Source organism: Argiope bruennichi, chromosome 2 (genome assembly GCF_947563725.1).
Source record: "Argiope bruennichi chromosome 2, qqArgBrue1.1, whole genome shotgun sequence".
Classification (NCBI taxonomy): Eukaryota; Metazoa; Arthropoda; class Arachnida; order Araneae; family Araneidae; genus Argiope; species Argiope bruennichi.
In genome coordinates, this window is record NC_079152.1 from 6,948,772 (window position 1) to 7,070,667 (window position 121,896).

A 121,896-nucleotide genomic window follows, 5' to 3' on the forward strand; every position below is an offset into this window, starting at 1 on the left:
CTTTGTAAATTCCTGTTACTATATTAGTGCTTGAAAAGAAATATTATTATATAAACTAAACTTAAAGCTAAAAAAAAAATTAAATAAAATAAAAACAAGTGAAAGTAAAACAAACGCGAACACCGTGGATCGAACCTGCGGCCACTGGTTGACAGCCCGATATTCGGTCCAGAAGACTACAGACGGTCCGTCGGAAGCGAGAATTTAAAGCCGCGTGTTTATTTTTTAGTTTAAACTCTATTATTGTGCAAATCCTTGCTTGAAAGCCATGTGTATACGAGAAGGAGTATTTCTGCGCATGCCCAGAATCTCGGTCTGAATTTAGGTTTTTATTTCTAAAATATATTTATTTCGGACGTATTTTTAAATAAAATATTAAAATAATTGTAAATTCTGGTCAATATATTAGTTCTTGAAAAGGAAAATTATGATTTTCACTAAACTTAATGTTAAAAATAATAATAATAAATAAATAAAGCGAAAAAAAGTGAAAGTAAAACGAATGCGAACAGCGCGGACCGCACTTGCGACCACTGGTTGGCAAAACGACACTCGGTTCACATAGCCACAAACAATCCGTCGGAAGAGAGAATTTAGAGCCCATGTTTATTTATTAGTTTAAACTCTATAATTGTGCAAATCCCTGCTTGAAAGCCATGTGTATACGAGAAGGAATAAGTCTGCGCATGCCCAGAATCTCAGAACGAATTTAGGCTTTTATTTATGAAATATCTTTATTTCGGACGTATTTTTAAATAAAATATTGAAATCTTTGTAAATTCTTGTCAATATATTAGTTCTTTAAAAGAAATATTATTATTTAAACTAAACTTAAAGTTAAAAAGAAATTAAATAAAATAAAAACAAGTGAAAGTAAAACAAAAGAGAACATCACGGACCGAACCTGCGGCCACTGTTTCACAGCCCGATATTCGGTCCACAAGACTATAAACGATCCGTCGGAAGAGAGAATTTAAAGCCGCATGTTTACTTTTTAGTTTAAACTCTATTATTGGGCAAATGCCTGCTTGAAAGCCACAGTTATACTGAAACACCAATTTGATATTTTTATTTATACACATTCATAATTATCTAATTGGATATTCTTTCATGTTTATTAAAATAAATTTCTTTTAGACCTTTGATTAGAACACGCAAAGCGGACATTAGAACATGCAAAGCGAACATGCAAAGCGGATATGCAAAGCAGCCATGCATCTTAAATCTAAACTTACAACTAGATATTTAAACGGATATAAAAAAATATTTAATGTCATGTCATTAAAATTTACTTAAACTAATATAAAAAAATATTTAAAATGAGATTATCTAAACTTACAACTAGATATGGAAGCCGATAAATGGAATCATTTAAAATGAGATCACAACTGGATATTTAAAATTACAACTAGATATTTAAAATTACAACTAGATATAAAAAAATATTTAAAATGAGAGCAATTCAATTTAATTTGCTTAAACTCATCTAAAACTAAAATATCATCTAATAAAATTTGCTCCACTAAATATAAAAAAATATTTAAAACGATGAGAGGAAATATATCCAAATGATTTGCTTAAATTTATCACTTGATGAAGGGAAAATTTAAAGTTAATTTCATTCAGGGCAGAATTTCTTTTCAGAAACCTGTGAATCCACTGGGGTTCCCTCCATGGATGATCGTAATCATACATTCACCGAACCGAGGCTAGATGGGAGGTAAGGCCAATGTGGATTCGACTGCATCCACAGTCAATCATCTATAGAGAGAGCGGTTGCTGAGCTATCATATCAGCCGGACAACGTCATCTGCTATAGGAACCTCAGTCATATAATACTGAGGGGGTCTCGTCAATAAAAAGAAAATGCTGCTGGGAAATGACAAGTCTACTCTGACTAGCGGGGAAAGCTCATTGAGCCAAAATCCCGTGAGTGCATAGCAGGTATCTAGTTTTTATTCTCTGTCGAAAATATTTTTCAATGCTCTCACTGACACACAAACACTATATATATATATATATATATATATATATATATATATATATATATATATATATATATATATATATATATATTTAGTAGTGTTGACAAGAAACACACAAAGAGTTTTTGGAGACCAACTTTGTTTATTCATACACATCATTCTATTTCAATTACATTGTTCTGTGTCGACGCCTCTTCTCTCCAAATTTATGATTGAACAGTCTCTTTACCTTGACCTTTTCCTTTTCCAATTGCTTCTTTCGAGCTTCCATCATATCTATTTCCACCTGAAGGTAGTTTCTTCTATGACGGAGCACCCTCTTTTCCCAAATTCGGGTCTGTTTCCATTCTCGGGGGTAGGAAGGCATCGCATAAAAATGGGCCAGAAGGAAGTCTCCAACAATCGGTGGCGTGTTCGATCGTGTATTCATGCTCATCAAAGTAGAACGGGCATCGATTCTCCACACCGTGCACCTGATGAACGTGGTGCAGGTAAAAATCCTTAAAAAACATGAGTTGCTGGCACCGGGAACACATCACGGGCGTCCAATCGTATTGAGTGTTTTACGAATCCATGTCTTCCAGCAAAGTGAAGAGTACAGCGACTCGGGCCGGCCTTTTATACTCTCCCGAAAATATTTTCTAAACCTGTTCCAAGCATGAAAATATTTTCATGAATCGCGTCCTCATATAGCGTGATGAAGAGTATTGGAACATAAAAATTATTTCATTAATTACGTCCAAGCATGAAGATTATCGTCCAAGAATAAAAATATTTTCATTAATTACGATTTCACATAACCATTATTGGATTCTTTACTATACTATAAAACATGTATAGGAAAAAATATTTTACTCAAAATAATTTAATTTTAATTCTTTACACTAACGTGAAACAAAATTTTTCTATTGTCACACGTAAATTTTGTACCCGTGCAAATAATGACATTTTCCTGCAAAGATTCTACAGAATTCATAGCAATGTGACATTCACACTCAAACGGTCGACTGGTATTCAGCATAATCACATGCAACCCAATGAATTCCTCGGTCCCAAAATCACACGTAAATTTTGTACCCGTGCAAATAATGACATTTTCCTGCAAAGATTCCACAGAATTCATAGCGATGCGACATTCACACTCAAATGGCCGACTGGTATTCAGCATGATTAAATCTTCACATGCAATTTTGGACAAGGGACAATAATCCCAATGAAGTCCACGGTTCAAGACGTTATTGACCAAAGTTTTCTCACGTAAAAAGTAACGCGTGGGATGTGAAAGATGAAACTTGCAACTGCAATCTTTCTTGTCTGGATAAACACAGGAGGATAAATGCCATCCGCAGTCAGATATCAAACAGGGGTTGACTCCACAATCCAATTGTGTGGATCTTATATCAAACTCCAATACTTTTGCAAGGGTGCAAGTACCACAACTGGTACTTGTCAGCCTGGGACATGTCACGAATGGCATCGTGAACAGTCTTGTCAGCATTATCCATGAAATTCTCGACATTCATGACTGTTTGTCTCTTTGTTAAACATGTCATGTTAAACAGTAAAAGTATGTACCCTCAGCGGGGCAAGAAAATTTTTGTTTAACGTTAGTGTAGAAAGAAGAAGAGGATGAAAGTAAAAAAAAAAATTAGTTCTTTTTCTTTACACTAACGTTAAACAAAAATTTTCTTGCCCCGCTGAAGGTACATACTTTTAATGTTTAACATTATGGACGATTTATTACAATTACATGAACCTTTGCCTAAACCTTACCATGAACCTTTGCCTAAAAAGTGTTTAAAGTCTGAGATTGCATACTTGGAATGCAAAAAGGAAAACTTGGACTTGAAAGAGGCTTACGAGGAATTGCAAAAGGAATGTGAGAAATTGAGAACAAATCTTTCTCCCAGTGACAATATGGAATGTGAAAAGAATGTGCGTGACGGATTTCTGATGAAATTCTAAATTGGATTGATGTTGCTTAATGCGTGGAGTAAACGATAATTTTCAGCTTGACGAGATAGATAATCGGAAATGAGTTGATGACGGATGAGACTGGCTCGTGAAAAGAATTCTGGTGGCTTGGCCCGAGCAGCCAAAGCCTGAGAAAACAAACTACCATGTTTCCGTTTCTTTTGTCGGCTTTTTTTCTGCTGGAAAAAGGTAATATTCCGATTCCAGTCTTGGAGAGGATTATGGTCATGCGAGGGATTATCTACAAAACTTATGCCCTGCAACCAGTTATCAATGGTAACAATGGTTATACTTGGCTCAGGTTTAGGCAAAGGTTACTTTTTACGTGAGAAAACTTTGGTCAATAACGTCTTGAACCGTGGACTTCATTGGGATTATTGTCCCTTGTCCAAAATTGCATGTGAAGATTTAATCATGCTGAATACCAGTCGGCCATTTGAGTGTGAATGTCGCATCGTTATGAATTCTGTGGAATCTTTGCAGGAAAATGTCATTATTTGCACGGGTACAAAATTTACGTGTGACAATAGAAAAATTTTGTTTAACGTTAGTGTAAAGAATTAAAATTAAATTATTTTGAGTAAAATATTTTTTCCTATTCATGTTTTATAGTATAGTAAAGAATCCAATAATGGTTATGTGAAATCGTAATTAATGAAAATATTTTTATTCTTGGACGATAATCTTCATGCTTAAACGTAATTAATGAAATAATCTTTACGATAATCTTCATGCTTGGACGTAATTAATGAAATAATTTTTATGTTCCAATACTCTTCATCACGCTATATGAGGACGCGATTCATGAAAATATTTTCATGCTTGGAACCGGTTTAGAAAATATTTTCGGAAGAGTATAAAAGGCCGGCCCGAGTCGCAGTACTCTTCACTTTGCTGGAAGACATGGATTCGTACAACACTCAATACGATTGGACGCCCGTGATCTGTTCCCGGTGCCAGCAACTCAGGTTTTTTAAGGATTTCTACCTGCACCACGTTCATCAGGTGCACGGTGTGGAGAATCGATGCCCGTTCTACTTTGGTGAGCATGAATACACGATCGAACACGCCACCGATTGTTGGAGACTCTTCCTTCTGGCCCATTTTTATGCGATGCCTTCCTACCCCCGAGAATGGAAACAGACCCGAATTTGGGAAAAGAGGGTGCTCCGTCATAGAAGAAACTACCTTCAGGTGGAAATAGATATAATGGAAGCTCGAAAGAAGCAATTGGAAAAGGAAAAGGTCAAGGTAAAGAGACTGTTCAATCATAAATTTGGAGAGAAGAGGCGTCGACACAGAACAATGTAATTGAAATAGAATGATGTGTATGAATAAACAAAGTTGGTCTCCAAAAACTCTTTGTGTGTTTCTTGTCAACACTACTATATATATATATATATATATATATATATATATATATATATATATATATATATATATATATATATATATATATATATATATATATATATATATATATATATATATATATATATATATATATATATATATATATATATATATATATATATATATATATATATAGTGTTTGTGTGTCAGTGAGAGCATTGAAAAATATTTTCGACAGAGAATAAAAACTAGATACCTGCTTAAACTAGACTTTTGTCATTTCCCAGCAGCATTTTCTTTTTATTGACGAGACTCCCTCAGTATTATATGACTGAGGTTCCTATAGCAGATGACGTTGTCCGGCTGATATGATAGCTCAGCAACCGCTCTCTCTATAGATGATTGACTGTGGGTGCAGTCGAATCCACATTGGCCTTACCTCCCATCGAGCCTCGGTTCGGTGAATGTATGATTACGATCATCCATGGAGGGAACCCCAGTGGATTTACAGGTTTCTGAAAAAAAATTCTGCCCTGAATGAAATTAACTTTAAATTTTCCCTTCATCAAGTGATAAATTTAAGCAAATCATTTGGATATATTTCCTCTCATCCTTTTAAATATTTTTTTATATTTAGTGGAGCAAATTTTATTAGATCATATTTTAGTTTTAGATGAGTTTAAGCAAATTAAATTGAATTGCTCTCATTTTAAATATTTTTTTATATCTAGTTGTAAGTTTAAATATCTAGTTGTAATTTTAAATATCTAGTTGTGATCTCATTTTAAATGATTCCATTTATCGGCTTCAATATCTAGTTGTTAGTTTAAACAATTTTTAAGAAAATAATATCAGTTTAAATATCTAGTTGTAAGTTTAGATAATCTCATTTTAAATATTTTTTTATATTAGTTTAAGTAAATTTTATTGACATAACATTAAATATTTTTTTATATCCGTTTAAATATCTAGTTGTAAGTTTAGATTTAAGATGCATGGCTGCTTTGCATGTCCGCTTTGCATGTTCTAATGTCCGCTTTGCGTGCTCTAATCAAAGGTCTAAAGGAAATTTATTTTAATAAACATGAAAGACTATCCAATTAGATAATTATGAATGTGTATAAATAAAAATATCAAATAGGTGTTTCAGTATAACTGTGTATATGGTACATATAAATAAATATATATGTAGTTGTAAGTTTAGGTTGAAGATTGTTTACTTTCGCATGTCCCAAAGCAATTCTAAATGTTAAACAAAAATGTAATTACTAAAACAAAGAATCAAATTCAACTAAGCAAATTAAATGCAACTAAGCCAATTAGATTAATAAGTTTTGGACATGGAGGTAAAAGTGTTTTGGTATGTACAAGTAAAAAAAATTCAAAGTGTTTTGGTATATACAAGTAAAAAAGGTAATGTTACTATGCAATTACGGTGGGCATAGTAACATAAAAGGTAAAAGGTTATGCATGGAAAAAAAGGTTATTCATGGTTATAAATGAAAAAAAAGGTTATTCATGGTTATAAAGGAAAAAAAGGTTATTCATGGTTATAAAATAAAAAAAAAAGGTAATGTTACTATGCGTGGAGGGAGGGTGGGCTTAGTAACATAAAAATAAATTTTTATTTATATTGTTAATCAAATTTATATAGATTGAAATGGTTATTTTGTAATGTATGTGATATTTACTTGGCTTTTTGGGAATCTTTGTGTTTTTGGGGGTTCTTTAGGGGAGTGAAATATTTTTATGTCTTTTGGGGGGTTTTGAGTATTTTGGGGGTGAAATATTTTTATGTCTTTTGGGGGGTTTTGAGTATTTTGGGGGTGAAATATTTTTATGTCTTTTGGGGGTCTTTGAGTATTTTTGGGGCAAATGCGTTTTATGTCTTTTGGGGGTGAAACATCTTTATGTCTTTTGGGGGTGAAACATTTGTATGTCTTTTGGAGGTGAAACATTTTTATATATTTTGGGGGGAAATTCGTTTTATGTCTTTTGGGGGTGAAACATTTGTATGTCTTTTGGGGGTGAAACATTTGTATGTCTTTTGGAGGTGAAACATTTTTATATATTTTAGGGGGACATAAAAATTTTTATATCTTTTGGGGGTGAAACATTTGTATGTCTTTTGGGGGTGAAACATTTGTATGTCTTTTGAGGGTGAAACATTTGTATATCTTTTGGAGGTGAAACATTTTTATATATTTTGGGGGGACATAAAAATTTTTATATCTTTTGGGGGTGAAACATTTTTATATCTTTTGGGGGGTCTTTGTCTTTGATATGTTTTGGGGAAATGCGTTTTAAGTCTTTTGGGGGAGAAATGCGTTTTATGTTTGGTGGATCTTTGAGTATTTTTGGGGGGATTGGTAACATTGAGAATGAAAAGGTTTTTTTTACATAGAAAAAGATTTGGAAATAGTATCGAAATCTTTTGAAATGTAAAAAAACCGTTTAAATATTTAAATGACCTTGACCTAGTTTTTTTAAAAATATAAAAAGAATGTATTTAAATTGGAGAATGAAAAGGTTTTTTTACATAGCAAAAGATTTGGAAATAGTATCCAAATCTTTTGAAATGTAAAAAAACCGTTTAAATATTTAAATAACCTTGACCTAGTTTTTTTAAAAATATAGAAAGATAACATCATATCAAAAAATTTGGAAATGGATCTTTTTATATGACCTAGTTTTTTTTTTTAAATATAGAAAACAATGTCTTTAAATGAAAGACAAAAATTATTCTCTTGAGAAGAGAAAGGAGGACCAAGAATGAAAATATTTTCATTAACTACGAATAAAGACTGGCCACATAAAAAAAAATGAGGATTATACAATTTATTCCAATTTCTGATAAAGTCTCTCTTCAAGGTTGGCACACTCTTCAATCCAAAAAAATGGGAGAGAGCCGATACGACTCGCATCGTATCGACTCTCTCCCATTTTTTTGGAATAAATAACGACACATGGGTTTACAAATCAAACAATATTTATTAATTCTAAATTTACAAATGCCGGCACGGGTGGAGGAGTGGATGCCGGCACAGGTGGGGAATGTACTCCCCAGCGTCTTTAGTCCAGTCGTCGCAGGCTAATTTTTTTTTCTTCTTTGCGCCTCTCTTCCATAAATCCAGCGTATTCCACTGCGATGACTCTGCTGCACCGCCCGAGTATCAAATGTGCAAAGTGGTGCGGCGGCAGGTTCTCACGAGTGGTGGACGGCAGCTCTCTCACTCGAGGGCAGTCTCCGGCAATCTGCGTCTTTATGTCAACTACTCTTGGGAGGCCAATACACTCAAAATATTTCTTGGCCTCCTCTCCCTTCACAGCCACCAGTTCCTGGCCTACAAATTGCCTGGCCCGTCGATGCGCCTCCTTCAGTCTCATGTCTCCCTGGAATGTAACCGGCAGAGTGTAGCTATTTTCACTCCCTACTCGGTTGGCTCTCCGGTCTTTCATCGTCATATAATCATTGGAGTGATTAATGGTTAGGAGCAGGATCTGGCGCTGGCTCTCCATTTGTCCGTCTGTAAGCACTTCAGCGATGCCAATCTCCACCGGGAGATGTATTCCATTGTTGAAACGGAACATGTGTACATGTGCGACGTATCACAGTTTCCAAATACTCGAGAGCCATCAGGACACGAGGCAAAGTGAGCTCTCGCTGCGACTGGAGCGATATTTATACTGTCCGGTCACTTCACAGAACCAGTTAAAACAACAAAAAGTATTCTCTTGAGAAGAGAAAGGAGGACCAAGAATGAAAATATTTTCACCTATAGCTATTTCATTTGTTTCATATAACCATTATTGGATGCGAGGAATAAATATAGGAAGAACAAAAAGGATTCTCTTGAGAAGAGAAGGGATGACCAAGAATGAAAATATTTGCACCTATAATGATTTCGTTTGTTTCATATAACCATTATTGGATGCGAGGAATAAATATAGAAACAACAAAAATGATTCTCTTGAGAAGAGAAAGGAGGACCAAGAATGAAAATATTTCCACCTATAATGATTTCGTTTGTTTCATATAACCATTATTGGATGCGAGGAATAAATATAGAAACAACAAAAATGATTCTCTCGAGAAGAGAAAGGAGGACCAAGAATGGAAATATTTCCACCTATAGCTATATCGTTTGTTTCATATAACCATTATTGCATTCGACATTAAAACATGAATAGAAAAAAATATTTTATTCAAAGTAACTTCAGAAAACACAGAACAAAAAAAATTTTTTTTTTACTTTGTTCTGTGTTCTTTGAAATAGTTTCAAGAAAATATTTTCTGTCGGCTGTAAATTGGTAGTGTGTTCTAACCGCTCTATTATCAACCATGTCTGACGAACTCATTCTGACTGTTACCCTTTCCGATGGAGAATTGGACGATGTTACCAAGTCCAATGAGGTCATGTCATCTCCTGATGTTGTGCCGTCGTCCACTGAGGTCATGTCATCTCATAATGCTGTGCCGCTGTCCACTAAGGTCATGTTATCCCCTAATGCCGTGCCATTGCGTAAAAGACCACTTTTCCAGTGCCGACGTCGACGAGGAATTACTCGTATTTCTCCTTGGAGATCGATTCAACAATATAATCACCGACATGGTATGGCAGCATTGTGCTTCCGAAACCATGCCTATTGTCTGACCAATGGTATCTCTTCCTATGTTGTAGAAAATGATCCAGACTTTGAGAGGAAGCTATTACAACATGTGGCCGATATGAAGATAACTACCTTGTACTTGACGGATACGGCCACTCAGGTTCGTTGGAGACTGGTACACAAAACCAATGACATATCACTCATTGTGTTGAACAATGATGCTGGTGATTGCCCCACCTGTAAAAGGAATTGTGTGAGATGGGTGGCTGTTTGTGGACTGAATTTCATTAGAAAAATTCCGATAGAATGCATTCCGCATCATTGAAGAGGAGAAACAATTGTCACCCTCACGAATGGCATCATGAACGGTCTTGTCAACATTATCCATGATATTCATGACTCTTTGTCTCTTTGTTAAACATGCCATGTTAAACAGTAAAAGTATGTACCTTCAGCGGGCCAAGAAAATTTCTAAAGAAGAAGAACAAGAACAAGAACAGAACAAAAAAAAAATTTTTTTTAGTTGTTGTCTTTTCATGTATATATATTTCTGAATACACTTTCACAACACTACTTGTTTCAAGTGTTTCACATTGCAATCAACCATGCTGTTGGATCTACCCATGCTCGTCGTTCCACCTCCTCTCTCTCCTATTCCGGAGCCATCTGCTAAGACCAACCAAGTGCTGAAGCCACCTCATACTCAAAAGTATACTCACCAAATGACCATGATGGTTCTATGCATTGATGAAAAGGGATTCACATTGACAAACGGACACGTCTCCCATTCGTCCGATAAGCTGCACCCTAAGCGTTTGAGAAAGGCATTGGCACAGACCCACGGTACGCATCTCTTCTTTGCAGACTTGAAAACAAAACGTTATTATAAAACATTCTTTGGCCGTTTAAAACTAAAACATCAAACTTTTATTTTAAACAGCCGAAAAAAAATTGAAAAGTGTATGTATTGCAAGAAGAAATGTCATCGTTGGCTGGCGGTAGTTAGAGGCATCGAGAATTTTTTTAGAATTAAAATGGATCCCATTGCTCACTGAACCAGCCTTGGACAATAAACTAGGTTTGGACTTTTTTTTAAAAAAATGAGTGCAGATATTATTCAAAAGGGATCACTGAGCATGCGCCAACTCACTGTATATATAAAAGCTCGTGCGACTGTCTCACTTCATTTCTTGCAAAATGTCTCTGTCTTTGTATATCCAATTGCTGCGAGCAGTGTTGGAGCAGTTGCCGGAGCCAGCAGAGGTTAATGTGGGTGAGGCCCACATGGAAGAGATGGTGAATCTTGTAAAATAGATGGTACCAACTATTGATGTGAAGTTGTTGCCTGTCATCAGCGAGGAATTGAAATCTTTTGCAAGGAAAAAAGATGGACTGCTATGGTTTTTGTGGAAGACGGAAGGGATCCCCCGTCTGATGGAATTTGCCATGACACTCTATTCCAATTACGAAAAACATATGAGCGAGATGGACAAATGGACCAGATTAGGGGAACTCACCATACAGTCCATCTACTCTTCCCCAGGGCCAGAAAGTTGTTTGGGAGATTGCCCGATATGTACAGAGCCTCTGCATAGGAAAATAACGACTTCATGTGGGCACAACTTTCATGGGGAATGTTTGGAATTGTGGATAAAAGAAAACCTTTCTTGTCCACTGTGCCGAAAGAACCTCTGCGGGTATGCTTGGAATCGTTTATGAATGTCCTCTGAAAGTTTGTATGCCTCCAAAAAAATGGGAGAGAGTCGATACGATGCGAGTCGTATCGGCTCTCTCCCATTTTTTTGGGTTCAAGAGTGTGCCAACCTTGAAGAGAGACTTTATCAGAAATTGTAATCTAAAGTTAATTTTGGCAATAGACCAGCTTTGGGAAAATTTGAATAGACCAGCTTTGTGGGGGGAGTAAATAAACTGTAATGTAATGTTAATTTTGGAATATTGAATAAACCAGCTTTGGAAAATGTAAAAGTATAAGAAATAAACTGTAATCTAATGTAAATATAATTATATGTAAAACTGTAAACTAATGTTAATAATGTAAAAGTAATTATAACAAAGCTAAATAACATTTTTTAAACTTTTGAGTGAATATAACTTCACCCTAATATTGCAATGTTTCAAAACTATATCATTTTGTGGTTTCAAATCGTTTTTACTCCTTATCTTCATCCGGTGGCCGTACTCATTAGCGAAAGTGGGCAGATGATTTTTCGACTTTTAGACATTGCACAGCTGTTGAAGAAGAAAAAACCATGCAGTTACAAAAATCAATTTAAATTCCTGGCTGTTCAAGCACATGAAATATTGCCTTTGAAAGGCTTCACCATCCCTCCTCAGACCCTCAACACCCACGTCGTCAATTTTCAAGTGGCTCAAAATTTGATCGTTGCAGAAAACCCGGAAATGGCTCAATTATTTGTAAAATGTCTATTTGATGGTTTTCTTATAAATATGGCATGAGGAAATTTGTGACGACTGTTCGAAAATCACCCCTGCTTATATATGTGGAAGAACCGGGTGATAATGCCATCATTGTCACTGACTGGATTAAATATTTTATAACAGATTTGCAATTGTACCGATTAGAGGTACAAAAGAGTCCTCTAATCGGTACACAAAAAGATTGTCAACCACAAAAAAGATTGTCAACCACAAAAAAGATTGTCAACAGAAGAAACTCGACAAGATTCAAACAGGAACCCTGATGCTGGACCCTCTACTACCACCCCCGAGTCCGATGCTGGACTCTCTACCATCTCTGAATCTGATGTTGCACCCTCTTCTTCTTCTACCATCTCTGAATCTGAAGTTGGACCCACTACTACCCCGGAGTCCGATGTTGGACCCTCTACCACCCACGAGTTTGATGTTGGACCCTCTACCATCCCCGAGTCCGATGTTGGATCCTCTACCACCCACGAGTCCGATGTTGAACCCTCTTCTTCTTCTACTACCCCCGAGTCTGATGTTGGACCCTCTACCACCCCCGAGTCTGATGTTGGACCCTCTACCACCCATGAGTCTCCTCCAATGATACAATTTTTCAAATTTGGAACATTTCCTGAACCTGGAGATTTAATCGTGAAATGCCATAATCCTCCAAAACGTGTTTGGTTTGTCCTTGGCAACTGTGATACCATGTACTGGGTAGGAAACCGGTTATAACTTCCGGGTAGGTTGAGTATAAAAAGGGATGCACGCCAAGCAGTCGGTACCATTCAGCAGCTTAGCAGTCTCTCCTGTTTTTTGCTCCAGCATGGACGTGTTTTCCGCAACAAAATCGTCAGCCTTGGTGTCCGTAGCCCATCCTGGAAAATGGGAACCCTTCGAGAGCCTCATGGTGCAAGATAGAGTGGAGGCGTTTATATCATATATGGATCTGAGCACTCTGAGGATATTTCAACATCCGATACCAGACTGGACGAAGAAAGGACCGTACGTTGACAATTTCAAGCGGGCCGTGCTAGAGTCCAAAAAAGTTCACTTTTTTGAGCGCCGGAAAGTGAGCTGGAAAAAAACAACAATGAAGCTAAAGAGTGAACCCCATCAACGCAAAAAAGACTTCGGATCAACGCCTGGGGTTCAAAATGGACAATATGATGCTGGTAAAACAACATTTCTCGTTTGGGTTAAGAAATGTGGCACAGGTGGAAGGCCACGTATACCAGACATCGGATGCGCCCATCATGATTTACCACTTGCCTGCCAAGAGCCTTCGTTGCAAGGCAAAACCCTGCATAACACGGAGAAGTTTCTGCGAAATTGACCAGTTTCTGTACGACAGGTATGTGCTCAAACCAAATTCTACATACGTCGTGCCTCCTAGAACAATGTACCTCATCCGAACGGTACAAAAAACTTTGTTTGCCGTCGACATTATGGAATGGGATCTGGTGAAACATTACCAGAACTTTAAAACACACAAGGAGTTTACACTCCAAGTGTATAATCTACCAGCTCCAACACCTGCCCACGAATGTGAACCGCCTGCAAAAGAACTCAAAACCACCTTTGTGGATCCCTCACCTGTGCATCAAACCTTTGTGGAGACTTCACCTGTGCATCAAACCTTTGTGGAGCCTTCACCTGTGCCCGAGACCTTTGTGGAGCCCTCACCTGTGCCCGAGACCTTTGTGCAGCCTTCACCTGTGCCAGAAATTGACTTTAGTTTAGAACGAGACGATAGAAACAATTTCTTGGAGATATTTGGGAGGGACTTGTTCCACGACTCTCCAGCAGCAGTATTGCCTCCTTCTCACGACTCTCCAGCAGCAGTATTGTCTCCTTCTCACGACTCTCCAGCAGCAGTATTGCATCCTTCTCATGACTCTCTAGCAGCAGTATTACCTCCTCAGGGTAATTTTTGGAATTTTCATATCAATAATCAAACCATATTACCTACTCCTACAATATTACTTCCTCCGGATAATGAGGAGGAAGGCCATCTTTTAAATTTGACAATTAAAAAGAAAGATTTGTATTGTGTGCCAATAAAAACTTGTATTTTTAATGAAAACAATTTTCCATTAAATTTAAAAAGACTTTGTCCCCTGAAAAAAAATGTATTGTGCCCCCCTGTAAAAAAAACTTGTATTTTCATATGTATATAATTGCTTTATTTGTTTAATGTAAATAAAATTTATTTATTTCTTTGAATGGCTTTGTTTTTATTATTATTTCCAAAAAAAAATAACCCTAGGAACTCTTCTTCGGAAGGGTTCCTAGGGTTATTTTTTGGGGGGTTCTCTAAATGACCAATCTTGGACAAGGGCAATTTGAAACATTTCATTTTAAATTATTTAAATGGTTAGTTTCTAATATATATAATTGCTTTATTTGTTTTAATGTAATTAAAATTTATTTATTTCTTTGAATGGCTTCCAAAAAAATAACCCTAGGAACTCTTATTATAACTCATATTTAAGAATATAATACCATTCTTTTAAAAAGTCATCATTATTGGACAAGGACAATTTGAAACATTTCATTTAAAAAATGTAACTCATGTTTAAGAATATAATACCAAATGACCCTAGGAACTCTTATCATTATTGGACAAGGACAATTTGAAACATTTCATTTAAAAAATGTAACTCATGTTTAAGAATATAATACCAAATAACCCTAGGAACTCTTATTATAACTTATATTTAAGAATATAATACCATTCTTTTAAAAAGTCATCATTATTGGACAAGGACAATTTGAAACATTTCATTTAAAAAATGTAACTCATGTTTAAGAATATAATACCATTCTTTTAAAAAGTCATCATTATTTATTATAACTCATCTTTATTAAAAATAATGGCTTAAATCATTTAATACAACTCAAAATATTAAAAATAATGGCTTAATGTATTACAACTCATCTTTATTAAATAAATTATTTATTGTAACCCAAAAGCAATGACACCATTCTTTCAAGTCATTTAAATTATTTATCAAACCACACCTTTATTAAATTATTTATTATAACCCAAAAATCTTCGTTTTCCATTTTTGAAAAAATTTTCATACTGTTACGGTGCTCATATATTTTTTCGAGCGACTGTATTTAATTTTCTGCTATATTATAATATTTGACCCTAATATTAATTAACTAATTACCCTAATATTTGAAGTAATATGCTGTATTAACTGTATGGAGAAGTAAAAAAAATCAAACATTCATTTAAAAGATTTATTTTAATGAATTTAAGTTAAATAAAATAGATTTTCGGAAAAACAGAATTTTTAGGCCATTCATGAACGACATTGAACCTGTATAGATTTTCAATATTTTTCCTTTTCTCTTTCTGAACACAATTATGATTTTTTTTTCAAATTCAATTTTAAGACAAATCTTTCCTTTTGTAGATAATGAAAAGCGAAATTTCTTTCAAGGTTTTATTCAGAGCTGGTTCATTTGTAAGGAATTTCACATAGTTTAATGTAGCATAGTCAAATTTATGGCTTCACTTATTATCAAAAAATTATTCAGCATTTGAAAAATAAAAAAAGAATTTATGACTAATTAATTTTTTTTTTCTTGGGAGATCGCTAAAACTTCAGCTGTAAAAATGGAGTTTATGGCATGAATGCAATAAATAAATTTCTGAAAATAAGAAATGCCAGCAATTGATGCTGTGATTTTGAACATTCAGTGTGCAAAATATCTTCAATAATTACTATGGATGTGATATGAGAGAACACTTAATTTGCGATTATTTACATAGAATGTTTCAAAAGCATATTTACATCGAAAAAGACGAAATCTGAATGAATTACACTAGAGCGGAGTTGAGTTGCAACTGGTATGACGCTTATATAATCTCCCACCTTGCAATTTTATGGAGTACCTGAAATTGCAACAAAAGTTATAAATCGAGTCTGTTGGGAATTTTAATACGCCGGCTAGCTTTATTGACAACATCAGGAGTTACTTTGGTTATATAATCATCATCTTCACTGGAATCTTGATCTGAAACAGCTGGAGTTGCAGGAAGTTGAGTGTTTGTGTCTTTATCTTTTTGCTGAGCAATGAATGGTAATTTTTCAGAACTTCTGATTTCCAAGGAATAAAGTCTCTGGAATGGACTTAATTTTTTCCCTTGAGCTGTTCTTACTCTGGCGACTCTTGAATGTCCATCTGCTCCAGGGAGGACTTCAGTTACAATTCCTAAGGGCCAGTGAAAGCGTTTTCCATCAGTTGCAAGGAGAATTATGCCTCCAACATTCAAAGATTTATCTCGAGTGTGATGACCTTTATGCACTAACATTGCTAAGTATTCGTTGCGGAATCTCGTTCTTAAATCATGCCGTAGTTTTTGAATAAAACGTAATCTTCTATTTAGTCTTTTACTCTCGATTTCGTCTAAATCAGTTGTATCACTACTAGGAATGCCTTGCAAGAAACAAGCAGGTGTCAATGGCCTTAGACCTTCTGAATTATCTTCAATATATGTGAGAGGCCTGGAATTTATTGTAGCTTCACAGTCACGTATAAGAGTTTCCAATTCTTCCTAATCAATACTCTTTCGGCCTAAAATTCTCCTTAGCATTTCTTTTAGCATGCGGATCATCCGCTCCCGCCATGCAGCAGTTGGAGGGATGAAATTACATTTAATTTTCTTGATAGTGGAAAACGACATGATCTTCTCCCAATCTAGATTTTTCAAGGCATTACTTAAACCAACGAAGTTGGTGCCGTTATCAGTGTAGATTATATTAACTCGACCTCTCCTAGCAAAAAATCTTCTTAAAGCCATTATAAAGGCTTCGGTGGACAAGGAATTGACTAACTCAAGATGAACACAGGCCTATAAATAGCACAGGTAAAAAAAAACAATCCATGTCTTTTCTCCAGAACGCAAAAACAATGGGCCTGTCAAATCAATCCCCGTGACTTCAAATGCTGCAGCAACTTTTATTCTATTTTTAGGAAGAGGTGCTAAAGGTGGCTCCGTAGGTTTGGCTTTAAATCTTTTGCAAGTAATACAATGAGAGCTTACTCGTTTTGCTATTTTATTGACAGAAATAATCCAGTAATTTTCACTCAAATTGGAAATGAGAGTTCGAAGTCCGGCATGCTGCAACTCACAATGTTTCTGATGTATCAATCGACGAATTATTTCATGGTTACCCGGCAACAATATTGGGCGCTTAAAATTCTCTTCTTCATCTCCCAGTATGAGCTTAGTTCTAACTTTAAGAATGTCGGAATCGTCTTTGAAAGTTTGCCTATTTTTCAATGCTTTCATCTTGCTTCCTGCAAAACTTTCTTTTTGAATTAGCTTTAGCAAACTGTTTTCAGCTGATTGGACTTCTTCATAGGTTAGTTCGTTTTCCTTACATTTTTCTTTAAGACGATAGTTTTTAATAAAACGTGGTATCCAAGCCAGCATTCTTAAACTCTTTGTATATTTCGAAAAATAAAGTAGATTGTCAGTAAAGTTAACTGATTCATGCTCCACATTGCTGACTATTGTTTTCCTTTTCTCTGATTCAATTAAATTTTCATCAATAATTTGTTTTTCATCCAAAGGCCAGAATTCTTGTGACTTTGATAACCATTCTGGACCTTCCCACCACTTGCTCTTCAATAAAATCTTTGCATCACAACCTCTTGAAGGAAGGTCTGCTGGATTCATATGACTTGGCACGAAATGCCAGTTATCAGAATTGGTATATTTTCTTATTTCAGTTATCCTATTTCTTACAAATGTATTCCAAGAACTATCCCGTTTAATTCAAGTTGAGACAATAGTCGAGTCAGACCAAAAGTATACTTCATTAAATTTTACCTGAAGTCCATCTGTCACTTGGCAATATAATCGGGATAATATAAGAGCTCCCAACAGTTCTAATCGAGGAATTGTAATTTCCTTTGTTGGCGTCACTCTTGATTTACTTGCTACTAATTGAACTGAAACTTTCCCGTTATATTCAGCACGTAAAAAAATACATGCGGCATAAGAGGCTTCACTGGCGTCACTGAAACAGTGAAGACTTATCTGACAACTGAAGACTTATCTCAGTTTTTTAGGTTCAGAAATTAAATTTTCTGCCTCTTTTCTAGTTTCTAAACTAGTTATGCAATTATCTACATAAAAACATTTTTGAAGTTGACGAGCTGTTTCCTTCCTTCCATCTAAAACATTCTCTAGATGATGAGCTATCGTTGCCTGAAGTAAAAATGGACTAGGAGAAGCACCAAATACCACTCGACAATGTCTCAGGGAGATCAGTTCCTCTTTTCTTGAAAAATCTTTCCACCATAAAAACTTAAAATAATCTCTATCCTTTGGGTTCAGACTGATTTGTAAGAAGGCCTTTTTAATATTTGATGTCATTCCAATAGCATTTTTGCGAAATTGCATTATTAATTTTGGTACTAATTCTAATAAATTTGGACCCTTTTCTAAGCAATTATTCAAACAATTTCCTTTAGAGTCTTTTGCTGAGGCATCGAAAACTGGGCCAATCTTTGTAGTTGTATCTCCAGTCTTTATTACAGGAGGATGTGGTAAATAGTGTCCTTTATTCTTATTTTCATTTACAATTTCGATAATTCCCTCTCAAATCCACTCATTAAACGCATCATCATATTCGCTTAAATGTCCTGATCGAATAAGATTTTTTGTAGTTGACATCAAACGCTTAGTGGCTAATTCTTTGTTGCTATCTAACTCTGGATATCCACTTTTCCACGGCAAACATACTTCATATCTCTTGTCTTCATTTCTCTTAATAGTTTGACGGAAAAATTCAACTGTTTCTTCATCAGCTACCTGCCTTGATTTAATTTCTACAGGATCTCGTATACCGATGGCATTTTTATCAATGTGTTCAATTGATCCCGTCAGTAATACAACAAGGTAATCTGCTCCTATTAATAAATCTATTTCAGGAGTGTCTTCCCCTATATCACCTAATTCTATATTCTTTCTCTTCAAAATGGGAAAAATTTCAGGATTACTTACACGAGGAATAGCACCACATATTTTCTTTTCATCTAAAACGGAAATGTTGTGCCTGAAATTTGAACACAAGCTTTGCAATGTAATGTTATACACATTATGGGACTTTTGTCTAGTTTCACTGCCCCCCAAAAGTCCATGACTTAACATTTCTTGATCTACTGGTTCCAATCCTAGTTTATCCACAATATCCTTTTTTATGAAGCACCGGTATCGAATAATCCTCGGATAATTAAAGATCTGTCTTTATTGATGACCGTTTCAATAATGTATGTGAATTCCTTGATGACAAGAGAATCTTGGCATCTAATTCAGGTGATGGATTCTGTTTTGTTTGATTTATATTTGGACACATAACACTATGATGTTTTTTCTTGCATATAATGCACTTCAAATAGGCCCTGCAAATCTTTGAATTATGACCTGGTTTCAAACAAATAAAGCACGCACCTTTCTTCTTTAATATTGTCACGCAGATGCTATAACATAGAACTGAATAGCACACACAAGAGGTAGAGCTAAACCAATACCTGAACCAATTTATTAACTGAACTCTGAGCTGAGAATACGGAGACTGACAAATCCTCTGCTTTTATACTAGCAGGGAAAGTTCCAGAATACTTTTCTGGAGACAGTAAGAAAAGTCCAGAACATTTGTCTGGCAAACTAAAGAAATGTCCAGTATCTTCTGGAACATGAAATAAAGGAAAACATAAAAATCAAGGAATTAAATATTTACATATACTATGAATAGAATTGTCTCTAGAGGGATTGGAACTTCGGTCTCTTGATTTTGAGACCAGTGCCATGCCCATTCGGCCATGGAGATTCAGCTGTCTTTCTTCAATGTGGCATTTCTCCCTCCTAAGAAGAACAGCGTCTCGATGTTATAACATTTCATTGTGTGGTTCTAGTTCTTGATCGAGTCACAGGGCCAGTATAGGTTGTCGTGTCTTCACGGGGAGTAGTATCTTGAGAAATGTCTCTTTTTGGAACCTCCATATTTTCATAAGAATGTTGGTTGTCTTGTTCTTCTGGGTCATGGTATGGCTTCATGCGCAAGACGTGGACAACTTCCTTCGGTTTCCACCTTCTAGAATTAGGATCGAAATCGACTACTTCATACGTGACGTCGGACAACCGCCTCAAGACTTGATAAGGGCCGAAGTACCTTTTGAGGAGCATCTCGGAAAGCCCTTTTTTACAAACTGGAATAAAAATTCACACCAAATCTTCTGGTTCGTATGCCACCATCCGATGTTTGGAGTCATAATGCCGGCGATCTTTCTGCTGAGCCTCGAGAGTTCGTGTACGAGCTAATTGCCTCGATTCTTCTGCCTTATTGATCAAATGGCTAACGTAATCGTCTTCTTGGCTGAACTCGTTGGGGCAGAGAGGAAACATCTTATCCAACGGCATTTCAGCTTCTCGCCCATGTACTAGGTAGAAAGGTGTAAAACCTGTCGTGTCCTGCTTGGCAGTGTTGTAGGCGAATGTGACGAACGGCAATATCTGGTCCCAGTTCTTCTGTTCGACATCAACATACATAGAAAGCATATCTGCTAGCATTTTGTTGAATCGTTCTGTAAGACCATTTGTTTGCGGATGATAGGCTGTTGTCATTCGATGAGTGATATTGCACAGGCGATTAATATCGGACACCAGCTTGGACTGGAAAACTTGTCCACGGTCTGTAATGATAACTCGTGGAGTTCCATGCTTCAGGATTATGTCCTCTAGTAGGAATTTGGCGATTTTTGTAGCTTCCGCCGTCGGTAAAGCTCTGGTGACTGCTTATCGTGTCAAATAATCGGTGCATACTACAATTCATTTGTTGCCATCGTCCGATTTTGGAAATCGTCCTAGCAGGTCGATTCCGATGCGATGGAAAGGAGCGACAGCTGGTGGAATTGGCACGAGATGACCTGGTGGCTTCTGAGGAATAGATTTTTTCCTTTGACATTCTCGGCAGTGCATCACATATCTTCGAACATTTCTGTACAAGCCTGGCCAGTGAAATCGCTTTCTTATTCTATCATAAGTCCTGGTGAATCCTAGATGTCAGGCGGTAGGGTCGTCATGCAGAGATTCTAGAATACTGAGCCGTAAATGCTTCGAGATCACTGGTAGAAATTTCTTTCCGGACGGATCAAAATTCTTCTTGTAGAGGATTCCTTCGACTAATTCAAAGTTTCCCAGCCTGCTTAATTCGGTACTTTGATGGTCTCTTATTATTCTTGCCAATTCTGGATCTTTCATCTGTTGTTCTGAGAGATTAGTGAATAAGGAGGCACCTATTGAGTCCCCAGACCATGAAGCATCAACTTTCAATGGGTTTCTGGACAGGCTATCAGCATCTTTGTGTTTCCTTCCACTTTTGTACACCACTGATACGTCGTATTCTTGGAGTCTTAGCGCCCATCTAGCGAGTCTTCCAGAGGGATCTTTCAGTCCTGTCAGCCAACACAGGGAATGATGGTCAGTGACGATCTTGAAAGCCTTTCCAAAGAGATATGGCCGAAACTTAGTTATTGCCCATATGGCTGCAAGGCATTCTCTTTCAGTTGTGGAATAGTTTCTCTCAGCCTTCGTCAGAGTACGCGAGGCATAAGCTATTACTTTTTCCTTCCCATCTTGTATTTGAAATAATACTGCGCCGATTCCGTATCCACTCGCGTCAGTGTGAAGTTCTGTTGGTGCATTTTCGTCATAAAGGCCTAAGACAGAATCGGAGGTAAGATCTTTCTTTAAATTATTAAAAGCTTCCAATTGTTCAGGTCCCCAACAGAATTTTGTGTCACCCTTCAGTAACAACTGTAGAGGTTCGGGTTTATGGCAAAAGTCCTTTATAAATCGTCGATAGTAAGCCCCAGAAAGCTTCTGATATCATGGATATTCCTAGGCACGGGAAAGTCACTCACGGCCTTTATTTTTTCTGGGTCCTGTGGTACGCCATCACTGGATACTAAGTGTCTCAAGATCTTTATCTCTTTTGCTCCAAAGTGACATTTTTTGGATTAAGGATAAGACCTGCGTTCTGTATACACTGAAGGACGGTATTCAACCTCTGAAGAGGCTCATTGAATGTTTCTGAGAACACCATAATGTCATCTAAATAGCAAAGGCACATTGTCCATTTTAAATGTCTCAGAAGATTATCCATCATCCTTTCGAAAGTTGCAGGAGCGTTGCATAAGCCAAATGGCATCACTTTAAATTCGTATAATCCCTCAGGTGTTATAAAAGCTGTTCTCTCACGATCGGCTTCATCAACTTCTATTTGCCAGTAACCGGAGTAGAGACCCCCTTCCGGCAATCCAAGGTGTCGTCAATACTTGGCAATGGATACAAGTCTTTCTTGGTAATATTTTTGAGTCGGCGATAATCAACACAAAAACGCCAGCTTCCATCTTCTTTCCTCACCAAGACGACTGGAGATGACCATGAACTTTCTGATGCGGCGTTCAGATGGGGACACTCTGTAAGCTCTCTGACTGATAGGTAAGTGGTCGCCTGTGTTTATTCGGTGTTTTACATTGAGTTGACTTCCTTTCTTGAAAGTCCTCTCTTGATCAAAAATTTCTGAAAACCTCTGGAGTAGATGCAACATTCTTTCTTTTTGGTCGATTCTCAAATCTGGAGCTATCATCGTGGTATAGTCGTTGACAAAAAACTTTGCCTTTGAAATGGTCGTAGAATAAAGCGATCCTTCATCTATGGTATTTACGCAGTCTTCGTGTACGGGTTCGGCATACCCGATGCACATGCCTTTAGGAATGATCTGAGGTTCTTCTTGTCCATTGGCAACCCATAGTTCGGCTTTACCATTTCGGAGCGTAACTATAGTAGACGGAATGGCAACTTCCTTGTTTAAAAGGAGCAACCTATTTCTCTCCACTATCACGTTGATAGCTCGATGGTTCTTACGGCCTAAAATAGTAATCTTTCTTATAGAGCGAGCAGGTACTTTATAGTCTTCCAATGTGAATAAACGGCTGGAGTTTGAGATTCTTGAATGACGTCTTGAAACAAGAGCTCCGAACGGCCACAATCTATAACAGCTTGAGAAGCGCCCAAAAAGTCAAACCAAGGATGATATCGTGACTGCATTTCGGCAAAACAATAAATTCAAAAGCTTGAGGTCGTCCATTGATTTCAAGACGAGGCGTACATTTTCCTACTGGTCTCACATAATTTCCATCGGGCGACTTTTAAAAGAACATTGTTAGTTGTTGGAAACATAACTTTCTTCAGTAGACGACGATACTTCTCCGAGATAACAGAAAATGAGGCTCCAGAGTCCACAAGGGCAGGTACTGGCTCATTGTCGACGATTACTTCTATGTTGTTTCCGGACATTTTTGTGACAATCGGAGTATTTTTGTCACTAGCAGCCTCACCCCCAAGGAAGGTCGCACCGCTTAGTTTTCCTCATTTATGCGGCTGGGAGATTGACTGGATCTTCTATATGGCGACGTAGATCAATAGCGGCGTGTCGGCGATCGTTCTCGTGATGGGCTGGGCGACAAACTTCGGACTTCTGGACGGCTGTACTCGTCGGCATAGCGTCCCTCATTCGACTGCGGACGGCTGAAATCTCTCCTATTAGCCCGATATGCGTCAAAAATAGCTTTGCGATCTCTGCAGTATCGAACGACATGGCCAGGGCGGCCGCAATGGAAACAGATGGGTCTTCTATCAGGGGTGCGCCAGACATCTGTCTTCCTCTGTGGTTGCTGTGCTAAGGGTGTAGGTCGTCTGGAAACTTCAGCATAGGAAGGTTGGCTTCTTGATTTCACCTTTGTCCATTCTGGTGTCGTCTGTGACAAAGGAGCCAAAGCGTTTTCCACTTCCTCCCGAACAATGGCTTCAATGCCATTGTCTTGGAGTTCGGGATCGACCACTGGAGATATGAGACGCTGGACTTCCTCACGCACTATTTGACGTACTAATGATACCAGATCCAGTTGTTGATCAATTGCTGCCATTGGTACGACATTTGGGAGCCTTTCAAATCTCCTACCGCGGATCCTCCTTTGCTGCATCTTTTCGATCTTTCTACACCATTTAATAAAGTCCTCTGTAGTGGTGATTTCTTTCGTCAGTAGTGCCTGGTAAACATCTTCGGCGACTCCTTTCATAAGATGAGACACTTTCTCTTCTTCTGACATATCTGGTTTGATGGCATACTCCCAACACGCTTTGGATGTACGATTGCGTGCTTTCACCAGATTTTTGAGCTCTATTCTTTAGCTCATCTTCTGCCTTCTTAACATAGTGCTGCGTTTCTCCAAATGCCTCTTTTAACATTGATTTGAAAACATCCCAAATGTCAATCTCTCTTCATTGTTTTCGAACCATAGTTTCGCTGTGCCGTCCAGGAAGAAGAACACATTTGCGAGACAAGTCATGTCATCCCATCTGTTGAATTGTGATACTCTGTCATATTCCTTGAGCCATTTGTTTGGGTCCTGTCCCACTTCTCCTTTAAATATAGATGGATTCTTGTATTGTGGCTGTGCTGGAGTAAGGATGACCGGTTTAGCTGCCTGTTCTACATGCATTTTCTTTTCTAGGTGGTGGGTTATAAAGTCTAAATTTTGGGTCAAGGTCTCTGAACTGAGAATACAGTGACTGACAAATCCTCTGCTTTTATACTAGCAGGGAAAGTTCAAGAATACTTTTCTGGAGACAGTAAGAAAAGTCCAGAACATTTGTCTGGTAAACTAAAGAAATGTCCAGTATCTTCTGGAACATGAAATAAAGGAAAACATAAAAATGAAGAAATTAAATATTTACATATACTATGAATAGAATTGTCTCTAGCGAGATTCAAACTTCGGGCTCTTGATTATAAGACCAGTGCCATGCCCATTCGGCCATGGAGATTCGACTGTCTTTCTTCAATGTGGCAATATTTCTTTTTTCTTTCTATATCAGGAGCTTTAAAGCATTCTGTTATATTATGAAATGACTTATTACAAAACATGCATTGCTTGTCATTTTTTTTCAGCTCTTTTCTTTTCACTAGATACAATGCAAGCTGCCGTAGGAATTTTATCTTTCGATTTAATTCTTTTAAACTCTTGATCCTTCGTAAAACCAGATCGAGCAAGTTGTAATCTCTCATCACTCTCGACTTCCGATAGAAGAAATTCTAGCAAGTTTCCCAAAATATTCGACTTGACTTTATTTTCAACTCTGCTACGTGTTCGTTCCCACTCTTTTATAAGATCTTCTGGAAGAGCTGACTCTAAATAGATATATCGGCGTATGACTCTGCTTTTTAATGTGCAGATTGTAAACGCTCGATACATAAAATAAACATTTCTTATTTTAGGATATTACGACCAACGATTTAAAGTATTTTAAAGAAATTAAAATAAAAACACAAGCTACGTCAAATCCAAGCAACGGCGAGCATCTCACTCGTTCTATTTATTTTTACAATATAAATCTCGTTGCCAGATGCAACAGCAGAAAAATAGTTTCATTTAACACAAAAATAATATATAAAATATTTTTGATGCAATTACTTCAAAAACAAACATGAACAATTATAACAATTAAACAAATACAAAACATTAATAATTATTTATAATATTTAGTTACGTGTGAACCACAATAACTTGCGATGATGAGTTGCGTTACTCACAACCTGTTCCTACATCACTCCCTTGCCAGTAACGAAGTTACGTTAATTAGAAAAAAAATTGAAAATGACATTTAAATTTAATATGAATAGAATGCACTAGAACAACATTTTATGCATCGTCTGTAAAACGCACAGGTCGTTTTATTTTCCTTCCACAACGTGTTTGTGTGGTTAAAGCAGGGAGTTTCTCGTCCTTTATTGAATCACTTAATGCATTCTTATGTTGCATCCTTTCAGTTGAGCCACTTCTTTTGGGTTCACAAGATGCAGGACTGTTAACAGTTGATGGCAATGGAGCATCAGAAGTGTCAAAATGTGTTAACTTATAGGCTGGTTTAATTCGATCAATAGAAATATTTACATGTTCACCTTTGATTAATAACGTGAAAAATTTTTGCGTTCGTTGTAATACTAAAAATGGTCCTTCATATGGCGGTTCTAAGGGTTTTTTTACGCGATCAATCCTAAGAAATACGTGAGTAGCTGTATTTAAATCTTGTGGGACAAAAATGTGTTGTTTGCATTTTTGCTTGGGTATTCTTGGTTTTACTAACTGCATCTGTTTTCGCAGATTATCAACAAAAGAATCTGTAATGGACACAGTTTTCGAATCTTCAAAAAACTCACCAGGTAATTTGATAGATTTACCAAATACCATTTCGGCTATTGTAAAACTACAATCGTCTCGAAGAGAAGCTCGTAAACCCATGAGAACCGTAGGCAACGACTCAGTCCATCGAATACAGTTGTGGCATCTAATGGCTGCTTTTAGCGTGCGATGTAGGCGTTCTATCTTTCCATTGCTTTGGGGATGATAAGACGTCGTATGCCGTAATTTTACACCACAAATGATTGCTAATTTTTTGAATAATTCTGAAGTAAATTGAGTTCCTCGATCCGTAACCACGAGAGAAGGTACTCCAAATCTTGTTATCCAGCATTCGTAAAAAGCTTGTGCAACAACTTCAGCAGTGATCTGTCGTAAAGGAACCACTTCCATCCAAGATGTGTGTCTATCGATGCATGTCAAACAATAGATGTATCCATCCGATGGAGAATACGGCCCAATCAAATCAATATGAATTACACTAAAACGATCATCTGGCGGTTTAAAAGTTCCAAATTCGGATTTTGTATGCCGCGAAATTTTATTTTTTTGGCAATGGAGACATGCTCGTGTCCAGTTACGAACTTCCTGTTTCAGTGAAGACCAAATGAATCGTGATGACATTTCTTTAACTGTTGTACGAATTCCAGGGTGAGATAAACAATGGATTTGTTGAAACATCCGCATACGGAAAGGCTTTGGAATAAAAGGTCTAACCTTTGATGTAGATGTGTCGCACCATAAAGATTTTCCGGATGGAAGTTGACACTGCTTAAATTTCAAGGATTTACTGTAAAGTCGCAGTTGTTTCAGTTCGTCATCATCAGTTTGGGCTTCAGCAATTTGATCATAGTCTATAGTTGGCAGGTTAACATTAGCAATTCTCGATAATGTATCTGCGACAATATTTTCCTGACCCTTTACATGACATATATTTGTGGTAAATTGAGAAATATACTGTAAATGTCTCAAATGTCTTGGCGACGCTTTGTCGTTCTTTTGCTTAAAAGCAAAAACTAAAGGTTTATGATCAGTGAAGATTTGGAAATCTCTACCTTCCAAATAATGCTTAAAATGTTTTACGGACAAATAAATAGCCAAAAGTTCACGATTGTACGTCGAATAATTGGTTTGTGCCTCATTTAACTTTTTTGAAAAAAATGCGATAGGTTTCAACCCATCAGGTTCGTGTTGTTGCAAAACTGCTCCTATAGCCAAATCCGATGCGTCTGTGTGAAGAGACAGAGGATAATCGGAATTTGGATATGTCAACATTGCAACTTCTGCTATATCCATTTTGCATTTTTCAAATAATTTTACAGTTGCCTCACTCCAAGGCACTTTTCTCTGATCTTTCTTTTTGGCACCTTTCAAAAATTCATGAAGAGGGGCTTGAGTTGCCGCAGCATTTTTTATGTATGGACGATAAAAGTTTAGCATACCTAAAAATGTACGCAATTTTTGAAGGGTGTTTGGCAATGGATACTCTAATATGGCCTTTACTTTTTCAGGCAGGGGCCTTGATCCTTTAGCCGAAATTTTATAGCCCAAAAATTCTAGTGAATCAACTCCGAAAACTGATTTGCTGACATTTATGCGAAGGCCGTAATCATTTAAGCGTTGAAAAACAATTTTGAGATGTGAGCGATGTTCTTCTGCACTAGAAGAGGCAATCAATACATCATCTAAATAAGGGAACACAAAGGTTAAATTTCGAAATACTTCGTGAATAAATCTTTGGAATGTTGCCGGAGCATTCCGCAAACCAAAACTCATTCTGTTAAATTCGTAAAGTCCAAACGGAGTAATAATAGCTGTTTTTTTCTTGTCCTCCTCTGCAACAGGAATATGAAAATAGGCCTTAAAAAGATCAATTTTAGAAAATATGACTTTGTTTGGCAAAATATGCTGAAACTCTTCGAGTCTAGGAATTGGATATCTATCTGGGAGTGTTTGGTCATTCAACCTTCTGTAGTCTCCGCATGGTCGGAAAGATCCATCTTTCTTCGAGACCATATGCAGTGGACTGGCCCACTCTGATTTAGATGGACGAATAATATTATTGTCCAGCATAAACTTAAATTCCTGTTTAGCAGTTTCTAATTTCTTCGGATCTAATCGCCTTGCTTTAGAGTACACTGGTGGTCCCCTAGTTTCTATGTGGTGTTTTACAGTATGCTTTACATCAGAAATAAAAAAATTAGGTTTTGTAATAGATGGGTACAAATACAATAAATCTGAATATTTACAGGCACTGTACATTGTATTTACACTGACGTTTAAGGCAGGTGCAATTTTACCTTGAGTAGAGAGGTTAGTTATTCCATCAATTAATGTTTTATTCTTAACGTCAACTAACAAATGGAAACGATTTAGGAAATCTGCTCCTAAAATTGGCTGTTTGATATTTGCTATGACAAAAGGCCATTGGAATTCACGACGTAATCCCAAATCAAGGGTTAATACTTTCGTTCCATATGTTTCAATTTCAGTTCCATTTGCAGCATATAATTTATAGTCAGTAGTTGAAACTTTTTTTGCGGTACTGGGAATAATACTAACATGAGCTCCACTGTCCACAAGAAAACGCAAACCCGTTGTTTTGTAAAAGACAAATAAACGGTATTTACGGCAATCTTGATTTACTTCCGCAGCAGAACTCGCCGTTAAGTCTGCTGCTGATGCTAGTTTTCCGAATTTGCATTTTTCCACTCGCAAGGTTTCTTGCATTTATCGGGATGACATTTTGCTCCAAATTTATAATGATAAAAGCAGTACTTACCAGCAGGATTAAATCGTTTACGAGACGCGCTGCGCCCCCGATTGTTTTGATTAGCAGCTCTGCTCCTTGAACGACTGCGTTCAAGTTGTAAGCGGTTGATTTTACGCTCTAAAGAAACAATCTGCGAACGTAAACTATTTATTTCACTATCCTGCTGTATATCATCTCTAGATGTAGCATATATTTCCCGATTCGGATGCATTTCTACAATACGGTCAGCCATTTCGGCAAGTTTCCGGATATCTTCATTGCTGACGATTAGGATATTTCGGATGGAATCCGGCATTTTTTGAAGAAATAGAGTTTTCAACACATTATCCGAAATCCCATCTGTCGCCAAACTACGCATTTTTTGAAGTAGTTGAGGTGGCCGTAAATCGCCTAACTCCATTTCTGACACGAGACGCTGAATACGTCTATTTTCACTTTCTTTAAAGGTATTCAGCAATCTCTCCTTCGCAGCGGTATATTTATTTTCATTAGCATCAGTGACTATATCCCATAAATTTTCAACAAATTTTGGTTCCATCTGCGCAATTAAATAATGAAATTTTGTTTCCTCTGATTTAATACCACTAATGGAAAATTGCGCCTCCACTTGGTAAAACCAAATTTCTGGCTTTTCTGTCCAAAATGGAGGAATTTTTACACTAACCTTGGCTACTTCACCATTAGATGCTGTATCCGCTGCACTTAGTTTCGGTTCGTCTTTTTCGCTGGTCGCCATTGCAGTTCTGTTTCCGGGTCACCACTTTATCGGCGTATGACTCTGCTTTTTAATGTGCAGATTGTAAACGCTCGATACATAAAATAAACATTTCTTATTTTAGGATATTACGACCAACGATTTAAAGTATTTTAAAGAAATTAAAATAAAAACACAAGCTACGTCAAATCCAAGCAACGGCGAGCATCTCACTCGTTCTATTTATTTTTACAATATAAATCTCGTTGCCAGATGCAACAGCAGAAAAATAGTTTCATTTAACACAAAAATAATATATAAAATATTTTTGATGCAATTACTTCAAAAACAAACATGAACAATTATAATAATTAAACAAATACAAAACATTAATAATTATTTATAATATTTAGTTACGTGTGAACCACAATAACTTGCGATGATGAGTTGCGTTACTCACAACCTGTTCCTACAGATACAGCATTGCTTCGTACTTTTCAGATGTCACTACTAATGTCTCTAATGTTCTTAACTGGGTTTCTAATTTATTATAAAGAGCACGTAAAGTGAAATTTTCTACATTCTTTGCTTGCGTTAAAACAAGATTCAAAAGTTCACGAGCATAAATTTGGATCAACAACTCATCTTTAGCAAAACGCGATTTCAATTGTTCAATAGCTTTATTATAATTCGTGCCCGACGGCGGAAAACTTCTACTAAATCTCACATTGAACCAATTTCCGTCGCTTGCAAAAGATATTAAAATTTGTCATCCGAATCAATAGTATCATCATCGTGAATTTTTTTTAATTGTCCCCAGAATCCGAGCCAGTCTTTTATATCGCCGTCAAAACGTTTTAATTCTAACTTGGGAAGGTGAAAAGTTCGTTTTGTTTCATTTAATACTCCGGAAGTATCTCTATTTTCTTCTTTCGTAGCCAAAACAAAATCGACTTTCGTTTTCAAACCAATCCACTGATCGCGATAATTTTCCGCTATGTCAAGGTCATTAGAAAATTCTTCTTCAATATTTTCCATTTCGGACCATTTTACTCTTATTTTTTCATCTAATTCAAATAACCTTTCATCTTTATCACTTAAAATATTAAATACCGGTATCAATTCAATTTTACTTACCGGTTCCGTTTTCACAGCATTTTCAACTTCTTTCAACGATTTGATAAATAATCGCCTGAATTGTGTTCTCTCCCGTTTTAGATAATCCATAGTTCTGTCACGGACGCCAATTTGGAAAATATCTTCCATAATTACTATGGATGTGATATGAGAGAACACTTTATTTGCGATTATTTACATAGAAAGTTGCTGTGATGAAATGATTCGGAAATGTGTTCTAGATGCATTCGGTGAAGTTTGTTGCAATGACAGAAGCTGGGAATTCTTTGTTTTGAAGACTGAAATCGTTCAGAAAATTTCAGAAAGATCGGGGCTAGAATGGGGAAAAATTGGTATTTTTATTAGAGTTCATCGACATTTTAGAACCTTCTTTTTCACAAATCCATATTGGAATTTTCAGGGTTTCAATTTTAAAATTCTACAAAATTAATAAAATTCTTAATAAATAATTAATAAAATTCTTAAAAACAAAGACAAGATGTGGGAAACGATTATTTTCATTATCAAAGTGGTATATTAAAAAGATAAGTCTTTAAAGATATCGTTTGGACGAATTTTCTCCTTACCATTAGAAATCGTATAACGAAAATATAAATAATTATCATTTTTATTGCAAAAATTTGTTTGCTCATGTGATTTATATTATTCAATTACTTTTTATAAGTTAATAATTACTTTCTTAATCTTTTCAGAAAGATATGGATTCGGTTTTTCGAAAAGAAAGCACAAATTATAGGTCGGTTCAGACGCTTTTTAGAATTTGGATACTATCGTAAAAGTGTAAGAATCGGTTCTTCGAACAAGTATTCGATTGAATGTATATTTCTTTTCTACACGTGGGTTTGTTATTTTGTGTGGGAATTGTAATTAAAAATTTTAATATTTATTTTATAGTAAATATGGGCCGCATGAGAAAACGATTTAATGCTAAAGCTAGATCAGGAGGTATTACAAATCCCCAGCCTCAAAGATCAGAGGTAATTCCTTGTAATATTTCCGCATGTTTTATTTTGCCACAATCTCACCAGTGTTTCTACTTTAAAAATGTGTTTACAAAGATGAATTTTATCAATTAATTTTTTTCATTAGGAGGAAATTAAAATAGAATTGGATATTCAGCAGGACAAATTTGATCGAAGTAATCCTCTTGTGCTTTCAACTTCAAAGAAAAAAGTACCTAATATTGAAGAGAAAACTCAACCGACTCCTAAAATCTTGTCAAAAAAACAAAAGAAAAAACTTCAGAAAGTTTTGGAAAAGAAAAAACGAAAGCTTAATGTGAGTATTTATAAAAATGATGATGGAGTTTTTACCCATGTGCTTAGATTTTCTTTTGTATTAATTATAAAAATTGTTTTTTTTTTTTTTTTTTCATTTAGTGACTTTTTATCTTTTTTAATGATGGTAAAAAAAATTTTTTTTGTTATATGTTTTGTAATCCTACATAGGTTTTATTTTTAATACCTAGCATAACTCAGTTAATTTAATAATAATTCCTGACAATGTTGAATAAAAAGTTTATTCAAAATATTTGCTTTATCATTTTCTGTTCCATTTTACTTCTCTTATGTATGCAATTCTTGAATACATCTGAAAGTTTTCTCTCATATTACTTGTTTCAAATAAAGTAACGGAAATTTTCAGATAGAATGAAGAATTTAATTAACCCTTCCACATTTGTATGTAGAGTCTGACTGGCCATTGTGAATGTTGCAACATTTTCATATTCTTTTTAAATTATAATCATTAAACAAATGAAGAATAAATATTATAAACACTAGATCTTGAAAATGTTAAAATATGTATTAGGACGAGTTTACTATTTTATTTGAAAATAAATACGATTGAAAAACTTATTAAAATTTGTTATTTGCAATATCTGAAAAAATTTCAAAGATTTACTAAAAATATCAAATTTCTCAGAGATAAGGAATGTTAAAAATTTGATTAAATTTATTTAATGAGTATGATCTGCAATTACATGTAGCATAAACATTCTCAAATGAGCAGTTATTTCTAAAAATTCTAACTAGTATAGCAAAATGAATGCATTTTAGTATTTTTCCTTCATCTATCATATCAATGATGATTTTATAAAAATGAATATGAATATATGCATGAATGATATTAGAATTTCAAATAAAGAATATAAAAATCGATAATTATATTATTCAACCTCTTAATACTAAAATGAATCCTTTTCAATAAATCTTTTTCCAATCAATCCTTTTCAATTGCAAATAAAGAATATAAAAATCAATAATTATATTATTCAACCTCTTAGTACTAAAATTAATCTTTTTAATAACATGAATAGAAATGTACATCATTCACTAGTATGTGTAAATATGCATCTTGTATCTTAATAATTGCCTCAGGTAACCCAATAGTTTACTGGAAATATTGTATATATATGATTTGTGATAAATCATTTAGATATAACTTCATGTCTTATGATTCTGCTGAATTGTCTGATATTAAAACTGTGTTGTTTTAATTGTTTTACTTAAGTTTTGTTTATTGCTTGCATGAATTTTTTTAATGAAAATAATTCTATAATATCATAGCTCTCTTAAAAATATAAATGTCTGATTAATCTATTTTCTAAATTTCACAAAATTCTAACTTGCCATTTTTTATTTGTCTTATAAATGACATAAATACTAAGCACAATCTTTCTTCTTTAGCTTTTAACAATGGGAGATAATCATGCAATTAGATAGTTCATGAAACAATTAAAACAGTTTGAAGTTTGGGTAACAAACAACAAATATTATTGGAAAATAAGCAAAAAAATATTTCTCAAAATTTGACAAAATCCAGGAAAAATTTGCATGGCTATTTAACTGATATAATCAAGTCAATTTTGTGAATTTTGAAATTAGGAAGAATTTATTTTTATATTATAATATTTTTGAAAATTATCACAGAAAAATGCCAAAAAGTCAGCTTAATTTTTAATTAATTAAATTTTTAAAAAAGTTGTACATTTTCAGCTTTTAATGTACCAAATTCGGAGCTGTAAATCAGGTTTGGTCTGTTGAACATCAGTACACATACATTCATCTTTATTATTAGTAGATATAATCTTATCTATATCTCTTATTCTTATTACTGCATTATATTAATAATACTTTAATTTCCAACAAAATGCAAAAATTTAAAAGTTATGAAAAACAACATTTTATAAAAAAAAATCTAAATTGCCTTTTTTTTTTTTTTTTTTCGTTACTTTGCCGATTTGGGTTAATTTAGTTGTAGGAAATAAAAAATAGTCTGTGAAATAATTTTTTAAAATTCATTTTCTTACCATTACTGAATTTCATTTTTTAAAACTTGTATCTAGAGGAATGAATTACTTGAAAAGCTAAAAGAAGTTCAAGCAAAACCAGAAGAGTTGCAACAACTTACATCAACCTCTTGTATGCAAACATATGGATTGAAAAGGTATGAGTAAAATATGGATTTTTTTTTTAATTCATTAAATTATTATTCTGTACTAAGAGATCTCAATTTTTTTGTGTATGTTCTACTGTTAGTACATTACATTATTTTTGTTGATAGAGTTATTATGGGGGTGCTTCTTTTAACATTTTGTTTTAATCTTTAAAACTAAGATAGTTATACATTTTTTATGAACTTGGCACCTAACTATTTATGGTGGTGGTCACATAGGCCCTAAGTTATTTATGTCTCTGTAGTTAATATTGAAAAAGTAGGATAACTCAAAAATGCAGTGACTTAAATATATGAAATTTTGTGTGAGCAAGTGTAGTTTTGTATCAAATTTTTGTTTCAATTGGTTTGGGAAAATGTGTTTAACACACAAAGTCATTTTTGGGGTACTATTAATTATATATCGAGAATTAATTGCCAGTAAACTTAGCAAAGAACACACGCTAAGATTCAGTAAAAATGTTAAATTCATGCCTAAGGTTAATATTTCTTATTTATTGTATGCAAATACCATGCACAACATTCTCCAGGATAACACCTTTAGATTGTGCATGAAAAAGTTTGGGGAGTGGCATCCACAAACTTTTATCCAGCACAAAAGGGAAAGTAAGTTGCAATATTTAACTTACAAATTGTTTTAGAAATTTTTAGCATTCTTATCAGTTAGTTCCGCAGTTATCAACAATTATTAATTCCTTCATATGACAAAAATATTATTTGTTTATTTTTTTCATTTTATTTAAATTTCAATGGTGGCGATAGAAAATTCATATTTCAAAGCAGTTAAAAAATATTTTAATGTAAAATAAAATTATACATTTTATTTATGTAATTAAAATTATTATTTTATTTTGAAGAGTGTACTGAATGCATTATTCTAAATTAATTAATCCTATATTTACAGTTATTGTATAGAAGAATTTGCAAATAATTGTATTTTTAAATCAGTTTATTGCTTACTGGATTCAAGTTGGTGCTTAACAATGTCTGAATAATTATTCTTACTTATAATGTCTGAATAATTATTCTGTCTCATTTAAAATCTTACCAGTCACTAGATGATTTAATTGAAGAATAGGGTGCTGCCACTAGGGTTTGACAGTTTTCAAACCCGGTTTTAAAATACCGGTTTTTTAAAGTAAATTTGTCACATTCAAAAACCGGTTTTTAAATTAAGAAAACCGTTTTTAAGAATTCATATTATTATGTAAAAATTAATTTTAAACTCATTTGGTTTGCTGTTCAATCTATGCAACGGGCAGCAAACACATTTTTTTCAACGTTGCGAGTTGCATTGGCTAGTGCTTATGCTGCACAGTTGCGCCTCGAATTCGTAAATTTATGTTTTTTCATGAACATCCCTTTTCATTTTTTTTCTAGATGAAACAAATGTTTTATAAAGTTCATCTCTTGTTTCTCGACGGATGTTTTGTCTATTAGTATGAAGTCGGTGCTAATACAAAAACGTCAGCAATTCGACTGGCTCGTTTCAAATAACGTGTGAAATAAATAAATAATTCCCCGTTTTATGCTTCTTGGTCACAGTATTTAATGATATCTTATAAAATTTTCTTTGTACCACTCCTGAAAGCTTTTTTTTACACCACTTGAACTAGCCATATCAATACGAAACATTCAGTTAAAATAAAATGCTGTCAGAAATGACATAACATTCACATACACATGGAAAAAAAATAGATCTAAAAAAGTATCTTATGCGAGAAAATAAATGTCAAATGTGCTCATCGTTCCGCATCTCGCCCCTTAATGAAATGGAATTGTCGAAATGTGGTCTCAGAATCCGATACGTCTTGAGTCGCAACAGGTTTGTTTAATATTGTGAAAGTGAAAACTGGAAACAAAAATATAAAGTTGTTATATTTTGTAAAAATAACGTAAATATTAAGTATGTTTAATTTTTAGGTTTATATTTTCTATTAAATTTTAAAATTTAAATTTTATTATATATAAGTTTCTTCTATCAAAAATTGGTGTAAAATAAGAAGTTCTGGCTTCTGTTTAATGGAATTTTAAATAAAGCACAGGGTGTTAAAATATTCCATATTTTCTTTCACAACGTTTTAACATAAATTATGACTTTAGCAAGCTTCGGAATTATATTAAGAAATATTTATTTTTTTTCGAAATTCCTAGAAAATGTGTAGATTAGATTATTTTAAATTACATTAATATTAATAGTTAAAATAATAAAATTGTAAAATAAACTTCAAAAATATTTATTCAATAACTTTAATTTTATTTTTAGATAAAAATTAGTAAATCGGAAGTTTTGGATAGTTTCATAAAAGTTCGGGATAGACAAGGCAATCTCCAATCATTGTAATAAAATATTGATCTGCAAAGGATCATCTACGAGCAATCTACATAATCATTTGAAAGCAGTTCATAAAATAATTGTCGGAAACAATATAATTGTTTTGTTCCTTGAAGACTGAAGAAAAACTTACAAATCCAAAGACACTGAAAGCTGAATTTTCATTATTTGAAGCAACGAATAAAAGAACAAAAAACTTAGATTTGTTATTTGATGCCATGAAAATTATAAAACCAAGCTCAGTAACTAGTGAACGAGTATTTTTAATTTCGGGCAATATTGTGTCCAAAATAAGAACGAGACTTAGCCACCGTTCAGTGGATATTTTATATTTTTTTAAATCCTATTTTCTTAGAAGAAATTAAAATTAGTGAAAATAATATAAATATTATTTGAAATTTTTGTTTGAGTTTTCGTTATTTTGTGTAAGTAATATGTATATGTAATCTTTAATTTTGTTTTTTATATTTTGACTTTGATATTGATTTCGTTTTTTGTTATTTTATATAAATTAAGTAAAATATTTTTCCCTATTCTATTTTTTTTTGGACAAAAATTCGAAAACCGGCTAAAACCGTTTTTTTTTAGAAATATCGAATTTGAAAACCGGTTTTTGTATAAACCCTAGCTGCCACCAAAATTCAGGCATTAATTTGCCTTATTTGGTTGTTTTATTAATATGATCTAATGATTGTCACAAAGTTGTTAAATAATAATGATAATAATGAGTATATATCATGTTAATTCTAATCCATTAGATTAAAACTTTTTTAAAATTTTGTAATTTCCATGCAAATAAGAAACGAAAATATTTGCACTGTCACTAATTCTTTTGAAACAAATTTTGAAATAACTTCATAGCACGCTGGTGAAAACTGTTCCATTTAGGCTTAAATGCATTTTCTAATTAAGATTCAGTGCATCCTAAATGAAATGTCTATAGTAATAATAAAAAATATTGTGTCTGTATTATTCAATTGTAAATAAAACTTTCCACCATAACAAGATATAAACATATATATTGTTGTGAAAATTTGATAGTACATAATAGCTAATAATATTAATTTTTATTGATGAGAATTAATGTGATAATTGAATTTATTTCATTTTAACTAATTTTGATATTGGCTTTTTTTATTCATTTCAAACATGTATGAAGGCTATTAAGTATTTTGTGAGGTTTTCTTGCAACTGCCTGCTATATTTATTTTTTAATTAATACCTTATCTGAACGTGATTTATTAAAAAACATTAAAATTTTTTATGATTGTCAAAAATGTGCATACATTACTATTGTTTTATTATTTAATCAAAATTTTCATCTTTTTTTTTTCAGCTCATTCATAAGATTCCTATCACACAAAATATCTAAATACTATTTTCATTCTTAAATTGAAATTTTATGCTGCACATTATTCTACTGCATGGCTTGTGGCCAGTTCTATATGCACCAATTTTAAGAGGTTGTACCAGATATTGTAGATTATGCTGTTCATTCTCGGATTCTGAAACTCATCATGCTTTTGTGCAGGCTTCAAAAGACATTTAATTTGTCAAAAAAAAAAAAAAAAGTAAGAGAGAAGATGAAAGAAGTTGATGTTTACATTTATTAATAGGGTGAAAGATTGCTTGCAGAATTAGGAGGCTGCACCTTTCTGTATACCACTCTTTAATGAAGTGCAAGCATTAAAAGTGCTAGTTTCAGAATCCTGAAATAAACTATATATATATAATATTAATGTCTGTTAAAAGTACTCAATGTTGCATTTATTGATTGATTTTTTATAAGAATTGAACAACTCAAAAATTATATATTTAGAAACTCTGATCTAACTTATATATCCATTTATTTTTAAAAAGATTTTTTTATTAATTTATAAAAGTATTCTGTTTTATTGTAGAGTAGTTTGTGATTCTTCTGAAAAAGCATCACTCAAAAGACCTATGAAAATAAATACTATCAAAGGAGCTAACAAAAAAGCAAAGTTGGATGCCAAATCCATACCTTTTTCTTCAGATTCAGAAATTTCAGATTCAGGGGAGAGTGAAAAAGACATTTTAAATCGTGATGAAAAAGACAATACAAAGACAGATTTAGCAAATATAGAAAAAGAACAGAGACATTCTGGGAAAGTTGTTGAAGGCATTGAATTAGAAAAAATTGATTCAATAGAGACTCAAAATTCAAAAGACGATCAGTTGCAACTTGTGAGCACAGTTAAAGAGCCTGAAGAAAAGATGCTTAATTTGAAAAGAACTCAAGAAGTTAAAATCGTGCCTACTGTTTTTATACCTGTTAACCGAAAACCTGAAATTCAGGTACGTAAATTGTATAGATTTTTTCTCTTTCATGGTGTATGTATGTTTCAGTTATTAAAATTTGAATTAATTGAAATTATGTTGCAGAAATATTATTATGCAAGTTGTTTGTAAAATCACAGGGCAAATTTTAAATGCATGCTAAATATATAAAAATGAATTTTTTGGAATAGAACATAAATTCATAAGTGTAAAGAGGGAGACACTACAGGGTTTCGTTGTTTGCAAGTTAAATAAAATTAAAAAAAAAACCCATAAAGTGTACTAAACAAATATAATGAAAAAGAAATTTAGTGCAATTAAAAAACGCATTGCCTAAATAACAAGTGAAGTGAAAATTGATTGAAATAGGCTTTATTTTGAGTGTTATAAAGGTTAATTGTTGATATTGGAATCTATTTGCTATCATTGCATTTGTCATGCTTTCATTTCTTATATGTTTGTTTTCATTAATGCATAGTTTTGCATAAATCTCATGAGAGACTGTGAAAAAGTGCTTTATTTTGTATGGAACTGATTGCATTACTATATAAACGTTTTCTGATTGTTATTAATTACTTCCACAATATTTATTAGAACTTAAGAACTAAATATTTTTTTTTACAACTTGTTTGCAAAGATGGATTTTTGTACCTTCCACATCCTGATTTATTATAGTTTTAAAATTCTGTATATATCTGCTTCCAAATTACATTACACTGTCACAATATTTTCAATTAATTAATTAATTTAAAGAAATTTTTATTCCACTTGAGTGGTGCCACTTTTTATTGAATTTCGGAAAAAAGTGAAATTCTCATTCCATAACATTTATAATGCTTAAGTATCAACTAAAGATTGAAATTAAAACATAATGAAAAGAGTAATAACACTGTAATAAAAGTTAGTTTCTAAAATTTGTTTTCATTAAATTTATTTACATGATAATGTTTGTAGGCTATAATACTGCATGTAAATTACAAAATGCAGAAATTGTTCAAAATGGTTGACAAGCCATACCAGTGGACTTTGAGCTTTTAAATCTTGCAGATTGTTACTACTTACATAGAAAAGGTTTCTCGAAATTTTAAGTATATTTTACTTTTTAAAAATTAAATTTTAATATTTTCTTCATTAAGCATATTATCATAGAAAACTATTTTTGCACCGATTTAAAACTTGAATAAGAGCACATTTTAAAATTATAGATTTATAAATCAATCCTAAAACATTATCATGCAATTATATTCTGGACTAGAAGTGTAAATTTATTGTTGCTGCTTTTCCTTTCTTATTTCACCCAGGCTGACAGAGAAGCTCTCCCAGTTTACTGTGAAGAGCAGTCTATTATTGAAGCTATCAATGAAAATCCTGTAGTTATAATTCATGGTGAGACTGGCAGTGGTAAAACTACTCAAGTTCCTCAGTTTTTGTATGAAGCTGGCTTCACTCAGTAAGTTTCATGGCTTTATTAACAACTATGTGAGTAATATGAAGCTTTTGTCTATAATGAATAGAGTGGTTCCTTTATTACAAGATGTATAAAATTAGTTGTTGGTACGAATATATGGTTAAATAGTTTGCAGATTGAAGTGACTTAGCGAGGGTAAAAAGCATTCAAGACATAGCATTATTTTTTTCACCCTCATAATATTTCTCATAATAGGAATGATATAAGACCTTAATGTTTTGTGCCCATAGCACCATCTAAAGATTGGTGCCTGGGATATTTGCTCTCAGGTTGTTAGACCATCAAGAGATGAGAGCCTACCATACATCATCTCTCAATCACGAGATTCATTTTTCTCAAAATATATAATAGGCCCATGGTGGTCTGATGATAAATTTTCAGCTTCATGGCAAAATCAGGTTCCATCAAAGAACCTTTGTATAAGCAAGCCTAATGCCAATCTGAATTGATTGTTGATGTGGCTTCATCATCTGGCTGTGGTTCAAAATTATGAAGTCCATCCCATAAACACAAACATTCAAAACATGAATATGATTAAATTAAACAAGCTTAAAATATGCTGCTTTATAAAGAATATTTGTTTTCATAACTTAAATCGCAGTGCAAAAAGTTGTATATTAAAATTCTATTTGATTGAAATCTATTATTTGGTACATGTTTATATTGCTAACAAATGCAACACCAGAAAATCAGATGGTATTGGCAACTTGGCATAATTTATATTATAACAATGAGTCATATGTATATTTAAACATTTACCTTTTGTAAGTAATTTTGAACAATTTAATTATTAGTCAATAATAAGATTTTTGATTTGATGTAAGTTTTAATGCAGCAATCATAACTAAGCAATTATCAGCTTTTATTTAATTTCAATAAGGAAATTAAAATTAACAGTTAATGTTTTTAATTTTTCTGTTATTGTGTGCTCTCATTTCCAAAAATTTACTCAATTGCAGTTCTACAATGAAAAAAAGAATCATGATATGTGTAAGGTTAAAATAGATGATATCAGTTGAAGTAACTGAAACTGAATTTTGAAGATTTTAAATGTTTGTATGGGATGGAATATAGGCTAATGTGAGTTCATATCACCAGCAAATGCAATATCAGAAAATAAGATGGCAATAGCAATTTGGCATAACTCATATTTTAATGATAAATCATTTATATACAATTTTTGCCTTTTGTAGTTAATTTTGAACAATAAATTCATCTCGCTATATTCTGAAGAGTTAATTACCCAGTCTTAGTTACAGCAAAGTGAGTAATTGTCCCTGTATGTTCCCAATAATCCTAGAAACTGCATGTATATATATATGTGTGTGTGTATATATATATTTGAAGTAAAAAAATCTCAATTTTATTATATTCCAGTTTCCAGTTACTCCATTTTTATTTTCAATAAAAATATTTTTCGTCTTATGAAGTATTGCATATTTAATTTAGAGTATTTTTCATCAGTCTATTTCTAATTTTGTCTCTAAATCAATATTTATGAAAACAAAAATGGCTGCACATTATGAGATGCGAGGTGGAAATATTTAGGAATTTGAAACATACTTTAAATGAGTAAGGACTTACTGCTTAATTTAGTAGAAGAAAGTACAACTGTCGCTTCGAGTAAAGCATTTAATTTTCTTTCCAATTCATTTTCCACTTATATTTAAGTGTCAGAGAAAAATGTCTGATCATAATTTCTTTTTACATCTAATTATTTCAAGCTATAGAATCTGGAAATATATTTTTTTATCTGATTATTGGAAATCATAAACTGAGACTAATCATTAGTTCAGATTTGTGCTTTCCACACAAATTTTCACATTCAGCTAAGGAATTGATATAATTTCATCATTCTCTCAGATTTATAAATAATGAATTTTCTTTCTAATACCTTCAACATAATCAATCAAATTACACATATTTGTTGAAAAAGCACTATAAATAATTTAAGATAAATTACTTCCTCCACAAATTCTTTCTCTTATTGAGAAAATTCAAAATTGACATCTTCAGATTCCTCTTTCAGCATCATGTGTTTTTTTCCCCACCATGTCATACTTCATGTCAAGAAGCATGAAATAATTATTAATAACCAACTTTCATAAGTGAAAAATAATACTATGTGTGCTGGTTAAAAATTTCTAATTTCTTCATTTGATAGATTGGTTCACAGTCTCGACTATTATGTCAGTCTTTTGCTTGGACAGCACCTGTCAAAATGCAATTGATCTGCAGTTGATTTTGAGTTTAAATGATATTGTATTTGTGTGGGAAACATGTCTAATTTTAAACAAAATAAAGAACATACATGACACATATTTCTTTTCTTTTCAATCAAAAGAAGACTGTTTGTGCAAGTCATCATAACTAAACTCAGTGGCACAACAGCCCATGTGGGCCAAGGTCTACAGTGCACATATCTGCTTTCTTGACTGAGGGCCCTGGGGTGCAAGGCATATGTCCCAATTAGGTGATCAGGCTAACATAAAACCCTCAGTGTTTAGTTCCCAAGCATGCTTGGTCCTCAGTTTATGGACCCACTGAATGGATGAAAGGCTGAATCGACCTTGGCCAGACTGAGGATCGGACCATGGACCTGTGTGTTGGGAGCACAAAGTTCTACCACTACGCCACCAGGTTTCCGTAAATCATAATATCTTTGTTGAAATTTATGGTGACAATGACCCAATATGATATGTTAGTTTAGATGAGTTCAAAAGTGGGGATTTTGCATTTTGCGGGATCAATAGCGTGTGGTGTACCATAAGCTTCTAAAATCAGGTGAAATCAATTGCTGTCATCAACAACTTATCAGTATGAATCATTGATTGAAAAGCATTCTGATTTGGCTATAAGACACAACAAAATGATTTTGTGCAAGACAATGCCACATACTTCATAATGATAGGTTTCAGAGATATCATTTCTACACATGTCTGAGAATTCTTGCCCCTCTCATCATCATCACCAGACATGGCTTTAAAATATGACTTGTTGACTGAATCATTTCAAAATGGGAACAATTATTTAAAAAAAGTATTCACTATTTGAAGGACAGTAGAGCAAAATGTATACTTAACAACACTTTGACATACACTTTGAATTGTTATTTTCTCCCAAGCTACACTTGTTTTCTTTAAAAAATATTAATATTTATTAACCAGAACACCTGTATTTATCGGGTCATATAATAAATTCTTTAAAAATCCATTTGTTAATTTGACATAAACATTATTGCCGAACAGGACACTATCACATTCCTAGATTTGATATCACTTTCTATCGTGTAATAAATTATTCCAAATTCATAAAAAAAATACAGATTTTTTTATTGCAATAAAATCTTGTTTCTAACTCTCCCTTCTCTCTCCGAATGAAAATTTTATGGAGTAATTGAAACCACTAACTTGCTTCTCTGAAGAAAGTCCGAAAATGAATCTTACTCATAACTATCATATCCTACAAATCCAGGAAATATATGACTTAGTATAGAAATATATAACTGATGTAGGGAACGAATATTGGTACTGAAATAAATGAATATTAGAAAGTTATTCTGAAAACTACAAAAGGACAGTGTTATCCATTTTCCTCCAGAGTGCCTTGAAAAAAGGCCTTTGTTTTCAAACTCCCTGAGGCTTAACCAGTGCGTTTTGTAGTAATCATTCTCAATTACTCTTTCTGTATGTATGCAGGGATTAATATTTCTTTTTGAGCAAATTTGACAAAACAGTGTTTATTGACTAATTTTTATTTATCAACAATTATTCTTCATTATGTATTGACATTCAAATTTCAGGATATTTATATTCAACATTTCTGCTGTTTAAACCCTTTTAAACTCTGCTTCTATCATTTCTAAAAGTCGAAAGTTGCTGCAATTCTAACAGTATCATCTTTTCTTCAGAATTATGCTATGCTAATTGTAAAATTCTTTGTTATTGCTTTTGTGAATGATAGAAATTGGTACTGGTTTTAACAGTAAACCTCTTTCTATTTCTATAAAGAAAAAACGTTCCATTTTTCTTTATATTCTTTTGAACATTGAATGATGCTATTAGATTGTTGATGGATTTAGATATTGCATGTGCAAACAAATACAAATTTATTAGATTATATTTAAACAACCAAATAAATTAGATTATATTAATTCTCTGAAAATTATTGAGTGCTGTTTTTTTGCAGTCTTATTTTTGAGCTGACCCAGCAAGAGGGATGCAAATGTACCTATTCCATATAATTTTCTAAACAATTGAGATATTAATTGGAACTTTTTTAGTCATGGCTTTGTAGAAATCCTGTTTCCACATTTTTAGCAACTTTTTGACTATTGTTTTAATTTCAGCTTATGAAGAAAATGTTGCTTTTTACCAATGCTTTTTTTATTTGATTGAAAAAGAATAATCACTTAGAACCAATTCTGGATTATATAAGATGGCACCACTCCTTCCACTTGAAGTTTTGTGTCAGACTTCAAGTTTCGTTGGCTGTGGGGTGCCTAACATTGTTCATGCTAAAAGATGATACCATTTCACAATTGCTCATTGCATTTTCACCATGAACACCAACTACTTAAAAACTGATTTCCCAAGCAGAAATATAAGAATCATATTACACTTTCTACTTCAATGAGAGGTTGATGTTCAATTAATCTCCATGTTCCAATTACTGTAATTTTTCTAAGTTTCAGTTAATTTTGCTAACGATACCAAAGTATCATTAACATTTTTGACAAGTGCACCTGTGAGGAGAAATAATTTCACTCCAGAATTATTTCTTTTCATGACATGTTTCTTACATCCCTTCCTTTTTTTTTTATTGACATTGGTATCAAATAATTAATATTTTTTTAATTATTCAGAGATTGTAATATTTATTCATAAAGAAATTAAAATATTTTTCTTTTGACAGAAATAATAAAATGATTGGGATTACTGAACCTCGTAGAATAGCAGCCATGACTATGGCTGCTAGAGTTGGTGAAGAATTGAATATGCCAGAAAAGGTATCTTATCACATAAGGTATGAGAAAACTGTGAGTAAAGATACTGAGATAAAGTTTATGACAGACGGTGTGTTATTAAAAGAACTGAGACATGTAAGTTATTGCTTTAATTAATTACTTCAAATTTAATGATTGATTCAGAATTATAATATTGACTGCCTTGCAACTTAATGATTGAAAGGGGACTATAATATTGATTGCATTGGAACTTAGTGTCCAATTGAAAATTATAGTGTTATCGGTTCTATATATTTGTGAGTGATTCAGAATTATAACTTTAATTTTTTTATTACTTAATAAATGATACAGATTTACAGTTTTAAATATATTTAACTTGATTGATTCATAGCTATGGTATTGATTGCTTTGTTGTTTATCAATATTTCAGTAATTTTTTTATTATTATTCTTTAGGATTTCTTTTTGACAAAGTATTCTGCCATTATTATTGATGAAGCACATGAAAGATCTGTTTTTTCTGATGTACTCATTGGCCTTCTATCAAGAATTGTGAGAATAAGAGAAAAGGTGAATTAATTTAATTAGAAATATATTTATTTAATTATAATATGCAGTTATAATTTTTTGTCTAATTAAATAAAATATTGTATCTTTTGATATGTGATTCCTTTGCCCTGGTCTTTTTTTGTTTTTTGAAATTGTAGGTAACATCATTGTGCTTCTATATGTATTTGTGTTTGAAATAAATGTTGAATATCAGTTGAATACAATTGTCAAAATTTCAAAAGATGGGGAAGTATGGTGCAAACTTTTTTTGAATGGGCACAAGTGACTTGAGGCACAGAAATAGACATCAAAGAGTTCTGATTTATTCTGTATATTGCAACCAATAATTTCAATCTTTTTTTTTATTGCTTTGCAATCTTTTTTTATATTTGAAATTAAGTTTGTTGTTTCTACTATGTGAATAATTTAATTTTTGATTATAAAAATTTCAATATATTTTTTTGTTATGCATGTTTGTTATGTATTGTGTATTTTTATTATCATATCAGAACATGATGTTTTGGTTAGGAGGTTTTGAAGCTCGAAGTCACGTAGGTAATGAATAAAGCATAAATGGCAATTTTCATCCTCATCTTTTAATCGCATATATTTTACCTTCTTTTATCAGTATTGCATTACTATTATGTATGTTTCTTTGACAGCAGATGCATTTTTTAAAAATATTATTTTATTTTTAGAGAAAAGATCCCTTGAAGCTTATTATTATGTCTGCCACTATTCGTGTAGAAGATTTCACTGATAATCCAAGACTATTTAAAGATCCACCTTTTTTGATTCAGGTAATTTGAGTGCATTTTAAAGTTTTTTCTGAAGCATTTCAAAGCGAAATATTAAATTTTTTTGGGTCTGAAACGTTTATTCATTATTTCTTAGATCACCTCACGACAGTATCGCGTGCAAGTTCATTTTGATCTCCATACTCCTGAAGATTATGTTGAAGCTGCTTACAATAAGGTATTCTGTGAAAAATTTTGATCCTATTTTGTGAAATTTTAATTTATTAGCATTCAGAAATTGTATGTAATATATACTGTAAAACTGATTTAAATCCCTCCTGAAGTTGATGTTAACAGTACCAATACAAAGAAATTAAATTATGTTTTCATTTTAAAAAAAATTAAAGAATCTTTCTTAAAAGGGTATCAAAATTGCCATTATAGCTGATTTTTATGAAATGGAGACAAGAAGAATGAATGCGAGAAATAAGATTGTAGGCTTTATATTAGATAAGAATAGATTGTGATGCTCAGAAATAAATGATAGGGAACCTGATAGTAGCTTTTGATCTTAACTGAATATGTGCATTAAAAATGTGCAAGATTGTAAAAATTACTAGATATTTACAAAATAATTCATAAAAAAATTAATGCATAACAATAAATTTATCTATGAAAAGATAATGCATTCACTCTTATAGGGTAATATACTTACTTTTATTTCAAATTAAAACTGACGGTTGATCTACTTTTATTTCAAATTAAAACTGACGGTTGATGCACAGTGGGGAAAAAATAAAAGCCCATTGTCATTAGTGCTATATATATTAGTGCTCTTTGTTTTCGAGTTAAAATTTAAAATTTCTCAAGTCACCTTTTTTAAAAAAAGGTTATATTTTATACTAAAGAATGATAAAAGAATTACTTGCAAAATTGTGCATTTTGTTATTTTTGTGAAGTGAATTAATTTATTTCTATTTTAAATTATCTGAAAATAAGTTAAAATAATTATTTAAAAAAAGCATAAAAATTCCTAAATGTTGTTAAAAGATTAAATTAACAAAAATTTCAGAAACATTGAAAAAAATCCTGAGTTGGGAAAATAAGTATTTAAATAATAATAATTAAAAAATTTAATTTTAAATAAATTATAGCATGCAATTACTACAATAGTTAATGACCTTATTTTGAATAGTTAGGTTCGTAAAATCTCTTGTGATTCATGTAAAAACTGTAAATGTTTAAGAAAATGTATTGCATATTATTGAGAAAATTAAAAATCCTTTCAGATTCAATAGAACATTACATTTTCTTCAGTTTTTTCAGTATTTAAAAAAGGAAAAAGGTAAGCTTACAACTTCAAGAGAGGAACTATAATTTAGAAAACAAACTTCCAAATTTTTTTCATTCTCAGAAAACGTTAGTAGAATAATAATCGTGAGATATTGTAGCATCTTCTTAACTTTTTTCATGAAGGTATTAAAACATGCAAATTCAATTTAAAAGTTTGGTAAAAGTTTAATTTAACACTCAAACCTCAAAATGACCTTATTAGTAGCACTAGCCTTATTACTTTCAGATATCTTATATCATCTACCGTGATAATAAGTATTACTATTAAATAAATTTTGAGACGGGGAATAAAATTACTTCATATGTACTCATCCATAGACTTAACATAAAAGCTAAGACAGTCAATACATTGCATTAAATGCCAACTTTTGATTTTATCAATAATGAGGATTTTGAGACGATAAAATTATTCACCAATCAATCAGAGAGGGGTGCAGAGGAAAGCATATAGGCCCTTTTATTATTCTTATTTTAAACCCTTTATAGGCCCTTTTATTTTAAACATATTATAAAAACTTTTGCAAAAGAAGGGGAAAAAATAGATTTGAATTTGGTCTCTAATAAATAAGTTTTTGTTTATCTAAGATTATTGGGATCTTCAAAACTTGGTATGATCTAGATTCTATTATATTTGAATCCTAGTTATATTTATGATTGCTGTTTGCTTCGTATAAAATCTGTCTCATGTGCCATTAGAGCCAACAAATCAAAACAAACTGAAATCTTTCAGGTGTGCAAGATTCATAATCGCCTTCCTGCTGGAGCAATATTGGTATTTCTGACTGGAGAAAAAGAAGTACAAAGACTTTGTAAACTGCTCAGAGAAGCTTTTCCTTTTAAGAATAGAACAGCAAAGTGCACAAAGGAAAATGAGATGTCATCCAATTTAACCGTTCCTGCGAAAATCAGTCGCAAAAAGAAAAAATCGGCAATGGAACAAAGTGATTCGTTTTGTTCCCTTCCTCCTGATATTAATTTGGATGAGTAAGTTTCATTATTATATATCATCATATTCTCTCTGATTATTCTTCAAGTGCATCTTAATAAAATGATATGTAGAGTGTCCATTTTAATCATGCCATTGTACCTAATTTTTAAACCATTAGAGATAGGAATATACTTCTAGATAGAAACATGCGTTAAATATCATAGAGATTATATGTTGTTTAAGTCAATAAATGTGATGCTGAAAATAAATTATTGTGTCTAAATTTTTATACAATATCAGGGGTGTTTGTGCTCCGGGGAAACCCCGGAATTCCGGGGATTTTGAACTTCGATCCCCGGAATTTCCGGGGATCGTCGTTCAAAAGGAAGTAGGAATAATAATGAATTATTTATTTTGATCTGGGTAATTTTGTTTGCTTTTAAAGCAGAAAACGCAAGGTCAGTGTGTGTGGTGAAAACTTTTCCTTTCTTTCTCCAAAGGCAGTGATAATGCGTGAAAAGGGGGAAAAAACTTCTTTTTTGTTCTTTCCTTATTGCGAGTTATGACTCATTCCCCCGGTTCTCGGACATTCTCTTCTGGATTCTTTTCGGCAAGTAGGGGCGGCAGAAAAAAAAGGGGGAGACTTCGTTCGACCAGATGTGCGATAACGTGACTCTGGGTTCAAAGGTCTTATCTCTACTGGCGTGGCGCCAATAAGTAGAGAAGGGGGATTTTTCGCCGTATTAGCTATTTGTCATTGATCGCTTCGGAACTTTTTTTTCTTCGCTGTGTAAAATTTTCGTTTCATTTATTGATGCACGTGTAAATTTTTCGTTTCGCTTATTGAAATATTTTTTTATTTATGTACGCAAGAGAATTTCATTTAGAAATTTCAGCATATGAAACAGAAATTACCCCTTAAAAATTCATATCTAATTAGTTTTACAGCATTAGATTCAGAGCTAAGAGGTAAAACCAGTACAATATTAGCTTTTGAAAAATTATCATCTTTTATGTCCCATATTTTTAGTGATAATGAAAAGTCAAAAGTAGAAGCTGAAATAAGGTTATACCAGAGTGATATTGATATCACCAAAGAAATGCTCTACACATCTGATGAAAGTGGAAATCAAGTCAAGTGTACAATTGATAAATATTGGTCTAAAGTTTTTAATTTAAAAGATGATTTCACAAATGATTATAAGTATCCTACATTGGCTAAATTGGTCAAAGCCTGCCTTAGCTGCTTCCATGGCCCATTAGTGGAAAGTGCATTCAACTTAATGGATACACTTGTCACTGACTATAGAACCTCTTTTAAGATTGATTCCCTAGATGCAGTGCAGACTATTAAATATGATTTAATGGCTTCTAAAGAAACCTCATGTGAAAAATATGGCTCAAAAAATCCAATGACTGATCCAATTCACAAAGATCTCTTACTGAATATGAACAGAAGTTGGAAAACATATCAAGAGGACTTAAAAACATGTATTTCAGATGAGTCACCTATAAAAGTCTCTGAAAAACCTTCTACATTAGCAGAAAAGCAAACTGCTTCTACCTCTGCATGTGCAGTTCTCGAGGAAATTTCTTCAACTGTAAATGAGGAAAATAAAAGTCAACCTTCCTGCAATTATGAAGTTCACCACAAAAGAAAGACAAGCCCACAAACATCAGAAAATAAAAAAAAGCAGCAGAAATTAGATAATTTTTTTTAAAAGAATTAATTCAGGTAATTTAAAAGATTTGCATAAAAAGTAGTAGTTTATATGTTTGAAAATTTATGGTTATTAATTTTGCAAAAAAAGTAATTCATTGAACTTTTATAATTAGGTCATTCAATACTTCATAATTGTAATTTTTCATTTCCCCCCCCCCTTCTCGAAACTCCAAAATGCCGGTAGTAAGTCCGTAAAAGTTTCCGGGGATTTTTTGGGGTCCCACAAACACCCCTGCAATATTCTTATCCTTTCCTAAGATATTATTCATATTTAAAGAAATATTCTTGATGCCCTAACATTTTAAACAAAGAAATTTTCAATGAACCAAATCAAGTTTTCTATAACACCATTTTAAATAATTTCCATTGGCTCCTTCAAGAAAATTCTGCTATTCAGTTTACAATACTTCCTTGAGAAGTTTTTTGATTTATCTAAATTAGTGAGATTAGAAGCTTCATAGCCACCAGAGCAGAACATTTTTATTTAAAATATTAGTACATGATTATTTTATCATATCAGATTTATAGAATAAGAATATATATTAAAATTTAGAAATTGCAAATTTTCAGTAGATTATTAAGCCTTATTCTTTACATCATTTAAAGTATTTGTTCTGAATGGATTAATCTCTATTGATTTAGAAATAACTGTGGGCGAGACAGAAACCCCTGCATATTTCTAGATAAACAAAGTAAATTTAATATCCATCTTTTTTTAGCTATTCTGTTGAACCTCTGAATACTGAAGAACTTCAACATCAGCAATCAGACAATGAGGAAGAGGACTATCCTAATGAACATATCATTAAAAAAAACTTTGAAAATGCTTCTCCTCTGTATGTGTTACCATTGTATTCCATTTTGCCATATAAAGAGCAAGAGAAGGTATGGAGCTTTAAAAACATATGATATTCATGTTATTGCATCATTACTGTTTTAAATGATAGTTAATAAAATAATCATTAGTTGCATCATTCATGTTGGTATTAATCATTATCTATACTTAGTAGTTGGTTGTAGTTACTGAAACATCACACTTGTATTTTAAACTGAAGGCAGAGAATACAAATTTTGTTAAAACAAATTGTTATTAGTCATTCTTATTTAATTTTTTTTTGTTTTGTGTTTGTCAGGATAGAATTTTGTAATTGGTTTTTCATTCTCTTTTTCATGTGCTAGAGTTTGGTGTTTTAATTAATGTTAGTAACATACCTTGCTAGTTAAAAAAATTAATAAAACATTAAAGCATTACTTATAACTTTCTAAAGAATAACATAAAACAACATGTGAGTAAAAAAAATTATGACCACAGTTTTAATAAGCAACTTTGTTTATTACAGGGGTAATGCTATTATTGTAAATTCATTGGAAAATAATATTAAAATAATAAACAACAGTAATATTAAAGTTTTCAATATTAAACAGTAATATTAAAATATTACTGTTTAGTTTTGAAAACTTTACATTTTATTTATCTATTTTAAAAATCAGAAAAATATTACCCTTATTACATATCTAAAGTATTAATTATATATTTCTTCTTTTGTATGATTGGCATTTAATTAAAAAAAACTATAATATTTGTATGATGTACTGATTTCTTTGAGTTTCTAGTACAGTGTTACAAATGCTACATTTCCATGGTTACAATGCATGAACTGTCACTGCTTTTAGAAGTATTTGAACAGATTAAAGACAAAATAGTCAATGCAATTATAATATTTATAAGAATTAGAAAAGAATTATGAAGTTAAAAGTATAATGCAGCAAACTCAATCTGTGGTTGTTAATTCCGAAATGTTGTTAAAACATCTCTAATCTCCATCTTTTCTTCTAATAAAGAAGAATGTGTATGTCTAGCACTCTACAAGCCAGATTGTCTGATGTACAGCTATTAAACTTGGTACAAATATACTTTTGTACCAAGTTGTATCTTGGAGCTGTTTTATTAAAAAATTTTAATTAATTAAAATTTAAGCAAGACTTGGTGCTCTTCATCAATAACTTTAAAAAATATTATTACACAAATCTAAATTTTTGCATCGTTTTTAAAGTTAAAAGTTATCTTGTAATTATAGCAATTTAACTGTGCAAATATTTTCCTAAATTTTAAAAAGTTAATTTTTTTTTTTTTGCATAATATTCAACAATAACTTTTATTATTGCAATAAAATTCAGATCACTTCCATTGTTTGAATCAAATATTGAATCATGAATGTTGGATGTATTCTTCCTTTGTTGGAAGTTAAAGAAGGAAGATCTTATTAATTATATTATTAATTAATTATTATCTTACAGTCAAGGAATCAAAAATGATATTCCAATACTACAAAAGACAGCTTGCAATTAGAGGATGAATTATTTGTACTATATGATATCATGTTTTTATGGCATTATAATATCATGGGACTTTATTACATAATGCCATGCACAGGAACATGTGTAAGGTTTTTTAAATAATATGATTTTAAATTCTGTCACAGTTAAGGCTTAAAACTGCATTGCTGAGGAATCAGGAACATAAACTTATGCAAAATAGATTTGATTGGAACCAAATGCAATAATATTCCCTAGGAACCAGCTGATCATCAAGAAAATTAGTCACAAATAAGAAAGAGGCATTTTAATATTACAAAATGTGACAAATGATTGATATTTTTTTGTATAAAAATAAGCCAACTTAGTTGTAAGTAGAGAAATATTTTGTTTGTTAAATTATAATTGTATGTGTACACCACCATTCTAAATGAAAATCATTTAGAAATATTTTTATATTGATTTTTGTCCTTTTTCGGATTTTCTGTGATTGGTGCACTATCCAATCCTGTAGAGAATCCACAATTTATAGTATTTATGTACCTCAGATAAGCGATGACTTGATATTAAAAGATGGTGGTAGTCACAATATTTCTTTATATATAAATGTAAGTTTATTACTATTTATTAATTCACATTATCCCTTAAATTCAGGTATTCAAACCACCCCCTGAAGGCTCACGTTTGTGTGTTGTTGCTACAAATGTTGCTGAAACATCTATAACTATTCCTGGCCTCAAATATGTTGTTGATTCTGGCAAGGTATAATTATATATATTTTGATATATCAATAATATTCTTACATATGTTAACAGTTGTTTAATTAATGTGGTTCAGTTTTACTAGGATATTTTGTAAAACTATGTTCCATTGAGTGAAATACTGTATAGTGATGCAATGTCTTTAATTGTCAGATATGCACAAGTAAAGAATATACAACTATTACTTCTAAAGACTGTTTTAATTACAATACTTTTTGTTTATCTGTCACAAGAACTCTTCTCGCCAAATGTCTTCATTTACTATGATCTTTATAGAAGCTGGTTACCTTATGATGAATTTATTTTGAATACACAAAAGGTTAAAAGATAAGACCACTGTGATGCTGTTCTTATAAAGTACATAGATTTATTTCTTGGATTATTACAACCAAAACCTTTACTTGATTTCAAGAATATTAATGTTAGAAAAAGAAGATTGGATGAGTTTTTTGATGACAATAAATTTACAAAACTATGATGAGCTTTGAAAATTACTTTCATTTCTCATGAACAAGCAGCTGCTAAATGAGGATTCAGCATTGGTAAAGATACTGAAATGAAAAATTTGAATGAAATAACATATTTGAGCAAGTAAAGTAATCTGGTGGAATCTATATAGTAAACTAAAGAATTTAGAATTTCACCAACATCAGCTGTTTTAAAATCTTACATATTTTTGGAGAATTTGATGGCTAAAGAAATAACTGGAATTTGAAGAAAATTTCTGTTAATGATGTAAAGAAAATTAGAATTTGATTTTTTGAAGTCTTTATAAATGTAAAATTCAGAAGTTGAATATGAAGAAAATTCACTTGTTCAATAAGCCAGAGACTTTCTATTTCTAAAAAGTTCATTTCTAATAGTTCTAATGAAAAGTTATTACTGTTTTAATAATAATAATAAAAAAGAATGAACTTTGAAAAATTTTGGGAATAATTTCAAAAAAGAAACATTTTTATTTTTCATTTTACATATATAATAAAATGGCATTATTTTTTTTAAATCCAAGCTTTGTTTTTTGTTCATACCATTTTTTAAGAAATTGGAATATTAATGGAATAATGTTTTTATGCTATTACTAACTGCAGTATGATAAAATAATTTAAATGCAATTCTGGTGAAAAATATGCAGTAATTACTGATGGTAGCTTATATTTTATCAAAACTGAATACATACTTAGTTGATACCCAATTTAAATCATTTCACTATAATACTTAGTTTTATATTCAAAATACTATGTTAATGTTCAGTTTTATTCTTCTGTAAAGGTGTTTAAAAAAATGCCAATAGTGTTTTAAGATGAAATTTCACAATGCATCCTGTATAAGATTGGAAAATGACTGTTCATTTTTAATTTCATTACTAGCTATATAACAAATGAATAGTCCATGGAACAAAATATTGCAATATTATGCAGAATTTTACCTGCTTCTGATTTTAAAGTTTTTTTTTCTGAGATTTAAAAAACAAAAATTAATAAATAATGAAATTTAAAAGAAATAATTAAGTGAATTTAAATGTATGCATAATTGTAGAAAAAGATGAAGATGAATGACCAACGGCTTTCTTTTATTCAAAATGGATTTCCCTACCAAACATGTTCCTTTAAATAAGAATTCTTGTGGTTGACAGACAGTAACATAAACAACTCTTGGGAAACTTTCCATCTGTTCACTTTGTGCAGTCTTCCATATGTTTACTTTGGGTAACTTTTAGTCAATACATGCCACATTTCTCCAGTAAGATCACATTGTGTTCATTTCCGTAAATTCATTTTTCTAACTTTGTGTGCAAATCCATGTACAATTTCTGTAACTTTCAAGAAGTTCATCTTGCTTAATTAATTTCAGTTCACTTTGCATGACCTTCCTTAAGTTATTTTACTTTACCTTTCATAAGTGTATTTAGAGTAATATTCCTTAAGTTGATTCTTCATAATATATTTCATGTTTACTTTTGATAAATCTCCATAACTTGTTATTTGAATAAGTTTTCATAATTTAACATTTTGTGCATTCTTGTTAAATATGATAAATTGTTTATTTATTTACCTCTTATACCACCAATGTAACAAAATCTCAGCATGCATTAAATTTTATCTTATTTTTGAAAGTTTATTAATATCATATGAAAGCAATTAGTTTTCAGCAATTTTTTTAAAAGAATCTGTGAAATATAAATATTATTTGGTGCATCCACTATTCTTCTCATTTTGTTTCATTTACAACTTAATTTTTCTCTAAAAGTGAAATTGCAATCGATTAAAAAAAAAGAGAGAGAGAGAGAGAAACTTAACTATATCTATATTTTTAAATGCTAGGATATTATTCAAAATTAGATATGGGTATATTTGTTGGTATCTATTAGCTGAGATATACAATATTGAAAAACAATTTTAATAATTTTTTAGGTCAAGTCAAAAGTGTATAACAACACTGGTGGTGGAATTTCAAAATTTGAAATTGTCTGGTGTTCCAAGGCATCAGCCAATCAGAGAGCTGGACGTTGTGGGCGTACAGAAGGAGGACACTGCTATAGGTAGTTTTTATTTACAGTGCTGTATTACAGAGAAAATTCTAAATATCTTATTTGAGCATGAAACATATGTTCATCTGAATTCTGCTTGAAGATAATTTAAAAAAAGGATTTTACTTAAAAGAGTAATTATAAAGAGTAATTCTTGAAATATTTAGCATAAAATATGTTTTGAAGATTTTTGATACAATAAAAGAATATTTAATGTACACATAATGAGAAAGTAAGAAATATAAAGAACTATTTTCAGTTATTCAAAGGAAGCTGCGCTTCAATTTAGAAAAGAAAGCAATTCATCCTTCCTCACCACTTCCTGTAAGACTGAAGAAAAAGTATTTATTTACATATAAATTAGTGGCAAGGAAAAGTATAACAATAAGAAATAAAACAGTGAAATCTAATATGGTGATCACTGCAATCCTATTATGCAAATTTTCATACATTGAAAATGGGAAGGAAAACACACACGCACAAAAAGAAATATGTGGTAGCTCATTGGACATTACCATTTAAGTAGATTTTAATTCGAATTTGAGACAATATCATTTTTAAGTCATAATAATATTTATAAAAATGAATTTTAAAGATTAAAAAATTCTAAATAATGTGTGTGTATATATATATATATATATATATATATATATATATATATATATATATATATATATAAATGTGTGTGTGTGTAAAGCAATAATTTGATCATTGTGTTCTTTGTTTTTTATTCTTCATAACTTCAATAAACTAATCGAATTTTTAATTTTTGTCAAGATGTCTTTGCTCAATCTATGGTAAGAGCACACAGAGTGTACAGAATAGGGGGTCAGAAAGTAGGAAAGGAGATTGTGAGAATATATTCGAAGTTTATATATTTTTTGTAAGGAATTTGTCGATGCAGCATTTTGATTCTGTGTGAAAAATAATAGCACATGCAATTTAAAAATTAATGCTGCTGTGAAATTAGAGTTTGAGGAATTAGAAAATTATTTTTAGAGAAGATTAATTTGAAATTATATAGTATTATAGTAATTATAAATATAGTATTTACTTTTATACATGACGAATATTTAAATGAAGATGTTATTCCTAAAAATAACTGGCTAAAGTTATATAATTTTAATATTACTGAAAATTACGTTTTTAACGGAATCAATTTTTGTAAACAAGTAAAGGGCATTCCAATTTGAACAGCTTTCTCAAGTGCTTTAGCTAATATTGTCCTACATTACTATGAGAAAAAAATAATTAAATATAATTTAATAAATGGACGGAGGTATATTGATGACCTACTTTTGATAAACTTAGACAATACCAATATTGTTACTAATTGCTATCCAAAGGATTTAATTCTAACAGAAACATTTAAAAATCGAAATTGCTAATAATAAAACAATAGTTGGTATCTACAATAAAAGGGATGAATGCAACTTTAAAATAACGAAACTTTGTAATTATCATTCTAATCTAAACTCTAAAATTTTCAAAAATCTAATTTTCTCTCGATTTAACAGGATTAAAGGGGTTTGTAATAACATAAATTCCTATATTGAAGCATCAAATAACCTCATTAAAAATTTAACTAATAATGAATTTCTCAGAAACTACTGCAATATCAATTTTTTAATAAAACAAGGTATGATTTGGGATTAATCCTTTACCTAAAATAAAAATAGACCTTCCGTTGCATATTAGATTACTCAATAGATGGCGTTGAGACCCTCCAATTATTTTTTTACCTTGAATGCGTTAGCTTGAAAAGGAAAACACAATCAGGTTAAAAAAATTTTGCCTGCTGCTGGTATGTTCTTTCCTTTTTTTTTTTTTTTTTTGTATTTTGCATTACTGGTTTGAGTGTTATTATATGGTTATTTTTTGTTATTGTATTTTTGCTTATTAGTAGACATATTCTTCTAATTTATTGTTTTGTGTTTTTCTTTTCTGTTAAAATGGTATATTTCTTAGGCCTAATTTCAGGGGATTTTCGGGTCACGAGGAATCGATATTAGACTGTTTAGTCTGCATTCCTTCACAGAAAAAAATCCTTTTTTTTTTAAATCCCTGCCTGAGGGTAACCCATGAGAAAGTCTTCAGGACGGATTCTTTTTTTGCTTTAATTTTGATTTTTTCCTATTTGTTTTTATTACTTATGTCTCCATTCATCTGTGTTTCAGAACTATCTGCATTTGTGCTCTCTAAATACTATGGTGTTTTTTCTGTTCCTTTTTTGGTTTTAGTTTGAATAAGAAATAATTTTTAGTTGCAATTCCGAAATGATTTAGTTTCATTTCCAAAATATTTCTAATTATAGATGTTGTGGCTGGTTCGTGAGTGCTTTCAAAAAATAGGCAAATAGAAAACTTAACAAATTTATTGCAGATCCGTTCGAGTTACTCTGCTCAGTAACTCCTTCTCCTCCAAGAGTAAACACTCGAATGACATCACTCTTTTAATTACACTCGTGCTAGTGGTCTAGTGCCATCTATGAACGTTTATTTCCTAACGCTTCAAAATCCAATCACTACACCCCCAACGTAAGAGTAATGTTTATATGAAAACATAAACATACCTCTGAATTAAAATTATGAATTGGATTTTAAAACGTATCTAATAACATCAAATTATCCAAATAAAAATAAACACAAATGCAAAGTTAACTCGAATGAATAACTAATAAACATTTAAGAAAGCAATGAGGTAAAATAAGAAATGCACAATTGAATATAAATACCATCTTGATAATAAGAAACTCACTTATCAGTTAATATACATTAATATATACTCAATAACTATATAATCACTTATCAACTAATAAACACAAATTTATAATGAATATAATCACTTAGTAAACATTAATACATAATTAAGAAATGATTTCACTTGATAAACATTACTCAAATAATATTTCAAATATAACCAAAACTGCTGAATGAAAATTTATAACAAACAATAGAAAAAGTTATATTCCTGTAACTAATCCTATTTCAAACAGTTTTGCACATTATACTCTTAACCTTGCGAATACCAATTATTCAACATATTAAGAAAATGATAATAAAAAAAACATTAAAACAAATGTACATAATATCAAGCATAAATTATTATTATTTTATAGTCATTAATCCCATATTGATATATAAAACAGAAAAATTATATTAGTACTAAAAAAATGTTTTTCAGTCTATTTTGGTAATAAACGTGACAGGGCATCAGCATGCGGCATTTTAGAACCAGGGCAATGTTTTAATGTTATGTTGAATCTCTGCAAAGCAAATACCCACCTTTGTAGTCGAGATGACTGAGGAGCGCACTTGGTCAGATAAGGAAGGGGGTTATGATTGGTAAAAATGTAGATCTCGGATCCAAACACAAGGGTTTCAAATTTTTAATTGATTTTTTATATTTAATTGAGTGATTTTCTTCCATTGTCTTGAATTAAAGAAAATTCTGTTTAATATCTGTGTAGCTGACATGATGAATGTAAAAGTAATCACAAAAGTTAAAAGACAGAACATTTTGATATCATGGGACTTGACTTTTGAGATGGTTCATTTACACAATGAACTGAACAAGTATAAGGCTAATATGTTATTTGACTGCATTTGGAGACTTTTTTTTTAAGAAATGATATTTTTAACACTTTTTTATTGTAGAAGGAAATTATAATTTAAATATTATTTTAAATATTTGAAGAAAAAAAAACTAGAATTTTATCATTAAATTGCTTCTTTTTCCAACAACTTCGATAAAAAATAAATGACTCGATCAGTATATCCTTCAGTATATGTGTTGGTTGGGGCTGGACCTGTAAATTAAACAATAACTTGACATTCTTTCAAATTATAGGAGTTATAGTGTGAAATCATAGATTTTCTTAGAATTTGGCTTTTGTTTCCAAGCTTAAAAGTTGCATAACTTTACAATGCTTCATCATTGTTCTTATATTTTAGTTCAATCCCGGGACAGTTTTATAAACAAAATATACAATACTCTGTAGACAGGGTTTTTGTTTGTGTGTATCTGAAATGAGAAGTTGTAGAATGTCGCAAAATAAAGGTTGAAAAATTTTAATGGAAAGAAATTAGCTGTCTGAATTTGGAAAGTTAATAGAGACTGTACTTTTGTAATATTTTTAATCAAGCAAACTTTACTATGATTTTTTTTTTTTAACTGAGAAAATTCTTTTGTGAAGTCTTTTTTAATGTAAATGCATTTTTTTATTTTTATTTTCCTTTATAAAAACCTCCATGTAAAGTTCCTGAAAATACTTTTTTTATATAATCCTGTAAAGATTCTAATTTTGATAATTTAGTAAATTTTAAAAAAATGGTGGTATAGTAATTTTAAAGCTTATTAATTTTTCTCCTAATATGTATTTTTAGAAATCTTATATTTTTTTTATAATTCATGTGTTATATTTTTCAACTGTGTTTAAAATAAATTTTTTCAGCTTGCTTTTTATTTTTTCATGTATAAAGTGTGCAAAAGGTTTGTAATTAATAAGTAAATGGCCACTATATTTGGATGATTCACTGCCTTTTAGACATTCCCTGTATATAAAACACACAGATTGGAATTATGTCTAACTGTAAATTAAACTAACTAACTAAAAAAAAAAGTGTATTTGAGCTAGATGAATGAAATTAGGTATGATATTTGCAGCAAATATGTTGATATATATCAAAATTATTCTGCAGGATGTCTGCCTGCCTGCATGCTTGCGAACATCATATCTAAATGCATAATGGTTATATAGATAAAATTTGGTGTGTAATTTTGTCATCAGAATTATAGATGCATTTCAAATGTTGATTCCAGTCCTTGTAACAGTTTGAATGTGATAAATGAAGAACAATGTGGGTGAATGAACGCGGTCTTGTAACGGAAAGCGTAGATCTGTGTAAAATTTTGATTTTCATTCTGCCCAAAATTCATACTGAGTTTTATCTTGGTAGGTATCATTCCGTGACATGAGTTGTCACTCAAAATATATCATTCCATGACAGAACATGTGCATTTTGGTAGAGGGAAGCATTCTTACTTGCCATATCATTCTTTCCCCTCGTTTTGGTTTTGATTTCGAGGGTAATAAGTCCACCTTTCTCAAGATCTGTAATATTCATGCAAGGGGCTAACATTTAATTTTTAAGGGGATAACATACATATTTAACATTTTAGGGAGTATTTGAGAAAATCTAGAGGTATTTGTAAACTGTGATAATTTTTAGAATTTTACAAAATAAAGATTCCAAAAATTTTGAGATTGGACATTTTTCCTTTCTTCTTATCTTTATGATAAATTTTAGGTTATATTCTTCAGCTGTGTTTGAAAATGAATTTCCAGACTTTTTGTTACCTGAAATTCAAAGGATTCCAGTGGATGATGTTCTACTTCAGATGAAAGTAAGTATTTGGCAAATTAATCGTAGTTATTATCGTATTATTAATCGTAGTTAACTTGTATGAAGTCATTATGAAATTACAACATCCCAGCTTCTTTCATAATTGTGTATTATATATGTGCGATGATGTTTTAAAATCTAATTTAAATCTTAATTAATTTCTAGATTTTCATCTTAATTTTGCCCACATTAACTTCATTCTAAAAATGTTCTTGTTTCCTGATCCAATTCCCACTTTTTTATTTAATTAATGCTGCATGAGTTCTGTAAAACTGCTTTAATCGGCACTTTCACACGCTCCAAGTGAAGATATAAAAATCGGTCATGCTTACCAAATTCTTTTAAAAGATACCTATATTTCCCTTACCTAAATTGGCAGGTGTCAAAGAAATACTTATCAGAATCTCATAGTATAAAATCACAGGGGGGAAATATTTTGGTCTCTTTCGCTCTGCTCTTGTGCCGCACTGTAGATTGATGTATTCGTCGCTTCTTGCTTGTACATAAATTATGCCTGCCAGGATGGAGTAAATTGAAGTTCAAAAGATTCAAAAATAGCTTTTCTCTTCGGCCATGAAACTGCTCAAAAATATGTTTTTACACTATATATATACAGTGCACGAAAAAAGTATAAGAACAAGATGTAATTGCATGAAAATATGTTTTATTTCCATTTCACCTAAATGAACTTTTTATATTTCTTACTTTTGCTGCATAATTTTGTGATAACACTTATACCACATAAGAAACATAATTTAGCTTCAAAATATTGATTTTACAAAATTTAACATTAAAGGAAAAAATTATAAGGACATGTTGTAAAATACTTAGAAAAAGGTTTCAATAATCAAGAAAACTACCTTTTTTTTTCAATCACTTGAATAAGCCGAGAGGTCATCCTGAAAGATCTTTTAAAATGTGTACAGATATTTTTTTCCAAGCGTCTTTGATAGCGACGACAAGATCTTGTGTACATTGATATTGTGTGCTGTTTTTATAAACTTCTCGGGCTAGAAGTCCCCATAAGTTTTCGATTGGATTAAGATCGGGACTTCTCGCCGGCCAATCAAGTAAATTTACAGAATTAGCTTCAAACCAGAGTTTTGCACTCGTAGAAACGTGTATCGAAGCATTATCCTGCTAAAAAATATAGTCCCCTGAAGTAATTAGTGGCGCTTCAGGTAGCAAACTTTCTCCTAACATATCAACATACCTGTCTGAAATCATTTTAAGGTTGATAAATACAATTGGAGTGGTTCCATTTGCCGCAAAAGCGCCCCATACCATAACCGAGCCACCACCATATTGACGCCTGGAAAACACTTCCTTGGTCTTTCGCAGATCATACCAAAAATAACGAAAACCATCAGGTCCATCAAAATTGAACTTTTTTTTCGTCCGAAAAAATTACATCAGCCCACTTTTGACCAAGAGAAGTGTATTTTTTGGCAAAGTAAACTCTTCTTTTCTTATGATGATTTGTAAGAGGGGGGTGTGACACTAATTTACCATAAGAAACTTGAGGATGTTTAATCAAAACATTTTGAATAGTACTTGTTGAGCATGGTAAACTTAAATTTTGTCTAACTTCATTTGCGGTTTCTCTTTTCTCGCAAGCTCTCCTTACAATCATTCTTTTCCCATCCACTAATCCGCATTCTCGAAAAGCAACAATTTTTCCTTTTTCAGAGTCAGAAAGTTGAGTTCCTTTGGGCATTGTTTAAAAATTCACACTAAAAGTCACCGAGTGGGAAATTCTTTTCGCAAATGAATCTTTTAACTCGGAATTGTCATTTTATGCTTTCAAATCTGCAAATTTTTAAATAATTACTGGAGAAAAAGCAATGTCCTTATACTTTTTTCCGTTTTCGTTTAGGTTTAAAAATCAAAATTTAAATTTTAGCAGATTTAAAATTGAAATTTTTAATTACTTTACGCATAAAATATTTTAGTTTTACTTCTATTTTTGCTGCAAAAATTTGCATACTATTCTGTAAACAAGGCTTCTAGATTTGGCGATTTTTCGCGTGTCCTTATAATTTTTTCGTGCACTGTATGTGTGTATATATATATATAATATAATTTTGTTGTATTGAAGAGAGTAGCGATAAGATGACACATCTGTCTGCATCATGATATAATAGGAAAGTGAAAATAATTTTTATTATGAGTTTCTGATAAGGATTTCTTTGACATATGTTGACTTAGGAAAGAAAATCCCCATCAGAATCTCATAGTATAATCACTGAAGGGAGAAATTTCTCTCTTTTTTGAGCTTGTGTCACAATTTAGATTGATGTATTGCCATATTACTTCTTCTTTGTACATAATATGCTTTCCGTGTAAAATAAATAAATTTTAAAATTTCAAAAGTCTTTGCTTTTTGGCCATGTATTTGCAAAATTATGTTTACATATAATTATTGTTACTAATTTATTTAATTTTGTTTGCAGTATTTAAGTCCATCAATAATCTTGCATTATTTTATTTTTAATGTTTAAGAAACACTGGGGAAAATAACATGTTGTTACTCATTTTTTAGAAGGGCGAAGGGACTTCTTGGAGGACTGCAATTCTCCTCACTTATGCTTTTCTTTTGCTTTGTGTTTGTAGTAGCAAAGCACAGTTTTTTCTATCATTTACCAGAAAAAGCTTTAAAAAGTGCAATAGTAAAAATGATAATAATTAAATTTTAAGCATACTTCTGTGTGAAGAAAAATGTATACCAATACAATGAATATACAATTATATGCAAACACAGTTGCATATAATTACATACAAAGTACACCTTACTTGTATAGTAATATTAATATCCAATAATAATAAAAATCTGGAATGCAATGAATTAAAAATATTATTGTAAAACATCCTTTGTCATTTGACAATGCTCCTATTAATAATTCAAAATGTAAAACATTATCTGCAGAATGAATTCTGTTTAATATCTCTTGGTTTTGCCCTACCCTCCAATTTGCAATGATCTCTCTTTACCTTTCTAGCCTGTGTTTTCTTGCAATGGGATCTTGTCTATATATAATGTTCACAAATATTCAAACTGATAATAAAATCGGATTAAAACAAATAGAAATCTGCTGACAGAAAATAAAAAAATGTATTGAAAAAAAATTGCTTAGTAGAAGGAGAGAAAGAAATAATTTCCATCTATCCCATAAAGCGATAATATTATGAAAATTATGATCTTACCTCATTGATCTTTGTTACAATCCAGCATAAAAAATAAAATGTGAAAGTTATGATTCCTTGACTAATTATTTTTCATGCTTAATTTTATTTGCAAGCGTTAAAAATTAAAAAAAAAAAAAACTGAATAGTTAGATTTTAAAACAGCATTACAGATTTCTACAGGCAATTATATATATATATATATGCCAATTAAAGGAAGGAATGCAAGTAAAATAAGAATGAAAATTTAAATTAAAATAAAATTTTTATGAGATGTTTATTAAAAATTAGTGATTACTGAATCACAGTTTCTTTATTAATAAAACCTGCATCAAATCTATAATCTAATTATTATTGTTTTATTAAACATTTATTAAATTGGCTTTGAGATGAAAGCACTTGCACTTGATAGAACAATGAAATTTAATTTTTAAGTTTCTTAAGTAAAAGAATTTTGATGTGATAAGTAAAATACACTTTTAGGGATTTTTTTTTTCCTTTGCTTTGCTTATTAATTGGGAGAAGAAAGATTTAGTATAGCACTATTGCTCATGTTTTTCTTTTAAAGACTGTTTTTTTTTTTTTTTTTTCTAAATTTTTTTTGGAAAATTTGTGAATGTCAAAATAAGGAAGAACATTGTAATACCGTTGCAAATAGTACATTGCAATACCTAAGTTTGAAAGTGTAAATTTTAAATAAATATTATTTCTGCTGATTGGCTGTTAATGAAATGATTCAAATTTCTTTTGACAAATATAAAGGTTGTCATATAAAGTATCCAACTCAGTACTCAGTAACTCCTCATTTATTCTGACTATTGTGAGGTAACACACAGGATAACAATGCTCAAGCTGTCATTAGTCAATATGTAAATCTCAAAGATATTAAGCAACATATATATAGAATAACAGAAAATAAATAGCATATAGAGAATATTGATAATGGATAATTGGCTGTCTAACTGTTTTCTCTTTTTTCAGGCTTTGGGAATTGATAGAGTTGTGGAATTTCCTTTTCCTTCTCCTCCTGATAAAGAATCCTTAAAGGTATGGTTTTGAATTGAATATTTAATAATATTATTATTATCATTAATTTGAGGAAGTAAAAATTTCATTTTTGTTGTACTTTAATTTTAGTGAACATTTATTTTATCATTAATTCTTTCTTTATTCAAATTTATTCCATTCCCTCCCTTTTTTTGTTCAAAAATTAGAAGTAATCCATATTTTTTTTTAAATTTCAAGTTGCATAGAAATATACAAAACTATAATTGATCTTGTATTGCTTATTTTATAATAATTTAGTATCATTAATGCATTGTGTGTTAGACACAAAGTCAAAATCGCAAAATATTGTTGAAAGGAATCCATAATTTATTTATTTTAAATTATTGAAACAATTAAAATGCTTGGGTATAACATTGTATAGACAGTTAAATAGAAAGACTGATAATTGAAAAAGTTACATTAAAAGTCAAAATCACAAAATAATGCTTTAGATAGTTGATCGTTTATTTCCATATTGTCTTATGTCATATGGTGTAAACAAAATAATTATTTTTATTAGTTTTCATAACTTTATTTCTTCTTATTATTTGCCTTTCAATTGTCATAGATAGCTGCATATACGTATGTTAAAAGAGGCATAATCCTAAATAGAGTTTTGCCTGATTTAATTTTCCCCCCTTCTGAATTCGGGAGGAAGGGGGGGAGAAAAGGAAAATCACTCAACTAAGAAAAATAGCTCTAACTCAGAAATGAATAATTGCTTTATATGTATAAAAAATGCCATAAAATGGTTTTCTTTTCAGTTTCTAAAATTGATTAAGAAATCTAACTTAAAATTGATTTCATTATTTATGAATAAATTGTTATTCAAAAATTTATTATACCCTGAATTAAAAAGAAAAGAATTCATATATAAATCATATAAATTATTTTTTAATAAAGATAATAAATGATGGAATGCTTATAAAAAACAAAATTTTATGAACTACAAATAATACATAAATAAACATAAAAAACTGATGGAAAAAAATATGATCAGTAACAAATAAATTCAACCTATTATTTTCACCAATCTTGAGAGCCAAGAATTATTTTGAACAATTTCAGTATAAAAACATAAAATAATTTCGTTTGAATATAGAGGAGCAATTTTCACTTTTTATTTCTTGCTGTAGTGAAAAGTAAGTTATTTCCAAGCCATAATGGGATTTTTTTTGCCTTTATTTTTTATCTGTGGTTAAGTTAGTATAATTAGCAACTCAAATAATGTATTATTTTTTCCACCCCTCTTTATATTTGTGTTTGAAAAGTGTGACAACTATTTTAGCATTTTGTCTCCAATTGTTAAGATAAATGCTTGGGGATTAGGGATCTATATTTTCCTTCTTCTTTTGCTATGCCACTGCATTTTGCTTCCAAGAGCAACTCTAGAGAGGGTTGGAAAATTGGAAGCAATTTTAGCAGAAAGTTCTTTTCTTTATAATTTAAAATCTAAGATTTTAAGATGTTAAAAAAAAAATCATTGCAACCTTTTTTTCCTCGATTTTTTTTCAAACTACCATGGTATAATTTTGATATTGTAAAAATAATGAAAATTAAAAATAATAATGGATTTTGGACGTCCACTTTTCTTCCGTTGCAACCAACATTCGACACATGTATACAATTTTGGTTCATACCTGCAATTTTTATGACCGTATGCGAAATTCTATTTATTTAGCTTACTGTGTTTCTTTTCTTTTTTTTATTTACAATGTTTACATACTCACAAATAGTTAGACCAACAATTTGTCAACTCTGTGATGAATATGTCTCAATCCTGATTATTAAACCATAAATAAATTTCATTTGATTATCTCAATGCTCATGGGAATACAAAGAAACTTTCCATTGATGGATTTCTTCTAGAGTTTGGTTAACAATCTACAATTTAGGTGTTAACATGGCATACTAAAATTTATTTGCTTTTTCTGTGTTTCAATTCCTCTGTCTTTTTTTTTTTATTTGCGGAGACCCAAAACGAGGAGATTCATGAGAATAGTGAGATTGAATTTTTTTTATTCATTCTAATAGTATTTTTTTATTATAGAGTTGAAAAAAAGTAGTTCGTTAATTCACCATTAATGGATCATCCATTAATTGTGCCCAGGACATGTTACCTGGGCACCATTAATGCATTGTCTGTTCTAACTGTAACACTAAACTGGGCAAAATGTTAACAGCAATCTGATGCAAGTTCCAATTAAGTCAAATCACACAAATATACTATATTGCACTGTCTTCCCATTTTTTGTGCAGTTTCTTTAATAAAATACAAATAACATAACAGACATAGATGTGGCCACTTATACTTGATTATTATTATGATGATGATTTTATCCTTAATTATTTGAATGGTTCAGAAAGTGTAAATGGTATCAAAGTACCACTTCCTTTATCCTTCCTACCTCCCTTGGCTGACCTTCATTACATGGCTGCATTCATATGCTATCCATAGGAAACCCTTGACATAGTTATAATTTCCAACACACAGAAAAACTATGAAGTTAGGAAAATGGTCAATATTTATAGCTTTTACTTTTGATATTGATGAACCGAAAGGGTATTAGATTATAATTTATTGCTTTTATAATAAGTATTTTTTTTTCTTCTGTATTTTAGGCAGCTGAAAAACGGTTGGTAATCTTGGGAGCTTTGCAAAATTTAGCAAAAGAAAATCTATATAAAGATCTCGAAAAATGTAAGGCAATTTTATGTTCTATGTTCAAAAACGTTTTGCATACAATTTTTTTCCAATACATTTTGTAGTATTAGAATTTATAAACAAACATTTAATTCTTTTGAATAAATTAATGACATTTTTATTAATCCAAAATGCATTACTTACTTTCTCTAGTTTAAAGGTATTAGATCTAGCATTTTTTTGTATATATTTATGATATTTTTAAATAAATAAAATTATATAGCTGGTTTCATTAAAAATATGATCATATTTCTTCCTAGTCAAGTATAAGCTTCAACCAAAAAAATATATTTGATCTTTTTCTTGACCAGAGGTTTTCAATTTTTAATTATTAATTAATTATTGCATAAATATGAATCAAATTGTATGTACCATTACCATTAAAAAAAACATTATATATATATATATGTTTTCTATGAAAATTAGCAGACGATAAACTTGGAATCATATCCAAATTTTGCATCTAAATGATTAAGAAAAAAGTTCGAATTTTAGATGTTCTTAAAAGTTTTTTGTTAAAACCATGACCAGGGAGTGAGTGATGCATCTAGCACAATAAGGCAAAAAAGAAAAAGAGAATAGTAAGAAAATATTTAGATCTTATATTGCTTCATATGTGAATGTTCCTTAAATTTAGCTGAGCAAGCATTTATTTTATCTACTTGTATTTCATGTGATAGTTAAAATTACAAATATTACACTCTATGAAGCCAGATGCCGGCACAACTCAATTATTGAGAGTTGTAAATCGTTGCAATCTGCTACACATTTTGTTTGATATGCTGAAAAAGCAAAGTTACAGTTGATTAATTTTATGGAAAAAGATATTTTCAATCACTTTTATTTGGTTTTGTTTTAATCTTTAAAGTTTCTCTATGAAAAAAAATTTTTTTTTTTTTTGTGATTTTTTATTTCGCTTCTATTCATTGATTTCTTGATCATTAAAAAACATCTACAAAATTATGGATGAAATTTAACTTGACTTATCTTAATCAATGTGTTTTTAAAAATAGTCTTTTTGAATGTACTCTAATAAGTAAATTGTAGATTAGTGGGTTAAACTGCTTAACTCTATGTTAATTGCAGTAATTTTCACTTACATTTTCAAACTATCTTTAATGCAAAAGATTTTATTTATAATTTTTTCCTTTATATTATGCACTTACATGTAAATTGTCCGTCTTTGTTTGTTTCCAGGGGAATATTCAGCCAAAGTGACTCCCCTTGGCAAAGCTATGTCACGTTTCCCTCTCAGTCCACGATATGCAAAAATGTTGCTACTAGCATATAAAAATAAATGTGTGCAATACATTGCTGCCATCGTGTGTGCCCTGACTGTTCCAGATTTATTTCTAACTTCTTCAACTACAATGGAGACAAATGATGGAGTAGGATTTTTTGCTCAATATTATTTTTGTTGTTTCAAGCATTTTCTATGCTTTTGCTTTATGCTGCAAACCTGAGGGCTATTTCATCATTATTATTTTCATCACATTTTAATCTGTGTTCATTTTATTGCAAACGTATGTGTTTAATAACTATCGTTATATAAAAACATCAAGATATCTGAAAATTTAATATAAAAAAATTGTTTTCCATCATAGTTACAACATTGTGAATGAATCTAAGATGTTAAATATGACCTTAAACTTGAATTTGAAAAAAGAAGACCAACTGATTTTTGCATACTCCTGTTGCTCTAATACTCTAAAAATCATGTATGAAATTATTATCAAATTTTAATATTGAATTTTTTTATATACAAGATAATGAAACCTGTTCTCATAACAGCGATGAAATCTTTTGCTGTTTTTATTTGTTGAAATTTGCTACTAAAAATTACTCATAGAAAATTTGAACTAAAATCACTAAAAAAAAATTTTAAAAAAAATCTGGTTTTGGAAAATGCAGTAAGAAAATTTGCTTTTCCTTTTGGGGTTTAATCTGCTTCTGCTATAATGGACCAATTAAATTTTATTTCTAAGTCTTATGCTATGACTTCATATATGAAGTAATATTTTATTAAATTAAAAATAAATATAAAATAAAAGTTTTGAATTGACAATTCAAAAATGTTATTCATTTTTTTTTTATTGTTTTGTAGGAAGAAGTTGTGAAAGTGACCAAGGAAGGCATTAAAAGAATTGGCACAGTATGTAAACTTTCTGTACCGATAAAAAAATTACTGCAACATTCTGATTTGTTGATTTTTAATATGTTTCTTTTCTTTTGTAGGGAAATTCAGCACAATTAGGGGATGTGATGGTTCTTCTACGAGCTGTAGCGCTATATGAAAATTCTAAGAATGGTGTGAAGTTTTGCATACGTAATGGAATTCGACATAAAGCCATGGTTGAAATACACAAAATGTCTATGCAGCTTCTTAAAGAAAGTAATGACAAATATTTTGTTTGTAAAGTAATGAATTGTGTGTTTATTTTTTAACACTCTATTTGAAATAGAATGCAGAATGTTAGAGCAGAATGCACTTTGTAGCTAATACAAATGTTCTCTTAACTCTTTGCGGCGTATTACCCTTTAAATTTTAAACTCAAACATATGTTTTAGTGCTTTGGGAAGACTTTTTGATAATTCCAAGCCGTTTCCAATGCATAGGATTGGCTTGCCACCAGGAAAACACAGGAAATTTAAAAATCAGCAAAAAAAAAAAAAAAAACGGAAAAATTCAGGGAATTTGAAAAATTTTATAAAAATTAGGAAAATACATGGAAATTTAAATTTCAGTTATTTTTTTCCCCATCTAAAAAGTCCAAGAATAAACAATCGTAGTCTTAGTTACTGAAAATGAAACAATATCACTCGTGATTATCTAATGTGGAAACTCGTCCATTTTCTACTCTGGTTCCCAGGTTGATATTTTATATAGCATTAAGATGAATCTGTTAGTCCATTTTTTTATGATAAGGAAACATCCTCATTTTGGCCAGGTCACAAAGATCTGGAGTTAACATCTCGGCTCTAGGATCAGAAAGTTCCAGATTTGAAACCTGATTCTACTGAAGATTGTGGATCCAAATATTCTCTCACTTGTCTAGTGTTGCTTAGATATGGACAGAGTGCCTTTTCAAGTATCATACTAATAATCTAATCATGAATCAACATTACGAAGTCCATCCCAAAATAGTCTTAGTGTTTTTTCAAAATATGATATTAATATAGCTAACAGCTTGACTTGGCTTTTCCTCATTTGATAAATTGTTTTTGCAATGATCTGGTTTTAAATTATTCTGAATAGTCGTTTAAATGATGGTCTTTGCTTGTTGTGAGATTTTTTTAAATGAGTTATTCATGGTCTATGTATAATAATATTTATCATAATTTTCAGTGAACCGAGCCTTCCCAGATGCAGCAATAGTTGAAGATATGAGACTAAGTCCTCCAGATGATGAAACAGTGGACACCATCAGAAAAATTGTTACTTGCTGTTTTATTGATCAAATAGCAAGGTAGTATGAAATGAAACGTACTTATTATCAAATAAATTAGCTTATTAGATTTTTTTTTTAAAGGAATGTTTATAGGTTTGCATTATCTGTAAATTGCTTGATATATAAAACATGTTTATCAAAGATTCTTTCATTCTATCATGGTTCCAAAAAGTTTGTTTACCCTGCATCTTTTTTTTTTTTTTGTTCTTTAGACGAATATTACCAAAAGATGTGTATGGGCAAAATATTCCTATGAGTAAATTTCTATTGTGTGCAACAAAATCTTTATTTTTAATAAAGGAGAATATGTTTCTTTTGGCACATTATACATCGGATTGTTTGAATTATAGCTACCAAATATTGCAAAAATATATTTTTGGAGGGGAAAAATATATATCTAGAAACAATTTTTTTTTTTAATTTAAATTAAGTGAGATTTTTACATTTTTTCTCAATAATTTCGTAAATACTATTGTACAGAAATGATTTTGAATGTTGAATAAAATGACTTTTTTTAAAAAATTTAAATGTTTGTTTTGCAATTGTGCAATTTTGATGTTTTTTAAAATCTTTTTTGTCATAATTTTTAACAATGCTTCTCATTGTTCCAAAGAAAATCAAACTGTTTAAATTTTTTATTAAATATTTAATCTTGTAATTTTTTAATTAATGAAGGCTAAGTAAAAGAATATTGTTTATTATCTGTTCAAATTGTATAGTGAGTAAGACAAAAATGAAATTATTATACCACAGAAAATAATGAACCACAATTTTGCTCATTAATTGACATTAAATACAATCAATACTCTTTTTGAACTAGCTGGTTGCCAAAAGTGGCAAGTTTGCAATAAAATATTGAATGTCAAAATAACATATAAAAATGTCAATAATAAATAAAGTAATGTAATGGATGATCTCCTGGTGCGTTTTATTTATTTGTTTACATCACTATCATTCATTATTTTCAGTTCCTCTCTTTCTTCTTCTCCCAGTGCCATTTTTCATTCTCTTCACTTTCTCTTATGAATACTTTCAGTGTTTCATCAAATGGGTGTTTGCTACATCATTTTTATTTTTTAAAAATTTGAACAAAGTACATCCATTACTTTTCAGTTTTCTTTATTTGTTTGGCAAGAAAATGGATACAATTTGATTAAAAAATTGTAAAATATCAAACTGTTCCATGTGCTTTAATGTTAGACATGAAATTATTTATCTAAACATTTTTAAATAAATATTTCAGATCAACATTTTTCTGTAGGTAACTAAAACATTTCTTCCTAATATAAAGCAGGTATGGTCTTGATGCTTTTTTTATTGACCTTTATTTCGTTGTACATGATGTTTTTAAAGTTGTTATTCTCAGATCAGTGACAAAAGAAATAAATAAAAAATAAGAGGGATATTCCTTCTTCTTGGTCTTCACTGCCTTCAGTGTGTCACATGTCTTTCCATTCTTAGCAATGAGCCAAATATGAAAATAAATGTTCAAAGAGTCATGAAGTTGTTGTTTTTAGTTCAGCTTTTGTAACATATTATCTAATTCCTTTTTTTTTTTTTTTTTTGCATGCCTCCACTTTTTAGTTATTTGTTTCAGTTTTTACTTCCACATTTCCACGTGTGATATCATTGCCCTGAAGAAAAATAAATGTGCAAATTCAAGACTGTTTGTTTTGTTAACTTTATTATAATAACTTATGTAATAATTTTATTTTAATTTATATTGTTTTGATTTTGATGATATTCACAAGTAGTTCAAAAAGTGTTCATATAAGTTATAATTATTAATCCTGGAAATACGTGAACTGAAAGCTTGAAAGTTATATCTGTTTAAAATGTAGATGATAGAACAATTGCTATAAAATTCATATTTACTGCATGACATTCAAATATACTACATTTCACAACATTTTTATAATATGTAATATTCATATAATGTGTAACATTCATAATTACTATATTTGGGCTGAGGTTAGTGACTAAAAAATTTGAAATCTGATTATGTGCATGAAAAATTCTAACACTTTTATAGCTTATTGATTTCAGGGCTTTTTTTATTCAATTTCTTGTTTTTATTAAAATATTTTCAATTAATTCACATGTATGATGTATTTCATGCATGCCTTTAACATAAATTTTGTGTTAAATTATTTTTTAATTTTTTTCCCCACCTTGTAGAAAAATTCCTCATGATGAAGCAAAAGGTGAAAAGACATTAAAAAATGCATACAGGGTAAGTTATAACATTTTTTTAAAAAAATTCTGTTTTTACTATTCTGTTATAATTGTTTCTCTAAATACAAAAATGGTATTATTGGGGCTCCAGACAAAACTTGTCAAATCTTAGGAATAATTCCCTCATAGAATAGTGTTAACATTTAAGCCTGCCTACATTTGGGGCCGCAAATAGGAATAGTATTGCTAAAACGTATACTTTAAACTTTTTATTCAAATACTAAAATTAAAATTATCATCATATAAGTGTTAGTTGTTTTAGATAGAGAATTGAAATGAGAATATAGAGATTCTTGAATTATGATTATAAATTGAATTTATGATTTATAGTATAAATTACAGTTTTATTCAAAATTTTGGACAAAATGTAGTATTGTCAATTGAAATTCTAAGCTATACTATTATCAGCAGTTTAGCTGACTACTTTCCTAACATTTTATTGCTTTACACATTTTATTAACAATTCCATTTTCAGATTGTTTGACATAGAGCTATCAAAGATTAATCCCTATTAAGAGTTACCAAAGATTATCTATTAGATTTTTATTAGAACTTTAATTAATTTAAAAAATAAGCTAAAGTTTGATTTTTCCTCATGATAATTCTGAAAATATTCTCATACTGAAATTATTTTTACACTATTTTTTTTAAAGCCTAAAATATTATCTTTTCAATGATTCCAAATTTATTGCTGTAAAAATCTTTAGTCAAGATATAATTAACTTTCAAGCTTATTTTCAAGTATATTTCATAATAATATTTTCATTGTTGTGAGTAAAAAATAAATCGTTTTCATAGTTTTGTCAAATATTTGATCATCTGATTGCCTTCTATTGTTGAAAGTTAAAGAAGAATACTGTTTAATATCTTTGTCATTTACAGATGAATAAAATACTGCTAAATATTGAAATGAAGGCAAATAAAGTAGTGCAATGATATCATGGAACTGCTTTCCATTAGAAAAGTTCATACGTGCAATGAATAGAACATATGTAAGACTAAATATGTATGTAAAATAGCATGGCTTTAATGTCATATAATTTGTTGGAATCATGGGCATGTTTATCTAAATGATTTAGCTGAAATTAAATAAAACCAATATTTCTGATGAACCAACTAAATACTTAATACTAGTAAACATATACATTAAATACTAGTTGTCTAGTTTTTAAAGTATTTAATAAAATTAATGAAAGTACTTGAAAATAAAATAAGTGAAACTGCATAAGTTATTATTTTTTTTTTTTATTTTAAAGTGGTGTGCAAATGGATTTTATATGATAATATACCTTGAAGGAGATTAAAAGAAACTTTTAAATGTTGATTAATTTTTAATTAAAAATCTATTATAGCTTTAAAAAAATCCTTTCTTAGTAAATACCTACTATCCAGTAAGTAACTATTGGATAACACCAGTCATCTGTTATTTGATAACCTGGGATCTGCCTGGTAGAAAATTTTTCTTAATCAATCATCTCATATCGTCTGTCACATTTTCAAATAGTGCATCAGTCTCTCTAAGCATTATCATATTAAAACAGCCCTTTACTAATTACCTAGTATACTGAAAACATCCTTTCCAGTGGAGATATGAACTAACAGTGCTACTTATATTTGTGCTGGTCTTTATTTTGCAATGATTAATGGGTATTTTTTTATTCTCCTTTCAGTGTCTGGAATGTGATGAATTAGTGTTTATACATCCTTCCTCAACACAATTTGAAAGGCTTCCTGATTATGTCACCTACAATGAACTATCACACACTTCAAAATTTTATATGAAAGGTATCTTTTACTCACTTTCATCTATTTTACTTGTTTCATGTTTGTAAAGATGGAATTTTGATGTATATTGAAATTTTTCTTTGATTGATTTGAATTTTTCTGATAGATTAAATATTTCAATGCTCATAATGACAATGCACTGATTAAATATTTTAATTATTAACAAATCATGTAAGGGAATTTTAATTTCATCTCTGTGGCATCATCTAATAATAAATTCAAGAAAGGATTATTTTTAAGATTACATAATATTTGTAAATGTCAATTATATATTAAATAGTAAAAATATAGAACTTTTTTTTATTCTACTTTTCGGTTCATTTTTAAAAATACAGTTTCAAAAATTATTTGACTATGTTTTATTTAAGTTTAAAATACGACTTTGCAATTCATTTTTTTATTTTATAATAAATTTTTAATTTGCTTTTTTATTCAACACCAATAATATAGAGAGGTATATTAAAGAATGACTTATTGATTAAAAATCAACCTGCTGTGATGACCAGCTTTTTTTTTTTTTTTTTTTTTTTCTTTTCTTTTTCATCCTAAAATGATAATATTGTACTTCAAGCCACTAATCATTTCTATGAACTTTGTGTCACTGACTTATCTGTTACAAATTATGTGTATGTACAAGCTGGCCTTTAGAGTGCAACAGGTAAAATGGTTTAAATATATTAATACTGAAATGATTATCCCCTCTCTCTCTCTCTCTGTGTGTGTGCGTGTGTGTGTATATATATATATATATATAATATACATCGAGAGAGAGGGTTTAATGACTCTTAACAGCAGTAAAACCATAAAGTTGGTATATATAATTTTAAACGTGATTTAACCAAGAATGTAATGCATTACAGTTTGTTCACTTAGAATTATTTTTTTTTTTAAGTTATAACAAAATAACCAAAAGATTGAAACATGTCCTACTTCATTTGATGAGACAGCTTTTCTTCATTTTTTATGTAGATAATGAGCATGATTGTTTAGATAGCAATAAGGTGTTAACTTGTTATTAGTAGAACAGCAATTGACACTAGATTTTGGAGCTGAGAGGAGTTTTTATATATATTTTTCTTCCTTCCTCTTTTTTTTGGCCATTTCTGGTAATTTTGTTTCTTTGTATTCTTTCATTTTGTAGGTTGTTAAAACATGGAAAGAAAAAGAAAAATTGAACAAAAGGTTGTGTTCATTGTTTTAGGTCTCGCAACAAATTATGTAAAATTTCAGTATTGCATGTACAAGACATGAATTATAATGGAATTAGAAAGAAGATTGATAGAAATCAAATTAAAGGCAGCATTTCTAAATTTTTGAAGGAGTATAAGGAAATTCAGTTATTGCAAAACCAAAGGTGGGAAGAGTTGCACTGCACAAAGTGATGATATTGTGGTGAATAGCATATAAGCCAGTTAACAACTGCGCTACACGAGCATATGCTTTTGTATCCTATCAAAACAATTGCTTGGATAGCAGAGCTGTTAACTGGCTTATATGCTATTCACCACAATATAATAATTAAGACTATGCACTACAATGCATTATGAAGTTGAGTGCAAGAATCATTCAATGCAGATTGTAGGAATCTGATCTAAATTTAATAATTCCATGACAAAAGCCATTTTTAAATTCGAAATAAAGGTTGAAAGAAATAGTTGATTACTTTAATTGAAAAGATTAAACTGAGCAAAATCTCATTTTTTAGCATCGATGGCACAAAATACATAAGGAGGAGAATAAGAGTAGATTTCTATTCTGATTGTATTATACTTATTTTTGAACACCCTATCATGATATGGGGATGTATGAGAGCAAAAGGAGTAAGCAGAATTTGTGATGAATGGCTATATAAGTGCCCCAAAATACATAAATGAAATACTCATTTCCAAACTGTTGCCCACATGTGATCGTTTCCCAGAAAATGAAGGATGCATATTTATTCATGTGACTCAGCTCCATATCATATTACCACTGTATGTGAAAAAACTGGTTTCAAGGAAATCATATGTCACTGTGGGAATGGTCTGGGAATTACCCAGCTCTGAACCCAATGAGAAATCTGTGCAGCAGACTAAAGAACTTGTTTCGCAGTAATAAAACCCAATTAATTGAGGCAATAATCCAATCAGGGTATCACATAATAACAGCTGAGGAATGATAAGAAGTGTTTAACTTCTTGGAATAGCATTGTAAGGCATAATTGATGATTGATATTAATTACCATAAGTGGGAATTTTTTGATATATTATTTCTGTATTCATTTTTTTCTTCTTTCTAATTGCTATTCCAAATTAATATCATTATAAAAATTGTTTTGTTAAATTTTGGGTTAAATTACTTTTAAAATGATATGTAACATTATGATAGTTCTTTTAATAAAATTTATGTTATATGTCATCAAATCTCAATTTTTTTTCCCAAAAGTTTTCTCCAGTTTTGATCACTATTGTGTGTGTGTATATATATATATATATATATATATATATATATATATATATATATAAAATACTAGTTGCTCTAGTGACAACTAGTTTGCCAGAAATATTGGTTATATTCAATTTCAGATTAAAAGATATATCCATTTATATATAACTTCATGTCCAAAATTTCACCAGATTGGCAGATATTAAAATCACATTACTTTAATTGTCTTAAATAAGTTTTGTTTATTGTATAATTGAACCTTTTTAGTGGAATTGGACCAGTTTCATAACATCATGGAATTATCAAAAACAAAAATATCTGACTATCTATCCTCTTTATTTCATGATGTTATAAGTTTATCTTTTTATTCTTCTTATAACATGAATGCATATTCCCGCCCTCCAAGATATATATGTGCCAAGGTTGGTAGCTCTAAGTCAAATGGATGGCCTATAGAGTGCTAACACATACACATTTACTTTCATTTTTTTTTTTTTATTTATTTATGTGTGTATGTGTATTCAAAACGAGAGAAAGATCATTGTCATCTTTTTGAAATCCAATGATTAAATTTTCTGTTAATTAAGAAGTAAGCAAGGTTTTGGTTTATTCCTGCTTTATCCTTCAGAAAGACTATCCTACAAAAACAAATTTTGCACCATTTTATAATTGAAAACAATCACTATTTTAATGGCCCTAAAGTATCTTTTCTGTGATTTGCACTAACACTATTGTATTGTAATAATTGTATTGCACTAACACTATTGTAACGAACACTATTGTATTGTAATAATTGTGTTGCACTAACACTATTGTAATGTAACTTGGACTAATTTCAGAACTTTTTTTTTTTTTGATCAAAATACAGAGTTAATTAAATATCTTATATTCATGGCATTGGCCAGCAATTGAGTGGACACTAGTTGCCAGCTTTATGGCTAACCTTCTGGCAAATTTAAATAATTTATAATTTTTTTATGAAGGTGGTGCCATAAATAGGGTTTAAGGAAAAAGGGAATTTTATAAAACTGGAAAAAATAGGTAATTCATAAAAGTGTTTAAAAATCAGGGGAAATTGCCAATGAAAGCATTTTATACCTAACATGCAATGTTTCCGTATCATTATTTCTCTGCATCCAAGGCTTAATGTCTCCAAAATGATTATACTCGCATCAACCCAGGATAGCTTTCTTTCAAAAGGTATGGTGCCTGTTTGTAATTTCATTATAATAAGAATAGTGATAAGCTAATGAATGTACCAACTGTGTATGTATGAAAATACCAACAACAGCCTTAACAAAACTTTCGGAGAGATCGTTTTGCAGTGTTCAAAGAATAGAGAGGATTAATAATTTTGGTTCGACCTACTCTTGCAATCTTCAAATGAAGTTGTATTATTATTAGAGGTATTGAATTTTAAGAATTGATGTTTTGAAATTAATAATTATTGTTTGTAATTTTTTGCATTTTAAGTATAATAAGTGGACAATTTTTATTTGGTACTGTAGTTAACACCTGTAAGTAACTTAAGTCTTCTATTATTCATTATGAATAGAATTTTAAAAAACTTGTATTCATTTATAAAAGATTAAGTTTTTGATTACAACAGTTAATTTCTTATGATTTGATAAAAAAAAAATATTTGAAGTAATATTTTGACAGTTTCTATTTTTTAAATTTTTGCAAAGATATATATTATTAGGTATCTACAATTATACCATTTTTATATTTTTGGTGCAGTATGTTATTCTAATATTTGTGCAAAAAACTCTGATTCATTACTGGACCACTTTAAAATTTTGAGCAAAAATTTTCATAACGTTTACTGATAATCTAATATAACTTGGACTGCAACAAGTGGCTTTGATGTTTCTTTGTGCACTTTTAAAAACAAAGTATCTTGTTAAAATTTCTAGTATTTTTTGTTTTCAAACATTAATATTCTGTTTTAAAAGAGTTTTCTAGGATGATCATTCAATTAAAAAAATTAAATTTTATGAAAATATATTTTTTACATTTTAAATAACATTAAAGTTTTTTTTTTAATGATGTACAATTTCAATGATTCTGAGCAACCAAATTGTTTTATGCAACAAGAAATTTATATGTGTAGTTATTTAGAAATATCTGAGAATATGAAATATTTCCTTCTTTGCAGGTGTAGTTGAAATCGATGTGGAATGGCTCCCTGCTTTTGCTCCTGATTTGTGTCATCTGAATGCTCCCCGTGAGGACCTCCCTCCAAAATATGATAGTACCAAAGATAAAATATTCTGCTATATGGACGGAACTTTCGGTAAAAATTTATTTTATACGCAAACAGTCTGACTGTAGACTCGACTCTAAAGGCAGAGCGACTGTTGTACATCTGCTTCCTGCCACTTTTCTCATTCTACACTACAATGGTTCTCAGACTTTTGAATTTTGTTCTACATAAATGAGAATCAAAATTTTATGCACCTCTATAAAAGCATTTCCAAATTAAAAAATCAAAACATCCCAAGGAAGTATTTATAAACAAACAACAGAATATTTTAAACTTCTTCCATTCCATTAAATTCATAAATGAATAATAAAACTAACAACTTTTGGTGACCAGCTTGTTAGCCAGATAATTGACTTTTTCAGATGTTAAATATTAATATGGAATACTTGTTTTAAAAAAAAAAATCATCTTGTTATTTGTTAAATTATAACATGTGCAAATTAAAAAGTATATCAACTGCAAAATAAAAGCAGGAGTAAAAATCCTACTTAGGAATTAGTATTCAATGAAAGCATTTTTAAAAAATATCTTAATTTTAGCATCAGCAAAAGTACAAGACTGAATGAGTTCAAATTTCAAAAATTATTAAATCATATTTTTTAGTTTTAAAAATTAGTGAAGTATTAAATTTAGTGTAGTTGTAAAAATGCTCACTGCAGCAGTGTGATATATAATAGTGATTTGTGTTATATTTGCTTGTTGCAATATGTAATAAGAGCAATAGTATCTATGTAATAAGAGCGATTTCTGTGCCACATACATTAGCATTTTATATATAGAGATATAAATCTATTATGCATAATGTTCACTCTAATTGTGGCCAACAATTTTTTCACTGACTAATAAAGATGAATTAAAAATTTTTTGATTAATTTATTTTATATTATGTGTATAGGTCCCTTGGATTGGGAGTTGCCTCTGGTGCATATGGAAATGCCCAAAGGAATTCACAGATTTACTTGGTTTGCATATTTCTTCCTGGATGGGCAGATTTGTCCTGCCATCCAAAGTTATAGAAAGGATCTTTTTGCTCTCCCTTCCATCATACTGAAATCTTGGGCAAGGTAAGATTTTCTGCAAAATCTTCTGGTAGAATTTTTACTTTCTCATATATGAATTATAAAGAAGATATTGTAATTGTCAAAAATTCGAACAAGAGATATTAATGAACTTCCGTATTTTAGAGTTCCCTGTTCGAATAACACATTTTTGGCATTATGTTTATTTGTCTGTGACAAAGGTAATTCAAAAGTTTTTTGAGCTTGACGGGTGAAGTTTGGTATACGGTCTTTACACCAAATTGGCAGATTACTATCACATTTTGAGTGAAATCTATTCGGAGGAGATTTGACCAGCTGTTCGAATATTAAGTTAATACAATATTTACAAAACATAGAGAGCTACATGGATAAAATTCACTAGATAGATTTAACATTCATTTTGTAGACACCTATCGAATTTTGAGCCAAAACCAACAATGATTCAGTCTGTGCTTTCAGAAACTTGTAAACTGATAATACAAAAATACAATGACTTAAATAGATCAGATTAGGTATGGGATTTTGTGATTACAAGTGCAGTTTTGTGTCAAATCTTTGTTTCAACTGAATGGGAAAAAATGTCTAATAAACAAATTCACCTATATTACAGAGCATGCGAGAAAGTTTTGGGGAGACCACTAATGGTGGTAGTAATTAATATCTTGTGTTATAATAACTTCTTTATATCCGTGCATTTTGTGTAATTGCTACAATTTTCTAATCAGTTTTAGGATTTTTTTTAAAAAATGATTATGAAGTGGCAATTTCTTCTAATCATGCCTACTCATTGCTTTGAAGTTATAAAGGAAAGTCTAACCACTCATTTGACATGCTCTTTCTACGGTGATACGCACAATTTCGCCTTTGCATAGGCTTCTCATTCTTAGTATTATACAAATTTCCTTTTGTGAATCCTTCCAAAATGAAAATGAAATATTTGGATATAAAAGCAGCCTCTCCAATAAATTTACGAATTGAAGTCGTAGAAATTTTATTTTACAAAATCAATGGTTTTGCTTCCACTGGGCTTCATTATTTCATATTATATTGCCTACTTTGTATACCGATGTGAACGTCTCTCAATCAATTTGCATTTCTAAATCTAGGGGCTAGATCTGGTAAATAGAAAGGGTAATCTAGCATTTTTTTTTATTTTTTTTTGCACACAAATATTCCAACCTGATATCTTTGTGGTTGAACTTGGAATGCATTTATTTAAGTATGTTGATTGGAAAATATTTAAGACAGTTAGGTTTTTTTTTTTTTTTTCTTTTCTTTCTTTTTTGTTTCTATTTTAATATTTTCCTGCATGCTTATTGTTTAAATTCAGCATTGTTTTTGTCAGTGTCTTTGTTGTATTTAAATCATTCATGCTCAATTATTATTTTGCTTTTAAATTTAGAAGATTTAAGAATTTTAGATGCTTATTTTTAGTAAAATTAATATATTTTCTATATTTATTCCAGTACCTTATTTATGTAATATTTTATTTATTTTTAGTATTTAGTTTTTACTTTTTATATATGATTAATATTTTATAAAAAAATATTATATGATGCTAATCAATTAAATTTTAATAAATACTATGTGAAATTTTAAATATTCTCAACTAATAATAAGGATGAATATGTATATGAATACTATATGAATTAAGTGCTCTACAGACTAGACTGTGTGGTCTAGAGCTACCAAAGCATATATATGTACTATAAAGGATGAAAATATGCACTTTGAAGGGATTTTATTTTTGAAATTTTAATTAATTTAAAATTAACAAAATTTTTTTACTATAACTTCTGAAAAGACTGCACACAAAATTGGTTTTTATGTCATCAGAAAAGTTTTTAAAAATTATTAATTTTATGACACCAATTTCTTTCTTCATAATATTTCTCTTTTAATGATTAAAAAAATAATTTAAAGCATATCTTACTGCAATACATTTCATTATTGAAGTAAAACTGAAATAATTATCATTGTTAATAATGAAAACAGCCTTTATTTCATCGTTGACAATCAAAATATGAAAACTGATTTTATTTCTTCATGCTGAGTGGATTTCAGTATAATGTATGCTTTTAATGGAATTTTTGAAATTTTGTTTCACTTTCAATTAAACTTAACTTTAGAATCAAGGAATTGATGGGAAATTTTAAAATTCTATCCATTTTTAAACTCTGCTGTTCTCTCCTATGATGTGTTGAACATATATGCATATAGACAACAAATTAGGGAAATACAGAGCACAATGAATATAAAGGTTATGACTTTTAAAATACTATTAGTGCATGTAAAAATTTGAAGTTCAAAAATATTTTTCTGAGAAAATCATGAAGACTAAATTACACAAATATTTAATTGATATTTTTAATTATCTTTAATCATGGCTAACCAATTGGTCACAAAGATGGCTAATAACCATGATTACAAAAAAGTATCATCCAAACATAATTCTGAAGCTTGTGTCAGAAATAAAGTATAAGTTGTATAAAGATGCTTGATTTTGGTGAAGATTGTTTTATTTATTCACTGTAAAGAAGATGATTCTTTTGTTTTCAGACTGCAGCCGAGAACTCGCTACTTTTTGCAGGCTATCATTGAACGAGATGTGGACTCAAAGGAATCTTTAAAGAAGGCATGGCAGAAGGATACAAAATGTAAGAAAAATATTTACAGTATTCTTTACATCATAGTTTTCTTTTTCAAAGGATCTTTTCTAATCATAACTCAATAGTGAGTTCCTTAGTCATTGAATTATTACTTTCAGTTGGAAAAATGTTTTAAATGATGAGAATAATTATGTTTTATGTAATAAAATGAATTGCTGAAAAAGTTAAGAAATCTAAATTTTCATAGTCTTTTAATTCTGTTTAGAAAAATATTCTCGACACACTTCATATTTTAGATTTTTAAAAAAAATTAAGTTGCAATCTTCTGTCTCTAAAATTGGCTGAGATATTATGCATTCTTTCTTTAGTTGGTAACTGCCTCGAGGTTGATTAGAGGACCTTCCTCGAGGTGGACATAAAAATGGCGTGAAATCATATAAAATAGTGATGTTTAGTGCTTCATAATTCGGTCAGTTTTGGTTGCAGAAGAGTGAAACTTTTAAAAATATTGGTTCGTTAAGAATATATCTTTAAATACGAGAACTGTCTTTTTTCAGTCTCCAATCATGCTTCTAAACGAAATATGATCAAACGTTGCTGTATGGGAATGATGTAAAGAATTTAAAGGGCGAACCGAGGCACCGATTATGTAAAAAAATAAGCGAGACCCAGCTGTATCTTTGGTAATGACATTATATTTTATGTAGCCCATTCATAATTGAGGGAGGGAGAAAAAAGCCCTCTTAGGATTTATAGAACACCAGGGTGCTATATAAAAATTAATTTTTTTCAGTACGACATTTATTGAGAAAAACAACAGGAAATATAATTCTTGACATCATTTAAAGCATTTTTCCAATGGAAAGTTCTTGCTTATTTTTAATGGTATACATGAACAATTAGAATAATAGAGTATTATAATGCTATAATTCTCGTCTCTCTGCTTTCAGTTTTGTTGAGAGAATTCTGGGAGTGGCTGCCTTCTAGTAAATACTTTGAAGTTGAATTGAACTGGCCTCCTGAAATGTTATAAAGGACAATGTTATAAGGAGCATTTTGAAAATCGAATTTGTGTATATAGAATGTTTTATTAAATATATTTTAAATTACATTATTCTCTTTCATTGTCTTTATTTTAATTTACAGCATGTAACAAAATGACGAGCACTATCATTTTCTTTCTTGTTGACTCGCATTTATTTCACTTGATGCTTTCAATCACATTTATAAATATGGAAATTGACGATTGATTTACATTGTTAGATGCCAACATATCATTTTATCTGGAAGCCACAGGGCAACATTTGACAGGTTGCTAAATAATCAACATCAGTAAAGTCTTGCAGCTTAAATGTTAGAAAAGTAATTCCCAAAGCATTTTTTTTTTCAATAAAAATGTTAAATCCTCTTTTGGAGAGGGGAGAACATTCTAATCTAAAATTCAAAATTAATTTCATCCTACGCACATTGAATTTTTTTCAGAAAAACTTTCTCACAAAAAGTTCATTGTGCAAAAAAAACAAAAAAAAAAAAAAAAAACGGTACATTTTTTATGGTTGATTTGATAAAAGTTTGAAGCTTGTATTAGATTTTTGCACATTGGGAAAAGATATATATATTAAAAATCTTTAAATTTAACATTTATCCTTGATGACTTCGAAACATTTTTACACAGCTTTTAAAATGAAATAAAAATGCCCTCTCAATGGCACTAATTTTTCTGTACAATTTTTTTCTCTAATTAAATTAACAAATTTAAAAATACTTTGCAACTAGGGTTGGTAGGATGAAAAGTCTCATGATTTGGTGTATGGGGTGTTCTCTCCATTTTACAGAACATAGGATAATAAAGCATACAATTTGAACATCCTTTCTTCCAATTTGAAACAAAATTTGCTGAAGAACTAAAATTTTAGTGACAAGATCATGTAAAAAATGTTATTTAACTTAGAAATTTTAGTTTTCACATACCCACAAAGTGATAATTTTAACAGATTATCCAACCCTTTGATAGTGTTCATTCATGAAATATTGATAAGAGCGTAAGCTAAATTTAATTTAATCACTTTTGAGGATACCCACAAGCAGAGACAGATTTTCTGTAGGAGGATTTAATTCAAAATATGGTTTGTGGGTTTTTAAATACAAATCGTCATTTTTTAAAAATCACTTTCTATAAAATGAAGAAAAGAAAAATGGTAAAAATATTTATTTTTCATGTTCATAAAAATATAACGAAAACAAAATATTGAAAGTAAATAAGACTAACTTATTTTCTTTCAGCTTAGTTGAATAACATTCTACTATAAAAAAAATCTGAGAAATAAAATAAAACTTTTCTTTGATTTTTGTACTTCTGGCAAACCATAGGATTATTCTTTTTCTTAAAAAAAAAGAAGGGAAAAAAAAAAAGGGAGTGGGGGAGACAGAGGACTTTATAGAAAAATCAATCCCATTACTCTCCACACAAATTCTGTGTACAGTGAACAAATTAATATATTCATTTTCGATCAATAATGTTTTTGTGAGTAATTTCTTTTTGAGACTACTCGATATTTTCTTTTGTTACTCTTCATTTAAAAGCTGCTAGTGAATGATCTTTGGATCCAGGCAACATGGCTATCTCTGAAGTATTTGGGCCCCATACCTTTTCCTTTCGTTCATCAGTAATCCTTACATCCAGACCACAGAATGCAAGTTCATGGTATGGCGAATAGCAGCAGATCTTTGATTTGTTTTGTACTTTCTGTTAAACCACAGGATCATTCTTTCTTAGAAACGGGGGGGGGGGACATTATAGAAAGATCAGTCCCATGACTCCCCAAACAGATTCTGTGTGCAGCGACAAATTAATATGCCCTTTTTCGACCAATAAAGCCTTTGTGTGCAGTTTTGTCTTAGGACAATAGGTATTTTGTTGCCTGTCAGTCAAGAGCAGCTTGTACACTGTCTTTGGATCCAGGCGGCACGGTTGCCGTAGAAGAATCTGTGCCTCGTACCTCTTCCTCTCATTCATCTGCAATCCTTCCTTCCAAGCAACAGAGTACAAGTTCATGGTGTGGCAGATGGTCGTGGATCCACCATACACTTTGACCAACGAGAGGATCAAGTGTGGCGGGCATTCTGGCGTCACCACCATAAATTTCAAGCCAATCATATACTGGGAGGCATCCAGGGAGAAGCTGATGCAGTTGAGAGCATCGCCGACGCATTCCATGAACTCCTGGTCTGTGTGGAAATTGAAATAGCAAGAAAACTGCAGCAGAGAATCGGGCACGTGATGGGCGATACGATTCCGATTATTTGGTTTGACGCACGACAGCACGGCTGGCGGCAGGGCGCTTTTGTCGGTGTCGGACATGTCGTCGAAACACACGTATTTCAGGAATGGCGTCAGCTCTTGCAAGATGTTCGCCTCATTCATCTGGAGGCCTACCCGACAGCACTGCATGGGAGACCATTTCAGCAAGGCTTCGAACACCATTAGCTCGCTGTCAATGTTCAGGTCCGAATTCGTGATGATGTCCATCACCGAATCTTTCTCAAGTATCTCGAACGCTTTGCTCCGTAACACGATGAAGCCAGCATCCAGGATAAGTTTGAGGCATTTCTCCTTTAGAGAGATTAGAGAATAGAGACACGCTTCGTTATAAAAGTAGCAGACGTTCGATATACTGATCATATTTTCGAGGAATCTGCTACAGAATTGCACAAGAGGTTCTACTTGATATTTGTGGGCGGCACGGAGAAGTTCCAAACCGTCTCGCCAATTCTGAAGACTCACCCTACCTCGATACATATACCTGCAAAAAAGAAACAAATTATTTATTAAATTCAAATTGAATGTAAACAATAATTCGTCATTCTACATGGAAACGCGGAAATTAATTTTGTAGTATTTCCTCATTATGTTTTCCTGCACAAATATATTTTGCTTAGCTCTGCCTAACAACGCCCAAGTTGACTTTTCGTGATCATGTGCAAATTTATTTTGCTTGAAGTAAAACCAAATGAACCTGAAATAGTTGATTCCATGCAAAGACCCATTTTCAAGTGCTCTATTACTTGGAAAGAATGGAAGGTAAAAAAAACAGGCAACCTATGATGAAATACCAAGAAGTTATTAACTTTCATATGAAATAACAATTGATGAAGATTGAACAATGGTTGGAGCAGTGGGGACTGTTCACTGATTCTCCTTTATGCTTATACAACATAGTTTTACAGATGTGGCCAAAAAGAAGACAAATTTGAAATTAAATTCAATTAGTTTTTCCATGAGAGGGCATAGTTTGTACATATAGACCGGATAGAACACTGTTCCAATAAGAGATAAAGTGTGAAATTTTTCCTTTAGTGCATTTACTAACAGATTCTCATAAGGATTTCTTTGACACATATCGATTCAGGAATTTTGGGTATTTTTGGAAGATATGCGATGGAGTTAAAAATTTTTATTACTTTGCTTGTAGTGTGAGAACTAAACCGTCAGCAAATTTTTAGAACACTGTGCCTAGGAAGGTATAGTGTGGAACTTCATACTTTCAGCATCTACTCACTTCAGTGGATTGTGGGAGGCCAAAATTGGAACTATGAAACGGATCTTGTTAAAGGTGACTAAATCAACAGTGTTGACTCTCAAAGAACTTACTATGAAGGTGACACAGATTGAAGTAATTTTGAATTCAAGACCATTGTGTCCTCTTTCTGCTGATGCAGCTGATCTTCAACCTTTAACTCCTGGCCATTTTTTGGCGGGAGCACTACTCTTGTCAATACCAGAACCCAGTGATTCCTTGACTAACATTTCTTTATCTTCTAAATGGTCTCTCATCCAATTTCTTAGATCCAAATTTTGTTGTTTCTAAATTCAGCTGTATTCTAAATTTAGCTAAATTCAAGCTGTAATCCTTTTAATTGCTTATTTAACTTTAGAATATTGTAATTAGGAGCAGATAAATTAGTAGCAGTTATTTATTCAGTTTCTAATACTTTAATTTCAATATTTAAAATTGGTTTCTTGCAATTTTCTAATTTAACCTTAACAACATTAAATGTTTGTTCAGTTGTTTCATTAGCACCAAAACCATATACCGATAGAGTTTCCCTTCTAAGAACTGGAAGTTTAAGTTGCTGAGATCAGCTGCATTGGCAGAAAGAGGATACAGTGGTCTTGAATTCAATCTGTGTCACCAGCGTGAGTTCTTCAAAAGTCAACACTGTCGATTTAGTCACCTTCAACAAAATCCGTTTCATAGCTCCAATGTTAGCCTCCCACAATCCACAGAAATGAGGAGATGCTGGATGTATGAAGTTCCACACTATACCTTCCTTGGCACAAAATTGTTAGAAATAATTAAATAACAAAAGTGAGATTTCAATCAGGAAGAAAGAAAATTTTAGAATAAAATAATATGGGCTAATTTGTGATAAAAATTAAGAGATTAATTAAGATTGAGTTATTATCACACACATTCAAAACATACTTGGAATTTTTAAACAAAAGTTTTTATTCTTTGTAATATTATGGAAATAATCCAAATATTTCCTGTTTTAAGATTTCCTTGTAAACCTTTTCATAAGCACAATGCAGCATATCGCCTCAAAAGGTTGAATGTAGGAACAAGAGGCATGAGAAAATGTTTTGAAGTACAGTTTCAGAAAGGAATTTGTTGGTGCAGCATTTTAGTTCACTACTTGTTAAAGTCATTGTGGGCTGTGCAATTTTAAAGTTAAAGTGATTAAAAAAATTATTACTTTTAGAATGCAAATAAAACCGATATATATTATATTATCTTAGAAATTTTAAATATATGCTAACTGATATTATACTTAAATCTATAGTGTACAGATCCCCAAGGTTCTGTGCAGAAGCAATTAGTATATTCAAACTTCTCAATAGAACAAGTTACTGAATACTCTTTAAAATTTGAAATACATGCACTATTTTCATTTATGAAATAGGAATCTTTCTGGGGAAAAAATCTTCTTCTTTCTTAAGAAAGGCATCAAAAATTTCTCTATAGATAAAAAAATTGGAGACCTAGCAGCAACAGAAGCAAAAAAACTTACTTTTGAAAGATCACATATAACAACCTAAGACTAAAAACTGGTTTTGATCATTTTTTTTCAAAACTTTATCATGAGCTTTATTTACAAGGGTTAAAAATGCTAATTCAATAACAAATTGTTTAAACATAAATTTTAGAAACATATTAGTATCAGATGGATTAAATAATTTTCAAAGTAGGAGAAAGATGAACTGATTTTGGATTTTTTTTTAAATTTTTGTTTTGTTTTAATAATGGTTTGGAAAATGCTTACAAATTTTATGCCAATACAATGACTTTTAAAACTTTGTCATTCTGGTCGCATTATATATTATTTTAGTTCAGTTCATTTCATTTTCTTATTAAAATACAGGATAAAATTTAAACACATCAGCAGGATCAAACATCTCCATGAAGGGACCTGGGTGCAAAAAATCTTTGGTGCAGCAAAAATATCTTTTCAAAGGTAAACATAAAAGGATTAAAAATAAACTTCAATGTATAATTTTTTGTTTAAAGAACAAGCATTTAATTCCTGAATGTTTCAACATGGCAGTGTAATTCCTTTGTGGTTACTATAAAATATGTAACAATTTTAGATACACTTTACAAATGTGTTAATGTTCCAGAGTAGGGCAAGTACTTTAAAGTATTAAATATTCATTTATTAATGAAAGAATTAAATGTTTTAATATTTCTTAATCCTTTCAAATATCTATCAACTTGGGATCAAAATGATCCCTTTTACATTTATTAAAAATCCAAAAACGAGTTTGTGTGCTGAAGGGTTACATGACTACTACTTACCCAAGTAGAAGTTCAATTATCTTAGGTTTTATATCTGCAATGATAATAGAGCCTGTGGATTTCTCAGAAAAGTTACTTTCTAACATACGCCGAAAAACAGAGCTCTGTGAAGAAAGCACTAAACGATGAGCAGGATAACGCCACTGGCTTTGAGAGCTGCTTTGCACTAATATGGTTACGTCACTGAGTTCTTCACTCAAGAAAAGATGCTCTCCCGCACCAGCATAAGAGGTACTTTGAAATAATTGGCTCATCTTCAAAATATTTCTAGAGAAAATAAAAATACTAGGATTAGATGTCAGCTTTCCCAAAAACACTGCTTTTAACATCTACTATCTTTACTTACTGTTCTAAAGTTTTATACACATTCTTGATAAAAATGTACGTTTTTATTATTTCTATAATCCAACTATCAACAGATTTAATAGAATAAGATTACCCAAGAAAGATGACAAATGGTACTGGATATCACTACTATTTTATACCATCCTAATAGTACCTCAAGGAAAATGTGATAATCAGCATGGGACATGTGTTTGAAACAACCGCCGACTGGTTTGAAGTAATGGAATTTAAAGCTCTCGATAATTGGATTTTTTTTAATTAGTTTTCATAGAATAGTGTGAAATCTCTTTTTTCAAATTGTATCTTCTTTCTTAACTTTTTTTCAAAATGGAAGAGCTCAATAATCTTTTTTGTTTCAAAGGTGGAAAATTTTCAAATATTTTAGTAATAATTGCAACTTCTTTTGGAAATTTTTATTTAATTTTAGCTAGAGCTGATGAAGAAGAAAATGAATAAATGGGTGCAGATTTTCATTCTTTTGACAATTCTAACTTCCTCTTTCTCTACTTTGCCTCTCTTGATTTTTTTTTCTTCTTTTTCTTAGCAGAATGGATAATTCTTTAACTGTCTTACTTTTAATCTTTTCTTTTTCTGATCTTTCCTTCCATCTTAAATATTCTTTTGCCTTTAGTTGCAAAAGCAACTCAGGATTAAGTTTTAGTCTTTTTATAGTCACAAGACATTTCTGTTGAAATTTGTTCCATATCAAAATTGTATTCACTTGAAATATTTATATTAATCCAATTACTGAAAACTAGGTAAATAAATTAAATCTTATAACACTTCGATTAAATAAAACAATCGAGAATTAGACAAAAAAATTTCATGAAAATAATCTCTAAGTCAAAGTTTAACTTCAATTACCAGTGTTTTTTAATATAATATTATATAGGGCTGGAACAGTATAGAGGGCTACAGGAAATATTAAACATGAGTATGTAAAACATTTAAAAGGAAATAACTACGTCCTACTAATTGAAAATGCCCCCACTAAAACATTTTTTTTTTTTTAATTTATATTTAATAGTATAGAATTTTTCTCAACCAGTAAATTATTTTCCAATTCTCATTTCAAAATATTTCAATATTTTATTTTCTCATCATTAAAAATAAATAAAATTAAAAACAATTTTAAAAGAACATATTTTTTATAATTAATTAATTTTAAATTGTGTAACTTTAATTTTATGATTTATAAACATTTTTGATAATATAAGTAAACCAAACAGCTTTTGGTTTAGTTTAAAATGCAATGATAAATGTAATAAAAATAGATAAACACTTTTTTTAATACCGTCCAAAACCAATCTTTGAGCATTTGAGAAAGGTTTTGTCAATTATTCAAACATCTTCTCTATTTTGTATCTATCTTCCACAGATGCTCAATTTAATGTTAATTTGCGGTAGAAGTCATATCTTTTTATTACATATCAAAAAGTAGCAAATATAAATGTATACGACATTGATAACATAAACAGTAATTAAGAAGTTATTATTTTGATTATAATAGACAGCTTGCAAGTTTTAGGCTCCAAGTTGATAATAATTATCAGAATAAACAATGCAACAATAATTTTATGCTTTATAACAAATTTGAAAAAATTAACTATGTGTCTATATTCTATTTCAGTATGAAAAAATGCTAGTCTATGGTTTTAGATACATATTGACAAACTTTAAAGAAAAATATGATTATTTGTATATTATCAAAATTAAAATAAAGCAATTTCATCAAAATTATTATCCATAAATAATTAGGCAAAATAATGCATACATAAAAATACTCTAGGTAAAATATTTCTACATAAAATATAGATCATACAAGAATATTAAGAAAATTCACAAAAAAATTGGAATTGACAATTTATTAATTACAGAAAAATAAATGGTATATAATTTATAAAATACAGAACAATAATTATCAAATAGACAAAAATATTTTATTACCTTTAAAGTTAGGCATCTTTAGAAAAGGAAAAAATCTTGTGATAAGTAATTATTATGGAAATGTAATGGCAAGAAAGGAAAAAAAAAAAAAAAAAACATTGCGAAATAATAAATTATAGCTGAATATTCTTTAATAATAACATGACGATAATTTTTCGTTTAAAGAAACTGAACATAATTACTTTCTTTTTTCACAAATGCTATCACTCTTGACATTTATTTATTCATTTTCACTTACGTTATTTACAAACAGGCAGTGAAACAGACAGTTACACAGCATGCAGAATATTTCACCATCTGACTATATCGTTTTAACCCCAAACATCCTAACTTTCGAAATCTAATTGAATAATTATTTTTGATAAAGAAGTTTCAAATATTGTTGGAGTACCGAATTGCAAAGAATGTAACAGATAAAAAAAAAAAAAGAAAATGACAGTTTTAGTTTATTTTTTAAATTTTTATTGCTTCAACTCTAACTGTCACTGAAACGGGAGACATCTGAGGATCGCTAGCGACAGAAAATATTCCGGTCCCTTTAAGAAACGAAATTAAAGCAACCAACCTTTTAGTTAGAAAGTCACAAGCCACATCCAATGAGTGAAAAGTATTTCGAATTTCTTAGCCTTCTCAGAATGCCACGCCTTTTATTTAAGGAAAGTTAGTTGGATGCAGATACTGACGCTAACATTGCTTTAAGAATTGTATCATCGTGGTCGTGGAGAAAGAAGGAATACGATTGGTAACTAAGGTTCTTGAATGTAAACATTGCATTACTTTTTACTATGCCAACTCATCAGTTTCGTTACTTAAAATTATTCTTCATTCTAATATTGGTCATATGTCTAAGTTTTGATTTAGTAACATGTTTTGGTGAAGTTATATATGCAATTAATGCCGGCGGGGATGCGCATGTTGATATGAATGGAATTCATTATCGAAGAGACCCACTACATGGCAGAATAGGAACTGCTTCTGATTATGGAAAACAGTTGATCATTTCCAGAGTACCAAGAACAGATCAAATTCTTTACCAAACAGAGCGGTATCATCACGCAACTTTTGGTTACGAGATACCGGTTAATAGGGATGGAAATTATGTTCTTGTGTTGAAATTTTGTGAAGTCTACTTTTCATCCCCTGGTATGAAGGTATGTAACCTATATCTTTTCTAAGAAAATCTAATTTATAATTAGAAAATTGTTGTTAACTAAAGTTATTGCTGCACAGGTTTGTGAAAATCATGCTATAAGAATAGGTTTTTCTGTAATTTCCCTTTCATAAGAGAGGGATTGAAAAACATTTTGCTTTTAACCTTGCCTTGTTCTAACTATGAAGCAGCTATCATGATATTTTTGCATCTTTTTCTAAATCTGTGTATTAAAACAATTTTGCAATTTTTTTAATTAAAAATATAGAATATAAATTTTTTTTTAATAAAAAAACTATCTTCAAATTCATATTAATACAGTAAAATATTTAACATGTATTCAAGAAATTTGACAAGTTTCTTTAATTCTAGATTTAAAGCAAGAACCAATTAGAATATTTTTTGAAAATGCCATTTCTTGTTATTCTTACAAATGTAAAATTTAGCTAAAGTCTATTTCCATGCATCATGCTTGTGAAATATTTTAATAAAAGAATGCGATTCTAGAATTTTAAAACACACCCACAAGTGTTTTTAAGCTTTTAACCATAACAAAGACTGTAGAAACAAATGTTAAACATTATAAAAACAAATTTTGAACACTTTCATTAAAATGTTAGGTTTCAGTTATTACAATTCATGATTTGTGACATTCTTGTATTGTTTGCGGCAAATTAGCAATTTTTGATAGGAAATACAGAATGTATAACTTCATAAAAATGCCAGTATTTAAAAACCAGCTACAAATTGATTTCTTCATCTGTGATAAACTGCCAGATCATGTTTTAAAAAAATATCCAAATTAAGAGCAAATATACATACTTTTACTTGGGTGAGTAGTTCCAGCTTGGTGTTATTCTTGGCATTGTTTTAATAATGGTTGCCATGGAAAACAATATATACTAAAAACCATTTTTATGCACTTTTAACATGCTTGATTTTAGAGAGAAAAAATGTCATTAAAAACTGCTAAATTTTCTCAAGAAGTATAGGGAAAATATCTTTTTTTTTTTCTTTTTGTTTCCCTATGATGAGATTTTAACTGGAAGCTATAAGTTTTCAATGATCATGATTTCTTTTGCAGTGTACTTTTTAAATGGCCCCATTCATTTGAAAATTATTATTTGTTGGATCAATCTCACCAAATTTTAATTTTTATGTAGGGAAAAACTGCTAGTTCTGGTACTTAAAATTTTTAATGAAATAAACAATAAGTTTTTCAAACTTTTATTCTTCAAACACATAGTCCTAAAGCTTTGTTTATCTGACGTATCAAGTAAAGAAAACTGATGAAATGAGAGATGTCACTAAATGTTAAGATAATGCATAATAAACATTTTCTACCTCCTCTTTCTTCAACAATAGGTACAGCCTTAAATTGAAATACTAAAAATGCTTATCCGGTAGTCTTAGTAAGAAATATGGATTGTACGAAATTTGTTGTGATTCAAAAAGCATTCAGACTTCTTGGTAAAATCCTAGATGGGCCCACCTCTTGGCGACTTATTTGAAATCTCACCAAGTTGACAACTAATTGAATATTTGTTATTATTTTTATTTTTCAATTTAAAAAACGATACTTGAAGGCTAGAAATAATAATAAATAAAATATAATAAAAATAAATATATATAAAAAATCCGTCTAGGTTGCCACATTGGCGATGTTATCACCAATTGTTTGGCAAGAATTCAAAAAGACGCCAAGAGGTGGGCTGTGCTAGGATCCACCCGACTTCTTTATTGTTAGTGTTTTCAATAATGAAGAATCAATTGTGGTAAATTTATATTCAATTCTGTATTAATAATGAAAGAATATGTAGATTGGTTCTGTTTGATGAAAATTGACACTTAACTCTTTTATTCTTATTACATTGAAGCTTCTTTAGTATTTAGTCATTCATTAATATGTCCTTTTGGAGCAAACCTTTGAATGACCTACTAAAGAGGTTTTACTATAACTACATTGAATTGTAATTCATTTCAATGTATAATTACATTGCAATTGCATAAAATCCAGTGTGATGAAATTTTCATTGAAAGCTATAAGTTTTGAATATCTTCATTATTTAGAAATTATTATTGGTTGAAACAGTCTTATTAAATAATTTTTATTTTTTAAAAGTTTCAGATTTGGTACTTAAAAGAAATAAAGAGAAATTTTCCAAAACTTTTATTTTTCAAGGTTCAGATTCTGTCTTTTTTTTTTTTTTTTAGTAATTTTAATATATATTTTTGATTTCTCAGTGATCTCTTTCTCTCTCTACAGGGTGTGTAGAGCCATAAAAAGTGCTGTAATTTTTGAATCATTTTTAAGCTCCTTAAAAGTAATTAATTTTGAAGAAAGGTCCTTAAAAAGTGCTTAATTTTCTCAAGAAATACAAAGACAGCATTTTATTTCTTATCATTTTAAATGCAATAATTCAAAAGCATAGTCATAAAGGCTTGTTTATCAGATGTATCAAGAAAGGGGAAGAATTCAGACAAAGAATCCTGGGTAAAATAAATCGAAGGGTCCAACATATATTAAAATAATGCTAATGAGACTTCTTTTCTGCCCCTTCTTTCTTCAACAATGGGCATTGTTGTTTATTGAAATACTAGAATAATTATTCAGAAGGGGCAGGACAAAATATGTAAGGTGTCATGCATGTCAAATTTTAACAAAAATTTCTCAAATACTGAAAGTTTTTAATGTATGAGATGTTGAAAATTTTAAGTTATGCCTAGTAAGTCTATTTAACCTTTTATGTGCCATTAAAAAAGCATGTGTAGATTGGTTCAATCAACAGAAACAAAAATACAGCAGGATGAATTTTGTGTACTGAAGAGATATATTGAACATACTAGAAGGTGCTGTGAAAACATTTGTAGTATAGCTTCTTTAATACACACTGAATCATCATTCTCTTTAACACGTTGCTTTGTAGCAATCACTTGAGTGACTTATTAGATTGTTTTTAATGTACTATATTGAAATGAATGTGATTAACTGTCCTGTGTAATTATGTTAGTTGATCGCATAAAATCTAGTATGATGAGATTTTAACTTGAAGCCGTAAGTTTTCAATGATAGTGCTTTCTTTTACAGTGTAATTTTTAAATGGCCCCATCCATTTGAAAATTATTATTTGTTGGATCAATCCCACAAAATTTTAATTTTTACAAAGTAAAAAACTGCTAGTTCTGGTATTTAAAATTTTTAGCGAAATAAAAAATAAGTTTTTTAAAACTTATTTTTTATTTCACTAAAAATTTTAAATACCAGAACTAGCAGTTTTTCCCTTTGTAAAAACTAACATTTTTAAAACTTTCATTCTTCAAGTTTTAGATACTATAATTTTGTAATGGTTATTCTTTTTCTTTTCTTTTTTTTTTTAACTCTAATAGAATTTTTTCCCCAATGAAATCTCCCTTTACATATAATGGTGTGACCTGATTGATAGAGCAATACGCAACATAAACCATTAAATTTAGGAACATGAAATTTGGAAAGTTACTTCTTGGTTATTGGAGATCCTCTTAGAATAAATATTTAAAAATTTTAATGGTTTAATTTTTTAAAAAAATTTAACACTGTATTGCTTTAACATCAAAGCATTATCAAACAAAAATTATTTTTACATCATTTAAAAAATTCATAAAAAAAGTTTTCTATTAAACGAATTTTGTTTGAATTAATACCTTTTTTTTTTTTTACCCCTTCAGTTTTAGTAATTTTTGAAAAATTAATTTTGGGCACAATTTATAATAATGATTTTTATTATAATGAAATTCAAAACAGTATTATTCTCTGATTCATTGAGTGATGTTATTTTACCAATGTTAAAATCATGATAAAAGAAAAAAAGTGCTTTCTTTTCTTTAATTTAAATTTAATAAAAAATTTCAAGCAGTTTATTGAATAATTTTATTCATTTATATTTTCAAAACTTTTATTTTTTATCTTCTATAATAATATTGCTTTTTTTTTTTTTTTTTTTTTTTTAACTTTTATAGAAATTTTGTTCTGATTGACAAAGCAATGCACAGCATAAACTGTTGAAGTTATGTGCATGAAATTTGGGAAGTTATTTTTTAGGAATAGAAACCGGCTAAATGTGCATTTTTCAAAAATTTAAATCGAACTCAATTAAAAAATGAAAGCAGAATGTTAGCATATTTTCACTATAACATCAAAGCATATTATCGCACAAAAATTTTAGTGCCGTTTTAAAGGTTTCAAAAATAGCTTTTCAGTGATAAAAATTTTGTTTAAATGAATGCATTTTTTTCTTTTGTTTTAGTAATTTTTTAAAAAATTAGCTTTGTACAAAATTTTCACTACAATGATTTTTATTATGATGAAATTCAAAATAATATCATTATTTCTTCAAATTGTAACATCGCATTATTTTACTGCTGTTAAAGTCGCAAGAAAAGGAAAAAAATATATATATTCTTTGCTTTTATTTAAATTTTAAGAAATTTAAAGCAGTTCATTGAATAAGATTCTTCATTTGGTGAGTTTTGCTAAATTTTGAAGATACACAATATATTGTCTCTTTCTGACTTAAAAAAATTATTTTGAAAAATGCCTCAACTAGCCTCCTTCATTCATAGCCTATTTTCATTTTGCTTCTTACTGCAGAACTGCCACTTTTTTAATTTCATGAATTAGTTTCTATGATTTATGGAAAATGAAAGTTTTTAAAGCTAAAGTAAGTCTTAATGATGGTATAGCCATTCCTGAATACTTTGTTCTTAGCTTTATAAGACTGCATCTAAAATTTCTAAATATAGCAACTTAGTACAGGAATAAATTTACTCTTTCCATCCCAGTTAGGTTGAACATTATTTGCTGATATAAATATACATATTTATAGGAGCATAGCATAATCAAATTATTTGGTTATGCTATGCTGCTGCTGCAACAATGATGACATTTTCAGAAATGGTGTATCTATCTAATTGAACTTGTAGTTCATTAATTTTAAGAAATATTCAGAAGGAAAAAAAAAAAAAAAAAAAAAGATTTCTATTGTAATTATCTTATAAAAGGTTACTTCATTTTTTGGTGTTGATAGTTTTTAATTTTTATCTTTTTTTTTTTTTTTTTGTCAAAAAGCAAAAAGGCATTTATTTTACAACAGATGTTTTGCAAATACAAAAATAAATATTAAAATTCAAAGAATACCCTTTAAAAATTTTTTAATGAAAAACTGCATTATTATAAAACAGAAAATATCATATGCTTAGAAAATATTAGTTATATTGGCAAAAATTAATATTAGCCAATAAAATTATTTTTTTGGCTTGGGTAAAAGTACTTAATTTTTGCTGCAGCTTCTCACTATGCATCCAGCTCTCTTTCTCTCTATATATATAATTGTTTGTCAAGGTAGACAGAGCAGTGCACAGTTTAAACTGCTGAAGTTAGGAATTTGAAATTTGGCATCAATTTGCTTTTTGTTTGTAGAGATCCACTAAGCGTAGATTTAAAAAAAATTTTAATTAGAAGTTTAATTAAAAATGCAATGGAATTTTTACATATTTCTACCATAACATCAAAACATATTATCAGAGTTGCCACACTAACGGGAAAATACAGGGAATTGTTTAAAAAAAATGGGAAAATGCAGGGAAATTTGAAACTTTTCATGAAAACCAAAAAAAAAAAAAAAATACAGGGAATGTTAAGTTTCTTTTTAAGTAATTTAGTAAGTAATTTTGCATCACTATCTTCATCTCTTGAAGAGATACAGAAACATGTGATACATAATCTACATGTTTTAGATCATATTTATATATAGAATATATATTAGAAAAAATATTTATAGAATTTTGTTAACTTCTCTATTAATTGAACTCAAAAATGAACTAGACAAATGATATTAAATGTATGAATATGTAACCAGAATTATAGATTTCTATCAAAACTTAGATTAAATACAAAATTTGTCACCTGGTCCATCTGTATATATGTATATACAATAATTCAAGCATTACAAATTTGATAAATGAAATTTGGTATATTATTATTGCAAAAATAGTAGATCCTTACTAAATATTAAATTATCATTAACATATTGACTACCACACTGAATTTCTTACAATGTAATTTATATGGAACCATTGGTCACCAATGATCCCCACAGTAGTCTAGGTGTTAAAACAGAGTTGATATTACTTTTCTAACAACCTCCATGTACTGTGTTTAATAACATTAGTGGGTTAATTGTACCGTTTTATCAAGTATTGAAGCAATATGCAGGGTATTTACAACATAAAATCGAAATTTTTTTCATTATTATTTCATGATTTTATGAAGAAAATCAATCAAACATAAATTTGGCAAAGTTATTTTTTAAAAAATGGAGAATAGATATTGAATATTCTTCTTCTATTGCTACATTTAGTAGACTTATAAATGGCACTCTCTATTGCATAAAGAACATCAAGGAACTTGGCTTAAAAGTTTCTTGGAATTTATTTGTAGCAGAGTAGAAATTATGATCTTTATTTCAGCTAATGAATTATTCCATCCTTTTCTTTTTTTTTTTTAAACATACTATATCAATACCATTGAATGGTTCACATGTTATGATGCACTTGTGCATTTCTTATTTATTTTTTAAGGTTTATTTAACAATATTTCCTGTATTAGAATAGTACCTCAAATGCACAAATTTTATATAACTATAAACTTTAAAAATAGTGAATGGCTTAAATTTGATTGCCATGCTTTATCAATTTAATTTTTAATAATTTTTTGAACGTGTATAGACTCTGTGGACAACTTGTATATTGAATGAAAAAATAATTTATCATTTATTTTTTAGGTCTTTGATGTTTCTTTAAATGGGGTCCATACCGTGATTTCTGATTTAGATATATTTGCCAGAGTTGGAAAGGGTGTTGCTCATGATGAATACATTCCATTCACTATAAGTGGAAATAAATTGATTATTAATGAAGAGGAATCAGACCATGATGGAAAAATCAGAGTTGAATTTATAAAAGTAACATTTTTATGCATATTTATTTTCTTTTCTTTTTTTAAGATTGTATTGGAAAGAATATAAGCTTGTTCCATCTGAGAAAAACTAATTCTGTAATTTCATTTTTCTTAGCAATTTACAGTATTTCCTGTTATGAATGCTTGTTTTGATTTAATTTCTTTTTAAGTTTTAGCATGAAATATTCTTAATCACTTTTTAGAGATGTAATCATTTTTAACTTTAATTGCTGAACTTTAATATTTATGTTAGTTTCGTGTTTAACTGTAATTATTGTTATACTACTAATATTTTATTTAAATCTAAATTCAGTATTTGATTTTAATATATCATTTAATATTATTTAGTTAATGTGTGTTTCAAGTTACACTCTTCACTTTTTTTCATGCTTGTAATTTTGCTTTCAATCAAATCTTATTGTGTTGGAGGTTTGAAGTTGAAGTACTTAATTATGAATTAATTGGTTATTTAATTAAATTTTGTTTTCATATATGTGACAGAAATCTAATCATAAATTTGAGAAAAACTAATAATATTCCATGATATTAATAATAATGAAAAGTTATAAACTAAAAGAAGGAAAATAATTTTAATGCTTTATAATTATACAAATATTATAATTAATTATGCAATTATTATATAAAGCATTATAATAATTATACAATTATTATAATGCTTTATAATTTTGTAATTTACTCTTTAGTAAATTACAAAATAAAATAAAAAAATATTTATCAAAAGGTATATGTAATTATTTTAAAGCATTAGTTTTTTACTAACTCTATTATGAGAGCTAGTTAATGAAAAGTGAGTAAAATATTCACTGAAAAGATAATGAGCTGTTTGCATCTGTACACAGGGGTGTTTGTGCTCCGGGGAAACCCCGGAATTCCGGGGATTTTGAACTTCGATACCCGGAAATTCCGGGGATCGTCGTTCAAAAGGAAGTAGGAATAATAATGAATTATTTATTTTGATCTGGGTAATTTTGTTTGCTTTGAAAGCAGAAAACGCAAGGTCAGTGTGTGTGGTGAAAACTTTTCCTTTCTTTCTCCAAAGGCAGTGATAATGCGTGAAAAGGGGGAAAAAACTTCTTTTTTGTTCTTTCCTTATTGCGAGTTATGACTCATTCCCAAGGGTCTCGGACATTCTCTTCTGGATTCTTTTCGGCAAGTAGGCGCGGCAGAAAAAAAAGGGAGTGACTTCGTTCAACCAGATGTGCGATCAGGTGACCTGGGTTCAAAGGTCTTAATTTTGCAAAAAAAGTAATTCATTGAACTTTTATAATGAGGTCATTCAATACTTCATAATCGTAATTTTTCATTTCTCCCCCCCCCCCTTCTCGAAACTCCAAAATGTAGGTAGTAAGTCCGTAAAAGTTTCAGGGGATTTTTTGGGGTCCCACAAACACCCCTGTGTACAGTTCATTCTTTAGTTATTCTATTTTTTAAATTCTTTGTTTCACTGTGTTTGGAATACATTCCTGTTTTTATCCAGTATCTTTTTTGTACATATTTTTAAATTAGTACACATATTCTTTCATTTAAAAAAAAAAATTCGGGTTGTCTTGTTTCTTTATGTTTCGTTCTTCTAATAATTTTACCCAAATTATTTAGCTTCGAAGTAGATACTCTTCTAGGTATTTACTTATAACTTCTTTTTAAATCAAAACAAAATGTTGTTAGCAACAGAACACCATCTTTTTTTATTTTATCTTATTACCTACTGCCACAATGTCACGTAAATAAACTTTATCTAAATAAATAAAGGTGGCGCTGGTTTACATGACACTCCCACCTTTTGATTATTATACTAATTAATCAAAGCAATTAACTAGTTTACATACTAGTTTCAATGCATCTGAACACTGCAAATACTTTAGAAATAATATAAAACATAAAACTACAGAATTTAGTGTTTATAAAGAAACAAAATTAAGAATCTAGAAATCTTTCTGTCAATTTTATAACTCTTCCACTTCTATTACAGATTGGTTTTCGATCAGAAGTATCCGTTTCATTCATCTCAATGTTCAAGGTTTCTTGCCCACTAAACGCAGATTCATGTGCAAGAGACCTCATCTCCAAAGAATAAATTTTCCGAACAGGCCATACAGTTTCTCCAAATGAAGTTTTTAATCTCATCACATGAACATTTTTATCTTTACTCAGATAGACTTCTATAATTTTAGCCATTGGCCAAAGCAATTTCTTCTTAGAATCTTTTTTAATTAAGACCATATTGCCAGGGGACACTTGGGGACATTCCTTTTTCCCTCAAGGTTGAAGTAAAATTCGCAAATATTCTCAAAGAAACCTTGTTCTTAAATGTTTCCTAAGCATCTGCTGATATTTTTACCATTTTTTAACATCAGTTTTATCCAATTCATCTAAATCAGAAACTCCCACCGTGGACAAGTCTTGCAAAAACATGGATGGAGTAAGAGGAATGAGATCATTGGGATCCTCAGACACATGTGTGAGGGTTCGTGAATTCACAATAGCCTCACAATCACATAGAATGCTTATCATTTCGTCATAATAAATGCAATATTTTCCTAACACCCGTCTAAGTAAGATTTGCACCATTCTTGCATGCTGAAACACCTTAATAACAGTTCTGTGTTTATCCTTCCACCAAAGAAATTTCAAGTACTTGCAGTCTTCTTTTGCAACAGATATTTGAAGGAAAGCTCTTTTAATATTCGAAATGACACCTATCTCATTTGCTAAAATTTCAGAAGCACAGTCAAAATCAGTTCTAATAGTTTGGGCTTTTCTTCAAACAGTCATTTAAAGATAAATCTCCTCTTGATTCACATGAAGCATCAAAAACTGGTCTCACTTGAGTAGTGGAATTGGGCTTAAACACTCCTCAATGTGGAACTTTTGCTTTTCCATTCATTAAAAACTTCATTATAGCTCTGAAATTGTGATCATTGTTGAAAAGTTTTTTACTGGTTGAGACAAGTATTTTTCCAGCAATATCTCTATTATCAGATAATTCTTCTACAGATAATTCCTCATCTATGGGTGTTTGGCTTCATATCTTCCATCTTTATTAATTACTACTGTTTTGGAAAAATGAGCAACCGCTGCCCTTTCTAATTCTTTTGAAGTATTGGTTTCACAAGGGTCCATAATTCCAATAGCTTCAAGTTTCCACAAATAATCAGCTGTTTTATTGCTGTGAATAGCCAGAGTTGTTGAAAAGATTTTATTTTCTGTAACTTCCGATTTGCCTACAACTACCCAGCCAAATAATGTTTCCATGGTGACTAGCCCATTAGATAACTGCTAAACATTTCCAGTGTAAAATTGTCCAATGTAGTCTGCTCCAATCAAAAGTTCTATCTGTGGGGAATTCTTTCCAACATCCATAATGTCACTTCTTTTTCCCTGCGATTCCAGCAGCCAGTGTCCTTTTTCAACACTTGGTACATGTTCATAAATAACACTTTGATCTAACACTTGCAGATCACAAGAATAGTCTTTTGTCAAATTACTTTCTGATAATTTATAACATGGATGTTTTCTTCTTGAACTAAGTTCCCCAAACACTTGGGTTAAATGTTCAGTTCTTTGAGCAGTTGCTCCCATCTGATCCATAGTAGATGCAAGTACATAAGAACGTTGTGATCCCTTGTCAAACAGGGCCCTCACTATTTTCTGTTTTTTATGCATTTGTATGGACACCATTAGAGTCTGTAAAAGCATCTCAGGTTTAATTTGTACGAACAATGATGTGTTTTCGTTTTCTTCCACCAAAGAAATCTGTGCTTTCTTTCCTTATTTTGATAGTCCAGGACATAATATAGTATAATGTCTCTTTTCACAGACAATACATCTGACATTGGTATTGCAATTGCTGGAATGATGTCCAATTTTCATGCATGTAAAACAGGCTTTATTTTTCTTCAAAATGTCCATTTTTTCCTCATATGACATTTTCTGGCCTCTAAAACAATCTTGAGAACTGTGTGTTAAAAAAATACAGGATGATTTTCCAACTTTGACCCTAGACAAAAAATTAGTAGCTGTTTTCATTAAAGTTTCCTGATCTTTGAAATTTTGCTTTCGTGCTAAAATTTCATTAGATTTAAATCCAATTTTGGCCAAAGAAATTCTCTCTTTACCTTCTACCTCTGCACGAAGAAATAAAAACAAATGTGATAGTTTATCCCCATAACTATAATTTTCTTCTTTATTTATTACAGGGTTATGTAACCAAACTCGCAATAATTCTTCAGGAATGCATGATTCCACGAATGGGAATAACATCACAGTATACTTGTCAGTTGTTACACCAATAGATTCCAATGGCCATAAATGTGTCTCTAATTTTGCATACAGTTGCATAATGTTCATTTTACTTTTCGAATTTGTAACATTCTTTACAACTAAGGACAATAATTCCAGCACATAATACTCAACGAGAAGCTCTTCTTGGCCAAATCTTGTTTTTAAACTATCAATAACTTTATTGTAATTATCAGCCATTGGCGGATAGCTATCAACAATTTCACAGGCTCTACTGCCAATAATTACACACTGCAGTAGATACTGAAACTTATCTTCATTCCCAATAGAGCTGTCATCGTGAATTCTACTGAGTTGGCTCCAGAAAGTTAGCCAATGTTTCACTTCACCATTAAATTTCATCAGTTCTATCTCAGTAATTTTAATTTCCTTTTCTCGCCAATAATAGATGCTGACATTTATACACATTTTCAATTTTATTAGATAGCATTTTGTATGAATACGAGCTTCATCTAATTTTTCTCGATATTCTTCTAATTTTTCATATTCAGAATCAAAATCTTCAGATTCAGCATTAATTAAAGCTGCACTTATTTTCTCATCAAATTCTACTGGATCAGAAGTAACTCTTTCTAAAGAAGATAATTTTATTTCAAAATCTTCAATATTTGTTTCATTTTAATTTAAAGTTGTAATTAATAAATTATATCGGTTAGTGAACACTGCTCTAACGGGTGTTTGTCTTTTAACAAGGTCATCCATTACAGAATCACTGCAAAATATACGTAATAGAAAAAACGTTAATAACTTTTAATGTATATCATGTCAGGGTCACTAGATTGTTTCATGCTTCTAATAACTGTACCCAAATTATTTAGCTTCAAAGTAGATACTCTTCTAGGTATTTACTTATAATTTGTTTTTAAATCAAAACAAGATGTTGTTAACAACAGAACACCATCTTTTTTATTTTATCATATTACCTACTGCCACAATGTCACATTGTAAATAAACTTTATCAAATAAAAATAAAGGTGACTCTGGATTACATGACACTTTAATATATATAAATTATAATCAATTCTTCTTGCACTTCTTGATGTACTGGAGTTCTGGAATTTTAAACATTTGTGTATTTTTAAAGATAATGCTCTGCTGTAATTTTCTCATTTAAGGAATAATTTCATTAAATTTAGATTCTTTATGCCGGGATTTATTTTTATTCATAGTAAATTAGAAAAATAACTTATTCCCTAATATTTATAATTTTGAAAAATTATGAATTCGAAAGCAGAAAATTATCTTGTTAAGAAAACTTCTGCTTTTTACATGATTGTTTTTATTCAATTTATAGTTGAGTAAAATATGAATAAGGCAAAAATAATATAGGAAGTGTATACAATTAATTTAACTTGATTGGTGTCTTTTTCATCCTTATTCATCAACTTGTTTTGTTTGTAAAAATATAATTTTATAATGTTTTTCTTATTTTTCTATCTGTTGAGTTTTCAAATTTTGTATTTTCATGTCCTCCAGGTTGTAAATTTGAGAAAACATTTAATTTTAAGATTAAAAAATAGAAAGTAATTAAAATAAAGAAAATTCTATTTTTTAATTTACTTATAGAAGTGTTTTTATTCAATTAAAAATTCCTTGGACGAGTTTTCCATGCATTGAATAAGTTTGGAATGCAGCATCTTTAGAAATTTAAATTAGAGCAAATTCCACCCCATTCAGCAGATTCATCCCTTCTCATTGGAACATTATTAGGAATTTAAATGCCTATAATCTAACAAAGTACCTGCCTAATAAGCAAGACTTGCGATCGCCTGTTTATTTGCCTCTTACAATTTTTTTAATGCCTTTTGAAGTTAGCTTCTGATTATGTACATAAGTAATTTTAATTGTTATATCATAAAAAGCTTCCTTTCCCATTTTATTCTTTGTACTTATTTAATACATATTGTACTTAACATTTAAATTAGTATAATAAAATGCATATAAACACTTGATATTTTATTTACATATTTTGAATTTATTTATTTTATGAATACAGTACTGTGCAAATTAATTGGGACAAACAGATTTTTTAAGAAAATTGTTCCTTTCTCGGGGATTTTCTGCCTGAAGCTGTTTTCAACTGCATTTTCTTAGAACATATGACTGCCCTTGACTAATCTAAACCGGTTTGACCACGTGATCATGACATGTCGAAATTTTTTCCCTTCAGTTTCTGTAAAAAGTGGTCACTTGTGGGAATTGTGTCCTTCTGATGTGTATTAAAAAAAAATGGATATCACTACCAGGAAAAGGACTAGAATTGTTACCCTTAGTCAGCATACTTCTATGGCTGTGAGGGATATTGCTGCAGTAATTGGAGTTGGAAAATCCAGTGTTTCTAGGACTATTAATCAGCAAAAGAATTTTGGGGCAGTGTCTCCAGAATGAAAAAGTTAATATGGACGCAAACGCAAGACCACACTTCAAACAGACAAATACCTTGTATGAAATAGTACAATGCATCCTTAGAAAACAAGTAGAGATCTTCAGAGAGAATTATTAGCTACTGGCGTGAGCGTGAATTCATCAACAGTTCGACGATAGCTTAGTGAAGCTGGGAGATTTGCAAGAAAACCAATAGAAAAACAGTTATTGACACCTGCAATGAAGAAAAAACATTTGGATTGGGGTAGAAAATATCAATTCTGGACTGCACAAGATTGGAAAAGGTTGTATTCAGCAACAAAACGCATTTTCTTGTGCATGGGTTTCGACCAAGATTTGTCAGACGAAGTGGTGGAGAACCCATCACACAACAACATCCTATTCAAACAGTTAAGCACCCTCAGAAACAGATGTTTTACGGTTATTTTACTTCTGAAAGACCTGGCAGCTTAGTACTAGTTGAAGGGATGATGAACTCTAAACAATACATTTCTATAATAGAAAGTAAAATTGTGCCTATGATGCAAACGTTCACTGGTAGTGTTGGTATCTTTCAAAAAGATCTTGCTCCATGTCATCCTTCTAAACTAACAACGAAATTTTTTCAAAAACAGAAAATAATGGTTTTGGATTGGTCTGGTAATTCTCCTGATGTAAATCCCATCGAAAATTTGTGGAGCATTGTAATGAGACATCTGAGTAAAATGGACTGCTCAACAAAGAAAACAATGATTGAGAATGCTGTAAAAGTTTGGTTTCGAGATGTCGGGATCAAAAATTTATGTTCTAATTTAGTGGAATCCATGCCAAACCGTGTGCAAGATCTCATTCAAGCTAGAAGAGGACATATTTTATATTAGATTGCTATACTGTGCATGTAAGGTAACCTATAATAATTAAACAACATTTGTGAAAATTTCTGTGTTTGTCCCAATTAATTTGCACAGTACTGTATATAAGCATATACAATAATATATGCTTTAATCTGTAGATAAAAAACATTGAAGGGTTTATTCTAAACATGTAATAATGTAAATATCTATAAATGTAAAGCTTAGGATTCTGTTATTGATTGTCTATGTATGATTTTTTTTTTAACTGATATACATATTTATGTAACATAAGATGGATGACTATCTAGTTACATTTTAAAACTGTAAAGAAATTAAAATTCTTATTTCAAAATTAAAATAAAACTAGAACAACTTAAGAAAATTAATCATGTTTGAATCAATGGCACCACTAGACTAAAAGCCAAATTATTAAGGCGATTCTATTTGAAAGAATAATAAAGCATACAGTATTGTAAGAAATGATATTTTTTTATAATATTTCATTCAATAGTAGAATATTTTTAAAATAAATATGAAAGTTTTAATAAATGAACCAATTTCAATGATAAACCAAAGATCGGTGCCATTTATTCAGACTATGGTATACTTTTTCATCACATCTAATTCACAATCAATATTTTTAACGTTACTTTGCATGTTTTAACAAATGCACCAATTTCTAGGGCTACAGAGATAACCCAAAGATCAATGCCATTTATGTGGTGCGGGGAACCTTAGCAGGTGAGTGTGTCATGGATTGAAGCTGTCTTGCTATTGAAATCATGATAATTTCTTTCATTCAGTGGTTTTCATTTTATATTCCTTACTGCTGTCATATCACATCAATTATCTCATCAACCAGAAACCAACTCGATTAAATTTAATACATTGAATGTGTGCATATTTGATCATGTACTTGGCTCTACTACGCTACAAAAAATAATGTAAAAGTACATTTCCCACATGCAATATTTTAATAATATGTGTATAAAATTGTTTAGATGAATTTTTGCATCATGAGATGCACAATGCTTATTATGATATTTGTTATTAATTTTTGCTCATAATAAAGATGACTATGCTTTTGTGTGTTTGTTGGTGCTCTATAGGCCAGACCATTTAACCTAGAGCTACCCAACTTGGTGTATATATATAGTTAGAAGGCTAAAAATGTACTTCTCATAATGATTTTTTTTTAAATTTTTTAATTCATTAAAAATTAAGTTTTATGCAATAGCTTCCAAAAATATTGCAACACAAAAATAATTTTCAATGATACCAGTGTTTTTACCTATAAATTAAGTATCTATTTTTATAGAATTTTAAGAAATATTTTAATCATATTATCCAAAAGTTTATTTCACGAAAAATAAAATTTTAACTTGCATGAGAATATTATGCATGCATTGGAAAAATTATTGTGTTGCCATCACAATGACAAAAAGTCAAATTAAAATATTAAGTTTTGTATTTATTTAAGTTTTATTACTTCTGCATCAATATCAAATTTAGAGAGATGCATAGTACAATAAATAAAATATAAGGCTTCTATAATCAAATGAGTTATGGCAATCAAAATTTTAATATTCAAAATATTTTGTTGAATTAAGATACTAATGCTATTACTTACATAAAGTATTTATTTGAGAATTTTATCAAGACGTTATTCCTGGTGAACATGTTTACAAGTTTTATGTTCATGAAAGATACTGAATATTTTATTGTTTCAAAATTGAGATTTTGGTACTCTTCTTTCATTGCTAACTGGTAGGCTTGCATAGCTTTCACTTTTCACATGTACTTAGCTATAAAAATTCTGTTTGCTCTTTTTTTTCTCCTCATTCAAATCTTTTATCTTTAGCATCTTTTCCCATCATTATCAATATTATATTTTCTAACTTTGATGCTCATGGATAAGTGAACCTCACAGGTGGGGAATTTCTGCTTTTGAATAATAAAATCTAAGCTACTGAATATATATATATATATATATGAAATGATTTTTCCTGGTGTTTTATTTCGAAAGCGAGTAATGTTAATTTGTAACCTTTTCAATCTTTTATCTGCAAAACAGAAATTGGTCATCTTTTTGTAGTTTAACTCTTCTTTTTATTCACATCTAGCAGTCTTTGATAAACAATTGGTACTGTATGAATATTGGTTTTATATAACTGATGTTTATGGTTTCTTCACCAAAATATTTTAAACTTCAAAGCAATTTTAGTAATCTTATAGCTTCTCTGCTCTTTTTATGCAGGAACTTTTTTAGTGAAGTTAAATCAAAATCACATGAAAATCATAACTACTTGCATTATCTAATATCTAATTTTATATTGCTATATGTGATACTGTAGTTTCACTTTTTTATTCCTCTTATGCTTCTAATTCCAACATTAATTTGGTACAATGCAATAATGTGTATTATGTGACCACATTCAATAGCCTGTTAGTTGGATTGAAAAATGCTGATATAAATAGATAAATGTTCAGCCTTGTAGAATTCCAATAAATAGAAGCACATACATTAGCATTCCCTGTTGTTATGAGTAGTAATAATTTTCTTTATTTAGTGAATTTTGTCATATTTTGCACAGTAATCATAGTTATTGTTATTGAAATATTTTTTTAATGAACATGCAGCAGTCTGGAGCCTTTTAGTCCAGTATTTGCTAAATTACAGAGACTTAATGTTATTTTTATTATTAGTATTGATTTAGTCCATCTATTTTTTTATGTACCTTTTAGATGTTCCCCAGTTACCATCTTTAATCCCAGAGGAAAAGGAAGAGGAAGAGGAGGAAGAAGCAGCAACAACAAGTCAAGACAAAAAATCTTCTCCTGTTCGCCACCCATCTGGGCCACGCATTCCCAATCCATATGAAGCAGAAGATTCGGGCACTATGCTCCCTATCTTTATCGCCATCGGTGCCTTTCTGCCACTGCTCTTCTGTCTATGCAGACTGTGAGATAGGTGTGTTTAAGATGATGTTATTGCAGAGGGGTTAATTTCTTATTGACAAAATAGGGCTCATCAGTATTTTTGTGCCATTACCTCAACTAAGCACTTGAAAAAGTGTGATAACATTAAATGAGGTTAAACACTAGGCAAACTTGGGGGGGGGGATCCCTTTTTTTATGAGATAGGAAGTAATATATGTGAAACATTGTTCCAAATTACATTGTTTTAACTTATTTAATGTTTTTATGAGTGGTTTTTTTTTTTTAATTTCTTATTAGTATGGTAAGATATCATTTTATTTTTAATAGATTTATGCTAAAATTTTAGTGATATTTATTTAGCCATTTGTTGTGACAGAACTATTCTTGATTCTGTTATTTTTTTAATCATCATGGATTTTTAATTTTGGAGAACTTATTCAGTTCAGTAACACTACGCAAATTCTATGCAACTGAACTTTGATTATCGAGATTGCTTTGAAAAGGGGGGGGGGTGTTAACAAATACAATCCTTCTTAGTAAAAACGACCAAAGACTGCAACTTTGATATCTTCAAGTTGTTATATTTTAACACAATTTGTAAGCATACAAAATATAACAGCATTGTTTTTGTCATCATTCAATTCATAAGTTTTAAGTAAATTTAGTATTTTTCTGTAACAAATAACCTTTTATTTATCAATTATTCAGATTTCCTTGAGAAAAAAAAATTGTTGGATAATTTGTTGTTCTGCATATTTCTAAAGGGGCTCACATTGAACTCTTATAATTTAAATTTTAAATTATTATTATTTTTTATTTGCAATAAGCAACAAGGCTGTACTTTATATTTTCTTTTAACAGACTTGCAAAATTGGAATATTCATTTATAATCATCCTGTATATATATATTCTTACTAATATTGAGTGTCCTCTTTAAAAATTCTAATACCTTTTTCCCTTGTTCCTCAGCATGGATATTATGTGAATGGTTTTGTATTATTTATTAAATAAATGTAAATCTTTGTTGTATGAAATTAAGCAGAATTTTAAAGCATTATGAAGCAGAAAAGAAGTAACTGTAGCAAGTATAAAATACGTATATGTGTTTATTATCTTTTTGCCATTATAGGTATGTTTCTAAATGTTTATATTGAATTTAGGAAAGGAATTAATGCTTTCAACATAGTGCTTTTTTAATTAAATTTTTTATGGTGCCAAATTTATTTTTAAAAAAACTGTAATACCAAATATTTGAATATTAAATTAGCAGATAAAACTGTAATTTTCCCTCCTCTCATGTATTCATTAATAATGTAATATAATTTTAAGATTATTCTGTAACAGGACCTCAGTTGACTTTCAGTTTGAATGTAGGTGCTATTTTGTGTTATGCCTGCAAAAAATTGTGAAGAGTTAAATGATAGTGCTACTGTGGCTGCACCAACAAAGAATAACATAGAACTTGAATGCTGATATTAAAATTTGGCAAATCTTATAATATTTCGCATTTAAAAGAAATTAAAAGCCTTGTTTATGGGACAGTATAGTAATTCTTTGCCTGTTTTTTGCATGAGATGACTGAAATTTAAATTAAGGCTTGGAGATGAAATGATTTATTTCCTGATTTATTTGTTTCCTATTTGTAAAAAAATTTTACTAGCCATCTCATTAGCATGATTATGATTTCTAATTTATAAAACCATGATATTGGTTCTTTCATACCTTTATTATAAATTTTCATAGAAAATAAAGTAAAGTGAAGAATATTGAAACTTTCATTCAGTATGTGTGACTAAATAATAGATGGCAAATAAAGAATGTGGTTTATTATTTATTTATTTTTGAGTCTGTAATTTAAACATGTTTTTAATGTCAGCACTAATTTAAAACTACTGATTGTAGCAAAATCCAAATGAGATTTGTTTTACTTTAAAATATTGCTTCTGCAGTTTTGGATTTATTTTAACCTCTCTTTAAAGCACACTTTATTTATTTATTTTGCAAAAAAGATATTAATAGATTAAATATCCAGATGGGATTAGAGTTGATGCTTCCATATGTTGTATTTATTTGGTATTTAAGATGCATTTTTGTTTTATTTAATCATCATAAGATTACTGTCTGATTAAGGAAGGAGGAAAAAGCTCTTTAAAAGGTAATTTTGATGAATCATTGCTCTTGAAAGTGGTAAAAGGACTAACTTTAAATTTAGTTTCATGTCTTAGGAAAAATTTCTTATATATTTTAATTTTTGAAATCATGCAGTTTTTCTTTAAAACTATATAGTATTGTTGATTTTGCAAATAATTAATTTTTTATTATTTTCATAAAGCATTAACTTAATCTTTATTTTCATAAACCTATTACAGTCATACTTTGCTTAGTTAGCATCTTTCATAACAAGAGATTTACATACTGAGCAAAACAAAATAACTCAATATTTTGCAAAACGATGGATCAGGAGATATTGTGATGCCACATGTAGGATTGCCTATATTGCGAATATCATTTTGTATTGAACACTAGTTTCAAGAGAACCCTTATTTAAATAACTCATTGAGAAAACCATTACTGGTTAGCATAGCCAAATGTGGTCTTGAGGAATTTCAGCAAATGCCTGTGGAGCCTTAATCGACAAACTTGTGTACAATCATTATTATGAGACTGTAACTGGAAGTATAATGGATCAATGAGTTGAGGTAAGAACATAGAACTAGCGAAGAATTTACTGAGCCACAATCTGTATCGCAACAAAAAATTATGGATGAGATTTGAAGAGAGAAGGAAATAATGGACTCGGCAGAGCAACTATCTTCCAGTGAAATAAAAGCAATGTTGAGATAATGAGAATTATTGCATCGTTCTTGTAAAAACATCACCCTAATAAGGCTGTAGCTATGTGCACTACAAATTCATTTAATGACAATTCTTTGTCTCATTTTCACCAAATTATGCATAGTCAAAGACAAATGTCTTTAGTTAACTTTTTTTTTAAACCACTCGTTGCAAATAATTAGTTATCGTATTATAAATTTGTTTGAATATATTTTTTCCAGAATGGATTTATATTCTCGTTAAATTATTTTTCAATAGTAGTAAAGTCTTTTTGAAAGCTAATGTGGCACTTTTCTATTAATAGAACATATGTCCTTGCTAAATTGAAATATTGACACTATTTTGTGCTATGCCTGTAAAAAATTGCATTGTAGAAAGAGGAAAAAATAGTGCTGGGACTTTATAATATGCCAATAAAGAATTGCAATGTGAAGATTTTAATGTTGGCTGAGTGATTTGGCAAATTTTGATACATTATTTCTTTTAACAAAAAAGTAATCCCAGTTTTGAATTTTCTTTTTCTTTTTTAAATCATTTATTTCCATTATTTATTCTGCAGTCTTTCAAACTGTGAGATCAGGAAACATTAGAATATTTTTCCTGAGTTCTCTCTTCTCCAATGTATTTACTTTGATATTCTGTATTTTTACAACAAATTAAAATGATTTTTAAGTTTAATTTATTGCTAGCTGGTTGTATCTAATTGCTTGCCTTTGTGATGGGAATTATTTCTTTTATTATGTTTGGAAAGTAATAAATACTTTTTAGTTTTGGTTCTGATTATCACATTAAGTGCCCCTTATCCCTTTTTATACTATCCGATTTCAACAATATTCCAGACAGTCATCAGTGACTGAAGCAGTTGGAACAAATATGCTATCATTGATGGTGACTCTTACGACCCAAGTGGAAAGTATAGAATCTGTTAAGGGTGGCTGCTTTGAATGGAAATTAGAGTCCCTAAATGATGACTGGTCTGGCGCTTAATGTTTTAAAAGCTTTGTTTATATCATAGGCATACCAATTTCAAAGTTAGGTCATTATAAGCAATGTATTTATGATATCATCTGCTATATTTATGTATTTCCTGAATATATTTATTATGATTGTCTTTCAACTTTTTTTCCATTCCATACGATTACTTTCTTTTAGTTAGTTGAATAGGCTATAAGAATATTCATTTTTGATGCTTTTTTTTTTTTTTTTTTTTTGCAAAATGCTTTTTCAATTCTTTTTTTTTTTTTTTTTTTTTTTAAGTTAAAATAATTTAACGGAAGGCACAAAGTAATTATTCAGTAAGAAGTTTCTTCAAGCAAAATTTAAAGAAGAAGGAAATGAGTTTATAAGAATGCATTTTACTTTGCAAAAAACAAATCTTGCCATTAAAAATGGCAAGATTTGTTCACAAAATACTGTATGAAATTTAATTCATTCAGTGAGCTCTGCTGATATGTTTGCATGTTCAGTGCTGTAGAATTCCAATTATCTGGATAGTTTTGGGTTGAAAAAAGAAATTCCGTAGCAAAAACGTTTTTAGTAAAAAGAATAAAAGGCTTGTTTTGACTGCTATGTTACAGCATATTTTTATGCCATATGTAAGTATACTGAATTTAAATAAATTTTTTTGTCGCCATTAAATTAATAACTTTTAAGCAAATTTAATTTTTCCTTATGAAATGCTTTTTATCTTTTTTGTCAATTATCCAGTTGTCTGATTCGTTGTGGTCCCAATTTATCTGGATAACAGAGATTTCACTGCATCTGAAATGTTTGAATAAGTACGATTGATGTATCACTGGTTTTTAAGTTTTGCAGCTGTTTTATTTGAATGAGTTTAAAATGTACTGAAATAATACACTAAAAGAATTTTAAGAATCGCGATGAAATAAATTTCCAAATGTTGAAATTAAATAGGGATCAGTTTGTTTCTGATTGAGGAAATTTGGTTGTTTAAATAAAAGCTCAGAAGTGACCCAAAAAATATCAATCAAAGAAAAAAATTAATTTTATTCTTGAAATTAAGTTAAACATGCATAAATTCTAGAAAATAATAATAAGATTTATATGAAAAAAGTGTTAAATTATGTATGAAGATTCATTACAGCTTATGTTTATTATGTATAATGTATAAAATTACACTGGAAAAATGCAAAATGTGTATATCCAATTTTATTTACTTTAGGTGGGAGAGGGGACCTTGACTGGGAAAAGACGCACATTCGATTCCTTTTCCGATTTTGACTGATCCCCCCCCCCCCCCGAAGGATAATTGAACTTCAGGTGGAGTTTCTATTGTAATTTTAAGTACAAAAATATTTTTGTAAAACTATAGAAATCAGAATTGATGCTTTATTTGGCAATTGTATATTATTAATTATTATTATTATTATTTTTTAATTAAACTCTACTTGCATATATACCAAATGGATAGGATTCACATGAGTTCTAGAAATGGAATTGAGATATGGGGATAATGTATTAAGGTTCTTTTATGTTATTGCAATCATACACCATGCCATGAATAAATTACCAAATTCAATTTCATTCTCTAATAAATTCTCGGGGCGGGGGAAGCGCCAAACCTAGTCAATATAGTTGTGAAGACACACAGGTACATTTTATATTTTATTTTGCTCTTACATATGATCATAAAATATCAGAAAGTTTCAAGATTAATTATATAACATGCCGACCAATAGCAACACCAACATTTTCAAATGAGTGTTTCTTGAAACACCATAATATGTGCATGGATAGCGAATACCGGAAGTGAAATTATGTGTGAAATTCAGGAAATTTGCCACAGAGACATTAAACATAATGCAGCAAGCTTCTTATGAGCAGTGCATGCTTGAGAGAATGGGATGTGATGAGGAAAAAAAGCGTAAAAAGTGTTTCACTTCCAACATTCTTGTAGTGGCAAGAATGCTGTATTATGGATTCTAGGAAATTATTTTAAAAGTGCCCAATGTGTAGTTTCTTGACAACAGAACTGGTCTTGATATTTCTTTATTGGATATGTGATATATGAAATATTCTGCTTATTAATCAAAGACTTAATTGCAATAGTTATTATTATTTTATTTTTTTTATTCTCATTACATATTTAGTTATTCAAAAATTTATAGAATGTGAAAATATTGCTAAGCTTTCCTCAAATCCTCTTTTAGTTAAGTCTGCTTTAATTCCATTCATTACCTATCAAAAGCTATAGAATAGATACATTATATATGAGAGTTTCAGACATTTTGTACCGTACTATAAGGAGCTGGATTTTCGGATAGACAACATTAGGAACTGGTTCTCACAATTTTGAGTCCTTCCAAATGCTGTAATTTCTTCAAAAATCTGTTTTTTTGCTTTTATTCCTTTCATTATACAGAAATGTCTTGAGTAAATATATTGTGAAATAGAAATATGAAACTCTTTGTACAATAATGTTGGTCACTAATTAAGTTAAAAATTACTTTTAGATACCCAAGGTATTTTTTATACCCAAAGTATTGAGACTAAATGTGTTGAAGGTGAGCTACGATTTCAAATTTTGTTGTTTCAGTTTGTTTTAATATTTATTACATTGAGATTAAATTAAAATCAGGAAAATGTGTCTGATTTTGAAAGTTGGGAGAAATGAGTCTTGCCTAATTTAAGGTGACTCTTTACATTATGCAATTTATACCCGAATACTTTTATATTTACAACTGGCATTTTATGAATTTTTAATTGAATATATTATTTTTGAATTTTCAAAAAATACCATTGCCTCCCATTTGACATTCATACTATATCTGATGCATGTTGCCCTTGATAATATAATTTGGTTAGACTTAAGGACACGGTTTGGCTACCTAACTTGAGTTTCAAACTATAATTTGCCAAACTTGGTAAATTTGGAGATATGACACGATTAAGAGCTAATGATTGGAGAACTTGCTGACTCTTCGTACCGTGTTTTTACGTTTACGATAAATTTTACAGTTCGTAAAAATAATGAATTATTGTTTTAGTAAACTAATTTACATATAAAGAAATAAATTTAAGTATACGTGAGTCAAGATATGATATACTCGGATTTGGAATTCATCACAAATTTTCTGTATACATTCCTTTTGTTGTTCGATGTGCGATTTCTGTCTAGTCTTCTATGGCAAATCGCGTGCAGGCAATTGCTGTGTTGGACCCCCCCCCCTTCCACCATAGTTAGAAAGGGCTTTAACAATTCCACTGTGGAATTTCTTTGGTGCTGGCAAATCCAATTTTTCGTTTTGTTCCTCCAGTTTCTTACCACGATTAAAACACTGATCTATCTATGCGATTTTTTTAAGATACTGGAGATGCAGAGCAAGTATATCGGCAACGGAAGACTTCCCATCCAAATTTTGTTGGTAGGTCCAACATCTACTTGACGGTAAGTGGCGTTATTTTAGGGCGAAACTATTTTGAGATCTAAACTTGTTTTTGATGGCTTGCTTAAACCTCAGCAAAATCTTGCAGTATTTTCTTTGTCGGCAAAGAAACTGATGTCACTATTTTGGCAGTTTTTTGACGTGGGAAGCAAGGACCTACTTGCTCCACCGGTAACAAACATTTGATAAGTAGAGGTTTTTCGATGAAAAAGAATTTTCTCTGGTTTTCAAGCAGTCATATTTTGGATATAGGAACTGGGGCGCTGTTTCTCTATGCTCTATTGACAAGCGCATTAATCCTCTACAATGAAAAACAATCCACCGTAGAAATTTTTTTTCTTTTCATTAAAGCATACCCTTTATTAACCACTTGCGCTGGAAAAGACGCACGTCGAAGCGCTTTTGCCACTCACTCTCCATTGGCATCGCAGGCAATTATCAGAGAAGTAAAAATGATGTTCGCAATCCGTCGATCGAGATTGTTTGCTGGAGCACAGTTTTAGGTCGAAAATTAATTCATTTAGAAGAAATTAAAAAAAAAATCCGATTTCTATAAAGCTGTTGGATACTTTGTGTGACTTCGCTGCAACTCGCAGCGAGGTCATATAAAGCAGAGGTTCTGTATTCGTATGAGTAATCTGTGAACTATTTCCAGCGCAAGTGATTGTCTGCATTCATGTGTGTACCTTTTTAACGAATTACATTTTCTGTACTCTTGCGAAATTAAGTCATTCATTGTACTTAATATGCTAAAGTAAGCAATAATTCATTTAAAAAAAAAGTTCTTTTTTATTTCCTTCATTGAGTTATTTTTAAATGATGTCTTTCAAATATTTTATGTCTTTCAAAATGAACTGTATTAACTAACTAGAAACTGTTTGATGACACTTTGTGATGAAAAGTAAACTTATAAAAATAATGGATGTAACGAAAATTGTTTATAAAAAGAATCTAGTCAATTCTAATGTCGAAACTTTTTGTATGTTGAGTTCCAATAAAATATCTTTTGGTAATTTTATTCTGCATTTCTTTGTCTCTTATTGTACTGATACATATGTCAAAAAAAACTATTCTCAGAGAAAAATGGTGTATTTTTTCTTCAAAATTATTAATTTAATTACAATTTACAAAATTAAAATACAAGTTCGAATACTCTTAACTGCATGCCGTGGATTCATCTCGAAAAACTTGCCAAGCAGCACTTTGCAAATAAATGTAACAAACACAAGATTCGAAATACTCATATGATTAAGTGTTTGGGAAATAAATATATAATATAAAAAATATTTGGGTCATTAAAAAAACCAACATTTGTATTTTGTAAAAAAGCAAATATTTTGACACAAGTGATAGTAGAGGGTAGTTTAATAACTATCAGAGGTGTAAAAATTTCCCCTGAGGCATTTACTACATTATTCTAATTATCATGTGCCATTCATTATGAAGTATATAAGAACCTCGGTCTCATATTTTTCTTCCTTCACAAGGTCTGTATGCTTATTAAAGCATTCTGATACCATAATGAACAGTTTCATTACAATCAGAAGTGTGGAAAAATATCCTCTGAGGTATTCACTCATTATCTCTGATTTTGCTTTTATTTATTTTAATTTAAAAACCTGGAATGAGATACATTTAATTTATTCGGGGATTTTAATGAGATTCATTTAATCATCTTGCGTGATTTTAATAGCATATAAATAAATTTCAAATGCAACACACCTTAATATTATGTATAAATTTTAAAGAATAGATTTGAAAAACAAATTTAAAAAACTCCTAATATTTTAAATAATGATATGGAAAGAGTATATGCAATTATATTGAAATTGAAAAATGCAATTTCAAATAAAATCAAAAATACAATATATAAATATTTCAATTCTGTAAGGAATAATAATAGTTTGTTCACTCATTCACTTCCGCCCGTTGAGTCACGTGGAAATGGAGACTTTTTTTTTTTTTTTTTTGAACACTGGTCACTTTTTGAAGAATCGCAAAAGGAGTTTTGAGCATTGGACTGAGAAAAGACAGTTGATCATTATATTGTG

General features: G+C 30.3%; 3 protein-coding genes across 4 annotated transcripts; 2 read left to right on the plus strand and 1 right to left on the minus strand.

Annotated features, from left to right (window-relative positions):
- The first annotated feature begins 32,073 nt into the window (after positions 1-32,073).
- On the plus strand, positions 32,074-85,921 carry LOC129959952 (probable ATP-dependent RNA helicase DHX37). The gene is made up of 26 exons (XM_056072876.1): positions 32,074-32,244; positions 32,357-32,545; positions 34,614-34,714; positions 38,960-39,377; positions 40,661-40,809; positions 45,742-45,928; positions 46,249-46,362; positions 47,040-47,141; positions 47,236-47,316; positions 49,162-49,415; positions 51,802-51,967; positions 54,053-54,160; positions 56,571-56,698; positions 61,996-62,092; positions 66,256-66,321; positions 68,944-69,022; positions 70,223-70,413; positions 71,130-71,177; positions 71,261-71,417; positions 72,372-72,492; positions 74,653-74,707; positions 76,380-76,494; positions 81,077-81,214; positions 82,080-82,248; positions 84,784-84,881; positions 85,784-85,921. Exons 1-26 carry the CDS (start codon positions 32,083-32,085, stop codon positions 85,864-85,866), a joined length of 3,576 nt encoding a protein of 1,191 aa, XP_055928851.1. The 5' UTR covers positions 32,074-32,082; the 3' UTR covers positions 85,867-85,921.
- A 1,299-nt stretch (positions 85,922-87,220) lies between these two features.
- On the minus strand, positions 87,221-94,230 carry LOC129961807 (BTB/POZ domain-containing protein 9-like). 2 transcript variants are annotated; one of them, XM_056075383.1, is made up of 3 exons: positions 94,165-94,230; positions 91,691-91,957; positions 87,221-88,636 (listed from the first exon to the last, which is right to left on the minus strand). In XM_056075383.1, exons 2-3 carry the CDS (start codon positions 91,942-91,944, stop codon positions 87,628-87,630), a joined length of 1,263 nt encoding a protein of 420 aa, XP_055931358.1. In that variant the 5' UTR covers positions 91,945-91,957; positions 94,165-94,230; the 3' UTR covers positions 87,221-87,627. The 2 variants fall into 2 exon arrangements, with proteins under 2 accessions (XP_055931358.1, XP_055931357.1); XM_056075382.1 differs by having other exon boundaries at positions 93,983-94,226.
- A 257-nt stretch (positions 94,231-94,487) lies between these two features.
- LOC129961809 (malectin-B-like) lies at positions 94,488-120,861 on the plus strand. Its single transcript, XM_056075386.1, has 5 exons — positions 94,488-95,133; positions 101,951-102,130; positions 110,348-110,405; positions 112,410-112,635; positions 117,622-120,861. Exons 1-4 carry the CDS (start codon positions 94,768-94,770, stop codon positions 112,628-112,630), a joined length of 825 nt encoding a protein of 274 aa, XP_055931361.1. The 5' UTR covers positions 94,488-94,767; the 3' UTR covers positions 112,631-112,635; positions 117,622-120,861.
- The last annotated feature ends 1,035 nt before the right edge of the window (positions 120,862-121,896 follow it).

Excerpts from the sequence above, each read along its gene's own strand:
- LOC129961807 (XM_056075383.1), bottom strand. The coding sequence starts at position 91,944 with ATGAGCCAATTATTTCAAAGTACCTCTTATGCTGGTGCGGGAGAGCAT. Across the intron at positions 88,637-91,690 it reads ATAATTGAACTTCTACTTGG|GTATATGTATCGAGGTAGGG; the intron begins GTAAGTAGTAGT and ends TCTTTTTTGCAG.
- LOC129959952 (XM_056072876.1), top strand. The coding sequence starts at position 32,083 with ATGTATATTTCTTTTCTACACGTGGGTTTGTTATTTTGTGTGGGAATT. Across the intron at positions 32,245-32,356 it reads CCCAGCCTCAAAGATCAGAG|GAGGAAATTAAAATAGAATT; the intron begins GTAATTCCTTGT and ends TTTTTTCATTAG. Across the intron at positions 76,495-81,076 it reads TTCAAAATTTTATATGAAAG|GTGTAGTTGAAATCGATGTG; the intron begins GTATCTTTTACT and ends CCTTCTTTGCAG.
- LOC129961809 (XM_056075386.1), top strand. The coding sequence starts at position 94,768 with ATGCCAACTCATCAGTTTCGTTACTTAAAATTATTCTTCATTCTAATA. Across the intron at positions 95,134-101,950 it reads TTTCATCCCCTGGTATGAAG|GTCTTTGATGTTTCTTTAAA; the intron begins GTATGTAACCTA and ends TTTATTTTTTAG. Across the intron at positions 110,406-112,409 it reads GGTGCGGGGAACCTTAGCAG|ATGTTCCCCAGTTACCATCT; the intron begins GTGAGTGTGTCA and ends TGTACCTTTTAG.